Source organism: Parambassis ranga, chromosome 14 (genome assembly GCF_900634625.1).
Source record: "Parambassis ranga chromosome 14, fParRan2.1, whole genome shotgun sequence".
NCBI classification, from domain to species: domain Eukaryota; kingdom Metazoa; phylum Chordata; class Actinopteri; family Ambassidae; genus Parambassis; species Parambassis ranga.
In genome coordinates this window covers 923,218-1,048,267 of record NC_041034.1, presented here as the reverse complement: position 1 = coordinate 1,048,267, position 125,050 = coordinate 923,218, and the positions used below count along the sequence as shown (strand labels likewise).

The window sequence follows — 125,050 nt, the reverse complement described above, 5'->3', positions numbered from 1 at the left end:
TGTTTCAAACACACAACGAACGAAGCGCCACGGAAGCACCTGCAGGGTTTGTGTGTTTAACAGGACAGCCGGGTCACATCACATCAACACAAAGGGCACGTTTCAACACAATGATGCACACAACTAGGACAAGAAGCTGGGGTTCCTCCAGTGTCCACTAGAGGCTGGCTGCTGAAGTGAGTCAGTCTCCACAGACCTCCATGTCTGACACATGTTTACAGCCTGCATCACACACACTACACATGGTTTGCTCCACCTCTTTGCCTGTATCTGGATTAACCAGGAGTGTAGTTGCTCTGCTGCCAACATGTTGCTAAGTGGCTACGAAGCAGCTAAACATGTAAAAAAACTGCCAAAGTGTCAAGCGTAAAATCTTGTGACCCGTTCACACTGGAGAGAGTCAGTCCAGCTGGAGTAGGGTTGAATCCAGATCCGCCTTTAAGCTGGATACATTCAGACCTAATTTCAAATCTGGCTACCACACACACGTGTCCACGCTCAATCCAGCCTAATCCCGCTTAACCTGGCTTGTTTGTTGTCCTCCAAACTGCTAGCGCCTCATAATATACAGACTCCGTTCAGGCCTCGGTCGGACCGTGTGTGCGCCATGTGGTTTTTTTTTTTCACGCGCCTCTCGTTCTTTCGTTTTTTCCGGTTCTAAAAGCCGTTTATTCCTTTGTAACCCTGTGGAAAATAAACACGCTGTCGTAGTCACGCGACCCGGACACTGTCCCCGTGAACCGGAAGTATCACGTCGCTAGCAGGATTCACTAGCTGCATTTGTGTTCAGACCTGAGCCAGATGTGAGCCAATCCGGCTGGATCCACCTCCTGCTCTAGCCGGATTGATTCCCCCAGTGTGAGCGGGGTCTTTGAGCCGGATCACCTTAAAAGAAGGCTGGCGCTAAGTGAGTCAGTCTCCCACAGACCTCCATGTCGACACATGTTTTACAGCCTGCATTCAGCACACACTACACACGGTTTGCTCCACCTCTTTGCCTGTATCTGATTAACCAGGAGTGTAGTTGCTCTGCTGCCAACATGTTGCTAAGGGCTACGAAGCAGCTAAACATGTAAAAAACTGCCAAAGTGGTCAAGCGTAAAATCTTGTGACCCGTTCACACTGGAGAGGTCAGTCCAGCTGGAGTAGGGTTGAATCCAGATCCGCCTTTAAGCTGGATACATTCAGACCTAATTTCAAATCTGGCTACCACACACACGTTGTCCACGCTCAATCCACCCTAATCCCGCTTAACCTGGCTTGTTTGTTGTCCTCCAAACTGCTAGCGCCTCATAATATACAGACTCCGTTCAGGCCTCGGTCGGACCGTGTGTGCGCCATGTGGTTTTTTTTTCACGCGCCTCTCGTTCTTTCGTTTTTTCCGGTTCTAAAAGCCGTTTATTCCTTTGTAACCCTCTGGAAAATAAACACGCTGTCGTAGTCACGCGACCCGGACACTGTCCCCGTGAACCGGAAGTATCACGTCGCTAGCAGGATTCACTAGCTGCATTTGTGTTCAGACCTGAGCCAGATGTGAGCCAATCCGGCTGGATCCACCTCCTGCTCTAGCCGGATTGATTCCCCCAGTGTGAGCGGGGTCTTTGAGCCGGATCACCTTAAAAAAAAACAAATGTTTCACTTTTCACAACCAGCTCCGTCATGTGGCTCAGAGGGGGACCCTGAATAAATGATGCTGATTTTCTCCGACATGGTGTGTTTGTGTGCAGCTTGCAGGTCTGCTGTCCTGCGGCAGGTTGTTACAGTCTGTGAACGGAGCTCCAGCCTGCAGGTGGACCTGCGCTCACGGTTTGTTTGTTTTGCAGATGTTCCTGAATGCTGCTGCACCGACTCCTCTCTGAACAAGCTGGAGCCCGTGTGCTGCCTTCATGTGCCGGTGGGAAGGTCCGACATCCAGGACTTTAAATAGAAACCTGCCATTGGGAAACCAAGAAGGGCTGCTGTACGCTCACACTGTGTGTGGGGCTGAATAATAGATAGACAGCATGGCCGCTGCACTGTGATACCGAGGAGCTGCTGCTGCTTTGCACTGTTGAGCAGCAGAAAATGAAAGAAGACGATGCTGCAGGAAGAAAAGACTTTTATGTTGTTCAACCGAGCTCCACACAGAGGAGAGGAGGCATCCTTACTCCCTTTCCTGCAGGGGAGGAGACAGTTTAAATCCTGAAGTCAGCAACAAATCAAACACTAATGGGCCCACACACACACACACACACACACACACACACACTCTCTGAAAACAATCTGCAAACTGCAGCACAACACAACAACAGCTCATTAGATGTGATTCTTTGCAGATGTGTGGAGGCGCCTCCCGCCCGCCTGTCACAGGAACCGATCAGTAATCCATACGTCTAATCGGCTCTGAGTCCATTCTATGCAAATGAGCTGACTGTGTCTGAATCCATAGCTTTTGTCCGGCAGAGAATGGCGTCCCGGGCACCTGAATCTGTCATCCTGCAAACCTCTGAAACTCTCTGACAGGAAGACAGCCCCCCCACCCTCCCCCCTGCCTCCCCCTGCCTCCCCCTCAGGCAGCCTCATACAATGCAGTGCTCTCCTACACACCTCTTTGTGTGTAATTCGATTAGGCTGCACACACACTCTGTGGCCCACATAACAGCCTTTTAATTCTCATTCCTCAGCATCTTTCTGCTCCTCATTAACGCGCCCGTCGCCATGGTTACCTCTGCGTCTTCAGGATAATTTGGCGTCACTTCCACCTGAGTTCAGATGTGGATCATCAGTCGCTGGTCATGGTTACACCTGCTGATGTCTGGTTCAGAAGGACTTTTCTCTCGCCCGTGGATCGCTGGGCTCCAGTTAACCCCTCCCGCTCCATGATCAAAGCACATGCAGGAGCTGGATGGTCCGTCACAGCACTGACAGGTCTCTGTCAGCAGTTTTGGAGCTCTTTGATCCCTTAGCTCCGTGTTTTCACACACTATTAAGAAAAAAGTCAGACGATGACCAAACTCACCGGCTCTGTCCAGGTTCCTCCTCCAAACCTCACGGCCGCCCTGCAGGCTTTCTGGTTTCCACGGTGATAATCTGGACAGAGGCGAGTTTAGCAGTTTATTATTTAAACCGAAGACACTGAATTTGATTCTCACACTTCTGAAAGCTGCTGCTGCTGCTCTGACCGCTCCGCCGCCGCTCCGCTCTCTAACCGGTTTACCATCCGTTCCCTGCTCCTGTGAGAGAAGCCGCATGCAGTCCGCCAGCATGGTGTCACAATGATGAAGCGGGCCGGGAAATAATCACGTTCTAACCTGCTTATTAGACTTAATTCAATTTACAAGTTATGAAGAAAATAAATTAGAATACGAGCGCCTGCAGCAGCACTCAGAGTCCTTCAAAGGCCACAGATAAGGACGCGCTCGTCTCCAGTGAAACATTATCACTTTCAAAGAAGTCTGCAAATGAATTAGGAGGATTCAAGCAGTGAGAGAGATGCTGCAGCCTCAAACAGTCATTAACCATTTCACAACATATCATTGTGCTCAAGACCAAGCACCACAGTCCACCTAAACTCCAAATGCAGGCAAAGAGGTGGCAGCAGGAAGCTCGTGCACAGGAACTTTAATCTGTATATAATTAAAACAATGAAACAGAAATAAATCTCCCTCATACAGACGGGGACAGGGAGCAAGCAGGTTTCTGTTTCAGGCTGTTTATTTCTGCTGTGTAGCTCAGAGGTCTGTGACCTTCAGAGCTTCTATAACTGAGTATTTATCAAGACAAAAATGCAAAAAGCATTTTATCAACAAATAAAACTTGGAGCTACGAACTTTAACACACGTGAGACAGAAGCTTCCTGCAGGAAGTCCTGGTCCAGTTTTTAACTCAGACAGACTTCTCTAAGCTGGAAGAACTGTTGACCAATCAGAGTCCAGGATTATGACCATCCCTGCTTTGAGGGGACATTTACAGAGCGCCACTCTTCCCGTCTTTCCTGGGGTGAGTTAGAAATCAGGATAATCTGTGCAGCAGCCTGTGAACCTGCTGCATATGCATGAAAGAAGCCCTTTGGAGCACAAAACGTACATTTAAAGCTTCTCGGGGGGGAACTTGGAGTAAAAGTCGAGGCGGGGCTTCTTCTGTTCGGGGAAGTCCCTCAGGATGGAGGCGCCGGATTTGGCAGCAATTAAGCTGCTGATCCACTCGGGGCGACCGGAGCGCTGATTCTTCCTCGTCGTCTTTGAATATAAAAGTTTACCTCAAAGCTCCGACAAAAAAAAATCCCAACTTTCAGCCGCTTCATTAGCAGCAAGAGCTGATGGGACCAACTGGTGAGGATGAAGAGGGGGAGAGGACAAAAGACGAAGACTTTGCCATAATGAGGCCGAGTGAGCAAATATGACCTCAGCCAAAACACGGCGGCCTCGTCTTATTAAAGCTGGCTTCAGGGGGGCCGGGTCTAAGTGCTGACTACAAAGCGCAGGGAGAGACGAGGACGAGACCAAACTCAGGCAGAGGAGCGTGTCCTCTGGCAGACAGTCCGTCCCCACCCTGCAAGGAGGACAAGAAGTGTCCTCATTTGTTGCTTCTTTGGATCTGTGGAAAAAAAGAAAAACCTCAGGATTAAAACACGGGCTGGTTCGTCACTGCTTTAAAGCTGCAGTCTGGATCAGACCAGCATCACATGCACCCCACTAACAGCAGTCCACGCATGAGTCTGGCTTCATTGACGCTACGCTGAGTGGCTTCATTCTGGTTGTGTACTTCGTCTCCATGGTTACAGTTGTGTACTCTTGTGTGTGTGAAAGGCACCACAGACACCATGTTTGTGGGGACGAATGTCTGCAATGAGACAATATGAAGGTGCGACTACTTATTTCACGTAGCTATGCGCCCTCCTCGGTGCTCGTTAAAAACCAAGATGTCTCCACCAAGGACGTCAGAGTCCAGTAGACCTCAGAGATCATCAGGAGTGGACACCATGACACGGTGTCCCAGCAGCTGCAGGTTTCCGGGACGTTCCCTGCACGCTGTGTGGAGGTAATGAGTTATTTTGAGCCTGGTTTCCTTCTTATATGAAGACTTGTGAAATCAGGTTACAGCAGCAGATCTGTGGAGTAATCAGATGATCAAAGTGCAGCTCCATCAGCTGTTTGACAGCCGTTGTCTCGGTAACACCGTGCAGCCCTGCTTTTCCTCCCTCCGTCAGCAGAGCAGGTTAGCGCTGGAGCTGACAGCCGTGCAAGGATTCCTGCTCCACGCTGTCCTCACAGATGACAGCTGTTATTACTCGCTGAACAATAACCCAACAGTCAGCGCTCCTGAACGCTGCCTAATATAGCTGCTGTTTCACTGTCAGGAGGAGGTGGAGGAGGAGGAGGAGGTGACAGGAGGAAGAGGACTTACAGAGCAGAGGAGGACGGAGACAGGAGTCAGGAGAGTTTTAATCCAGCAGTGTGGAGGCTCCGGGCGTCACCAAAGAGGCGGGGCCACACAGTCGCATCCATGTGGAGGTGGATCCTCTGGGGACCATGAACGTCTGTAAAACCTTTGTGTCAGTCCATCCAATAATTCTTGAGAAATCAGAGAGACAGGTTTGACCTGCTGGGGGCGCTACAGTGAAAGTTAGAGGATGCTCAGAGACGATGAGATTCATCCTCTTGGAACCATGAATGACAGACCGACGTCAGACCAACGCTCCAAACTGCCATGTGGCTAATGCAGCACACACACACACACCTGCCAGTCCCGCTGGGCATCTTATTAACCCTCGTTAGCCGTTTCTCTCAGATATTAATGAGATGAGTTCATGACTAACATCCCCTGCTGAGCACGCTCAGTCATGTCTGTGAGGGAGCGGAGGTGGAGGCTGGGAGGTCAGCGGCAAAGAGAGCGAGCGAACAGATGGAGCGAGCGGGACAGACAGGACACAGAGGGAGAGAGTGAGCCGTCCCAGTGTTCCTTCAGGGTTCAGATCTGATCCACTGTAAAGATGTTGCTTAACAGGAAAAGGAGGAAATCGAAGGATTCTGGAGTCGCGGCTGCAGATGGAAACACACCGGAGCTCCAGGACAAGCCCGCGGCCGTGCAGAAGTGTCCCCCAGCTGAGAGACCCGAGGCCGGGCAGCTGACAGCAGGCGGGGCATCAATGACTCCTGGGTAGAGAAGGAAAAACTGAAACCAACACATAAACAAAAATAAATATTTACAAATAACCATATTTACAGTCATGTTATCATCTTCATCACTAGAGATTTAAAATCAACTCTTACACGAGACGTGAAGCCAACTGCTTCATGACCTTTGACCTCACTAGAGAGGCAACAGGAAGTGTGAACCCACACACGTCGCAGAAGAGGGGGAGGAGGGGGAGGAGGAGGAGGAAGAGGAGGAAGAGGGGGAGGAGGGGGAGGAGGAAGAGTGGAGCTGAGAAACTGCAGCATGGAGCCGCTGCCGACACATTCACAGCTCGACTCATGGAGCTTAAAGATGTCATCAGCCTCTTCAATGCAGCACCATACTGTGTGTGTGTCTGTGTGTGTGTGTCCGTGTGTGTGTGTGTGTCCAATCATCCTAAAGCTCTCGATGTATTTCTGAACATGCCTGAGCTCAGTGGAGCAGTAATGGAGAAACATGCTTATACGGTACATCACACACTCCCAGCAAACCAACACACACACACAGGCGTAGATTAATAACAACACAGACCCACACAGACACACACAGGCACACACAGGCACACACACGGTGTTACACTGTGGATCTGTGACATGTGAAGGATCAGGAGACGATGCAGGGTTTGTGGTTATGTTACAGGAGCCCTGGTAGATCCTGAGTGTAACATCGTGTGTGTGAGAGAGAGAGAGAGTAATAACAAAGTACCAGCAAACATCCGTAGTCTCACCAGCAGTGACAGCAGCCTGCAGTCGGAGCTCTGTACAGAGACATGAGGACAGGACAGCTGGACAGGAGCTGTGTGTCCATCCTGTGCTCTGAGGTCAGATTAACCTCGAGTTTAAAGGTCAGCTGGTTTACCCTGCCCCCCCCTCTCCCTCCTGAACACCACACCTGCTGCACGTCAGCATGTTAGCCTGCTGATGTTAGCATTCTGCTGGAAGCACCGCTGTGCCTGCGAGCCGCCACACAGAGCTGCTGGAGGAGAAACACCAGGACCTGGTCATCTCAGGGGTGAGGGTGTGTTGTGTTGTTGTGCTGCTGTAATCAGTATTTTGCCGACGGCTCTGTGAAGCTCTCCGTTCACCTTTTTATCTTCACCTGGTCTCTGTCCGTCTTCTGTCCTGATGAGTCTGATCTGATCTTCATCTCATGATGCTGCAGCAGCTTCCATCAGTTTCTAATCCGACACGTGCTGCTGTCAGCTCTCTGCTCCTGTAGTTATGACCGAGTGTGTGTGTGTGTGTGAGCTGCTGGGCCACGCCCCTCTCTTGTTGGTGGCTCTGTGTTGTAAACACATGATGTCACAGCGAGCGTCCTCACAGTGATAGGATTAGAAACGTGCATGTGTAAAACGCTAAAAGCAAACTCACACCTCCGCGGCGTGATCTGAGGTGTGAGAGCGGAAACAACACGATGACCAGGTGACACAACGAAACAACAACAACAACAACAACAACAACGACAGCAGCAGCGACCTTATTTACACATCAGGTAGTAGACGACACGCTGACGAGGAACGTTGTGGTTTTTGAGCTCCACAGGGATATTTTTGGACCTCAGATCAGAGTGTGACACAAACAGGAAGTGTTTACAGTACTGATCCTCCATAAAGCAATAACACAGCTGTATGTATGTGCAGGCGCTCACTCCATGAAATATTCACAGGACCAAAACTGTGTCGTGTTAAAAATATTAGCACGGTAAGTAGCTGCTTCTCTGAACAAACACAGCAGCACCCGCTCCCTGAGCAGGTCGGCTGTGTGTTTGATGCTCGGGCCAGCATCAGAGAACAGGAACCTGATCCAGACCAGAGCACAAAGTGGAGCCACAGCAGCAGCCTTCAGGGCCGATAAAGCTTCCTGCAGTTCCTCCTGCAGCCTCTGGGGGCAGCCTGTGAGTCCTCGCAGACCTCCATGTTTCCAGACCTGGCCTGTTTAAAGGATCTGAAGATGGTTCGGAGTTGTGTGTAATGGAAGTCGACTTCTGAGCCTCTTCAGCTCCTTGCTGGCTGTTTTGGATGGCAGGTTGCATTCTGGGAGTTGGAAGCATCCTCAGTGACCTCGTTCAGATTCAATCTGCACTTCAGAGGAATCTGCACACCTGCTGCAGGTGCGCGGTCATCACGCCGCCGGTGCAGGTTCACGCCGGTCACAGACTTTAGGGTTAATCAGCAGGTCGTTATGGACGGCTCAGCGCCGCCTGTGTGAGCGCCGGGTATAAATGTTTACTTTGTTTTCATAATCACAATAAAGATGGACGAACCGGCTGCATGACGTCATCCACGTGTTCCCAGAGGAGCAGGATTACCTCCGCAAAACCCCTGGTTCATCCACATATGGTCACGAGGAGCAGAGTTCTACTGATGGAGACATATTAGTTGTAGTTTGTGTGTGTGTGTGACCAGAGCATTGAGTTCAACCATCAGCTGCCCACACACACACACAGCAGATAAACGTGTGTCACACGTTCTGACTGTCATCTCCCAAAATAAAACGCCTGGATCTATTTTAACCGAAGCGCGGCTCTTTAATCAGGTGAGAAGGAAACATGGCGGCGCCCAGCGTCCACGCGGCGGCCTCGTTTGACGATCAGTCGCCTGGCGCTCACAGTGGGTGAAGGTTTTTCAGATTTCTAAATGGAGCTGACTTCAAAGCCTCCTCCTGCTAAAATAAGAAGAGCGAACGGCGCGGTGGTGCCGAGGCTCAGAGGACCGTTTGATGTCCTGCTGTCTCAGACTGTCACTTAACCCCACGAAGCCCGAACACTCACACTCCTAATAACTCACTTTACTACAGCCGACTGTGACTCAGACACAAGGATCAACTATTGTCTCACTGATAACAGCGTCAGGCTGGAGCGAGGCTGTGAAGCAGTTCATTCCTGCTGTAAAGACGGACATGTTAACACAGAGGGTTATTAATACTGCCTCATCAGCCTCTAGTGGACACTGGAGGAACTGCAGGAGTACTTTAGGTTTGGTGATGGCAGCAAGAGGCAATCTGATTGGTTGATCTTGAGACAGATGTCGCCTTAAATGCTCCAACAGTGGACTCTAAACTCCGACTTCACAGCCTAATGTGGGACTCAGACAGAGAAGAGGTCTCAGCAGGAGGAAGAGGAGTGTCTGTGAGGACAGAGCTGCTGCAGTCTGTCTGCAGCATCCACAAACATTTGACAGGAAGGTTCAAGCCCGAACACCTGCTGCGAGAAGCGCCGCTCTCTGCTCTTTATGTACTTGATAGTTTCAGTTTTTTCATCTCACACAAACGGCTCCAAACCAAAAGGTCTAAAGCAGCTCGCTGCACCTTCCTCCTTTACTTTCTGCTGACATCCAGCAGGTGTGCTGCTGAGTCGTTTATTTGATGGAGAGAAAATTGCAACTAATAGCTTTTAGCTTTCAGACACTGAAGCACAAAGCCGAGAGAGGGAAGTTAGTGGGAGAAGATGGACGTTTAAAGACACATTTACCTGAAAGAGGCTCACAGGGAGCAGCTGAGAGCTGCAGTTCTCACTTCAGATTGCAGCCTTTAAACCAAATAAGAGTGTCCAACGCAAAGAGAAGCAGAACAGAGGAGGCAGACAGATGGGAGGATGAAACGGAAGAAAAACAAAGAGCAGCGCGAGCAGAGAGCAGCCAGTCGGCAGCAGAAGGTGTCGGTAAACAGGCGGTTTGAAGCAGGTTAATGAGCCGACATGAAACAGAATGACAGAGCAACCACGCTAATTAACACCGTTACAGGCTGACCTCAGAGCTGCAGGTAGCGCCTTACATCACACAGGCAGCCAATCAGCTCGCTCGGAAAGTTCAGCGAGACGCCAAGAAAGTTCACGTCTGAGAGGGACAAAATAAACCACGTTTCAACGAGCTAACGTTAGCCACAACAACCTCCTCAAAGGTTTTCATCGCTCACTAAGGACATGAGGCCTGACTGATAAGTGTGTGTCCTGAAGCAGATGATGAACCTCAGTCCTGAAGCAGGGTGCCTGGTTCAATGGGGGGACAGGTCCTTCAGTCAGATCCTACAGAAGCCAGGAAGGACTCTCCTCACACTCACATGATTCCAATGGTTCCACACATCAGACATCAAACCGGTAACGTGTCAGCAGACCATCTGCAATGTTTCAGGAGATTCAAACTTTGAACCTACCAGAAGACCAGAATCCTGCTGTGCTGATGACACCTCATTCTACATCGCCGTCAAATCTAATTCAACTCTCCATCCCTCTACAGCTTAAGATGATACAACAAAGGTTCTTCTTCCTCCTGGTAACAAACCCATTTCTGAGATCCTGAGAGAATCCTGCAGCAGTTTGTAACCTCAGGTGAGACCTGGGTCCTTCTGTTCCCACAGTGGAAACAGCCAGAGGCTCCACATCCGTGAAGGTGATGGTCTCTGTTCCCTGCTGGTGGATCATCTGGTAAAGGGTCCCCCTGTTACAGGAGGAAATCCAGAAGATTCAGACCACCATCATCCAGCGCCGGACACCACAGTGCGGTCACAGTATGACTGACGACGTGTGTCATGTCCACATGTCACATGAAGAAGAGTCTGATCAGCGGACCGTCCGGTGAGCAGATGAATGGCGTCGGTCTGCAGAGCTGGAAACAAACATGGCTGACTGATAATGAGACTGTTTATTGCCTTCTTCAGACGTGTCAGCCGTGAAAAGAGAATAATTAGCGCTCGCATCAAATGCAGTCTGCGCAGCCTTCAGTCATTGTGTCTGATATTCACATCCCGACTCGTGCGTCTTTGAGCTGTCAGGCGGTTGGAACTCCCACGCGACCTGAATGCAGCGTGGAGCTGTCAGTGCTGGCAGCACGGCTCCTCCCTCCTTCCTGTTTCGCAGCTCTCACCCTCTACTTGTGTGTCTCTTACTGAGGTCAGGCGGGTTCTGGTCCAGCTGGACTCGGCTGGTGTCTCTGTGGACTGACTGCAGGACTGTGAAGAACCTGAAGTACTCCACCTGCTCTTTTCGTGGACTTCTCTGAGAGCAGCCTCGTCATCTGCATGCGGTGTCCATGGTAACATGAAGGCACATCAGCACAAAGTGAACTCGCAGGACTGGAGTTCATTAAGGAGCCGTCACACCCCCAGAGTCTCTGTACGAGCCCCCTCAGTGTCATCGCGCCACCGACTGTCATCGTTCATCACGATCTATCGATCTGCTGCCGACAGTAAACAGCTGCTAATGATCACCAGGAGAGACGAGCAGCATCTGAGCCTGACAGCAGCCGTTTGTGTGTCTGGGCTCAGTTTGTGTGTCTTTTGCCACCCTTCTTGTGGCACTTCTTCTGTCTCTGTAGTTGTGTTGTCTTTCTGCAGACCCTCCATTGTTGTCGCTGTTTGTAATAACAGTTAAACACTGTGCTCAGTGTTTGTTGTTTTGTGTCTTTGTAGTCACTTGGGGCTTCTCTTTGTGGTTCTGTGTTGTGTGTAGTTGGTGATGTCTTTTGTAGCCTCTCTGTTTTTCTACAAACACACGAAGAAACTTTTGTGATGTCACAAAACACATTTGGATCAGTGACAATAAGTGATTAGACTGTTGTGATCGTAATCAATAAGATCAATAATCTGTGATTGGATCAAACCTCTGAGAGGATGACCTGAAGGGAAGAACGTCCAGGTGGAGAGAGAGTTATTATTCATCAGATTATTGGATCATTTATTGATAAGTGTTTTTATTATTCATACAAAAGGAGGAGGTGGAGGACGTGGAAAATGTGGAGGATGTGGAGAAGGTGGAGGATGTGGAGGAGGTGGAGGACGTGGAGAAGGTGGAGGACGTGGAGGACGTGGAAGAGGTGGAGGACATGGAAGAGGTGGAGGACGAGGAGGAAGTGGATGACATGGAGAACGTGGAGGAGGTGACAGCCTGTTCAGCTGATGGTGTTCAGTGTTTACATCACAGCAGGCTGATGGTGGTGGTGGAGGAGGATGATCAGGAGCTGAGGGTGGAGTGAGACTTCACCTCCTCCATCCAAACACACACAGGAGCGCTGTGACGCCTCCACCCCTCAGCCGCCTCCTCCTCCTTCTTTGAAGAATGAGCAGCAGCATATTCATGAGGCCGGGTGGTGTCCGGTTGTTTCAGGGCGCGGGGAGTGAGCGGCGGGCAGCACGCCTCATTAACCCCCTCAGAGCCTAATGGACGGAGGAGCCCGGGAGCGCAGCGCCGCACGCTCTGTGAGTTTAATCAGCCGTGCGGCCCTGAGCGTGCTGCGGCCCACGCAGCGTCCTCCACAGCTGCACCTCGTCTCCGACAGCTGCAGGGGGGGCGGCAGGCGGAGGCCGTGGGAGGGATCGATACAAAGTCAGCAACACAACAGGAAAACACACATCTGGGAGTGTCTATACAAACTGACACAAAAAGAGACCAAACACAACCGCACCTGAGCAAAACCCAACGACAGACAAACAGGTGACGGCAACACGACAACACAGAGACGAACTCCAGCTACAAAGACACACAAGGCCAGAGGTCACTGCTGGACTCTGAGCTGCCGGGCCTGATCACACGAGGCCTCTGAGCCTCCAGCGCGTGTTGTGCGTGTTGTGAGGTTTGTGAGGTTTACTCTCTCTGTGTGACAGTTTGCCGTCATCATGGCGGCGTCTGTGGATGTGCGTGCCTTTAATCCTCCCCCGGGCTGTGCCTGTCAGGCGGCGGCTTCCTTCCAGCGTTTCTACATCTGCAATCCAATTTAATGTCCTAATGATCACCCCCCCCCTCCCATTTCCATACTCAGCACTGGAGGGGAGCCCAATTTCCAGGTGCATGCTGGGATGAATTTCCATGTTGTGAGTCAGATGTGTGTTAGTAACAGCTCTCGCCAGGTTTCTAAACTCATTTTGTACTTCAGAGCTGCGTGGCTGCGAACCAGCGGAGCAGAATTACCGTCTTTTGTTGCTCTGTTTGATTGCATTTCTGCACCAAATCAGTCTGAAAACCGCAGGAAGGAAGGGGAGGCGGCGCTCGGCTCGACTCTGGAATCAGCCGGGTTTGTTTCCAAATGTTTTCTCTGATAATGACTTCAGAAAAAAAGGAAACGTCTTTAATGATTCTCCGGGCGAAGCCTGATCCGGCGGCTGCAGGTGATCAGCTCAGACCAGCATTCAGAGACCGGAGGTGAACCACACCTCTGATCAAAGAGGACTGAGACTCCGTGTCCAGTCTGTCCTCAGAACTGTGCCGTCACACACACCGTCACAGACACACATTTCCAGGTGCTGAACGTTTGAACACCACCCTCTCCTCCGTGGAGTGGAGCCTCTGCTCCACCAGGGAGCAGCAGTAGAAACAGAGCTGCACGTCTGTCAGCACCAAACCAGCCGGTCCAGCTGGATGGAGGCGTCCAGAACTCTGTCTCCGAGCCACGTCTCTGTGAGGACGTAGATGCAGCGGGCTCTGAACTCTGAACCACCGCCGAGTCCGGAGAGGAGACATTTATTCAGGGAGGAGACATCAGAGCGCAGGACGGAGCGGCCGGCCGAGCACGGAGCCTCCTCTTCCTCACACAGAGACATCAGCAGAGAGGAGGACATGAAGCCTGGTCCCTGCCCCCCTCTCTCTGCGATTGTGTGTGTGTGTGTGTGTGTGTGTGTGTGTGTGTGTGTGTGTGTGTGTGTGTTAAAAAGGCTTCAGAATACGATGTCAGAGTGGATCATCGTACAGTCGAAGGCTTTCTAATAAACAACATGTTATCATTGTTTTGTATGAGAGCAGAGGAGCCACCGCTGTCAACACACACACAGTGTGTGATGGAGACGCACACTGACACACACACACAGGACCCAGGAAGGAAGTGTGTGTGTGTAAAGTGCTGACTGTGCGTTGTTGTCTGTGTTGGTTAGTCCTGAGATCTCTGATGTACAGCGGGGCTTTCACCTACATATAGACTCACACACACACACACACACACACACACACACACAGACACACACACACACACAGACACACACAGACACACACACACACAGACACACACACACACAGACACACACACACACCAAAGTCGTCACCACCACACGTGATTTCAGGCCCAGATTTCAGTCCGTGTTCAAGAACAACTTCTTAATAAAAATTAAAAAAACGTCACGAGTTAAAAATGAAGCCGAACATAATGAGCTTCTTCTCATGTATCACATGACACATAGCGTCTGGTTGTAAACATATGCCGCCCTGCTCGGCCCAAACAACCGCCACCGCAGTGTGAACGCAACTCTGGGAGAGGGAGTGTGTGTGTGAGATACAGAGAGAGAAAGAGTGTGTGTGTGTGTCACTACATCCTTTTTGTGATTATTTGTGGCTCAGTAAATCTGCAAATCATTAGGCTGTACTTCCACTCTGTAACGCACACACACACACGGAGCCCTGGAGGATTTTAAAAACCATCAAATGGCTTCAAACAGTATCAGGGTTGCCGTGACAACTGCCATAAAAAGCAATTAGGAGATGATTGAAATGCTGATTGGCTGCTAATAGTTTGACAAGAGCTCTTTCAAACGATGCTGTGAGTCTGCCCGTCTGTCCTCAGTCCGTCTGTCAGTCTGTCCTCAGTCTGTCTGTCCTCAGTCCGTCTGTCAGTCTGTCCTCAGTCCGTCTGTCAGTCTGTCCGTCTGTCAGTCTGTCCTCAGTCCGTCTGTCAGTCTGTCCTCAGTCCGTCTGTCAGTCTGTCCTCAGTCCGTCTGTCCTCAGTCCGTCTGTCAGTCTGTCGTCAGTCTGTCGTCAGTTTGTCCTCAGTCCGTCCGTCCTCAGTCCATCTGTCCTCAGTCCGTCTGTCAGTCTGTCTGTCCTCAGTCCATCTGTCCTCAGTCCGTCTGTCAGTCTGTCCTCAGTCTGTCTGTCCTCAGTCCATCTGTCCTCAGTCCGTCCGTCCTCAGTCCGTCCGTCCTCAGTCTGTCTGTCAGTCTGTAGTCAGTCTGTAGTCAGTCTGTCGTCCGTTTGTCCTCAGTCCGTCTGTCCTCAGTCTGTCTGTCCTCAGTCCGTTTGTCGTCTGTCTGTCCTCAGTCTGTCTGTCCATCTGTCCTCAGTCTGTCTGTCCTCAGTCCTTCTGTCCTCAGTCCGTCTGTCCTCAGTCCGTCTGTCCTCAGTCTGTCTGTCAGTCTGTAGTCAGTCTGTAGTCAGTTTGTCCTCAGTCCGTCCGTCCTCAGTCTGTTTGTCAGTCTGTAGTCAGTCTGTCGTCAGTTTGTCCTCAGTCTGTCGGTCTATCTGTCCTCAGTCTGTCTGTCAGTCTGTAGTCAGTTTGTCCTCAGTCCGTCCGTCCTCAGTCTGTTTGTCAGTCTGTAGTCAGTCTGTCGTCAGTTTGTCCTCAGTCTGTCGGTCTATCTGTCCTCAGTCTGTCTGTCCATCTGTCCTCAGTCTGTCTGTCCTCAGTCCGTCTGTCCTCAGTCCGTCTGTCCTCAGTCTGTCCTCAGTCTTTACAGCTCACTTTGTTTTTTAGCCTCGTCATCACATTGTTTACCTGAGTGTTGGCACGATGACATCATTACACTGAATGTGATGAACGTCAGATTCACACAGTTCAGCAGGGGTTAACTGTTGTTATTTGTCCACTGTCTGTTATGAATACATCACGTCACACAGAGGAGATAAAAATCTTTTTAAATTGTGAGATTTTCAGCCACAGGCTTCAATTCGTTGGGGTCAGTGAACGCATCACTGTTCAGATCCCTGTATTATCTCCAGCAGGCTTCAGATTAACTCCATCAGCCTGTGATTAGGCGGCAGGCGCGTTCCTGCACATGTTAATAAGCTGCTGGATGCAGAGCGGAGATGTGAGGAGGAGTAAAGCAGCCTGTGATGTGATGTGACCCACATGAGGATCTGCTGAAGCTCAACTACTATCAAAGAGCGCGTTTCCCTCCAGATCGCCCTGAAGAAGCCGCTTTACCCTCCTCTCTACTCCAGCTGGAACAACTACACACCCAGAGACGGGAGCTCCGACAGCGGCGTGCTGAGCGATCACGCACGAGCGGGCCTTTGAGCCAGGCGGCGCTGCCCGGCGGAAGTCCTCCTCAGCTCCTCTCATCCTGGGCCAATGAACAGGCGGCTGTCTGTGCCTGACTGGTGTGCCGCCCTCCAGTGGCCGCTGGAGAAACTGCAGATTTTGCTGCCGCTAACAAACACATATCATGAAGATGATGATCAGCCGACGGCTGTTTCAGAGAAGTTTCCTTTCATCAATCTGATTCGCTGATTGGACTCGTGGCCCGTCGCTGCTGTTCCTGCATCCTGTTGCCATGGTAACGCACTAATCTACACACGAAAACAAATCAGCACGTCTTCTGACATTTAAGAGACAAAAGGGGTAAAAGAAGCTTTTAAAGTGTCTGCTTGGTAAATCTCCTCCTCCTCCTCCTCTCAGTCCTCTGGACTGAGCTCACCTGTGACCACCGGACCGGACCAGAGCTGGGGAGCAGACGATGAGGAGCAGCCAGAGAACATCGGGCTCAGGGCGTGAGGATGGAGCCGCTCCCCTCGGCTGGCCTCTGCTCCGCCGCCTCTGCACTCATCTGGCTGTAATGTGCTCGGAGTGAACGTGACGTGTTCCTGCTCCACGGAGTGCTTTTTGTCTTAAGTGCTTTTGTTGAAACTGCTTTAGTAAACAGAACCGGAGCGAGCGGCGCCGGCTGACAGCGTTAATGCACACGGAGCGAGCACATGAATAAAACACTGCTCAGGTGTTGGTTAACGGAGGCACAGGCTGCCTCAGCCTCTCAGAGTTCAGCCGTCGGTAATTAGACCTGATGTGAGGTCTGATCTGTGCGGCGTCCGTATGGATGATGTCGATGATGTTTCATAATCAGCCCCTCTCACTTCCTGTCCTCTCAGCTCCTCGCCTGAAAGTTAAAGAAAAGCTGAACACTCCTTTATTTCTTCCCCGGGGGACTAATAAAGTTCTGATGTGAGCGTGTCTACAAGCAGACGCTGATTTCACTGCTGCTTGCTGCCTCTGGGTATCTGGGTAATGACCTCAGTGGGTATAAAAGTTAGCGTGCTGGCCGCACTCACTCATGGAGCGTACAGGAACACAGCACGGGGAGTCTGCAGCGCTGCCCTCACTGCACACTGCATTAAGACTTATTCTTTCACGTTAGCTGCACACTGTCTGATTCTGGGTCAGATTAGAGCAGAGGGAGCTGCCGCTGCAGAGAGGAGCTCAGGAGAGCCAGATCTTCTTCACCCAGGAGTGACCGTCCTGGGTGAAGATGAAGAGGTCTGGAGCCAGGCTGCAGGAAGGAACGATCAATAACAACAATGGGCTCACAGAGCACTTATACACAATTATACAGAGAGTGTCACAGCGACAATGGATGGGAGCTCTGTGCTAAACTGCAGAATTCAGCCAGAAATACGTTATGATGAAGTTTGCTGCAAGGATGACTCATGAAGCTTTAGTGAAGAGAAAGGACTGACCGAGTGAGGGACAACATCACTGAAGCACTTCAAAAAGACGACAGCATCCTCTACACATGCTAACTGCTACAAGCAGACCGACCTCCAAACATCGCCTGTCAGTGAGCAAACATTCACGCTAACGTTCTAAAGTCGGAATCATCTGGAGCTTCTCTTAAAGACGTTTCCCTGCTCCTCTGAGCAGCTGAGGTGATGAAGCTGAGCAGCAGAACTCTACAGTCCAGATGCTTCAGACCTCTGAATGAACTCTGATGACTGAGGATCCTCAGACACACCTCACTGTTACCTGCTACCTCACTGTGTGGTGCTACACGTAGCTGCCAGCTGAGCACACATCTTAAATCAGAGTTCAGGATGCTAGCAGAGCTTAGATGAATATTAATTCATGGATATAGTCCAAAGTGGTGATTTGAGGACCTCCTCTTCCTCTTCCTCCTCCTCCTCTTCCTCCCATATGAGCCATTAGAAACAGTGAACTCTCGCTCCTCCTGAATATTGATGTGTACATTGTTCTTCAGCCTCGTCTCATTTGTTACAACATGTACATGTGTAGGTCACATGACGCCGGATGGCTGTTCTGTGAATGTATCTGACAGGTGAGACAGTGTGTGTGTGTGTGTGTGTACACAGTACATACAGTCAGAGCTGAGTGGGCACAGAGCAGCCATCATTTATTCATCTCCCATCATGCTTTGTGTGGAAAGCTGCAGATTAACAGCGCTGTCGTTCCATGAGGCCGCCGGCTGTCTCACATCATTTAACGTATAGAAGCGCTGAGTGTGGGACCTGAAGGCAGCAGCTGGTCTCAGAGGCTCGTCAGGCAGCACAAACGTAATGAAGCCAGCATGAAATTCAGATTTCAAGTTTACAAAGAGACGATAAACAGAAACCGTTACATGGATCAACCGCTGAAGAAGCATCGTTAGCATAAAAACACCAAAATAATCGAAGCCTGTCGCTGCCATCAAGCCTCATTGAAAACACACTTCCCCATGTTTCCTACAACCAGAGGGTGCAGTGACTGAACACGCAGGCGTCTGACCAGCCGTTATCTTGGGATTTGTAGTACCAACGGTAGCTATCCAAGCCCAGCAGGAAGAGGCGAAGCAGAAGCAGCTTCTGACGGCAGCAAAAAAGACAAAGAAACAATAAGACTCCACCACATTACATGTAAGACCCTGGGTGGTTTTAAGACTTTTGAAGGACTTAAAGTTTGAAACTTGAGACATTCTTTGACTTTAAGACCCTGCAAGAACTCTGACCAGCCCTGGATCTCAGCAACAAAAGACAAAACAAATCAATCAACTCCCCAAACAAACAAAAATCAAACCAACAACTGACAAAAACAAACAAATAAATCAATTCCCAGAAAATAAACAAGATCAGACAACAGCTGGAACACAGAATAAACCTGCTCCAATAAATAAACTGAACCAGGCTGACCCTCCAGCACACAGACAACACACAGACACACTGTGATAACAACAACACAGAACACACACAGGAACCAGCCGGCACTCGCTCAGTGAAGGAGAACATGTGGCAGAGTCTCTGTCCATCTCCACCGTTCATTTAAAAAAGTTTGCACACTAGCAGCTAGCACAGCCCGAGCTAATCCACGCTAATCCTAACCGAGGCGCTGAACGGGCCCACAGCAGTACTTCCTGTTACACAGATTACATTAGAACGCCACAAACACACACACAGGCCACACACACACTGGCCACACACACACTGGCTACACACACACTGGCTACACACCAGTGCGGCCTCCTGCTTGCACGGCAGCAGACAAACACTGGAGGAGGAACCAAGCAGCAGCTCGTTACACAAACCAAGCAGCAGGATAAATCAGAGCCATGAACAGCAGCGCAGACCGGGTTCTGCCTACCTGCACCGGTGACAAAAGAGGAAGTGAGCCGACCAGGGGGAGGGGCCTGAGTGCCAAAGAGCCAAAGAGGGAAGCCCAGCTGCTGGCTCCCTTTTATAGGCTGCCCTCTAGTGGCCATGTGCCGCTAGGACCCCAAACATCCTGCTGCATTAGCTTTGTAGCATTAGCTAGCAGACCTGTTAGCCAGCTGGTTGAGTCTTACTGTGCTATGTTAGCATCACAACCTAACCTGTCGGTATCTGAGTGTTTAACCTCCATCTTTCTCCATCTGCTGGTGATGAAGCCCCCCATCATGATGAAGACCCTCATGTGTCTCCTCTCTGAGAGCCGGATCCTATGACGGGACACCCAGGCAGCCAATCAGGACGCGGCCTGTTTGACTGACTGCATGTGCTGCTGGGTGGAGTCTGCTGCGTTCACAGTCAGGTGGAAATCTCAGCCCCGGGACCGCCTGCGTATTCACTGTGTCAGGCTGAGTGCAGCCATGTTGGGCTGTTGTGTGGTGAGGAGGAGCTCGCAGCAGGATCACCTCCAGGGGCTCTGACCCTGTGACAGGAGCAGATAACTGAGCTGAGCTGTGAGGAGGCGGGCTCGCCACTCGCCGCTCGCCACTCACTACTCGCCACCAGAAGTTGATGATTTGTTGTTTCCGCTGGATCCACCCACGCCGCCGTTAGCCTGTTTGTCAAGCACAGATAAATTAATTAGGCAGGGACGCGGATGAAAGGGGCCGATGGCTTCCTCCGCTCGCTTTGTTTTGTCTCTGTAAATTGGCTCACTGGATGCTGAATAGAGGGAGATTATCAGCGTCCCCATTATTTCATGTGTGGGCAAACTGAGTGGGAGGGCGGCCATTTTGTGATTAACTGAAGAAACCAACAAGTGAACAATGAGCCTGCCATGCTGCAGTCCTCACACACAGATCACCGGGGGAGGACGGAGAACGCATGTGTTGGTTTTATTCGGCACGTGTCCATCTTTAAATGTTGGCTCAGAGGGAGGCGGAGAGGGCGGAGCTTCTTCAAGGACGTTACCATAAGTGTTAAATGACTCGGTCAGATATCGACTCTCACACACTTCTGGAAGTCAGACCTCCACCTCCGTGTGGTCCTGACTGACTGAAGCGTCACCTCTGCTGCAGTTCCTCCAGTGTCCACTTGAGGGCTGCCTCCAAACATGAGTCACTCTAAACTCCAAAGTTATGCAGTCATTCATTAATAAAGGTGTTTAGTGCTCATTAGTATTGTTGTCATGGCGATAAGCATCACACCTGGATATCATCAGCTTGTTGCCATGGTTACTGTGATGATTGATTAATATTGCTATTGATTAAAAGGACGCTGAGTCAGAAAAATAAATATCTGAAGCCAACAACACATTTCTATTGTTTTCCTCAGCTTCAAACTGACCAATGAGAGAGGAGGTGAAGTGAGGGGGGAGAGAGAGAGAGAGAGAGGGGGGGGGGGGGGTACAGGAGCAGTGATCACACACTCCGAGTCTGAGAGTCGACGCGGCAGCAGAGCGCTGCGCTCCCACCGTGGATGTGCGCTGAAGAGTGTGACAGAGCGAGCAGAGACCCAGACGGAGGACCCGAGGACCCGAGGACCGGAGGACCCGAGGACCGGAGGACCGGAGGACCCGAGGACCGGAGCCGCCGCTGCTGCTGCCGCTGGATGTGTGAGTCTGCTGCCGGGCCGCGCTGGATCTGTGGCAGCCCCGCTGTGGATGGGATTACACCGGTTGCTGTGCGTCTGCTGTCGGTGCTGCTGGAGGAACCATGCGGCTGCGGAGCGTCCCGGTGCCCCCCGTCCCTCTGCTGCTGCTGCTGCTGGTCGGGCTCTGCAGCGGCACAAGTTTCCCAAGTAACATCAACATAGGTGAGTGAGCAGCGGGGGTCGCGCCCCCTCCGGGCCGCTGCGGGGCTCATTACCTGGACGCGTACAGTGAGGGGTCTGTCCTCCAGCTGTGACTGCAGCAGGTGTTTGTGTTTCACACAGTGACGCACTGACCGACTCTCTTTAATAACTCGTGTTCTGACATGTCCTCCTCCACCTGCTCCCTGTAATGACCCTGCAGCCCTGGTCTGATCTACATCTGGGTGACATGTCCTGTCCCCCCTGTAATAACGCCTGTGGCCGGGGTTCCCTCTGTGACTTACTGTACGTTAGTATTCATATATTCATGTTGTGACTTACAGTACTTTGTCTCTTTAATATTCCTGCAGCGTGCAGCACAGTGTTCATCAGTGCAGGCTCCGAGCTGAGCAGCAGCACAGTTCACAACGTCTCACATTAATAAGAACGGAAGACGGAGACCATGGACAGACGGCCGAGACCTAAGAAACACATTCTGTTATTATTACTATTATTATTACTACTATTAGACAGAAGTGATTCATAAGCCCGTCACTGGAGCTTTAATGTACATCCTACACATCACAACATCACATTTCGTGTCATTGAGGTGCTCGGTGCTCATTCTTCTGGTCATCGTCCTGACTCTGTTTAATGCTCCCATCCTGTCCTCTGAGGACTGCAGGCTGTGGGGTCTGCAGGCTGTGGGGCGGTCTGTGGGCTGTGGGGTCTGTGGTCTGTGGGGTCTGTGGTCTGGGGGTCTGTGGGCTGTGGGGTCTGTGGTCTGTGGGTCTGTGGTCTGGGGTCTGTGGTCTGGGGGTCTGTGGTCTGGGGGTCTGTGGTCTGTGGGGTCTGTGGTCTGGGGGTCTGTGGTCTGGGGGTCTGTGGTCTGGGGGTCTGTGGGGTCTGTGGGGTCTGTCTGTGTGCAGCCTGAACTCTTTGTGTGATTTCCTCTGCGGCTCCACTCTTTGAGCTGGGCTCTGTCTCAAACAGATCGGGTCACTGTTCATGAACTCTGTCCTCTGTTCTCTGGACGTCACTCAGTGATACATTCAACACAGAAACCATGTTTGAGTTGAATGCAGAGCAGCCCCAGGCATCAACATACCTTCAGTAAGATGCGTGTTTATCAGGAGAAGCATCAGTGTGAAGCGGGTCCGCTCTCTGGTCCACAGCCAGCATCAGTAACCCGATCACGTCCGGCTCTGGAACAGGCCTCAGTGTGGCGCTTGTCCTCGGGCCGCCTCCTCTCTGTGCTCCTTCAGTCCCGCTGATCCTCGCTCAGCCTCAGGGTGCTGGGTCGGGCAGCTGCGGGCTGCGGAGCGTGTGACTCGCCCAAAATGAAAGTTTTAATGCGATTCATCGGCCCAGTGGTTCAGAGAGCTCCAGTTGAACTAACAGGCCTTTCACTGGAGTACAGTCAGAGAGGCGAGCAACCAGGGAGCCGGCACGGAGCATCCATCGCCTCCCTGTCTGTATTGAACCAGGAGGTCCTGCTGTCACAGCAGATGGGCGCTTCCAGCCTCCACAGCCCCGAATAAATCACACACTCCTGTAACGTTCTGTTATTGTAGCATTAGCAGTTCTTATATTATATAAATATTAGGTAAGGTTTTAAGTATTAAGCAGAAACAACACATGATCAGTCTTCATGTGGCCGATCCTCCCTGCTTGTTAAACACAGGGCTGATTATCAATACAAACATTTCATCTGCTCACAGTCTGTGGGCTGTCGGGGGTTCTCTGCAGGATGTCAGCATGTGAATGAAGCGTCTCTTCACTGAAGAGGCTCCATCAGAGTTTCAGTGTTCAGGTCGTTGTCCTCTGACCCTGTGACCCGCTCTGCTGAGAGGGAGAGAGAACAGCTCCAATAAGAAGCTACTGTGCAGCCGACTGCTGACGGGCAGCAGAGCCTGTGAGCCGCCGGCTACAGGACGACACACACACACACAAATGCACACACACACACACACAGACACACGCGCGCACACACACACAAATGCACACACACAGACACACGCGCGCACACACACACAGACACACACACACAAATGCACAGGCACACACACACACACATGCACACAGACACACACGCACACAAATGCACACACACACGCACACAAATGCACACGCACACACACATGCACACAGACACACACACACACAAATGCACACGCACACACACACACACATGCACACAGACACACACACACAATGCACATGCACACACGACCACGCACACCCACAAAAACGCACACAAATGCAACACAGACACACACACAAAACACAAAACACAGGAACACAATGCAAACACACACAAATGCACACACACACACACACAGACACACGCGCGCACACACACACAGACACACACACACAAATGCACACGCACACACACACACACATGCACACAGACACACACGCACACAAATGCACACGCACACACACACACACACAGGCACACACACACACACATGCACACAGACACACACACACAAATGCACACGCACACACACATGCACACAGACACACACACACAAATGCACATGCACACACACGCACGCACACACACACGCACAAAAATGCACACAGACACACACACAGACACACACACGCACACAAATGCACACAGACACACACACAGACACACACACGCACACAGACACACACACAGACACACGCGCACACACACAGACACACACACACGCACAGACACACACGTGCGCCTGCTGCAGGACAGTGCTGAGCTCTTTCTGGGTTTCTTGCAGGCGGTCTCTTCCCCACGGGCTCCCATGAGTACGAGGTGTTTCGCTTCGCCCTGGCTCAGCACCAGGACGTCCCCAAGCTGGTGCCACAGGTGGACATGGTGGACACAGGGAGCAGCTTCGCCATGACCTACGCCTGTAAGTCCACACAGAGCCGGTCCACTCCTCCTGTCTTCAGAACATCAGTACCTGTGGGATGTTTGTGAACTCTGGCTTCAGGTCTGTGTTGTGTATTGTCCTGGTATCTGAGCTTGGGCAGCAGATCTGTGGTTGGTTAGGACTAGCTTCTTCTTCTGCTGCTGCCAGAAACCAGTCCCTTCAGCTTCCTGTACTTCATATCAATTCTTTTTTAAAGTGATTAGATCAAACAATGATGTGTCCCTCAGCGATCCACGGGACGAGGAGGGGTGAGCAGCTGTCCATCATCCATCCATTAACCCGCTCTGTCCTGCAGCGCAGGGTCACGGGGGGCTAACTACGGGTGAGAGGCAGGGTCCATGGACATCAGTCCATCGCAGGGCAACACACAGACAGACAGCCATTCACACACTCACACAAGCACAGCTACAGAATTTCTACAGCGACCAATTGACCTAACAAGCACGGAGGAAGCCGGAGCACCCGGAGAGAACAGAGCAAAAGAAAAGAGCACGCAGGCCCCCGGCAGAATGGAACCATCTTATTTATCACACGCAAAGCATAGTTTAGTTTTCTCTTGAGAATGTTATGTTATCACAAAATATCACAAAACTGAACTCCTGCCAAACTTATTTCAGTATCTTGAGATAATACTGATTTTAACAACCTCAGATAATTTATTTTATTCTGTCAAGAATAGAAGACAATAACAACTGATTTTATCTCCTCATCCTGACAGAGCTGGATTTCCTGTGATGACACCCACAATATCAGAGCTAACGCTGTCTTTGTCTGAACGCTCAGCGGCCATCTTTCTCTAAGTCTCTCTTATATTTGGTCTCATTTTTTGTTAAGAGAAATACATGAGGAAGCATCAACCTTTCCTGCTGTTCACACACACACACACAGACAGACAGACACACACACACAGACACACACACACACACACACACACACACACACACACAGACAGACACACACACACAGACACACACACACACACACACACACACACACACACAGACAGACAGACACACACACAGACACACACACAGACAGACAGACACACACACACAGACACACACACACAGACACACACACACACACACACACACAGACAGACACACACACACAGACAGACACACACAGACACACACACAGACACACACACACAGACAGACACACACACACAGACACACACACACACACAGACACACACACACACAGACACACACAGCCATCCCAGCGGTGGCTCAGTGGTAGAGCAGGGTTGTAGCGGTGGTTCGATCCCAGCTCCTCCCTAGTCATTGTTGTGTGTCCTTGGGCACGGCACTTTACCCACACTGCCTCCAGTGCACTCACTGTGTGGCGCTCCTTGCTGGGCAGCCTTAAGCAATTTCCCTGATGGGATTATAAAGTATTTCAAAATAAAAAAATCACAAAGGTCTGTAGCTCAGATACAGATCAGACAGAGGTGCTGTTGAGTTCCCAGCGGGTGCTGCTTGCATCTATCGGACAGGTTTTACTACATTAGTGAGATCAGTTGTTTTTGTGTGGAGTGTAACAGGGTCTGACCAGAAGGAGGCTGATGATGCCGCGCTCTCCATCACGGGTCAGCGCATAATCCTTCCTTCATCCAGACTTCCTGCAGCAGACGTGGGCTGTGGGGAGAGCAGAAGTAAATGGAGGAGGGCTGTAAGAGAGCAGACAGCGGCAGTAAGTGGATGTGGAGCAGAGGGAGCTCAGCGCTAAATGGACTCTGGCTCCGGGGAGCGTTCAGTACAGTGAAGAAGGCTTACAGAACAATGTGCTGACCTTGTTGTGTTCTGCCCCACAACGCTGGATGAGCAGCCGGCCCGGTTCACCTGAATGTGGCTCAGCATAATGAAGCTATTCAGACACAGGCCTCATGACCCGTCCCTCAACGTTAAAGCAGCGCTGCCTGTCAGACAAAAGGCAGGGGAAGAATGAGGCGCCTGAAAGGAAAAGCAGACTGGAAGGATCGTTGGATCATACAGGGGGGTCCGAGGTGAATCTGAAGGTGAGGCAAGTGATGAAGAACACAGAGCAGCAGGAGAACACGTTCACTCACAGAGACAGAGACAGGACACAGAACAGACTCAGTGTGTGTGTGTGTGTGCTGGGTTTAAAGCAGCAGAGGGAGTGTGTGTCGGCTGTTAGACGTTCCTGCTGAAGAGACTCAGAACTTCAGCAGGAAGACGTCAGGGCGGCAGAACTTCCGACTCCTCCGTCAGACCACTTCCTGTGGGCGCAGCAGAAACCGCTGACGGGGTCCAGGCAGCTCGCTCAGTTCGGTAGTTTTGCCGGTCAGCAGGTAGCACCGACTGTTTCCATGGAGATGATGGTGACTGGATGTCACCATAGAAACATCAGTCAGTGGGTGTAATTGATCGCTACCATGGAAACAGTGGTCAGCAGGAACATGGTCTGAAGTTTTGTCCAGGCTGATCCCTGTGTGTGATCCTGCTCTGACACACCGACATGTTTCCGTGAGTCATCTGTAATCAGCTCATTACAGCAGTTAGAAGGAACCTGATTTATTAGAAACTCATTTTCAGCACAGGTCCCACACACAGATGATCTGATTAGATTTGGGGGCAGCTCCTGCATGTATTTGCATATTCCTAGACAAACGTGGCTCAGTTCTTACTCCTGTGCGCCTGACAGAAGGAGGAGCACGTCCTCCGGGCCGTGACTGGCTGAGCGGCTGTGAGCTCTCAGCTGAGAGCAGCTGTCAGTCTCTGACCTCGTCTTCACTGAGACTAATTCCCGGTAAAGAGCCGGAGCTGGTTGTGTGAAAGCATCATCAGGTGAGAGCAGCTCCGAGTCTCAGCTCTCACAGAGATGTTTGTTTCTCTGCCTCAGAGCTCAGAGCACAGCACAGGGAGGATGCCGCCGCCGCCGCGCTCCGACAGCACAGTCTGTCTCACAGGAGGCCCGGCTCTGTTTTACACAGAGGGAGGGGACAGGTTCTGGGATCTGAGGCCGTGGTTCTGATGTTTGAATAAACACACAGACTGATTTCATTTCCCCAGCTGAGTCTGGAGTGATTAGATAAACGCTCGCATTGATTGCACCATGTGTTCAATCAGCTGATTCACTCTGCAAAATGTCAGAGAATCATGGAACGTTCCTCAAACAGCTCATTTTCTCCACTTCACACGCTTCCAGACATGTAGCAATTAAAACCGAGAATCCATCTGCAGCTTCAGATTATTGAAGTGTCGCTGCAGTCCATGTACTAAAATCAGAACAGTCAGTCCGCACAGACTGAAGCTCCATATGCACAGCAGGGATTAAACCGTGTGGACTTTATTTCTACCTCTGTGTCCGTGTCTGGTCTGGGAGCAGTGGGTGAACTTCGGCTCTGCCAGGATGGCGTCTTCCTCCCCCCGCTCTTCTAAAAACATATGGGTGACGTCTGTGGTCGGTAAGATCGCAGCTGATGCTCGGCCTGATGTGGAGGAGAGAAGCCGGGATACATTAGAGAGAAATGGAAGGAGAGGAGGGAGGACGAGGCTTCACAGGAGGAGACAGAGACAGAGAATGAAAAGGGCAAACCAGAGAGACAGACGAAGAGATGGATGGAAAGAGACAGGGAGAGAGGGGGGGAGGCAGGAGTGTCCAGAGGGCGGCAGAGGATCAGCTCAGGTGCAGCAGCTCCATCACTCAGACAGAAAAATAACCTGCAGCGTGGAGTGGAATCAGGACGGCTTCCGCCGCTGACTGTACACGTTAGCGTCTTTTAATGTGGACGTGTTTGGGAGCGTCCTCGTCCCTCCTGTGGCAGCTGCACGTCTTCCAGTCAGACCCGTCTCCTCTCCCTGCTGCATGTCTGCAGGAAGACAGCAACAGACACCGTGGACTAGTTTCACTTTACCTGGCTCACCTGCATCGTCATAGCAACGTGTTCTCATCTTTAAAGGCAGGTCTCACTCCTGAAACCCCTCCGACCTGTGACTGTACACACTGATTGTTTTCTGCTAGGACTCCAGTGTAATAACAGCCAGGCCTCTCTCTCACCTGCTGTCCTCGGCTCTCACAGCTTCCTCTCTTGTCCTCTTTTTAAGCTGCTCTTCCTCTTTAGTGGCCCAGAAATCCAGGTCACCAAACAGTGAAAACTCATTCATGTGTTCCAGTCCTCACTCACTTGTTTTTTAGCTCTATTTTGTCACATTGTGCTGCTTTTAGCTTCGCTGTAATAAGTTCTCCTCTGAATCAGCGTCCCCGCCGCGCCGGGCGCTCTGCACGTCACGCACATCCTCTCTTTTTTTTATCTGCTTTTGTCACAGAACAGAGCGCTCTGGGTTCGGTAATAAGCTAACAGATGATAAAGCGTCCTTATCTTTCTGGCAAACACACATCATTTGTGCTGTTCCTGTTTCACACACAGTAAATCCCCGTTCACTGTAATCTAATTACTCTTCATGCAGAGATCCTTCACAGTCAGGGATTAAAAACACCACGCTCTTATTTTATGGATTCAGAGGGAATAACAGTGTGTCCACGCCGCACAGTGGATCCTCTCTGAGGAAGCTTACACACAGTTGACTGTGACAGGCGGAGGCACCTGTCAATCAAGCAACCCCCCATGGTCTTAATGATGGTAGCAGCATCTCTGTTTCTGACTGCGGTGCTGAAACCCGCCTATAAATAACATATAATCACTATAAAAACCACTGATCAATGAAAGAACGATCATGTAAAATCTGCCACACACATCTGTGTGTGTGTGTGTGTGTGTCCTTGGTACAGCTTTACGTCCCCATGGCCAGCACTAACATGCTACAAACAAGCCTCTGAGCAGGCTGGCACTGAAAATAACTATTCCCTCTGAGGCCATGCTATCATGCTAACAATAGCTGTTTACCCTGAGGCGAATGCTATCATGCTAACGAGGTATCTGTCTCTTAGCATTAGCGCTGCTGTCCCACTGGGACGACAGGCGGCTCCTTCATCACAGTGGGGCGGGCAGCAGAGAGGCGACAGATGCTGCTAGCTCTGGGGACCTTTGTGGTTATTTGTGTGTGTTTACGTTAAAAACACCGCCATGATGGAGGTCCAGATGCAGAGCCGAGTGCTCCTGTGGACTTATTCAGGCTTGTTGCAGATTATTTGTTGATGAATCGTGTTTTTTTCTAAAGGAGCTGCTGCTGGGTGGCTCCATCTTAAATATTTGATCATGTTACAGGAGCTCCACATGTCAAAGATATTTCATCAATGCAGCTGCACATCAGCTGTAGAAACCCTCAGATCAGCCAAATACTCTTTGACCTTTAGTCCTGTGACTGCTGGTCACATGTGAGGCAGCCATGGCGCTCTAGTGGTGCTGAGTGCTTTGTTTTTTAGAAAGGTCTGAACTGAGAATCACAGTTTGAGGCTTAGAGTCATTTCTTCGGAACATTTCGACATCATATTGAAGGAATAAAGTGTTTCCAACTGTGCAGATGTTGCTTCACACTTGTGATGTGTCGGTCGCGAACGATTCGTTCAATATGAACTAATCTTTTATATGACTCGGGAGTAATGAGTCACCTCAGTGAGTGATTCGTTCTCTCGCCACACGGCAGGCAGCCATGAGCTCAGTCGGCAGGACAGGAAACAGAAATGTATAGTTCACCAGTCGTTTGTTCTCGTTCATCGTTAATTTGCCATGTGACAGGCTGCTGTCGCCGCACAGATTCGTTCACAGCTCAGGCTGTGTGGCGAGCAGGACGGTCTCTCCTTCATTTGTCATGTGACAGCTACAATGAAGGAAATGACTCACAAAAAGATTCGTTCAATTTAGTGTTCGAGAGTAAAAGATCTGAGTCAAAAAGAGTCGAACTTCCCAACACTACTCCACACCGAGCTGCAGAGCCGCCCTTCAGAAGCCCGTGTGAGGGGTCATGTGTGCTGGAGACTCTGACGAGCTGTTTTCATCGAGGTGAACGGCGAGTGTTCATCATCTGACTCCAGCCGCCTTTAATGTTCACAGACACTGGCTGTGGCGTCGCAGAGGCCGGGCCGACCTCGCCTCGTGCTCGCTGAGGCTCCTCCAGTCAGACATCTCGCTCCTCGCCACCGGAGGCTGTGAGACAGAGCTTTATTTAAACACAGCCCAGAGACGTTGACGACAAGGGCCGCGGGGCCGACAGCTGAGGCCGCGCTCCTCCTCCTGACACATGCGTCCATCTCTGCACTGCAGCTCTGCCTGTCTGTGATCACGGAGCGGGGGGACCGTCCCGCTGAGGGGCGTTGGTGGGTAACTCTGAGGACGTCTGTTAACTGGAGGCCCTCGCCGTCATCATCCTCCGCTGCCTCCATTCATGACGAGCTCGGCTGTTTACGATCCTCCACTGAGGAGCCCGGGGACTCAGCCGACGATCAGGTCACTGTTTCAGTCCGTCGCCGCGCGTTTCCGTCACTCAGCCGACACTTTTTACCGCCGCTTTCCCAGAATGACACGCAGTGGGGCCGGAGCGAGCTGGGATCCCAGCACCCAGCCTCAGAGTGACATTTATATGTGCTGTGTGTTTTATCTGAAGTGACGTACAGTGAGAGGTTCAGCTGGAAGTCGCTGACATGGCAGAGTCACAGGCAGCGGAGTGGGCGGGTCAGACACCATTTTACTGCATTTACACTGTGAGGATTAAGACTCTTAATCTGGAGGCAGGTTCAGAATCTGGACAGTGTTTGTTTGAAAGGAAACTGGCAGAGACTCTTTCTGTGGCCACTGAGGCGTCATAGGCCCCGTTCACACTGGAGAAAGTCATTCCAGCTAGAGTAGGATTGAGCCCAGACAGCCTTTAAGCTGGATGCGTTTAGACCTATTTTCAAATCTGGCTAGCACACACTTGTGTCCGCACTCAATCCGGCTTCATCCAGCGTGTATGCTGTCCTCCAAACCACTAGGTGGCGACTCGTAATATACAGAGTCCATTCAGGCCGCGGTAGGGCCGCGTGTGCGCATGCGTTTTTATTGTCCACCTCTCGTGGGTGGATCTAGCCGGATTGAAATCAAACTGGATACAGCCGGATTCGAGGTGTTCACACTCAGAAAAAAACATCTGGATAGGCCCGAATCCCGCTTTAGCCAGATTTTTTCCCCCAGTGTGAACGGGGTAATAAAGACCGACACAGTCTGGGAGGGGGTGGAGCTAAGATAAGAGAGGACTCAGGTCAGGACACAAACGTTCAACACAAGGCACAAATCTTTATCTGCAACAAGCTTCATCACCGTTTTCTTACAGTCGGGCCGAACCAGCCACCAGGTGGCGCTCACTCTGGTTTCCAAAGATGGCCGCTGTGCAGAGGTTGGACCCTAAAAAAAGAGAAGACACCAGGTTTAAACCCAGAGCTCTCAGAGCACCCGTCTCCACCTCAGGCTCTAATTAATGTGTTTAGTAGCAATGCTGAATAATAGATTAAATGGCTGCCTTCCTCCGGGTGATACACCACACACACAACACACACACAGCACATAAAAATTAATACAGAGCACACATCCACATGCTGATTCACACACACACTGAGTCTAAAGTCATTTAGGCAACCGCTGCCTCCTAGGCATCAGTGCAATAATCTCCTGCTGAGAATGCAGCTTACACACACACACACACACACACACACACACACACACACAGACACACACACACACACACACACACACACACAAACACACACAGACACACACACACACTGGCTCTACATGTTGTCCCTGATCAGTTGCAGCAGTCTGCAGCTTCCTGCGTTGTCTACATATATATTTTGGTTGTCCACAGAGAATTTTACCCATAGTCCTCTCTGAGGTGACCTCATCTAAATATTTGATGTTGGCTTTAAACATCAGAATGTTCTTAATAGTATTTAACTTCAGTTTGAGCTCTCAGAAGCCATAACGAGCCAGAGACTGCAAAAACTGAGACATTCCATTTTCTGATGGTCCTTGAATGCATCATCAGATTAGATTAGATCAGATTAGACTAGATTAGATTAGATTCAACATTATTGTCAGCACACATGTAAAAGTACGATGCAACGAAATGCAGTCTGGCATCTAACCACAAGTGCAATGAGCAGCAGGCGCTGGATGTGCAGTGTGTCCAGTGTGTCCAGTGTGTCCAGGTGACTATGCTACAGAATAAGGCAACACAGCCGACCAGCACACCCCACGGATGCAGCGAAACCTGGACGCTAACACTGGGCGGAGGCAGAAGGAGAGAGAGAGAGAGAGAGAGAGAGAGAGAGGGGGGCCGTGTACTTGGTGATCACACATCCCAGTTATCCTTCAGTCTATTCTGCTGACTCGTTACAGCCGGCGTGTGGTGCAGCCTCTCAGCAGACCTACATGAACAAACTGTGCATGAATCAGCAGAAACTCATCAGCTAATACAGCAGCAGACAATGACTCATGACTTTTTGCTCATTCAGGAACACCAGGGTCCGACCTGACAGACACTTCCTAAACTCCTCCAACAACATCCACTCCCTCAGAGTCTCAGAGTCAGGACCATCAACCGGGGCTCCTCTGTTTCTAGTGAACGTGCTGCAGGTCTGGGTTTCGTTGGTTTGCCAGCAGGCCCCAGGCACAGAGTCATAGTCAGGGAGACTTCCTGCACGTCACTGTGTTTGTTACACTGTAGGAGGAGAGGCTGAGCCAGGAGCTCACTGCAGAGCAGAGGCAACGCTCTCACACGGTCGGAGTCTGAATACAGGAAGTAGATCAATGAGTCCACCGACATCAAACGTGAGGTGGGATGGATCAGTGGGCCGCAGTCACTCACAGCGTGCTGGGCCGGCCTCTGCAGGTCCAGCTCAGGCCGCTGCAGCCTCACAGCGCTGTCAGCTTCTGTGTTTCCAGCTGGAGACTTTCAGTCTGATGACCTTATGAGGACCAGGACTGACGGAGGAGAGGATTCAGACATGTGCCGGGCACACAGCTCCCTCACAGGGGCTGGGCGAGCAGCAGCAGGCCCACCTGTGCAGTCGCCCCCATCATGGTGTGCTACGACCCGGCTCGCTAGGGGAAAAGGGAAGTGACATAAACCAGATGGAGCTGGTTATTTAAGACATTGAACCCACGAGTCACACATTTGCCCTGTGGCAAAATGACCGCTGGAGGGCGGAGCGCAGCGCCAGGTCCTCCTCCGTCAGCCGCAGCTTTCTGTCTGCCACCTGATAGCGCCTCTGTTTGTCCGAGATGAAGCTCAGGATTAGCATCATTAATTAAAGATAATCCCGCTCGGCCCGGTGTCTGAGCGCCGCCTCCTCCTCTCTGTCATTATTTGCCAGATTGTGCTGTTGAAGATAAGCGTCGCTCCGGCGGTACGTGCCGCGCTCGTTATCCTCGTTTCACATGTGAGCCGTTCAGCTGAGCGTGTAACTACAAGTGAGTCCTGAAGGGCGAAATGTCACCAGCAGACCTAATCCTCCCCCTCTCCCCCTCTGCCTTCCTGAATGTGTCCGACATGAAGCGCTCTCTCTCTCTTTTTTATTTTTTATGCCAATAAACAATAAATAAGACAAACTGAGGGAGGCCGTGTTCTCCGTCTGTTGTCTCAGTCTGTAGGCTCCTGATAAGGGAAGTCCTGGCAGCCAGACAGAGAAGACACACTATTTAATTTCCCCTCCGTCTCCCCCCTCCTCCCCCTCCTCCCCTCTTCCTCCTGCAGACCTCAGGGAGGCTGGTGTGTTACAATGTAGTTACAGCTGATGTCTAAACTTGCTGCAGGAGATGAGACGACTGAAGCTACAAACACAGATTCTGACATAGTATCAGATCTTCTTCTAATGCATCATGAATATTGAGACGTGTTGTTTCAGTCCTTGTGTTTTATTGTGAGCGCAGCAAATCTGTGCAAATTTGGCACAACCACTCAGAATCACAGGGTCAAAGGTCATGCACCCTATGACCTCCACAAAAACACAGAAGCTCATCTCTTCCATCCAGAGTTAGAGTCAGGTCAGAGGTCAGACTAGAGTCAGGTGGTCCACTGTGGACAGCTTTTGACATAAACTATCTGCAGTGGTCAGTGTCATGGGACATGACATCATCATTCATCATCCAGAAGGGTTGCAGAGGTCCCTGACTCTCTCTGATGTTTGATGTTCTTTAAAGATCGTGTCCTGTGTGTTTCGGGGTTCTGAGGGTTCTGATGTCCATTCAGAGGTAAATGGAACTTCACTGTGAAAATGAAGATCAATCCAACGACCTTCTGTCACACACACACACACGCACACACACACACACACACACACACACACACACAGTGTCTGAGAATACCCATCAGAGTTTCTGCCAGTAATCAGTGTGCGTCCTGTAGGTGCACGTTAACAGCCCACATATGGCCGAAATAAAAGGAACATGTATGTTCTGTGCTCTGACGACTCTCCTCCGTTTCTGCTCATCTCTCCTTGTTCTCTCCGCCGCTCAGTCCGAACCCATCACTGCAGCCTGAGGATGAGCGGAGCTGCACGTCCTCCATGAAGCGTGCTCTCCTGGGTGTTTAACATGCAGCTGGGTGTGAACTCACGAGGCCCATGTTAACACAGGTCACTCCCAGGTTAAAGCTCCGTTCTCAGCCCTGTTACATGCCGGAGACAATGGCTCCGCCTCCCCGCCTCTCCTGATTCATCCTCCTCCGCTCAGCACCGCCTGATTTGCCGGCCTGACTCCATGACTCCATGCTGAAACAGGACGTGTGCGTGGCTGCAGCAACATATTCACTAAGATCCAGACTGTTAACACTCTGCAGGATGACGAGGACTAAAAAAGGTCACGACCTCCGACCTTCATTAGCTCATTAGGGAATAGTCCAGCACTACAGGAAGTCCATACATCCCTGTGTTCCATTAAAGTGTAAACATCTTATCAACGGAGCCTGAGAACAGCTCCTGACAGATGTAAACAATCTGATAAGTGTTGGTAACTATGAGGTGAGAGCACAGACAGACAAATCCTCCCAGGCTTCAGACATCCAATAAAAACATTCAGAGAGATGTCGAGCTTCATCATGATGAGACGTCGAGCTGCATCATGATGAGACGCCGAGCTTCATCATGATGAGACGCCGAGCTGCATCATGATGAGACGCCGAGCTTCATCATGATGTGACGCCGAGCTGCATCACAGGTTAGTCACGGTCTGAGAGCAGAATCAGGTGCTGGCTCAGCATGATCCTGAGTCTGAGGTGGAGGCAGCACATCAGCAGCACGTCCCTGCAGCTGGACTCATGTTAGCTTCGTTGCTAGATGTTGGAGCTCATCCTGGGCTTTAATGATGTCACAGATCACATGACTGAACCTGCTGTGTGTCAGCAGATGTTGAAGCTGCAGAGTCTCAGCTGCACGTTCTTCCATCGAACTCATTCCATTCATGTGAGTGCACAAGTCCCTCTGAGCCCCCCCCCCCCCCCCCCCCCCCCCCACACACACACACAGACACACACACACCCGTGTCTGTACTGTACGCTGCACTGTGTGTGTGTGTGGGGTAACTACACAACACGGAGCAGCCCTCCATACCAGAGTCGTAACCCGCTGCAGCCTGCAGGCTGCGTTAAACAGGAAGTCATCAGACCTCTGAGGGTCGAACGTGTGATGACATCAGATGTTCTTCAGATGTTCTTCAGATGTTCTTGGTGCTCATCATGCTGACTTTAACCCCTCTGTTTCCTCCCTCCCTCAGTCTGCTCCCAGTTCTCTAAGGGTGTGTACGCCATCATGGGTCTGTACGACCGCCGCACCGTCAACATGCTGATGTCGTTCTGCGGCTCGCTGCACGTCTGCTTCGTCACGCCGTCCTTCCCCGTCCAGACCAACAACCAGTTTGTCCTGCAGCTGCGGCCCCAGCTGCAGGAGCCCCTCATGGCCCTGCTGGAGCACTTCTACTGGACCCGCTTTGTCTACATGTACAGCTCCGACTCAGGTGAGGACACTTGTAGTTACACCTATAACCTCCTAAATGTCACGTCATCCTCCTGAGCCAGGCTGCACAGGATGTCCTCGAACAGAACCAAGACCAACACTTTTATCCTCTGCCGACAAGGGTCACAGACTCTCAGTCAGACCCCTGCCCCTCCTCCTCTTCCTCACCCCCCCTCCTCCTGCCCCTCCTCCTCTTCCTCCCCCCTCAGCCCGTGGTGTCTCCCTGCGGCCTCTGGTCTGGCGTTACAGTCCATTGGACGGTCTGTATCAGACTCTGAATCTGCCCGGGGACCAGGGTAAATCTTTGTGGAGTAATAGTCCAGAACTGCTGGCCTCCGCGGTGTCGTCCCTCTAATGTGGTTTCTCCTCAACATCTGCTGGAGACACATCAACTCTTCACGCCTCTGACACACTTTATGTCCACTCTCAACATCTAACGTCCCTTCAGGTGACGATTAAACATTCAGACACAGATTTCCACCTAAAGCTCAAACTAAGCTGAAGCAGCCACAATCCAAAGCCAAGCTTTAAATCAAAGACAAATCCGTAGCAATACACTGTAAAAACCAACGACTCTGCTCCACAGAGCGACTCGGAAATCAGACTCACGGCATATGTCAGCAGGCACATCATAAACATTCTGTTTCCAAACCTCCATTAAAAAGTCTCCAAGATGAAATGTTTCTTCCTCAACACACCAGGAAGCCATGATGGACTCACATGTGACCAGCAGTCACATGACCAAAAACCTGTGACAGGCGGGGCAAACAGAAGCTGCTGATCACAGCTGATAAGCTTCAACAGCTGCTCCTCTGATCGTCCAGTGACAGCGAGCTAGCTGCTGCTGTCAGGGCGCCAGCTCCAAGCATGTTGAAGGTTTTCTGTCAGTGCTGATGAAAATCCCTAAACATTAACATTCGAGTGTGTTTGACTGAATCCCTCCACTCTCCTGGTTTTGTCCCCCCCGTCATCCTGTCTCCTCCTGGACCCGTCCCCTCCTCTCTGGCTTCATCCCTCTCAGTAAACACTGTGCTGAGTGCCTATTTTCTGCTTGGATGCTGGTGGACGGCTCTCTGCTATGGACTCTCTGCCTTTGTAAAGTGTGTGTGTCTGTGTGTGTGTGTGTGTGTGTGTGTGTGTGTGTGTGTGTGTGTGTGTGTGTGCGTGTCTGTGTTTGTGTGTGTCTGTGTGTGTGTGTCTGTGTTTGTGTGTCTGTCTGTGTGTGTGTGCGTGTGTGTCTGTTTGTGTGTGTCTGTGTGTGTGTGTTTCTGTGTTTGTGTGTCTGTGTGTGTGTCTGTGTGTTACATGTATAAACCTACAGCCTGCTCTGACCTTCACTCAACACAAACAGATAAGAAAGTTATCGACCCTGACTCATCCCATAATTATCCGCCTGTGTTGTTGCCATGGATACAGACTTACGACTGTAACAACACTGTGCTTTGTGCGGCCGGCTCCTCCTGTCCTCCGCCTCCTCTTCCTCTTCTCCATCCTTCTTCTGAGCGGGCTCTGAAATGAGATGTGTATCTAAATGATGTTAGCATTTTGTTAGCTACATTCAGCTACATTTAGCAGCACAAAAATCATCCAGCACATTAGCTAACATTAGCTTTGCTAACATCCCCCTGGGATTAATAAAGTATTTCTGATTCCGATTAGAAATGTACACAACTAGCAGCTAACTGTAGTTAGCAGCTATATTTAGCAGCACAGAGTTAAACGAGTTAGCTTGAAGATCTGCTGAAGCCTCTGAGCGTTTCCTCTTCTCTCCTCTTGATACCATCAAGATGTTCTACGTGTCACTGTGGTTGAGCTCAGCCGACCGTCACATGATTGAAAAAGCTAGAGCGTCATTGGACAGACAGACAGCAGCTGCTGAGGAAATAATGAGGCAGAGGGAGCGTCAGCAGAGACTGTGTGTAATTGAACATCAAACAGATTCTGTGTGCGTGGTTGACATAACCGCTGCTGCCTCGCCAGGCTAATGTCCTGCTAACACACCATTAGACACGCAACATGCACACACACGCACACACAGCGTTAACTTAGACAGGAGGTATGAGTCCTCCGTCTCTCCTCCTGTCCTTTGGTTTGACATTCATGATGTTCAGTCAGGTCTTATTTAACTGAACTACTTCCTGTGTTTACTTCTATGATCTCAGGTTCACCCAGATGTGACCTGGATGAACTTCTTCTTCCTCTTCTGCTCTCCTGTTCCTCCACACTCCTCTTCTTCTCTGGTCATCTGCTCGTTCCTCTCATTCACCGTTCCTTCAGACTAATCTGATCTCTTCGTCCTCTTCCTCCTTTCCTCTGCTCCTCCTCTGCTCTCCTCTTCCTCTCCTCTCTGTATTAATAGTAAATGACATGCATGCAGTATGTTTATGGAAATCAGATGCAGAGCGGGGAGCCGATTAGTGTCTACATTTATAAAGCTCCTCTCTCTCCTGTATACACTCCTCTCTCTCGCACAGCTCTTGTTTCCATCCTCTATTTTTACATTCTGCCTCTCATTATTGTCTTCTCTCTCTCTCTCTCTCTCTGTCCTCAGTATTAGTGATGCTCGCACTGCCCGGGTGGGTGTCTTGCTCTGCTGTATCTCTAATTGAAGGTTGCACATTATCATTAACACACTTGACTTGCTGAGCGGAGCCTTGGCAGCAGCTGTAAACACTGTCAGTGTATGGACTGTAATGAGCAGCTGCCTCTCAGAGACGATAGCATAATCTCAGCAATTATCTATCGGTGTCCGTCTAATGGTGGACAGCTCGGAGCGGAGGCAGCGTTCGGACTGAACCTGGCCCCGAAACTGTACGTCCAACACTTCCTGTGTGACAGGAAATAAAAACGGCTGCACTCCAGGGAGGAGTCCTGCTCCTGGTCTGCAGGTGCTGATGCTGGGGGGACCGTCCAGGTCGCAGCAGAATGAGACCGCAGCCACACGAGACATCCTTAATGTTCCCAGTCTGACTGTGAGATAACCCTGGAGGTGTGTGTGTGTGTGTGTGTGTGTGTGTCTTTGAAGTCATTTCTTCAGTGTGTCTCTTTGAAGTCTGAATCTGAATTATGCTGACTTGTATTTTGAATGCAGTGTGTGTGTGTGTGTGTGTACTGTAAAGTGCTGATGTAATTACTCTGTGTTGACTCAGTACGGTTTAAAAAAACTTGCAGACCTACAGATACGCTAATTGCTGCTTCGCCCACTAGGGGGCAGGAGCCACGGAGAGGACCTGGAAGCAGACCTGCTGCGACCTGCTTGTGCAGCTGTAATGTTTCTCGTGGCTGCTGATCAGAGTTTGAGTCCTTAGTACAGAGCCGCTTCAGTTCTGACATGTTGCTGGGTTTCCTCACATGAGCTGCTTGTTTCAGCTCCTTCACAGCAGTTCCGGTGGATTAAGGTCAGGACTTTGACCTCCAAACATGGCCCAGAAGCAGCTGGACAAATCATGATACTACCACCACCGTGCTTCACAGATGGGATATGGTTCTCATGCCAGAATGCCCTGGGTTACCCTGGGTTACCCTGGGCTCAGTCTCAGTTTTCTAGTGATCTTTTCAAGCTATGGTAGTAATAATGGTAAACACCGAGCCCGGCCTGAGGCGGACAGCCAGCATGACAGGAGTCTGACTCCTCCAAAAAAGCAGTTTGACATTCAGATCGAGAAGACGCTGCCTCTTCCAATCCACTCCGCAGCGTCTCACAGGAAAAGTTCCTCCTCACTAGTTAGGTGTTACGATCACCGAGACTGGCAGTGTGGAAGAAGACCGACAAACACAGAAACACCCCAGAGGTCATCTACGGGTGAAACAGCGCGCTGTGCAGGGCTCTGTGACTCCCTGTGACTCTACACATTAACAGGCCCTCTGTACTGTCCCTGTGCCTCACACCACTGTAATGTCATCCTGTCCCTGCTCTACCTGTTCACCGTGTTTTTGTGGTTCCATCCATTCAGCCAGTAGTTGAATGAGACCAGAGATCAGCTGACCTGTGTCTGTACCTTCTGCCAGCTGAAGACGTTGTCCTGTTGTCTCGTCTCAGGGCTGTCAGTGCTGCAGAGGATCCTGGACACGGCAGCGGAGCGGGGCTGGCAGGTCACCTCAGTGAACCTGGATACTCTGACCGAACTGGCCTTCATCAAGCTGCTGGCAGACCTGGACTACAAGAAGGAGTTCCAGATCATCATCGACTGCGAGCTGGAGCGCCTCAACTCCATCGTCAACCTGGTAAGACTCCAGCTCGGTGCACTGTTGGTGTCTGATGGTGTGGAGCGCTGATCAGCTGACTGTACATAAAAAAGAAAAGGCCACTTAACATGCCGGGCGGAGCTGCTCCGACTGTAATAACCAGATGACAGAGATTCATTAGAGCTCCTGTATTAAATATAATGACAGTTTCTATTAGAGATGATCCGCATTAAGGCTGAGCAGCGCCTCTGTTAGTTATCGTGGTTTGTCTCGGCTCGGCCTGGCTCGGCTCGGCCTGGCTCGGCTCGGCCTGGCTCGGCTCTCTGAGTGTCCTCCTGGGAGGCTGCTGTTGTCTGCCAGCTGTTAGGAGCCTGTCAGAGGCAGGGACGCTCTGACAGCAGGCTGAACAAACAAACTGCAGCCAACAGCTCGGCGGCAGAGCGTGAGGTGAGGACAGTGTGCAGCACGTGTCTGGACCTGTGGGGGCAGAAGAACATCTGTACATATCCAGCATCAGGAGGCATTTAGCCTGACCTGGAAGGTGGAAACAGCCGGAATACTCCACTGTGGCTCTGCCTCCACCACCTGTACAGAGGCGAGGTGAAGCATCTCACAGCCGGGCTGTCACTGCTCCACCCAAACACCCGCCAACGTCTGCGCCGAGCACGCCTCTCACTTTTTACACAGCTGGGCGCCTCCGCTGGCTGCTGACCGCGACGTCACGGCCTTCGTTTTTAGCCAACAATAACTATTAAATATTCATAATAATCAATAATAAACCAGCTGGGCCCATGTCCACTAACACGGAGGAGGAAGGATTTATCATCTATACTGCATCAACAGGGATCTGTTGATAGGATCGTATTCTGAGAGTGTTAGTGATGATTGATCTTTGATAAGGAGGAGGAGGAGGAGGAGTGAAGCAGAGAGAGTGAAGAGGACAGAGATTCAGCAGCAGTCAGACCAGCTGTGAATATTAAGAGCTGGACCTGAGAGGGAGCAAGCACCTGCTCCTCTTCCTCCTGCTCCTCCTCTTCCTCCTGCTCTATCGTCAACCTTTCTCTGGATGTTCTGGCTCCTTCTTGCCTCTTCCTCCTCCTCCTTCCTGTCATCTGTCAGTTGGCTCGGCTGAGGAGGGCCTCTCACTTTCTCTCTCCTCTCGCTCTGATGAGCAATTAATCCCTCACAGAGGAACCGAGTCGTCCAATTAGCAGCTGTTTGAGAGGACACACACACACACACACACACACAGATGAGTGTGATTAATGCGTGATGTGATGATACTTTTTATCGTCATTAGAAACATCAGAATGTAATCAGCATATCATTTATTCTGACTCAGATTGCTGCTCAGAAGAGGAACTTGAAGAACTACCACTACATCCTGGCCAATCTGGTGAGTTCAAGTTCAGCTTGTCACACACAGAAGCTGTTTATCCTCATGAAGCAGCGAGCAACACAGAACTGTCAGAAAGACTGAATAACTGCAGGAGGAGGGCTGATTTTAATCATCGCTCATGACATCTAAGTGAACTTAGATGAACATCTCTCCTCTTTTCAGTCCGGATGAATGTATCATTCCACTTTAAGGGTCTTTGAACTTCCCCGTGGTTTTTGAATGCATCCTTCACTATGAAAATGTCACTAAATCCAGATCACTTCCCACAGGTCTGAGTTCACACCAAAGATTCTAATAACGAGTTATTCTGCACACACACACACACACACACACGTCTGCAGACATGATGGAGCAGTGACCAATGAGAACACACTGACTGGTCATGTGACAGGAAACACAGAAAGTACCCAGAGTTCAGGCGCTTAAGTGTGTGTGTGTGTGTGTGTGTGTGTGTGTGTCAGGGTTTCATGGACCTGAACATGACAGAGTTTCAGAAGCTCGGGCCGAACGTGACGGGCTTCCAGCTGGTGAACTGGTCCCATCCAGCTGTGGAGAAGATCAACCAGGACTGGCTGGACTTCGACAGCAAAGACCTCAAACTGGCGCGCAGGAGGCTCAAGGTGTGCCCACACAGACACACACACACACTGTGGATAACAGGGGTGTGCATCTGTCCAATATAAGACAATCCGTATATCGATACACAAGGTACGATACAATGCAGAAACAACACACATCAATAAAATGGAACAACTCGATTTGGTAGGACTTCACTATGATACGATACTCTTTGATTCGATGGGGTATGACCCAATTAGACAGTTTTAGACAATCATTTTTACATTATGAATTCTTCTTCCTCTGACTATCAAAAACAAACCATATTCATTTCAGTATTGGCGGAAATTAAAGCCAAAGAAACGGCTAAACATGGTGAGGGAAATCACATCAGATGAAGGAACAACAGCTGCTGAGGTGGAATATTCAGTCTTGCAGGGTATTTCAGTGATGTTTGAAAACAGTAACGAGATCACTGCTGCCTTCTTTTGGACTGCTCAGTACACCGGAGCTCTAACCTACGATGGTGTCAGCGTCATGGCGACAGCCTTCCAGAACCTGCGGCGGCAGCGCATCGACATCTCGCGACGCGGCAATGCTGGGGAGTGTCTGGCCAACCCTCCGGCCCCCTGGGGACAGGGCATCGATATACAGAGAGCGCTGCAACAGGTATGAAGACACACACACCGGACCTCTCTCCTTATGTCTGAAACCACTACCTGTGTGTGTGTGTGCAGGTTCGTCTGGAGGGGCTGACGGGTCACATCCAGTTCGATGAACGTGGGCACCGCACCAACTACACCCTGACAGTGATGGAGCTGAGCCACACTGGACCCAGGAAGGTGCAGGCTGTTCTGTTGAATCCATTAGTTCTAACAGACGATGTGGAGCCGGCAGGTTTTCCCTCCGTCAGCTGCTCTCAGTAATTAGCTCCGCCTGATGGAAGGCGTGATAATCAGTGAAATCAGTCTGTGCAGCGTTCCTTTGGTGAAAACCTGCCGACTCTCAGTGTTCCGCTAAACTCTGTCAGACTCATCACAGCGAGGTCACATCCAAAGTTTGTCAGGAAGCTGACGCTCAGAGGGTGAAGCTCTCCATCTAACCTTGCTGCTCTTTGTCCAGATTGGCTACTGGAACGAGAAGAGAGGCTACGTGAACACCGCCGTGTACCGCCCGGTGCTGGAGGACTTCCACGGGCTGCAGAACAGAACCTACATCGTTACCACCATACTGGTAAGACTGTACACAGAGATGTCACAGATGTCACAGTTCCAGAAAACAGAACTAGTACAAGAGACTCCCCCAGCTGTCCCTGCCGGTACCACAGAGGGCTCGGTTTCTCCTACTTATGTCTTACTTATATACTGTTTTATTTTTGACACAACATAAGTAAAGCTCTAACTCGCAGGAAGCTCCGTACATGATGCTGAAGAAGGACCACGAGCGGTTTGTGGGGAACGACAAGTACGAAGGGTACTGCGCTGAACTGGCCTCTGAGATCGCCAAACACGTGGGCTTCTCGTACCGACTAGAGCTGGTGGGTGACGGCAAGTACGGCGCCAGAGACCCAGAATCGAAGCTGTGGAACGGCATGGTGGGCGAGCTGGTGTATGGGGTGAGAGAGCACAGAGGACACAGCTGTAGCTTCAGGTTATGTGGAGATGTTGTGTTTCAGTGTTTGTGTTGGTACGCCTGCAGAAGGCCGACATGGCCGTCGCCCCGCTGACCATCACTCTGGTGCGAGAGCAGGTCATTGACTTCACCAAACCCTTCATGTCTTTGGGAATCTCCATCATGATCAAGAAACCCACCAAGTCCAAGCCAGGTGTCTTCTCCTTCCTCGACCCGCTGGCCTACGAGATCTGGATGTGCATAGTCTTCGCCTACATTGGTGTCAGCGTGGTGCTCTTCTTGGTAGGGGGCGGGGTAGGGGTGGGGGTGGGGGTGCACAGGAAACATGGACGTAGGCTCTGACTCCATGAGGTTTGTGTCTTTCACAGGTGAGTCGGTTCAGTCCGTATGAATGGAAGAACGAGGACTCTGATGATGAAGATGAAACTCTTCCCTCCTCTGCCTCTCGACGAGCTCTGCCAACATCGTCCTCTGAACTCACCCCCTCTCCAGGTACCATCCTCTTCATCATCTCATGAGGATGTCATGTCACAGAGATGTCTGATCCGCTGTGTGTGTGTTTTCAGGGTCTCCAGGGGCTCAGACCCAGAACCAGCAGAAAGAAAAGGAGGCTCCAGAACACACCAACGACTTCGGCATCTTCAACTCTCTGTGGTTCTCACTGGGGGCCTTCATGCAGCAGGGCTGCGACATCTCTCCCAGGTAACACTTCGTGGACGTTTGACCTGTCAGTCTGAAACATTTCCCCTGTCTGTCCATCAAATGTTGGAATACATTGATTAATCATAGATAATCCATCAATGATGTAGTCATCCTTCGTTCTTGTGTCTTCAAATTCAGCTTTTGGCCCCGACACAGCAAGCAGCCTCTGTCAGTGTGTGTGTGTGTTTCCACCGTTTACAACACAAGAACACACACATTATGTAGGGAGACACACACACACACACCATCAGCGACATACAGTTAATGCAGACACACACATACACACATCTTGACGCACACACAGGATAGGGTGTGACGTGCTGCCGGCTTGGCTGTATGTTGCTGCTGTGTGAGGGCCTCAGGCTGTTTCTATTTTGGATGCAGCAGTGTGTGTGTGTGTGAGTTGGTTTATGTTCTACGTGTGTGTGTGTGTGTTGGAGTGTGTGCTGCATACAGGTGTGTCATAGTGTGTTCACTCCATTGGCAACAGATCTGAGCCCCGCTGAACATGGGGTTGTTTCCATGACAACAAACCAGCTGCAAACTTGGTAACCGTGGTGACAAATCCCTCACATAGGATTGGTTACTTACTATAACACCAACACCTCAAAAAAAGATGCACACACTCGTTGGCATCTGGGCGGAGTCAGGTGGTGACATGATGGCGCCGGGCGGAGTCTGAACATAGATGTTCAGAGGTTGGGTCAGTGTGGCGTCGGACATCACATGGGGCGGGCTCAGTGTTTCTGATTCTCCCTGATCTTTGCAGGTCTCTGTCGGGTCGCATCGTTGGAGGGGTCTGGTGGTTCTTCACCCTCATCATCATCTCCTCCTACACAGCTAACCTGGCAGCCTTCCTCACCGTGGAGAGGATGGTGTCCCCCATCGAGAGCGCGGAGGACCTGGCCAAGCAGACGGAGATCGCCTACGGCACGCTGGAGGGGGGCTCCACCAAAGAGTTCTTCAGGGTGAGCTTCTGGATCCACGTCATGCTCCTCTGGCTTCTCTTTCTGTGGTCTTCAGAATCAGAACTCCTTCAGGTGAATTTAAAGGAAGTCCTGTTTGGTTCTTTCTCTGCAGCGTTCAAAGATCGCCGTCTTTGAGAAGATGTGGTCGTACATGCGCAGCGCCGACCCGTCGGTGTTCGTCAAAAGCACCTCGGAGGGCATGATACGCGTCAGGAAGTCGAAGGGAAAGTACGCCTACCTGCTGGAGTCGGCCATGAACGAGTACATCGAGCAGAGGAAGCCCTGCGACACCATGAAGGTCGGCGGGAACCTGGATTCTAAAGGCTACGGCGTGGCCACGCCCAAAGGGTCGCCGCTCAGGTACACCGTGCGAACGTGGCACTGATGTCGGCGTCCTGTCCTGTTCTCTGTGAGGGAGTAAAAGAAAGTTACAGCACAAGAACAAACATAAACAGGCACATCTGTAGATGATTAGATATGATATTGATTAGTTATGGTTAGCTTTAGCTTCATCCTAGCTACACATATTAAAGCCACTTAACATTAATCTGCGGGATTATTCCAGAAATCACAGCTAACATCATTTCTAATCTGAACATTAGCCTGCTATTCAGGGCTCTAATCTGCTGCCATGTTGGGGATTATGTTCTATTTCTGTAGCTTCACACACACAGATGGAAACATATTACAGCTTATTTTAACACAGTGTACGAGGTTGTGTGATGTTATTAAATCAAGATGTCTACTGGTGCCGGGGTCTAACCTCGTCCACATGATGTACAGCTGTTTGTTGTAATCTGATCCACCTCTCACAGAGCAGGTTTACTGTCTGTCTGTCTGTCTGTCTGCGTGTCCGTCCACTGTCTGTCTCTTAATCTGTCTCTCTGTCTGTCTTGTCTCTCTCTCTGTCTGTCTGTCTGCTCCTGCCCTGTCGGTCTGTTTACCTGTCTGTCGTCATGTGTTCTGCCCGTCTGCCATCACCAGAACCCTGCTAACATCCGCTAACACCCTGCTCTGTCTGTGTCTGTGTCTCCGGCCCCAGCTGCTGTCAGGTAACACAGCATTCCTGCACTGAGCGATGTGTGACTGTGTGTGGCTGCACAGCTTCCTGTGTGCCCTCGGCCCAATTAAATGATGTGTGCACAGTCAGCAGGGACTGATCTCAGGTTGTTCCTACCTGACAGCAGCACTGTGTTTGTCCTTTGTCTCATCAGACATCAGTGGACTCCGTCCCTGTCCTTATCAGATGTTCTGTGAAGAACATCTTGTTCTCATTCTTTCTGCATCACGTCAGCGCTCCACAGCTAACCCAGAGCCACAGAGAGACGCTGATTAGATCGCTGAACGGAATCATTTCTTCTTTTATGTTTTCAAATGTTTCAGAAAATCAGCCAGACGCTCAGCGGCACACTCTGCCTCCACATTCAACTGCTTTTTGCTTCTCAGAGTGTTTTAGTGTGAGCTACAACAAAAATCACCTCCAAAAAAAAAGATGGAGTCAGGTTTGTCATCAGTTGCTTAGCAACACAGTTGTGTTAAAGCACCTGAATGCTGAGTGTATGAAACACATGAGCTCTGTGGGTCTCTGGGTTGAAGCTCTGCTTCTGTTCAGGAGAGTCTTGTTCCAAAATGACCGGAGCCCCTCTGAACCCCACAGACCGCGCTGAACATGTACGACCTTCACGGCCAGAATCACAGTCAGACACAAAAACCCTCCAAACATGAAGAGTTCAATCCAACAAGGCTCAGTAAGAACACAAAGTCCCGCACACATCAGCAACCAGCAGGAAGCCATGATGTGAGCAGCAGTCACATGACCAACATTCAGAGAGCATCTGTCTGACCTGCAGCTGATTTCTGTCTGAATAACTGAGGGTTAAACACTGATTCTATAATAACATATGGATAATTACAGGCTGGTCTGACTCTAAGAGGATTGATACATCAGCAGGACATTGCTCCGTCTTCATTTTTCATTTTGAACAAACTCTCAGCTGCTTCCCATCATTCATTGTTATTAAACCTGCAGTTCTGTTGCTCATAGACACGTTTCATTGCTTTAACCCTCGCTGGTGTGTGAAGGAGAACAACAGAGAAGTTCAGCCTGAAGGACTTCCTGTCTGTCTGTTGATCCTCCTTCACGTTTTTCAACCCAGACCAGATCAAAGGGTTCAGAGGGGGTCAGTGATGAAGAAGAGGGTCAGTCAAGAAGAGGGTCAGTGATGAAGAGAAGAGCGTCTGTGATGAAGAAGAGGGTCAGTGATGAAGAGAAGAGGGTCTGTGATGAAGAAGAGGGTCAGTGATGAAGAAGAGGGTCAGTGATGAAGAGAAGAGGGTCTGTGATGAAGAGAAGAGGGTCTGTGATGAAGAGAAGAGGGTCTGTGATGAAGAAGAGGGTCAGTGATGAAGGTCGGTGATGAAGAGAAGAGGGTCTGTGATGAAGAAGACGGTCAGTGATGATGAAGAGGGTCAGTGATTGAAGAGGGTCAGTGATGATGAAGGTCAGTGATGAAGAAGAGGGTCAGTGATGAAGAGAAGAGGGTCAGTGATGAAGAGGGTCAGTGATGATGAAGAGGGTCAGTGAAGAAGAAGAGGGTCAGTGAAGAAGAGGGTCAGTGATGAAGAAGAGGGTCAGTGAAGAAGAGGGTCAGTGATGAAGAAGAGGGTCAGTGAAGAAGAGGGTCAGTGATGAAGAAGAGGGTCAGTGAAGAAGAGGGTCAGTGAAGAAGAGGGTCAGTGATGAAGAAGAGGGTCAGTGAAGAAGAAGAGGGTCAGTGATGAAGAGGATGAATCTGTCAGGATGAGTCTAATGTTCGGTGTGTGCTTCTCAGACTAGTAAAGAACTCTTATGTTGTGAGCATCAGCTGGATGCTAACTGAAGCTAACTGAAGCTAACTGATGCTAATGATGCTCCTGTTGACGGTCTGGGTTGAAGTTCTGAAGCTGTCCATGGTGTCGAGCTCACATGTGATGATGTTGCTGTTTCCTGTGGACGTGCTCTGCTCATTAATCACCGTTCTGTCCCTTATTGTTGCTGTCGCCCGTAGAAACCCTGTTAACTTGGCAGTGTTAAAACTGAACGAGCAGGGCCTGTTGGACAAATTGAAAAACAGATGGTGGTATGACAAGGGAGAGTGCGGCATCGGGGGAGGGGACTCCAAGGTCAGATCACCGTAACCCCAACGGGTAACGACAGGCAATGGCACACCAGGGTAACCGGCAACCAGACACGCCTTCAGTGCTCAGCTGAAACACTCCGGAAGGCACCGAGACACTCAAACACTTTGGTCATGGAGCCATCAGAGGAATCCAGCCTCCTGATCTACGGGGTACTTTACACAACACAAAGGCCTGCTCCAGCTGGCTCCATTTACTCTGACGTGACGATGACCTGGATGACTGAGCGCATCCAGACGTGGGTCCAGGAGGGTCCAGGAGAGCTTTTATCAACAATAAATCAGCTTCTGTGACCAGCTCATTTCTAAAATACGGAATCATCTGCAGAGTCCTCCAGCTGTTATCACTGAAACAGCCTGCAGGTCCTGCAGCCTCTGATAGACCAACGATACCCAGCAAGGTCCAGGTGTTGTTGAGCGTTTATCCAGACAACCAGCCAGGAGGTCAGTTTGAAATTTCAGACATATTACGACGAAAAGTCAAGAAGATGCTAACACAGCACAGCTCTGTTTTCAGCTGTCACAGGAACAGAACGTAATAAAGCTGTTGGAGCACTCAACAGGAGCTAACAGCTAGCTCCTTAGAGTCCCCGGTAAAATACCCTGTGATCGGTCAGCTCCTTCTTTTTGGGCCTGTTTTGAAGTTACCCTGCTGCCGTCTTTCAGCGCCCCCTCACACACCGAGGGGCAGTGCAGCGTTTGGCTGGAAGGTTCCGGAGCGTTTCCAGCTCTTGCCGGTTACCCAAAGTGATATAGTAATACACATCTCGCACGTAGGGAGCCAGGCCGAACCAAGCTAGATGGAGTATTAATGCATATCACTTTGACGTTTTCCAGAACATGTTTTTATGTGTGATGTGCGTTTTTTGTTTGTTTTCCTTTCTGTTGTTGTTGTTGTTGTTGTTGTTGTTCTCTGTAGCAGCATCTGTACTGCTAAATGCTACTTTTGCTAAAACTTGCTGCTGCTGCCTCGCCGCCTCTGCAGCCCTGCCGCTGTGCAGGTGAACAATAACATAAGATAACATGGAGGTGCATAATGTTATTTATGTTATTCCCCTCCCCCCTCCCCCTCCCATGGTTCTTTGAAGAATCCCAGTAAACCTAGCAGTACTGAAGCTCAATGAACAAGCCGTCTTAGACAAGTTGAAAAACAAGTGGTGGTATGACAAAGGGGAGTGTGGACACAAGGACTCCGGCAGAAAGGTCAGTTCTGGAGGTGCCTCGGCCTGGTCCGAGGTCATGTGTTGGTTTGTCCCCACCCACCCCCACCCTTCCTCCATCAGACCCCTAAACCTCTGCAGGTACGCTCTGAAAGGAAAAGGCCCGTTGCTCATTAGCTTAGCTTAGCACAGAGAAGAAGCACTTAGCCTGGTTCTGTCCAAACAGAAAGTCTTAATGTACTTTTTGTCAGTTTTTTGTCAACTTTTTAATGTGTCAAGAGAAGTTTGTTTGTTTACAAATAACATGTAGCTGTACATGTTTGCTAGGGCTAGCGTTGGTCTGTCTGTCAGGTCTTAAAGACGTCTTGACATCACCTACGGGATTTTTTGAAGCGTCGCCATCTTGGCAGCACCGTAAAGCACTTAAAGCCTCCTTATAGCTTACTTCCAGAGCCAGCCCTCCAGTGGCAACTCTGGGAATTGCAGTTTTCAGCACTGCAGCGTTCATTTCTCAGTGCTGTAGGTTGCTTTTCTTGGACAGAACTAGCTGTCTGTAGCTTTAAGCTAGGCTAACTATCTGCTGCCTGTGGCTACAACACATGCTGAGGAGACAGTTCCTTTAACGTTATTTTTCTGTAGCGAGGAACCTTTTGTTTTCAGAGTGTACTGCCTCTGCTGGCCGTTCTGGAGAACTGCAGGAAAATCATGAAACGGGCTGATAGCATAACAATCGGACTGCTGTTTGTACTTTTACTGAACCGAGCAGCTGCCGGTCTTTGATGATGCAAAACTTTCTTCAGACTCAAAATTTATGCAAATTGATGTGAAAATGAGTCGCCTCTGACAAAGCCCAGTCTTTTTTTTTTTGGCGATAAGGTTTTTTTTTCATGCCTGCAGATCAGAAACCCATCAGATGTCTTCAGAGGCTTTTCTATTCTCAGCCCTCCTTCTGTTCTCCAGAATATTCTGTGGTCAGCACAGTTCAGTGGAAGCAGCCGCAGACAGACGGACGGCTGCTGCAAAATGTGACTTTCTACATCACTTTTCATCTATTAACCCCGCAGCGCCCGTGGGGCCGACACATTGACATTCATATCTTCGGTCCGCCGCTGTAGAGTTTTCAAAATGAATCGGGCTGAAAGCTGCAGACTGTTCCGAACACGTCAGATGTACAATGTCACATTTTCCTCTCTCTCTCTCTCTCTCTCTGACTTTAATCCTTTGTCTCTCTACCTCTCTTTCACTCTGCTTGTGGCTGCTGACCAACAATGATGAAATTAAAGCAACTGACCACAACTCCCCCCCCCCCAAACCCCAAACCCCAACACACACACACACACTGATGTTTCCGTCTCCAATCTGTCATGTGCCTCCTGTTTCCTCTCTGAGTGACAGACAAATGTCCACAAACGCCTGGAGCTGCAGCCACGTGACCGCGCTCCTCCACGTCTTATCGTTAATAACCTGCAGGTGATTTTCTCAGTTCAGTTTTTGTAAAATGCAGACCTGACGTAGCGGGTGTCAGGCCTGAATAGACGCTCGATCTTTTCGCCCTCAAGTGGCAGCAGCAGCGATTACATTAACAGATGTTTTTGTTTCATAAAACCATCATGGAGGACAGGACAGAACTCACAGCAGCTGATTGGCTGAACCGTCTGTCAGTCACCGTGTATCGCAAGCGAACCCAAGCCAATCAGATCAAAGAGGAAACACATGACAGTTTGGAGAGGAAAACACGCTGACAGACACGCTGACATCACTTCCTGTTGAAGAGCCACCACTCAGGCTGTGTCTGAACTCACTCAGTACAGGGCAGCATGCAGTGAAGCATCTTCAGACACTTCAGACTCCACCTCCCTCATTTTCTGTCACCGTTCATGACGTCATTGATCTCTGCCGGCTAATCACTCTCTGTTCTACAGTTATCATTTGTGCCGTTATAGATAAACGCTTTATTAAACATTAATAAACACAGCCGGTCACGCTACGTTCTTCACCATCATTATGTTTATAAGACAGGTGACCTGTGCAATGCATGATGGGACATATTGCTAAAAGTACTTTATCTGATGCATTGTGGGATACATTGAGGGCCCTTATATGGGGTCTGTCATTTCTCACTAAGACTTCAGACAGCAGTACAACATGGCAGAGGCTCTGTATAGAGCCATATGTAGTGACTTCAGACACAGCCTCAGAGGGCTGTTCGTTCTCCTGACAGGCTGCATGCGATTGGATGAGAGAGCGTAGCCACGCCCACCACAAAAAACCATGTGATGCATGTGACAGAGGAACACAAAGCTCAACGGCCAATGAAATCCTGTTTCTCTTACAGCAGATACCCTGAAGACGAGCTGTCTGTCCTCAGGGACACTTCGTTCTTTTCTTTTCTTTTTTTTGGTTTATTTGTTTTTTTGGTTTGTTTGTTTTTGTTTTGTTTTGTTTATGCATGATGATGCATGTGACGACAAAGGCTGTGATTTGAGGCAACAAAAATAAATTTGCCACAGTGCAGCACAGCTCCGAGCTCCTCCGCCACGTTTACTTTTAAACTTCTCTTTTCACATAATACTCCTGATAATGTGATTGTTAGCTATGAATTAGCAACTAAAAAGCTAACATAATAATTAATCTAATCTAATCTGACTTTTTACAGCAGTGCTTACTAATGAGATCAATAATATAATACAAAAAATAAATTGTGATCAGAATCTGATCAGAAAAACGTCCAGAGGAAGATCACTGCATGATCAGCATCCTGCTTTATTTACTGAGGTGGATTATCTGAGCCTCAGTTAATCCAGATTATTCTAGTTATTCTAGATTATTCTAGAAAAGTTCTGTATTTGTGGGAAACTTCCCTGTAAACATGAGCGTAACCATGGCAGCCAGCTGCCGTCGCCGTGGGGACAGGTGGAGCTCAGTCTGTGCTGGTCTGTGTTTCAGTATCGTCTGGAAGCGGAGCTTCCTCACGTGTTGCCTCGTCGTCGCAGCCTCCGGTCGCTCAGCCAGCGTGTTCTCAGTTAGAAAGATCAACTGTAACTCAAACTGTAGTGATGTCACCACCTGTCTGTGCCCCTGACTCCGCCTCTGTGCGCTGACAGGACAAGACGAGCGCGCTCAGCCTGAGCAATGTGGCGGGAGTGTTCTACATTCTGATTGGTGGACTGGGGCTGGCCATGCTGGTGGCGCTGGTGGAGTTCTGCTACAAGTCCCGCATCGAGTCCAGACGGATGAAGGTGAGTGTGGACAACATGTGGAGGAGTGACACACAGCAGGGGGTGTCAGAAAGGTCAGAACGCCTCCTTTCAAGCGTTCGTCTGTCAGTATTCTGAACACAGACACAGGGACGCCGTCGTGTGCTCGCCAGCGCCCTCCTCTGTACGGAGCGCTGCATGACGCAGCCTCAGGCTCAGCCTGCCCGGTTGTACTCAGGCTTTAAAGAGCTCCTCTGAAGGAACAAACAAGTCATTAGAGTCGCAGCGTTTCCTCCGCAGCCCGCCGAGCTCCGCTCAGCTGGACCCTTGTTGTTCCCTCCTCATGTGTATGAGCACAAAGGCGGGACTGAAGGCGGCGCCGACACTGCCGCTGTGCAGGATTACATCAGAGCAGCTGATCAATACAGGCTCACCACACACTCATCACAGAGGTGGCCTGATGATGGCGCTGCAGGGAGGGTCAGAGGGTCAGAGAGGAGCATGAATGTGTGGACCTTCACCACAACACGTCGCCCAGAATCCTCCGGCTCCTCTTCCTCTGGCTGAGATAAGCACAGCATGTCACCGCTAACACCCACTGAGCAGCTTTGACAGCTAGACAGTAGCTAGTTTTCTACCTTCTCATGATTCTGAGGGGAGAAACTTTTTTACTTTTACTTCCTGCTCTGCATACCATCAGACTCCCGCCTCATACAGACGTGTATCTCCCTGCTGTGTGAGGCTGTGAGGCTGCAGCAGCCACGCACCTGCAGTCAGCGGAGGCTCTGTGCAGACACACTCTTGTTTTGACAGACAATAAAAGCAGCTCAGAATAACAGGACGGGGGCGCCCGCAGTGTGCACGCCCGCAGTGTGCACGCCCGTGGTGTGCACGCCCGCAGTGTGCACGCTGCCTGCCTGTCTGCTGTGGAGGTGGGAGTGCTCTGAGGTGTGTTTGAGCCGCCTCACTAAATGAATAAACCGGGGATTTATTTGTACCAATCTGCCTGACGACTGTCGATGCCCAGCAGCAAATGGCGAGGGAGAGCGGGAGCCTCAGAAGCCCCGCACAGGATATTAACTCTGGATACACATCATTAGTTTTACTGAGAGGTGAGAGAGGGAGGGGAGAGAGCTTCACACACACACTGTCTGAGTCATACTTTAACCCTCAGGTGTATGAAATGCATTCTGTTTTACTTTTAATTGCCCAAATAACTTTATGGTCCTTGAACGCATCATTTATGGCGTTCAGTCTATTGTCTTCTAAATTCAGTATTTACAAAAAAAGACCAACCAGGAAGCCATGATGGGTCATGGGAGCAGCAGTCACATGACATCTTCTGATTTCCCCCTCTGTCTGTCTTGCAGGAGCTCATCGATGCCGCCATGAGAAGCACGAGCCTCGGCGGGATGGCGGGCGGCGGTGGTGGTGGAGGAGTCGCCGTGGTCGGTGGTTTAGGCGGAGGAGCGTCAGGACTCGGAGGCGAGAACGGCCGTGTGGTGGCCCACGACTTCCCCAAAGCTGGAGCTCAGGGTTTACCCTGCATGAGCAAAGCCGCCGGGCTGGGTCTGTCCTCCATGTGATCCAAAGCAGGACTCCTGATTGGATGAAACGCTCCTGTCAGTGTGAAGTAATGAGAGAGAAAAGGAAGAGGAGGATGAGTGGAGGAAGGACAACAGGAAGCGTGGTGAGACATTTGTCAGGCAGAAGGAGGAGTGTTTGAATCCAACAGAACTCTGATGAACAGAGAGCACCTGAACACAACACCTGAGCCGCCTGCGGTGAGCTCCAGCAGGACGGGCCACCGGGCTCCGCAGACAGGGACTACTTTTTGTACGAGTGCTGTCCTCAGCAATAACAGGACCTGAGGAGGAGGGGGGGATTTTTAACGCTCCTCCTCCTCCTCTTCATCACATTCACACTAAACGAGGAGACGTTGAGCATGGAAACATTTGTACTCACCTCGTGCTGCTGGATGCAGTCAGCTGATGCAGCCGTGTGTGACGACACACTGCTGATCACCACAGAGTGTAAACAAAGATGGACGCCGCCCGGAGGTTTCTGAAGAGCTGCCTTCAGTCCGGAGAACCCCCATCCCAACAGGAAGTCCACCATTTTCTCCCACATCGCATGAACTGCTCCCACTAGAATCATCCCGCCTGCTCCAAATTCAGCCGCCTTCTCTAAAGATCCTGAAGATGAAACGTTGCCATGGCAACCTCTTCAATTTTGACATCTCCCCCTCAGTCACTGTTAGTCCAAACTGTACATGTCAAAACAGTCAGAGCGCCACCTAGTGGGAACAGGAAGTCAGTATCATGTGATAAAACAAGGGGGTTTCTGCTCATGACAAGGACTGGATGGACTCCGCTGCCACCTTGTGGATGCAGGAGGTACTGCAACTCACCTGTCCGTCATCAGGTGAGTCCGGTCTGTCTGGGCTCTTCAGAAACCTGTGGGTGCCATGATGGAAGGTTCGTCCATGTTTATTTACAGATGCACTGAAAATGTTGATTTTATCCAAACGAATGCTCAGAGGCCGAAAAATGTTCTGATAGAGCCACGAAAACATGAAATAAATTCATTCTGCTCAGACAGCGGACAGCGAGACGCTCTGAGCAGAGCCGCAGTGACATCACAGCCACAAGATGGCTCCTGATGCCACTGTGACGTCTTCATACACGGCCCATGTTGCAACCTGGACATGTCACATGTTCCAAGACAGATGCATTATGGGAAATGTATTGTTGTGCCTCTAACGGGGCACAGCGGCCATGTTAGAGTCTGTCAGTCCGAAAGAAGAACAAACCATAGATTCAAAGCCCTGAGGAGCAGACTGAGCCAGGAGCAGCGTCTCTGGAATTCTGTCAGTGTCACATTATTCACATACTTTGGGCTTTTTCAGACGTTTTTCTGTCAGCTCTTAAAAACCATGAGGCTGAACCTCGCAGCTCTTCTGAGGCGGCGTTCTGAGCTTTTTATACCAATCAGAAAAAGTGTTCACATTTGTATGATATGAATGAAACCTGTTTGTCTGCATTCTGCTCTTTGATTTATTTATAATGGTTTGATTTTGTCAGCTATGCTGTTTAATAAAGACTCTTACATTCTCTCCACTGATGTTCTACTTTGTTCATGTGAGATTCACCTCCTTGTGTTGAGGAGCAGAGACTCCTCCAGTGTGATCTTAGACCCGTTCACACTGGGGAGAGTCAGTCCAGCTGGAGCAGGATTGAATCCAGATTAAGCTGGATACGTTCAGACCCATTTTCAAATATTTTCAAAGCTCAATCCAGCTTAACCCGGCTTGTTGGTTGTCCTTCAAACCGCTAGGTGGCGCCTCGTAATATACAGAGTCCGTTCAGGCTGCGGTCGGACCGAGTGTGCATGCAATGTGTGTTTTTTTGTCCTGTGTCGCTCGTTCTTTAGTTTTTTTCGGCAGTTTATTCCTGTAGCCCTGTGGAAAATAAACTCGGGGCAAAGCTGTCGTAGTTCGGCGGTTGTTACATGCGGCTTTTGACACTGTCCCCATGAAGTATCACATCACTAGCCGGATTCGCTAGCTGCATCTGTGTTCAGCCCTGAGCCAGATGAAACGTGTTCTCACTGCGTCCTTCACGTTCAGTCTGAGCTTCTTCTTCACTGTAAATGAAGCTGCTGCAGAGTTTTCAGACAAACTGCTTTCTTCCGGAGACTTCAGTAAATTGGACGTCTCTGTCTCGGCGTCCCCTGTGGGCTCCTTCACCTTTTCCTCTGCTTCGCTCTGTCTCCCGCTGCAGCGTCTTTATTTCTGTAACAGGAACCTTCCTCGTTTCTCCCATTAGCATCAGCTCCTCTCCGAGCGCTGAGGACCTCTCATCGACACTTTGCTGTCCTCAGGGGAGGCGTCATATCACGTAACACCTCATTAGTCCCCCTGCTGTCAGGGAGGACAAAGACAGACGGGATCAACAATTAGCCCCAGAAAGGCCGTGAGGAAGCTTGTGGCCCATTACCTTCAAAAGCTCGCCTCATAGGAGGAGGAGGGAGAGGGAGGGAGGGGAGGAGGGGGAGGAGGAGGAGGGAGGAGGAGGGGGAGGAGTAGGAGGGAGGGGAGGAGGGGAAGAGGAGGAGGAGGAGGAGGGAGGGAGGAGGAGGGAGGGGAGGAGGACGAGGGGGAGGAGAAGGAGGGAGAGGAGGAGGAGGAGGAGGAGGGAGGGAGGAGGAGGAGGAGGGGGAGGAGGAAGAGGGGGAGGGGGAGGAGGGGGGAGGCTGGATCCTTGAGGGGCTCTAAAACACCATCCTCCACTGCACAAACACTCAGAGAAGCAGCTGAGTCCCAGACCTGCAGTCCAGGTGTGTGAAAAAAGGAGAGGTCAGACCGGGATTCACCTGCCAAACACAGACCGACCCGGGTCTGACACCAGCCACTGCTCCGCCCGCTGGTCAGCCTCAAACATCAGCTGCACTGTCTGAAGGTGGTTAAGTCAATTATTGTTCACATTAACAGATCTGATGCTGAAGACTCATGAGGAGGAAGCTTTCACACACAACAACAACAAGGAAGCATCCAAGAGAGCTGACCACAGACACCACCTCCTGCAACATCCACCCACAGAGGTCCTGAGACCTGAGCACATGAACACACACAGATCTCACACACACACACACACAGATCTCACACACACACACACACAGATCTCACACACACACAGACAGTTCTCCACCAGAACACCAGCAGAACTCAAGAAGCCACACGTCCTCCAAAAAACTACCGAGTCCACACACAGACACACACACACACAGACAGACACACACACAGATCACACACACACACACACAGACAGACACACACAGACACACAGACAGACACACACACACACACAGACAGACACACACACAGATCACACACACACACAGACAGACACACACAGACACACACACAGATCACACACACAGATCACACACACAGACAGACACAGATCACAGATAGTTGAGGAGAAAAAACATCTGTCACAGAAGAACACTTGAGGAGCAGACTCAGAGTTAGTCTGAGCCCTCGGAGGATTAACGGCTTTAAAATGACCATCACACATGGAACATGGAGCCCGGCCGAGCTGATTGGCTGTCAGGTTTAAAGTAATCACAGCATGCAGGCTGTAGTTACTGCAGCAGCAGATTATTCCATCACACAGTCTGACATGTTCCACATACAAACATGTTTCCAACACACAACCTCAGGATGGACACAGCTGCTGGAGCCTGATATCACAGTGACACCCAGTGGACAGCGAGGGAACTGACAGACAAAAAGAGCCATCTGACACCAACTCAGTGAAGAGTGTCCACTCTGAGGACTCATGCAGGGCAGGGCGCAAGAACCAGGAGAGCCAGCTCCACAGGACTAGACTCAGCAACCCGAACCCTGACTTCATAAAGCACCGTGCAGCCAAAGCCCTGTACACAAGTATACGAACATTTAAACACCTCACAGACAAATTAAAACAAATAACAACACTAAGACATGAAACACCACCGTCTCAAACTGAGTCCAAAGCCAGAGAGATCAGGTGTGTTGTAAGGAGGACTTAAAGCCTGCCTGATGAGGCAGCTTCTTCCACAGTCTTGGAGCAGCGCCTGACAAAGCACCGTCACCTCTCAGGTTCCTCTTTGTCTTAGGACAGACTGAAAGAGACAGATCTTCAGACAGATCAGACAGATCTTTCATCCATTGTTCAGTCCTGAGGCACTCCACACGTGAGGGGTGCTGCTCCAGACTCAGCAGCTCCAACACGGAGTCAGCAGTCCTTCTACAGCTCAAAGACAAGGGTACACACATCCAAGGACAATAACACACACCTGGACAGAGAGGACAGGTGGTCTGAAGGAGGAGCCCTTAACAGAGGAGGTGGACTCAGACATCATCTTTCCATCCATCCCAGGATGGTGTCCAGTGAGGACAGTGTTAACCAGTTTAACCAGTTTAACCAGCCCAGTGTCCCACAGCCTCATAGTGGTTCCTGTCCTCACTGCTGATACACAGAGCCGAGAGCAGAGCGGCAAGACACCAGGTCACTGACACAGACAGACAGAGACACAGACAGACAGCACAGTCAGGACACATTGCCCTCACCTGCTCTCCTTGTTGTTGGGTGGTTCCTTCACGGCTTCCTCAGACTTTCCTCATTCTTAATGAGCATCATGGCAGCACATCAGCTGTTTTAAACAATGACGTCAGCGTGCTGCGTTGCCAGGTTTGGCAGTTACCCCTGTTTGGAAACATTCAGCAGCCTAATGTAATGTTCACTCTGTATTTATGATCAATGGATGGAGGTTTGAACTGTCAGCCTGGAACCAGGACCGGTCAGTTCTGACTGCAAACATCATCAGCTGCAGATCCAGCAGAGTTCTGCAAACAGAGCAGCTCAGGCCTGACATGATGTAAACACACTGCTCATGGAACATCAGCCCGTGCAGTACCTCTGACCTCCTGCAGGGCTCCACAGACTGCTTCGTTAGCTCTTTAAACCGCCGCCATCAGCTCTATGAGCCAAGCGAGCATCTGTTCCCAAAGCTGTCCTCTGGGAGAGCGCAGCATTAAGACCACGGCTACCCAACACCTTAACAGCCTCTTTACCAGAGCTGACAGCCCGCCTCCCCCAGACCAACCCCCCATATCCACAGAGCTCCTGGGTTTGAATCCTTCTTCTTCTGTAAAACTCAAAGTGACATTAAAGCAGATACATGCAGCAGTGTGAGGCCATCAGTCAGGTGTTTCCTGTCTGACAGTGAGTCAGCTGCCTGCTGGGTAATTGGCCCGCCGAGGGTTCAGACAAACAGCCGGCGTCCTCTGAGAGTTTTCCCTGCAGGAGGACCCGGATCACACGGAGGACTGATGCTGTTCAAAGTCTCATCAGTGTACAACAAGCTCACACCTACACAGTAACACCTGACGCCTCCACTTGAAGGGTTTTTGAATGTTTCTCTTTTTTCTTTGTGAACTTTATTTTGCAGCACATTACTTTGTAAGAAAATAAACATCCACATCATATTGGGCAATCAAAAATATTAAATTCAGCAGAATAAACCTCCATAAATCAGGGGACAGTGGAGAGCTTCTGGTCACAGTTCTTTATTGAAATGATCTGACAGTGTTTTTGTTCCTCTGAGCTTCATGAACTGAAACGTCTTCAGCAGCGAACACTCTGCGAGTCCTCACAGGGTGAAGGTGTGTGTGATGTTGGTCACGTTCTCCTGCAGTGTGTGTTAGCGCTTCATGGACTGCAGCCGTCCGCTCAGAGCAGCACAAAGCAGAAAATCTGCTCCTAAAACTAACGTTGATTTCCAGGCCTCTGGTTTGACGGCAGTGAAAGTCGGACAGCGTCACCGATGACACACGACACAAAATAAAAACACAACGATGACGATCAGCACAGGAGGAAAACGCAGCACAAACGTACGCTTTACTGCACAGCATCGCACGAACACCGGCCTCCACGCAGCAGGGGGCGCTGCAGGTAAAACAGCCGGCTGTGAAATAAAATGTTCAGAACTGTTTGAAATGATAACTAATGTGAATGTTGGAGCTTTTAGAATATTTCAGTGTCTTCCACTGAAAAGCTGAGAGCACAGGCACGCTCTGAACCTCCGGTCCCACAGGGGGCGCTCATGTACAGTTCATGTAACTATTAACATACTCGAGGAACGAGCTAAGAATGCAAAAAGGTAACAGAGAAGCGAACTCAATATTTTGACCTTTTGAGACTCATAAGTATTTGTTCTTAAGTCTGAGACCAGCTCATTAGCAAGATGCTAACAGGAAGTTAGCGGCTTCTGAGCATGCTCAGTGCAGCATGTTGGGACTTCATGGGATTTATTGATGAAATGAAAGCGTTTTTCATATTTTGGGTGTTGAAATGTGACGTTCAGGTTCGTGTCCGGAGGTTTGTGGTTTTGTGAATCTGATGGACCTTCAGGCGCCGTCAAAGCAGAGGCCTCAGTAACAGACAAAAGACAGACCCGAGTCTCCGCCCACCTCTCAGCTGATGATGAAGACTCTGGGTCCTTCCTCTCTCATTGGAGGAAGACTCTCGATCACCATGTTGTCCATCAGTCCGTATTTGTCCTCCTTTTTACTCCACCGTCCTCCTCCATCGGATGCAGCCCCCCCATCCCTCTCCACTGGCAGAGCCAGCTGATTGGTCAGCTGCCTCATGGTTATCTGAGCGAACACACAACAAAGACAAATGACACCGTGCACCTTCACGTTATAAAAGCCCATGTCTGATTTAACGCCGACCTGCAGCTCTCTGAAGAGGTGCAGCATGGCCACGCCCACAACAATGACCACGAAGGACCCCAGCGTGGTGGCAACGTCCACTGCCGACATGCTCCTCCACTCCTGGAACAGGATGATGGAGGTGGTGAGGACCACGGAGGTGAAGAGGACGTAGTAGATGGGATAGACCATCAGTGTGTTGAAGGTGTCCAGAGACTTGTTCAAGTAGTTCACCTGCAGGCGGACACAGCGGCGGGTAAACACACGGCTCTCTCTGTGCACGCGCTCAGACCGCACGCAGCTCACCTGTGTTACTATGGAGACGACAAGAGTGACCAGCAGGATCCAGGTGAGCGGGTTCGCCAGCACGGAGAGTTCATGAAACACTGAGAACAGAGAGGATGGAGACTACATTACCCACAACCCCCCTCGTCCAGCTCCAGGTGGGAGGCCTGTCAGCAGCTAATGCTGAGCTGAACACTCTGCACGAGGACCTGATGAGTTTCTGAGCTCATCCGCTCAAATCAAACTCAGAAAAACCCAAAGCAGCGGTGTGTGTCTGCTCGCTCTCACCGGTGTTGATGGCGATGGCGAGGCCTTTCACGGAGGACACGGTGAACGCTCCGAGCAGCGAGCAGATGCTGATGTAGATGAGGATGTTGGAGGGTCCGTACCGAGGGCAGAAATACAGGATGAGCACCACGCACAGCAGCAACACGGCCGCCACATACACCAGGAAACCTAACGCGCGCACACACACACACACACACACACACACACGGAAGGTTACTCCTGTAACTGGAAACATATCTGTTGTCATGGAAACCCTCATATGTCAAAGAAACGCTGTTCTGCAGTACAGCCGACGCCCAGCTGCTGCTCTCACCAGGCTCCAGCAGCTTGCTGGTCATGTCCTGCAGTGATGTCACTTCCTGTTCCTGGGGGGCGTGGATGACCAGCAGGATGCTTCCCAGCACGCACAGCAGGCAGCCGAGCTTCCCCACCAGGTTCAACACCTCCCCCAGCAGGTAGGAGGACAGAAGTGCACTGGAAACACACACACAGCCATTTTAACTCTTCATCAAAAGAACTTTCGTGCTCACAGAGATCAGTGAAAGGTAACAGCTACCTGATGAGGACGCTCAGAGCGCCCAGCGGCGTCACCAGCGTCGCCGGGGCGAACATGTAGGCGCCGAAGTTACAGGCTTCTCCTGCTCCCACTGCGGAGACGGAGCGGAGTCTTCATCATCCCACAAACCGCCACAGTTTAAACTTTCACTCAGGTCAGATTTCATGTAACAAAGCTTTAGTTTGAAAGATGTGGTGATCAGAGACCAGAGACCGATGGATCTGATGGAGCTCACAGCAGGATCAATACAACAGAGTGATCTGATCTGTGTTTACCAGCAAACACCTCCGGCCCCCCCGCTCCGTCTGAGCTGTGACTCATTAGAACACTTACTGGTTAACAGGCCTCCCCACCACAGCCAGTCCTTCAGGTAACCATGGCCTCCGTCACCTACAGCAACACACACACACAGGTCACAGCTTCCCTTTGTGGCCTCATGAAGAGTTCATAGGTTACAGACGATAAAGTTCCACAAGCCACTTCCCAGCATCCTCCACTCTGATTGGACACATCCAGCAGCAGCAGAGCCCCTACAGAGATATATGTGTGAGGACTCCGGCTGCCATGGAGGGAGGACCTCCTGTCCCCATCAGTCCTAAACTGAACTGACCAATCAGCAGCCGTTAGCAGCATGCTAGTGTTTGATGGGCTAACTCGGCTTCAGCTGTCAGAGAGACCAGAGGACATCAGGCTGTTTACATTCAGCTCTGATACAGGATCAATACTGGACCTGACTTCTGCATCAGCTGGACGCCGTTTGTCCAAGCTGAGCCACGTCTTGTTTAGTTCCACAGTTCAGATGAGTTTCTGTCGGCCTCTCCCTGCTCTGTTTATTTTACAAAGCACTTTTTAAACTCTGTGTGTGAGTCAAAACAAACATCCCTGATAACGTCAGTGTGCTCAGCTCACCTGCCCGGGTGTGTCCGTCCGCAGCCAGCCGGAGGAGAGCTTTTTTCTTCAGAATGACGCTTCCACCAATCAGGAAGGCCGACAGCAGCGCGAGCGTGAGGCCCAGCCACAGGTTGTAGGAAGTGCTGGACTGTAAGTCTGAAGACCAACATTCAGTCACTGTGTGTGTGTGTGTGTGTGTGTGCAGAGTGTACACTTAAAAACTCAAGGACACTGACAGACAACAAGACAACACAAAACAAACACATGACACACAGTATGACCAGAGACAGGACACAGACACAGAGAGGAAGAGAAGCTGGAGAAACTGAACCAAACATGAATCTGTTCCTTTTATTTAAATGACACAGCTGAAATGAGGAAGGTTCAAATCAACACACACACACACACACACACACACACACACACACAGCTGCACTGTTCATGAGAGCCTGGAAGTCATTTCACCTCCTGGAAAAGATGTTCCAGGAACTAAACCAACAGAAACAGGAGCCGACAGAGCTGCAGGTCATTAACATCAGTGGTTACTAACACACTGTAACACACACAGAGACACACAGAGACACACACACACAGACACACACAGACACACAGACACACACAGACACACACACAGACACACACAAAGACACACACAGACACACACACAGACACACACACACACACACAGACACACACAGACACACACAAAGACACACACACAGACACACACACAGACACACACACAGACACACAGACACACACAGACACACACACAGACACACACAAAGACACACACAGACGCACACACACAGACACACACACAAAGACACACACACACACAGACACACACAGACACACACACAGACACACACAAAGACACACACAGACACACACAGACACACACAGACGCACACACACAGACGCACACACACAGACACACACAGACACACACACAGACACACACAGACACACACAAAGACAGTGACTGTAGGGGACCTGAAGGTTTTTACAGTAAGACTACACACTGAGCTTTAACAAACAGCAGGAACAGGTGTGTGTGTATGTGTGTGTGTGTGTGTATGTACCTGTTGTTTGAGTTCCATTGGTCAGGTGTGTGTAGATCACCGACTGATCTCCGGTGACCACACACACTGCAGACTGAGAGCCACACCACAGCCTCACCACAGACCCTGCAGAGACAGGAAGTGACACAAACCATCAGCCTGAAGAGCTTCAACACAATGTCCTGCTGCTCTACACACACACACACACACACACACACACACACACACACTCCATCCTGTCTGCAGTCAGAGAGCAGTCAGAGTGTGTGTGTAGAATCACTCAGGTGTTCAGACAGAGATCAGCTGCAGGAAGCTGCAGGTCAGACAGACTCTCTGAGTGTTGGTCATGTGACTGCTGTGACCATGTGACTCCATCATGGCGTCCTGCTGGGTGCTGAGGGGGACAGGACTTTATGTTTTTGAGTTTCTAAAAGGCACTAATGCTGATATTCTCACACACACGCTGTTCTTCATACACCATGTGCATGTATGATCCTATGGAACACCCAGCAGCAGCTCAGCAGCAGACAGTGAAGGCCTGCTGAGCTGCTGCTCTGCCTGCTGATGAGCTGCTCTGGCTGCTGAGCTGCCGCTCTGGCCGCTGAGCTGCCGCTCTGGCCGCTGAGCTGCCGCTCTGCCTGCTGAGCTGCTGCTCTGCCTGCTGATGAGCTGCTGTGGCTGCTGAGCTCAGTGAACGGCTGGTTATTTGCTCTGCGAGGCTGCTGCAGGCTGGAATTCTGGTCTGACCGCTGTCAGAGTAACACGAGGAGCAGCTCAGTGTTTACACTGTCAACACCGAGGAGGACTGAAGGACGGGTCCATGACGGCTTCAAGTGTCTTATGTGCTCCACAATCAGATTCCTCCACTGTCTGTTTAAAGTTATTGATCCTCTCAGGTGGAGTTCAGCAGCAGCACCTTCACTGATCAACTCCACTTTATGATGTTTGAAGCCTGAATATGATCACCAGGAGCTAAAAGCTAATGCTAAGCTATAAACCAGATCAGCCCGGTCACATGACTACACCATCAGCACCACCAGGTTCACCCTCTGACCTCTGACCTCTGCTACAGCACAAACACCTGGAGGACCTTTAATGACCTCGTCTGTAGTCCCATGTTGCCACTCGTTAGCATGTAGCCTGTGTTCAGACAGTGAACAGTCATCAGTGGATTCACTGTGTGTGTGTGTGGGAGAATAAAAACCATGGTGCTTCTCTGCCTGCTCACAGGGACTGCTGCACACACACACACACACACACACACACACACACACACACACACACACACACACACACACATACAACATACACATACTGCAACACACACACACACACACTGCAACACACACACACACACACTCACACACACACACACATACAACATACACATACTGCAACACACACACACACACACTGCAACACACACACACACACACTCACACACACACACACATACAACATACACATACTGCAACACACACACACACACACTGCAACACACACACACACACTCACACACACATACTGCAACACAGTAACACACACACACACACAGACACACACAAACACAAACTCCCATCATGCTCTGCAGCTCCTCCGCCCTGACAACAGGCTGACACACACACACACACACACACACACACACACACACACACACACACACACACACGAAGTGATCACACAGCTGTTTGTTAACGTTTGAGCCCTGATCAGTAGTAATCAATAACTTCAATATTGACACACACACACACACACAGGCGTGTCTCACCGTTGCTGCATGTCTCTTCCTTCAGGTGAACATCTCGCATTGTGTTTCTTTGTGGTAAAACTCCGCGCTGACCGGAAGTGCCGTCTCCTCGCGCCACAAACAAACAATCAAACAATCAAACAAACAAACAAACAAACAGTCCGCCTGAGGCCTCGGTTCGGACACTCTGTCCGGTGACACCGCTGTGTGGTGTCGCAGCTCCGCTCTCTCACACCATGTTTCCTCCCTGAACCAGCAGCAGGTGAACACCTGACCCCGCCCCCCTCCCCGCCCCGCCGGGACGAGCGACGTCATCATGGCGGAAAAAACAGCTCATCATGGGCCTCAGAGGCGAAGACAGGTAGTTATGACCAAATGAACCAGAGGGTTCAGACTGTATTCCTTCAAAACGTCACTTTACACGCTTTATTTTACTTTTATCTTCATGTATTTTTCATATTTTGGTTTATGACGCAAATTAGGGCCATTGTATGAAAAAAACAAGTGTCAGAGGAACCTCTAAGCTTTTTGGAGTAAATCATCATTTTATCTCCATTAAATCACATGCAGTGAGGAGCAGCTTCAGAGCGCCCTCTGGCGGCTGGTCACTGCACACTGACGTCAGCAGGAAGCCAAAGCAAAGGTCCGTTCATCCTTCAACGTTACATCATCATCTTGTTCTGAAACAGGTCCACAGACTTCCACATGACGTCACATGTGTTCTATATTTACAGGATCATGTGTGTGATATGATGCAGTTATTATTTATGATGTTGTCTTCAGACACACAGTGAAGTCAGCCATGTTTCTCAGGATCACCAGCCTGTTTGGCCACCAGGGGGCGCTGAGGCTGCGTGTGTGTCCCTGTCACAACCCTTCACTCCAACAACCACAGTAACAGGGAAAGACTTTCGGACGTGATTCGCCGCTTCATCGATTAAAGAGCCGTACATCTGTAAGACAGGTCGCCAGCCGGCTATCCTCACAACGCATGATGGTCCATATCAGTGTGGTGACCACCTGTTGTACACTGTGAGGCATGATGCATTGTGGGATACAGTGAGGGCAATGGACGACAGTTTTTTATGAACATGTGACAGACCTGTTTTTCTCTCACCAACGTGATGAAGACGTTTCCTCTTTGAGCTGCCATCAACATGTTTTCTAAAAAGATGAGGAAGCACACGAAGTAAGTCGAAACGGGGGAAACCCGCGATGGGCCTTATCAATGGCTTAAAAATGTTGGGCTGCCATCAACAACATGTGTTCAAGGAAATGAGGAAGTACACAAAGTATGAGGGCTTAAAAACAAAAACTCACACGAACCTGATTTATGGTTTTAATCAATTTTTTTCCTGCTTTCCTAAAAACACATTTTGGACATGACTCTTAGTGTGGGCTGTTTTCCAGGACTATCTCCCACTCGGCTGCAGGCCTCTGTTCACGGCGCTGAAATAATGCTAGAAATCCTCGAAGTTAAAGCTGACGATGTGCAGTTAAGACAACGAGTCCAGTCTGTGTCAGGCTGAAGGCATCAAGTGAAGAGAGAGGTTCATGGAAACAATCCCTGTTCTACAACCAGCTGGCAGCATGCACAGACACTACTTTAATGTTAACTGGCCTGTTATCGATGGATGGACTCATGTTAGCGAACAGCAGCTTGTGCTGATGTTGTCATGACAATGAAAACTCATCACGTCTTTGTCTCCGTTCACAAAACTTTATTTTCTAGGAAAAATAATTTCATTCATGTCTCAGCATCTGACAGCAGGCTTCAGAGAGGAGGCAGCACCGCCGCCTCTTCTGACACGAGGGAGGTGGAGGAGGCGGGGTCGAGCTAAGCTAAGCTAGGCTAAAGCGAGCCCAGCTGTTCAGTTGCAGTAGTTCTGCAGGTCCAAGATGGTGCAGGGTTTGTGGCAGCACTGCTCCACGATGCCTCGCTTCACCATCATCTCCATCTGGTCCTTGAAGGCGAACTCGGCCACCTCGTTGTCGCCGCCCGGAGCCGCAGCTCCACCCGCCTTTGGAGGGAGGAAACCTGATGGAGCAGAAAGATGGGTGGGTGTTCAGAGAGGGAGGCACAGACCCCAGCAGGGTATCTGCAGGGTTAAGGAAGCCATGTTTAAGACTTTTTAAGACCTTTTTAATGCTGGTTTGATCATATTTAAGACCTTCCATTCACAAAATGCAATACAGCTCGGAACCAGTCAGTTCAAGCACTTACTGGAACTGAGGGTTCTAAAAGATACATGTTAAGGTAATTGCTCAGCAGAGCATGTAAGTGCATATATTTATAAACACAACTTTACAGTACTAACAGGTTCAATGAACTAAATACCAGAAACATAAAATGAAAAATGAACTGTGACACTTCAGTTAGAGAATATCTGAGTTCTTTGGTCTCTGCATCCAGCTCAGCTTCCAGGTCTTCAGGTCTGAGTCTCAGCTGCAAGCACGTGATCCATGAACGCGCAGCATACGTGAACTATGTTAGATGAGCTGGAGGTGGAGGAGAACCGTCAGGAGAGGGACAGGACAGGCGTGATGGAGGGGCCGCCCACACACCCGAATAAATGTTCGCTCATTCCGACCTCTTATACAAAAATACAAAACACCGAAATTCTCCACATTTTAATATATAAGAAAATATAAAAATGTTGTTTATTTGACCTGTGCTAGCCTATTTTAAGACCTCTGAACTCAATTTAAGGATTACCTGTCGTAAATAAGACTTTTTAAGACTTTTTAAGGATCCGCGGCTACAAACAACCACAAGATGACACAAAGCGTTACACAAGCGCTACTTAACGTTACACAAAACAGACACACAAACACCACAAGCAGGACAAACACGATCACAGAGACACTCAGTGACCCTGAAGACGTGTCCACAAAGGGACACCAAGCAGCCTCAAAGAGGTCTCACCCAGCAGGGGGTGCACGTCTCTCTTGGGGTTGTAGAAGAAGCCATTGTCCCCACAGACCAGGTAGAGGGCATCGACCAGGTGGGAGCCACACAGGTGCTGCGGGGCGGAGACGGCCTGGGAGCCCGGCCACGATACCACCAGTAAGACCAGCAGGGAGAAGGACTGGAGCCACAGCGCTGCCATGCTGAACTGAACACACACACACATCAGACACTCCTCACCACAGCTGGAGGAGGATGAAGAGGAGAACCACTCACCTGCAGAGTCAGAGGAGGAGCAGGAGCCTTAGTGATGAAGAGGAGGGGAGGCTGAGAGCTGGTTGGAGTGAGGCAGAATGGAGGGCATCGTCTCCATTTATCTGCACCCCTGGACACGCCCCCACGCTCTGATGATGCATTATGGGAACCCAATGTCAGGCTGTCGGAACAGATGGCACGACAAACGAACCTGACTGTGTGTGCGGTCAGCACATTGAAGTGACAGATCATTTCTGATTGGCTGCTTCCAGCACTTAGTAAAACAAACAGAGCTAATGAGCCGACATGATCTGATCACCTCCGACTGACAAACACTCATCACTATTAACCTTCTGCTCCACCTGCTGAGCTCAGCGGCTTTACGTCTTTGCTACTCTGACCCCGCACCATGCAGTCTGCAAAATACACCAGGACCCAGGACCAGCGCCAATGAATGTTATTTTAAACCAGATTTACATGTTGTGGAGGACTTTGTGTTTCTCGGATGTGTCCACACCGCACTGTGGGGATGAAATCTGGGTATGAACAAAAGGGTGCAGAGCTCAGGCTTCACCTGATGAAGCCACTGTGGGGGTCAGGGGGGACCTGGCCGACATTGTGTTGGACCCAGGCTCTGGACCGTGCAGGTGCTGGGTTAGGGTTAGGCCCAGACCACAAGCCCCTCTGAGATGAGAAGGCCTCAGTTCAAAAGGGTACAGGGCCAGCTGGGCAGAGAGACCAGGATCCATCCTTACACCTCCCTAATGAACAGATGAGGATGGATGATGACGGAAGAAGACGCCTCTGCCCCCCTGCTGCTATGGATTATTATATGTCCCTTCATAATTACAGGCAGCTATCTGTCCTGTCGTCTCTGAAAACATGTGGACCTCTTGGACTTTCTGGTCTGTCTTTGCCTGTGGTTTAATGACACATAGAAACCTCAGAGTGCCTTAAACACACGTTCACCTCTGACACACACAGGATGTGATAATGGGTGTCATGCTGACGGAGCTTGTTTGTCAGGTTCGATCCCAGCCTGGCCATGTGCCATCATCACACCTATCATTAGATTATCTAACATCAGATGTCAGCTGTCTGTCAAGGTATCTGATGGAAAGACCAGTGGGACAGGTTCTGTCCCCAGCCCTCACACCTCTTTCATCTGCTTTATAAAGCTCACTCAGAGTTACAGACACACTTCACCTGTACAGGATCCACTGAGAGGATGAAGACCACCGTGATGTTCCTGCTGTTCCTTCTGGCTGGTTCTAACTCCAAGAATCTGACAGAAGCAGAAAACGAAATTCTTGCCCGGCAGGTGGAGTACCTCCAGCCATGGCCCCTGTCGGACATCCACGCTGTGCTGAGAGAGATGGCCGCCTCTCTGGCTGTTCAGAAGGAGGAGATCAAGTCCCTACAAAGACAAAATACAGGTACATGTTACGTCAGGTAGAAGTGACAGAGATGGTTTTATGTTTTTATTGGATCCAATATTTATTCTACAAATGTTGAGTTTCCAAAGAAACTGATGGTGTGAAGGTTTTTTTTCCAGAACAGGTAACAAACCTGGAGAAACAGAAAACTGAGATGGACCAGCTGAAGCAGCAGCTCCAAGGTACAGCCTGAGTTCTGAACAACACATCATGTCTTATCCTCCTGACTTTAACCTTTTCCTGCCTGTTCAGAGCTAAAATACAATTTAGAAATATTTTCCCTTGAGATTTCACAGCATAAACTGACATTTGTCCTTGTTGTATGTTTTGTTCTGTACTGATGAAAGGGTCACAAGTTCTACTAACAAAAGGTTTTTATTCTGAACCCAATAAAACAAAAGTCTCCATTTCATCTTGGCATGAAGAGAAAGTTGCCCTCAACCCAAACACTTGGCTTAATATTTGGACCACAAAGGACAGAGGACACAAACAAGCAAACTCTGCAACTGACTGAAAATCAACTGACTGAAAATCAAGTTTTAAAGGTTTAAAATAACATTTTTCTGCCTCAGTCAAACAGGTGGCTTTCTCAACCTCACTGCTGGGGGAAGGTCACAGTGTAACTCTTGGACCCTTCAACACACATACCCCTCTGATCTTCAAACGTGTCTTCACAAACATCGGAAACGCCTACAGCCCACACACAGGTAAGCACAGCCATCACACCTTATTACTAAAATCACAGGGCAGGTTTCCAAGCATGTGGAAGTCAGCTGTTGTGGTCCCAGTATTTAAAGATGGTGATCCACACATTTCTGATTACAGGCCGACCTCCGTCTGTGTGTCCCAAACACTCATCGTCACTGTCCGCTATTACAAAAACACAAATCTCTGTCTCATTTATCAAATGAGTGATGGTCTGTCATCCCCTCCTCTTACACAGTTCGTTAACATCCGATCAGCTGATCATAGCAGAACCAGAGGGGCAGTGAGAGGGGACTGTATCACCCCCCTTAGGAAAAGTCTGTTGGGTCAAACAGCCTTTTCTGTTCAAGCTGCTGCAGAATGGAGACTCCCCCAAAACCATCAGAAACCTGAACACATACAGTGTCACTGTCCCTGAAATCAACACATACATTAAATTAATTACATTAAATAAAGGGAACAGCACTGAACGTCTGCTCTCAGCTGAGGTCAGTCTGATGGTCTAACTGCTGCTTCTGTCCTCAGGTATCTTCACTGCACCTGTCAAAGGAGTGTACAACTTTGAGTGGTGTATCACTGCAGGTGGAGGACAAAATCCCACAGGCGCTATGTTGTACAGGAATTCAGAGTACATTTATATAGCATATGAACATCAACCGTCTCATCACTCATCTGGGTCCAATGCTGCCACACTGCTGCTGCAGCCTGGAGACCAGGTGTACCTGAGTCAGTGGGTTACCTCAGTGGTGTTTGACAGCTACAACCACCACACCACCTTCAGTGGTCACCTGCTGTTCACCATGTGAGAGGGGGTCACTTCCTGTTGTAATCAGATCAGCATGAATCACTGTAACAATGTAAAGATCTCATCTTCCTCCATATGAAGAAGGATGCAGGGCAACCACTCATTCACATGTTTGAAATGTTTCCTCTGCATCTGCATCAAAACACTCTGAATGATTGACAGTGATGGAACATGTGTCTTTATCCACAGTGTGATGGTTCTGATTCTGTCTTCATTAAACAATAAACACAGCATTGCACATAAAGTCTGTGTGTTTTGATTTGGGGGAGGAACCAGGAAACAGATGATGAAGCAGGAAAACACCTGCTTCACACGCTGCAGCTCTACAACACCTTGCTGCTGCTCTTCAGTGCTCCAGGATTCACTTTAACTTCTACAGTGTCTGTTACAACCAGAACAGCCTGTAGAACCTTGACTGAAACCCAGAGCCTGATCCAGCAGTGCTTAAAGAGACAGTAAGAGGACCAACTCCCTTTAAACAGGGAGAAGCTTGGAGCAGCGTCAGCCTCTTGCTGCCGACTGGCCGGGTAAAGCAGCAGAGGAGGACGTAGATGCTGGTATTCATGGTGAAAGAGGACTCTTGGCTCTTCCTGCTCCCAGAACAACCAGAGCCACAGCACCTCTGTAGTCCAAATGAAAGCTTCCATTCTAACACCATCGTTGTGCGACAATAAAACAAGTTTTGGTCGAACATCTAAATAAACCTCCAGCCCTCCATTTTCTTCCACTGGAGGCCAAGGCAGCACGTGTATACATCTTTGGCTAATGTTAGCATTGAGCTAACACTTAGGTAACATGTAGCTAGCGCTACCAAAAGACAGAGGTTCACATTCACACTTTAAAAACCAAACCAGCCAAGAAACCGTCACACACTGAAACACACACTTCAAACAGCCAGACGTGTTGGTAGCTAAACTTCTGAGGGTGCTCTGTGCTAACTAGCTAACGTCTGGAATATTCTGTATTAACACTACAACAACAGAATATGTAGCTCTGACTCTATAAACTAGTTTAATTCGACTCATATGATGCAGTTACCTCAACTGGTTTGTTCAAATACAAGGATTCATATTAACCCACCATTAACTCCTGCTGTTGGTGCTGTGCCGGCCTCACAGAAGGCCCATAGGCTGGTCAGATAACAACCAGCTGATCAACATGTATCAATCCCTGAGGGCACCTGTGACCTGCATGAACAGCACTGGAATGTGTTCACACAACCAACACAGCAGCTTGAACACGTCCACCAAGATCTCAACTCAGCTGAAGACGGAAACAGCAGGAGCTGCACTGCTCATTTATTCCACACCTAACAGACTGGAACCTTCAAGGTAACCACAGTCACTGCAGGATGACCAGCCCCGTGTCCTCCAGCTGCTGCCTCACACTCCACAGGCTGCAGCACTAACACATGGGTATGTAGCACCCCCTGCAGGCAGGCAGGGAGAACAGCACCACTAAAACAAAACATGACAGAAGGAAAAGAGGGACAGAGCAGAATGCACAGCTGATAATGTTCAGCAGCACAGTCAGCCTGCCTCCTGATCCCAAACCTCCTCGTGAAGATTCTCCTAATGCTTAAGCACTGCTGGGCTGCAGATCAGCTTTCCCTAAATCTAGACAGGACGACTCATAATCATTTGCTCTTGAATCCAGACAAAACTGAGGTCATTGTGTTTGGATCTAAACACTTCAGGAATGGATGAGCTGTTCATGTTGTTACTCTGGATGTCATTTTGTCCTCTGTGAGGACCCTCAGAGTCTTGTTGAGCAGGGTTTGTCCTTTTATGTGAGAGGTGCTTGACAGCTAAAGACTCTTCTACTTACTCTGGGAACCACGAGTAGACCTGCAGTCTCACAGTGGGCTGTTCTTCAGGGACTGCGTGGTGCCATCAGGCCCAGCTGGTGCTTTGCGTCTTACGTACTTTGAACTTTGAGGAGGGATATGATCCGTGCTGCTGGTTCCTGTCAGTACTCTGGCTGCAGTGTTCTGGAACCCAAACTGGGATCTGGTTTCACAGGAGAAGGGTCGGATAACTAAAGGCCCGGCTCCCATTCTGCTTCTGAAGATCCTAGGAACCACAACTGAACCAGCACCATGAGAGCAGAGCCTTCTGTGGGGATTGTATGGTGCTGTTGGGTCCTGAAATGTGATGCTGCTTGGTCTCTGAGGGCCTTGTGGGTGAGGAGGAGGAGGATATGATCCATGCTGCTGGTTCCTGTCAGTACTCGGGCTGCAGTGTTCTGGATCAGCTGCAGACTCCTCAGAGAGCGACCTGGGCGTCCTGATAATGATCAGTTACAGCAGTCCAGCCTAGAAGAGACAAAGACCTGGACTAGTGTCTGAGTCAGCATGCTCCTGTCCTGTCTGTAACAATAACAGGTTCTGGCCGCACTAGGATGTGGTTTTGATTGACAGCTTGGCACTCGGCTGAGCCGGACCTTCAGTAAACATCCAGCAGTCGGCCTGTCAGCTCAGATGTTCACAGTAGCAGCACTGTGAAAACTCAGAAACACAAAGAAAACAAGAAGTCACAATGTGGACTTGGGCTGACTCTTAATGCTGAGGCAACACTAACTCACATCAACATGTGCTAGCTCTGTCCTTTAGCGACTTTAGCATCAATGCAGAGTTAACACTAACACTGCTGAGTCAGCAGATGTGTGCAGGCCAACGTGTCTCACTCCAACACATGAATCATAGCAACACTTCTCCAAACAACAACACAGCACATCAGCGCATCCACACTGCTAGCTGAAGCTGTGCTTTTAGCTTTTTTCTGCAGACAGTAAAGAGCATCCAGCCAGATGGAAGATCACTGTACAGGTGATAGAAGGAACTACATGTCAGCATCAGGCTATTTTATGCAGCTTTCATACGTGATGCTGAATTTAAACCAGTGGACACTGCAGCATTCAGTGTGCCAATGAACACCTGTCCCACAGAACCAAGACGGACTGAGATCTTCAACAGAGGAGGCCCAAACTCCTGACTGCAGCTCTGGACCTGTAGCAAGAGACCACTTCAAACAAGCAGCCAGATCCTGGTCTCAGCACGGATGTTGTGGTAGGACTGAGGGTCACATGTCATGCAGCCGTTCATGCAAAGAGAAACACTTCCACAGTGCTGCTACTGTAAACATCTGAGCTGTCAATCAAAACCACATCCTAGTGCAGGCAGAACACATGTACTGATGAAGTGATCATATCCTCATTGGCCTGTCTGGCACACAGTGGACCGACCAGCTGTTACAGCAGGACAGGAGCATGCTGGCACAGAGCCATGCTCAGACACTGGCATGTCTGACCTTTGAACCATCAGGACAGATGGACCCTTCAGACCAGAAGAGTCCCACAGTGCCTGGAGTCAAAGGTCATCAATACATGAACACACATGTGAATCAATAAATACAGAACCAAACCACTTATGTGGGGCTGGGTTGTGAGCGCAGCACCATGGCCTCAGGCTTGAAGCTGCTGATCCTTTTCCCTTCTCAAATGATATGCTTCTCAGCCTCACTGCTGGGGGATGCTGACAGTGTAACTGTTGGACCCTTCAACACTTTTACCCCTCTGATCTTTAAATGTGTCGTCACAAACATCGGAAACTCCTACAGCCCACAGACAGGTAAGCACAGCCATCACACTTTATTACTAAAATCATCAATCTTTCAAAGGTTTCCAAGCATGTGGAAGTCAGCTGTTGTGGTCCCAGTATTTAAAGATGGTGAGCCACACTCCATTTCTAATTACTGGCCGACCTCCGTCTGTGTGTCCAAATGTCTCGATACAGATGTATGCAGATGACACTGTTCTCTATGTTCATTACAGCAGTGAGCGGGGTTTAGGGGGGGGGCGATCGTGGAAGCAGTAAACTCACGCTGTGATACGTCAACTGTCTGTCACTCAAGCGGCAACGCCCATAATTATGCGTAATTGTAAGTCAGAATACAATTGAAACGAGTGAGTTGTAAAAAAAGGGCTGGAAACAGGCTGTAAACACGTTAATTTCTGCTGTGAAGTCGGCTATTTTAACATGGGAGTCTATGGGAAATTACTTGCTTTTGGAGCCAACCCCTAGCAGTTGCGGCATGAATTACAAGTTTCGACATTTCCGCATGGGCTTCAACTTTGAGCCCCGAAGGCTGCCACTTGGTGTGAATATAAGTAAGTGTTACAAACGTACAACAAAACTCTGGATAGGAAACCAAACACTCATCATCTCTGTCCGCTATTACAAATACACAAATCCAAGGATGCACCGAATATATTGAGCCGAATATTGCAAAAAAGCCACATTCGTCCTTCGGTTGTGAGTTAAAAGCACAGCCGAATAGTGGCGTGTGTGATGCGATCACGCAGTGTACAGTGACGCTGAGACCTGGCGCCAGTTACCATGTCGGCGGTGTGGAGATATTTCAAAGCGCAGGAGAGCGATAACAGAACTGCAGTTTGCAATGAATGATCAGCCAAATTATCTAGAGGGGGTTCCTCCACAAAGAACTTCAGCACTACTACATTAACTTGTCACCTGAAAGCCAAACACCCCACACAGCATGCTGAGTGAGAGAGAGACGGCTGCAGCAGCTGCAAGGAAAGCTGATCCCAGGATGCCCACTCCGTCCATGGCCGACATCTTTGAAAAGAAGAAAAGTTTTCAGAGGACAATGCCAAAGCAAACGGAATCACAAAGAAGATAATGGAGCACATGGCTTGGATGACCAACTGTTCAGTGTTGTGGAGGACATTGGCTTTCGGAGGTATTCGGTACCATTCAGTATTCGGCCAAGCTTTTAATTTTTTATTCGACTTCGGCCACAAATTTTCATTTCGGTGCATCCCTATCGGAAACAAAGAGTGTTTCTCAGAATCACAGTGAAGACGTCTCCTCCCCTGCAGGACCTCCACACGTGGACCAGAAATCCAGGTCTGCTGAGGAAAACTTCCTCATACTTCCTCTGCAAACATTCTTATGGCTCACTTCTCAGCTCTCTGAACCACACCAGTCAGTTCAAATGATTGAATTGAACGTTTTCCTTCACTGCAGTTATCCAACACCAGGCTTCAGCTGTCTGTCTGGTTATCTGATGTAATTAAAGAATGAGAACACAAAGAGCATTGTAACAACATATTATGTTCCAGCAGTCACACCTCTTTCATCTGCTTTATAAAGCTCACTCAGAGTTACAGACACACTTCACCTGTACAGGATCCACTGAGAGGATGAAGACCACCGTGATGTTCCTGCTCTGCCTTCTGGCTGGTTCTGACTCCAAGAATCAGACAGAAGCAGAAAAAGAAGTTCTTGCCCAGCAGGTCAAGAACATCCAGCCTCGTCCCCTGGACATCCACGCTGTGCTGAGAGAGATGGCCGCCTATCTGGCTGCTCAGAAGGAGGAGATCCCTACAAAAGTCCCTACAAAGACAAAATACAGGTACATGTTACGTCAGGTAGAAGTGACAGAGATGGTTTTATGTTTTATTGAATCCAATATTTATTCTACAAATGTTGAGTTTCCAAAGAAACTGATGGTGTGAAGGTTTTTTTTAGAAAATCTGGAGAAACAGAACACTGAGTCCACCCAGCTGAGAAAGCAGCTCCAAGGTACAGCCTGAAGTCTGAACAACAGATCTGTGCTGCTGAGCTGTGTCTCAGTCCAAACATGTAACGACTTCTTTCCTCTTTTTTCCAGAACAGGTAACAAATCTGGAGAAACAGAAAACTGAGACGGACCAGCTGAAGCAGCAGCTTCAAGGTACAGTTTAAGATAAGATAAGTATAAGTGTCACTATAATCCAAAAAGAGTACAGTACGCGGTATGAGCACAATATATGATACATGGATACAATATGGAGATGTAAGGTGCTAAGTAAACATAATATAGGAATGACAGTGATGCCTGACATGATTATCTAGCGCTTCTCCCTACAGAAAGGGGAGGAGTTACAGTCTAATGGCCACTGGCAGGAAGGACCTCCTGTGGCGTTCTGTGCTGCTCCTCGTAGTCTCAGTCTACCACTGAATGTGCTCCTGTAGGACAGCAGTGTGTCGTGCAGGGGGTGAGACGTGTTGTTACGAATACTGAGGAGTTTCCTCAGTATCCTCCTCTCCGTCACCTCCACCACAGACTCCAGCTCCACTCCCAGCACCGAGCCAGCCTTCCTAATGAGCTTGTTGAGTCTGTTGGTGTCGGCCGCCTTCATCCTGCTGCCCCAGCACACTACAGCGTAGAAGATGACGCTGGAGACCACCGAGTGGTAAAACATCTGCAGCATGGTCTGGCAGACGTTAAAGGACCTGAGTCTCCTCAGTAGATACAGGCGACTCTGTCCCTTCCTGTATATTGCCTCTGCGTTTGTGGACCAGTCCAGTTTGTGGTCAATGTGGACACCCAGGTATTTGTAGCTGTCCACAATGTCCACGTTGGTACCCTTGATGCTGACCGGGTTAGGGAGTGTCTGGTGCTTCCTGAAGTCCACCACCAGCTCTCTTGTCTTTGTGACATTCAGCTGCAGGTGGTTCTGTCCGCACCACTCCACAAAGCTGTCCACCACACTCATATACTCCGCCTCCCGACCTCTGCTGGTACAGCCCACAATGGCAGAGTCATCCGAGAACTTCTGCAGGTGGCAGGACTGTGAGCAGTGTCTGAAGTCCGATGTATAGAGTGTGAACAGGAATGGAGACAGTACCGTGCCCTGGGGTGCCCCCGTGCTGCTCACTATCGTGTCCGAGACGGTGTTCCTCAGCCTCACAAATTGTGGTCGACCTGTAAGATAGTTAGTGATCCAGGTGACCAGTGGGGTCTCTACCTGCATGTCCAGGAGCTTCCTATTCAAAAGGGCAGGCTGCATGGTGTTAAAGGCACTGGAAAAATCAAAGAACATGATTCTAACAGTGTTACCTGCCTCCTCCAAGTAGGTGTGTGCTCTGTGCAGCAGGTAGATGATGGCGTCCTCCACTCCAATACGGGGCTGGTAAGCAAACTGCAGGGGGTCCAGCGATGGTTCCACAACAGCACGCAGGTGTTTCAGGAAGTCTGAACAACAGATCATGTCTTATCCTCCTGACTAACTTTTTTCCTGCCTAGTCAGAGCTAAAAGAAGAGGTCAACTCAGGATGTTCTAAAAGTATTTTCACAGCACGTTGTGTACAACTTGTTGAACTGCTTCAGAACAGGTTTTCTGTTATGTACTGAGGAAAGTATTGAATTGAAAGCGTTCAGGAGATCTAGGTAGGCCAGGTTTGAATCTTTAAATGAAAATAACAAAGTAAGCAGGCTAGTTAGCTATTGGCTAACCTCATTAAATCGTTCTCATGTCCATCACAGCTGTTACTGATGAAAGGGTCATTATTTTTACTAACAACAGGTGTTTATTCTTTTTTATTTATGATTTATGATTCCTGGTTACTTGGGTAAAAAAGTCTCCATTTCATCTTAGCATGAAGAGAAAGTTGCCCTCAACCCAAACACATGAGTAGTCATTGCAAAGGCTGGAAGTCCTCTATTGAGCACAACAGGACTTAGTAGGGTAGCTTAATATTTGGACCACAAACCACAAAGGACACAAACAAGCAGACTGGGTCTCAGAAAAACAAGTTTAAAGGTTTATAATTACAATTTTTTTTTCAGAACAGGTAACAAATCTGGAGAAACAGAAAACTGAGACGGACCAGCTGAAGCAGCAGCTTCAAGGTACAGTTTGAAGTCTGAACAACAGATCATGTGTACATATGTACAGCAGAACAACACAAAGCTTAAAATGACACTTTCCTCTCTCAGCCAAACAGGTGGCTTTCTCAGCCTCACTGCTGCCCAATGATCAGATTGAAACTCTTGGACCCTTTAACACATACACCACTCTGATCTTCAAACATGTCGTCACAAACATCGGAAGCGCCTACAGCCCACACACAGGTAACAACAGGACTGAACGTCTGCTCTCAGCTGAGGTCAGTCTGATGGTCTAACTGCTGCTTCTGTCTGAATTCAGAGCACATTTATATAGCGTATGAACATCAACCATCTCATTACTCATCTGTCACTAATGCTGCTACACTGCTGCTGCAGCCTGGAGATCAGGTGTACCTGCGTCAGTGGGCTAACTCAGTGGTATATGATAATCACAACCACCACACCACCTTCAGTGGTCACCTGGTGTTCACCATGTGAGAGGGGGTCACTTCCTGTTGTAATCAGATCAGCATGAATCACTGTAACAATGTAAAGATCTCATCTTCCTCCATATGAAGAAGGATGCAGGGCAACCACTCATTCACATGTTTGAAATGTTTCCTCTGCATCTGCATCAAAACACTCTGAATGATCGACAGTGATGGAACATGTGTCTTTATCCACAGTGCTGATGGTTCTGATTCTGTCTTCATTAAACAATAAACACAGCATTGCACATAAAGTCTGTGTGTTTTGATTTGGGGGAGGAACCAGGAAACAGATGATGAAGCAGGAAAACAGCTGCTTCACTGTACCACACCTGAAAGAACAAACAGACCAAGGAAACATTGAATGAACCAGTGAGCACAATGGAGACAAAAACATTCAATAAAAGCATTAAAAAAAACATACACCACAATTCAGGCTGATTCAGTGCCGGCTGGGATCTTTGGATGAGTGTCGTCTGACAGGACTCCGACACAGACCCTATCAACAGGTGTGTTGTGGCATGAATGACCTCCTCACACCACACAATCTGTCTGGACTGCACGACAGCCACGGGCACAGATCCAGACTAAAGGCAGGGCTTTTCTTTACCTCCTCTGGTAGCTGTCAGACGTCCTTCTTGATCCTTTGGTTTGTCCGTCCTCCCAGAGCGTCATGGTGGATTATTCAGTAATATAAGGATTTTCATCAGGTTTGTCTTTTTGTGTTGTTCCAATGCAAACATGAGATAAACATGTGAATACCGAAACATTTGCAATTTCAATAGCTTTCTGGAAGAAGACTAGTGAAGCCATTACAGTCCCACCCAGGTAGAGGAGAGCGCAGGAGAAACAGCAGGGCCAGAGAGGAGGTCTTTGTGTTAAGCTACAGGCTAACTCACACTGACTAAAAACTGCAGTGACCAGACAACACCAAGTTCCCGACGTCTCCACATCAGGTCTCACCTGAACCTCCCACCTGGTCAAGAAAGCGCAACAAAGCTTTCTCTTCCTCAGGAAGCTGACAGACTGTCCTTCCAGCTGTTGGTGAACTCCTACAGAAGTGCTACACAGAGCTTCATCTCACTGTGACCCCCTGCCAGACCTGGACTCAGTCTACGCTGACAAAGGAACAAGGCCAGCAGCATTGCCACAGATCCCACCCCCACAAATTGTGTTGTTCCAATGCAAACATGAGAGATAAACATGTGAATACCAAAACATTTGCAATTTCAATAGTTTTCTGGAAGAAGGGTTTCATTTTCTGACCCATCTGTCCTGATGGTTCAAAGGTCAGACATGCCAGTGTCTGAGCATGGCTCTGTGCCAGCATGCTCCTGTCCTGCTGTAACAGCTGGTCGGTCCACTGTGTGCCAGACAGGCCAATGAGGATATGATCACTTCATCAGTACATGTGTTCTGCCCGCACTAGGATGTGGTTTTGATTGACAGCTCAGATGTTTACAGTAGCAGCACTGTGAAAGTGTTTCTCTTTGCATGAACGGCTGCATGACATGTGACCCTCAGTCCTACCACAACATCCGTGCTGAGAGCAGGATCTGGCTTCCTGACCCGGCTGCTGGTTTCTTCTGTGGATGAGCTCTTGCTGTCGTCTCTAAAGACCTCTGGCAGAACCCACAGGAATGGGCTGTCTCCTGTGTAGTTCTCTGATGTAGAGCAGTGCTGATGAAGCCATGGTGGAGGAGACAGAGCAGATGGAGCTGTGCAGCTCTGAAGCCGCCAGTGACTCTGCTGGTGATGTGTGGTGGTGTTTAGGGCCTTCAGGCGCTCATAGCATAGCAGGTGTCAGTGCAGTGGACACATGTAGCTCTGACCACACACTGTGACTGTCCTCCTGCTGTCAGCTGGACAAGGACCTTTTTTAAGTCTGAGTGGACTGCACCTCAGTGCAGTAAATAGTCTGTCCCCAGTGTCCTCAGTGTCCTCTCCTCTTTGTGGAGAAAGATGGTTAAGCTTGGAGGTTCAAGGCCGTACTGTCCCTGCAGCAGCTGCAGTCAGGAGTTTGGACCTCCTCTGTTGATGATCTCATGTGACTGCAGTGGATCAGTTTTAAGCAAAACACAAACATAACAGTTATTTATTGAAGAAACATGAGTTCAGCAGTTGATTCAGCAGCGTGTAGATCCAGCTTTAGCCGCCAGACACTGCAGCTTCCTGTTTGATTCCATCAGTCTGTCACATGGAGGGATTCTGATGCTTTCTTCTTCACATCATGTCTTCAGTTCATTGATGCTGTTGGACCTCACTTATGCACAGGTGGGAGCAGCTCTTCATGGCCTCTGTGCCATGTTCTTCCTGACCCTAAAACTGTCTTTGCAGACTAGTGCCTGTGCAAACAGCCTGAAGAAGACACTCCTCCATAGTGTGTCTGCAGTTGTCAGAGTCCTCTGTGAATTCTGCTCGCTGTCAGTTTATTTATTTAATCAAATAAGTCTTAACTTCCTCCTCATGTTCACACCTCTTTTATCTGCTCTATAAAGCTCATTCTGGGTTGCAGACAGCACAGTTCACCTGCACAGGTTCTACTGAGGATGAAGATCACCATGTTGCTCCTGCTGCTCCTCCTGGTTGCTTCTGTTTCCGCTCAATCGGCTGTTCAGAAGGTGGAAATCGTCTGCTCACCAAAGGAGAACGCGGGTACGGCGTGATATCATTTCTTCTCACAAACTGCTCACAGTGGTCTCTTCATCGTCTTTGTTCCTCTTTATAACCACAGCTTTAGGTTTGTTGTTACAGTTGATGTGGGTCAGCAGAGAAGCTCTTTGTCACATGCAGAAGTTGGACTGAACATAATGTAATCATGATCTCTCTCAATCAAACCAGTGGCTTTCTCCGCCTCCCTGGTGGTTGGAGGCGAGCTAACTCTTGGACCCTTTGACAAACACACGGTTCTGGTCTTCAAACACGTTGTCACCAACATTGGAAATGCCTACAGCCCAGAGACAGGTAACCATAGCAACGCCTCATCTCAGCCAGTCAGTTCAGTAAAATGTGGTTTCAGTTAGACGCTCTGTGCAGAACTCCGATGGTATTTTAAGGGCTGAGGGTAAAGACATAAAGCCATAAAACTCCTGGTAACATGTCCAAAACAATGTCCTACAGGTTTGTTCACGGCGCCGGTGACAGGAGCGTACCACTTTGAGTGGTACATAGGTGTCCACGGTCCAAGTCCTACATCTGCTGGGTTGTTCAAGAATTCAGACCAAATCTTTTTAGCGTGGGAGCAGCAGACAGCCGGCCTCTTTGGAACCGCTGCCAATGGCGTGACGCTGCAGCTGAAGGCGGGAGATCAAGTGTCTGTGCGCCTCTGGGCTGGAACCAAGATATTTGATAATCTCTATCACCACACCACCTTCAGTGGTCACCTGCTGTTCACCATGTGAGAGGGGGTCACTTCCTGTTGTAATCAGATCAGCATGAATCACTGTAACAATGTAAAGATCTCATCTTCCTCCATATGAAGAAGGATGCAGGGCAACCACTCATTCACATGTTTGAAATGTTTCCTCTGCATCTGCATCAAAACACTCTGAATGATTGACAGTGATGGAACATGTGTCTTTATCCACAGTGTGATGGTTCTGATTCTGTCTTCATTAAACAATAAACACAGCATTGCACATAAAGTCTGTGTGTTTTGATTTGGGGGAGGAACCAGGAAACAGATGATGAAGCAGGAGAACACCTGCTTCACACGCTGCAGCCTGATACAGACCTGTATCCAACCAAAACAAACCAAACCTGTTTACAGCAGCTGCAATGACCCCGAGCTGCATCACTACAACAACCAGTCTGCAGTTCTTTGAATGGAAGCCGGATACATTCAGAAAGTATTGTGATTACAGGGCTCAACAAACCTGTAACTTGATGGATGGTCAGCTGTTCAGTTTATTATCTTTGCATAAACACCATTGTAACAACATATTATGTTCCAGCAGTCACACCTCTTTCATCTCCTTTATAAAGCTCACTCAGAGTTACAGACACAGTTCACCTGTACAGGATCCACTGAGAGGATGAAGACCACCGTGATGTTCCTGCTCTGCCTTCTGGCTGGTTCTGACTCCAAGAATCAGACAAAAGCAGAAAAAGAAGTTCTTGCCCAGCAGGTGGAGTACCTCCAGCCCTGTCCCCTGAACATCCACGCTGTGCTGAGAGAGATGGCCGCCTCTCTGGCTGTTCAGAAGGAGGAGATCAAGTCCCTACAAAGAAAAGATACAGGTACATGTTACGTCAGGTAGAAGTGACAGAGATGGTTTTATGTTTTATTGAATCCAATATTTGTTCTACACTGAGTCCACCCAGCTGAGAAAGCAGCTCCAAGGTACAGCCTGAAGTCTGAACAACAGATCTGTGCTGCTGAGCTGTGTCTCAGTCCAAACATGTAACAACTTCTTTCCTCTTTTTTCCAGAACAGGTAACAAATCTGGAGAAACAGAAAACTGAGATGGACCAGCTGAAGCAGCAGCTCCAAGGTACAGTTTGAAGTCTGAACAACAGATCATGTGTGTACATATGTACAGCAGAACAACACAAAGCTTAAAATGACACTTTCCTCTCTCAGCCAAGCAGGTGGCTTTCTCAGCCTCACTGACAACAGAAAGTCAACTTACGGTCGGACCCTTCAACACTTTTACCCCTCTGATCTTCAAACATGTCGTCACAAACATCGGAAACGCCTACAGCCCACACACAGGTAACAACAGCACTGAACGTCTGCTCTCAGCTGAGGTCAGTCTGATGGTCTAACTGCTGCTTCTGTCCTCAGGTATCTTCACTGCACCTGTCAGAGGACTGTACCACTTTGAGTGGCACGTGGTTAACCATGGAGTACACCCCACAGGTGCTGTGTTGTTCAGGAATTCAGAGCACATTTATATAGCGTATGAACATCAACCGTCTCATTTCTCATCTGTCACTAATGCTGCCACACTGCAGCTGAACCCTGGAGATCAGGTGTTCCTGCGTCAGTGGTCTGACTCACAGATATTTGATAATGGAAATCACCACACCACCTTCAGTGGTCACCTGCTGTTCACCATGTGAGAGGGGGTCACTTCCTGTTGTAATCAGATCAGCATGAATCACTGTAACAATGTAAAGATCTCATCTTCCTCCATATGAAGAAGGATGCAGGGCAACCACTCATTCACATGTTTGAAATGTTTCCTCTGCATCTGCATCAAAACACTCTGAATGATCAACAGTGATGGAACATGTGTCTTTATCCACAGTGTGATGGTTCTGATTCTGTCTTCATTAAACAATAAACACAGCATTGCACATAAAGTCTGTGTGTTTTGATTTGGGGGAGGAACCAGGAAACAGATGATGAAGCAGCACCTTTTTATCTTAGTTTTATCTGCTTTTAAGGTTCACCTTTATGTCGCACCTTGTATTGAAGGTGCAGGGTGCAGGTGATACAATAAGAACCAATTTAAAGTCTGTCCACTTCCTGTTCATTCTGTACAGAAGGCTGTAGCCTGCTCTGTTTAGTCTGATTCATTACAAAGAGCAACAGACTATGAACTTACCTCCTGGTAGCTTAACACAAGGAAGAAGTGGGTGCGACGCTGAAGGTGTAGCCCGCTCTGGATCCAGGTCAAACCCACCAACAGAAACTCTTCTCTCATCCACCAGCGTAGGCCCCGCCCATTTAGGTGTACTGAAGTCGCAGGACCGATTTTCGAGCAAACCAATCAAAATAAATCTTTGTGTTTTTATGGAATAGTAAAGAAACGACTGTAACTCCACAGACTGCAGCTACAGCAGGGGTCTCTAAGCTGCGGCCCGCGAGCCGATATTTTGTGGCCCCCTACTTGAGATCAATGTTTAGTGTTAGTGTGGACGCTGTTATGATCCTGTGCTTGTTCCTGGTTTTGTATTCTTATTGTTTATCCCTCTTGTCATTTATTAGTATTTTTGAGATTTGGTTCCTCTTTCTCTGCTCTTCCTCAGTCCTTCCCTCTCTCCTTCTGTTCCTCCCTCCTCCTTCTCTGCTCCTCCTCAGTCCTTCCCTCTCTCCTTCTGTTCCTCCACCCTGATTATTAGCTCCCCCCTGATTGTGTTCACCTGTGTTTCACCCTCCTTATTTAAGCCTTGTGCTTCCCTTTGTCTTAGTCAGATCATTGTGTTTGTCACTCCCGTGCCATGAACTTCTTCTCCCCAGGTTTGTTGTATAGCTTTGTATTTTTGTTGCTCAGTCACAGTTTAGTTTGGTCTTTCTTGTACCCTGGACTGTGTTTTTGGCTTCATTAAAGCTCACCTTTGTTTAAACACCACTTTGGTCTGCATTTGGGTCCAATTTCCTCACCGAACACAACAGAATGATCTGACCTACAAATGGACCCAGCAGACCAATTAGTTGACCCGGTGGAGCTCTTTTTCAGTTGGAGGGTCTTAAACGAGCACATGGTAAGGCTCCATGATGCCGTGAACTGGGTGGACCACATGCCATCTCCCCCCTCAGATGAAAGGGAGATTCAGCAGTGGTGTGCCCACCGAATGTCCCTGCTGCTGCGCTTAGGGGACCTCCATGGGGAGATGCAGAAGCTGCGGGTTAAGATGGAGGAGGTCCTGGTCACTGAACCGTGGATGCACTCAACCTACCACCCTGTGTTCCGGAAGATGGAGGAGTTCCCCCCTCCGGTGGCTCCAGCACTCCCTGCCTGGGCCATTCGCCCAGCCCCTGCTACCCCTTCAGCTACTCCTTCCTCGCCTGTTCCTGCTTCAGCTGGCAGGTCGACGATGTCGCCCCCAGCTCATCTCTCCCTGGGTGTTCCTGCAGAGGCCGAGGGCTCCGTTCAACCCAGGGGGGCAGGTCTCCCCGCTCCGTCAGAGCTCCTCCCCGCTCCTTCAGAGGGCGGACTCCAGACGACGTCGCTCCTCCCCGCTCCTTCAGAGGGCGGACTCCAGACGACGTCGCTCCTCCCCGCTCCGTCAGAGCTCCTCCCCGCTCCTTCAGAGGGCGGACTCCAGATGACGTCGCTCCTCCCCGCTCCGTCAGAGCTCCTCCCCGTTCCTTCAGAGGGCGGACTCCTGGCGACGTCGCTCCTCCCCGCTCCGTCAGAGCTCCTCCCCGCTCCTTCAGAGGGTGGACTCCTGGCGACGTCACTTCCTCCCGAGCCACCCGAGGGTGGTCTTCCCTGTGCTGCCCCTTGTGAACTGTCCAACGAGACATTGGATTTTTTATTTTGTGGAACAGCTGTGGCTTTGACGTTGACTCTGGGGATAGTCTATTCGGATTATGTTGGACTTTCAGCCTCAGCCTCCTGTTCGGTCCTGGGTCACAGTCCTGACCCAGTAGAACCTTCAGCCGTTGTGACCGGTCTAGTCACCGAAGTTTCCTCGTCTCTGGTTTCCTGTCCGGTCCCCGGAGGGTCCTCGTCTCTGGTTTCCTGTCCGGACCCCGGAGGGTCCTCGTCTCTGGTTTCCTGTCCGGACCCCGGAGGGTCCTCTGCCTTGGCCTCGTCTTCGGCTCTGGCCTCCTGTCCGGACCCTGGAGGGTCCCCGGCCTCGTCCTCGCTGGTGTTCTTCCGCCCTGACCCTGGAGGGCCCGCGTCTCCGTCTCTGGTGGTCTTCCGCCCGGACCCTGGAGGGTCCGCCTCCTGTCCGGACCCTGGAGGGTCCCCGGCCTCGTCCTCGCTGGTGTTCTTCCGCCCTGACCCTGGAGGGCCCGCGTCTCCGTCTCTGGTGGTCTTCCGCCCGGACCCTGGAGGGTCCGCGTCTCCGTCTCTGGTGGCCTTCCGCCCGGACCCTGGAGGGTCCGCGTCTCCGTCTCTGGTGGTCTTCCGCCCGGACCCTGGAGGGTCCGCATCTCCGTCTCTGCTGGCCTTCAGCCCGGACCCCGGAGGGTCCAGCTCCCTGTCCCTGCTGGCCTTCAGCCCGGACCCCGGAGGGTCCAGCTCCCTGTCCCTGCTGGCCTTCAGCCCGGACCCCGGAGGGTCCAGCTCCCTGTCCCTGCTGGCCTTCAGCCCGGACCCCGGAGGGTCCAGCTCCCTGTCCCTGCTGGCCTTCAGCCCGGACCCCAGAGGGTCCAGCTCCCTGTCCCTGCTGGCCTTCCGACCGGACCCCGGAGGGTCCAGCTCACTGTCTCTGCTGGTCTTCCGACCGGACCCTGGAGGGCCCATGACTCCGCCTCCACTGGCCTTTTGCCCTTCTCCCTGCCTCTGTTGGGCGTCTGTCAGGACCCAGAAGGCCCCAACCCCTGAGTGTTTTGGCCCCCTGGCCATTTTGACTCTGTTTTGCCCCCCTGGCCATTTTGACTCTGTTTTGCCCCCCTGGCCATTTTGACTCTGTTTTGGCCCCCTGGCCATTTTGACTCTGTGGCCTTTGGCCATTTCTGTACCTCGTCGTCCTCCTGAACTTTTGCCCATTGGGTCACCCTTTGTTGAACTTTGGCTCCTTGTAATTTTGTTTTGGTCCCTCCTCCGGGCCTCCCCCCTCCCTCCCGGCTCAGCTGCGCCTTTTGGTTTTCTTTCCTGGGACGTCTGGGAGCCGTCCCTTGAGGGGGGGGTACTGTTATGATCCTGTGCTTGTTCCTGGTATTGTATTCTTATTGTTTATCCCTCTTGTCATTTATTAGTATTTTTGAGATTTGGTTCCTCTTTCTCTGCTCTTCCTCAGTCCTTCCCTCTCTCCTTCTGTTCCTCCCTCCTCCTTCTCTGCTCCTCCTCAGTCCTTCCCTCTCTCCTTCTGTTCCTCCACCCTGATTATTAGCTCCCCCCTGATTGTGTTCACCTGTGTTTCACCCTCCTTATTTAAGCCTTGTGCTTCCCTTTGTCTTAGTCAGATCATTGTGTTTGTCACTCCCCGTGCCATGAACTTCTTCTCCCCAGGTTTGTTGTATAGCTTTGTATTTTTGTTGCTCAGTCGCAGTTTAGTTTGGTCTTTCTTGTACCCTGGACTGTGTTTTTGGCTTCATTAAAGCTCACCTTTGTTTAAACACCACTTTGGTCTGCATTTGGGTCCAATTTCCTCACCGAACACAACAGACGCACATTTTCTCACGCACACTTTGTGCTGAGGCTCATCCTGTGCAGTTCATTTTTATTATTAATTGCTCGTCAGTATTTCTCTGATATTTAGTTTGGGATTTTTTGAGGAGTGGCAGCCTCCGTTCTGTCTCTACATGCTCGCACATTTCTCCGCTGCTCTCCGTACTGTGCACAGAGGAGTTCCGCCCCAACACACACACACAGGCGTGCACACAAACACACACACACACACACACAGGCGTGCACACAAACACACACACACACACACACACACAGGTGTGCACACACACACACAGGTGTGCACACAAACACACACACAGGTGTGCACACACACACACAGGTTGCACACAAACACACACACAGACACACAGGTGTGCACACACACACACACAAACACACACACACACACACAGGTGTGCACACAAACACACAAACACACACACAGGCGTGCACACAAACACACACACAGGCGTGCACACACACACACACACACACAGGTGTGCACACACACACACACACACACATGTGAGCGCACTGCACGAGTGGACAGAGAGCGCGCATTGAAAACTGTGCCAAGCGACGCGCTGTCTGTTGGACAGGTCTCAGCAGCCTGGCTGCTGGTCTGTTGACGGTGTTTGTTTTCAGGTGCTGCGTGATCTCTGTGCGCCTGTAGCAGTGCTCCGTCAGAATATAGTCCCAGAATAGATCAAACTAGTAGATTGCCGAGATGCTAGTTGAATAGAACCCGTGTTCCCAGTAGCTGCCCTCACTGTAAACAAGCTGCACACATGTGGCATGTGTCTGTGTGAGGAGCAGCCGACATTTCATTTCTATTCACAACTGATTCTGTTATTCTACATAAATGTCATTGTCTGTACTGTATCCCAAAGGTACACTAAATCACTCATTAAGGAATATGACGTGCAGGTTTTATCCAGTAAACAATGTTTGGCTTTATCTCAGTGAAACTGAGGGAAATTCAGCCCCAGGAAAATCACTGCTTATCAATTAATCATTAATCAATCGATAAGGTCAGTGAACTAACGATTAATGAATTAATCAATAATTTGCATCCTTATTCTGACCTGTTATTAACACAGATTGAGAAGATTGGACCAGTTGTACTTTTTTTGTGGAATACTTGAGGCCCAGCCTGACCCAGACTCTACCCCCCCAGGTAAGTTGACCCCTGAGCTAGGGGGGCTGTGCTGACAGTCCTGGGTGTAAAGGTCTTACATGGTATTTTTCTAGATTTGAAAAGTTACGTTAAAAATGGAAAGTGGAACTTTATTATACTCCGTCATTGTTTGGGACCTTTTCTTTAAATGAGCTTCAAATGTTCACTCGGATGCAGCGATGGGCACATGATAACCCAGGTCATGGTCAGCTCCGCGTCACATGACGTCAGCGTCACATGACGTCAGCATCACAGCCACCATGTTTTATTGCTCTGACCTCGGCCACAGTACAAACACCCTGTGAACACACCCCGACCAGAAGCCACACACACCAGGCTCACTGCAGCCACATCAGACTGCAGAGGAGTCAGAGCTCCTACTCGGCTCTACAGCGCCCCCTGCTGGTCGTTCCCCTTCATAACACAGAAGTTATTCTACATGTATTGTTGTTTATTTTTTTATTAGCCGAATATAAAAGACGCGTTCGCTGCTTTAGTTCAAATGTTTGAACAATACGTACGTGGTGCGTTTATTGTTTTATTGTCTATATTATATTGGTTTAATGGAAAGTTTGGTGTTAATAACATTAACGCTTGTAAGTTTATTTAAATGGATGTTTCTGTGCATATTTTCGTAGCCGAATATAAAAGAGGTTCTGGTTCTTTGACTTGAAGTAATAACAGAGCGTTTCCGTGGTGTGTGTAAAGAAGCTAAATTAAAATTAGACAGTTTCCGGTGGTAGTTTGGTATTGAAGTGGGTTTTGCTAAGCTAACCCTAACGGAGCTAGCGTTAGCATGCCTCCGTTAAAAGCACGTTCCAGCACTCGGCCTGATCTTTTCAATTGCCTGAGCTCATGTCAGGGGGGTTGTGAGACGGAGGACACAAATGCAGAGTTAGGTGAAAGCAAACTCAGAGTTTAATTCAAGCAAGGTTTGGTACACAGGAGTTCAGTCCACGAGGCAGAGGTAATCCAAAAAGGCAAAGGCAAAATGCAGTAGTCAAGTCCAATCCAAGTCACACACAAGAGAATCCAAAACTTACTCGAAAAGACGTAGGGAAACTTACTCGAAAACACGTAGGGAAAAAACACAAGAATCCAAAACTTACTCGAGAACACGTACGGAAAAATCACAAGAGCAGAAAGGCTACTTGGACGGCTGTGTCGCATGGAAGACTCACAAGACGAACTGGCAACAAGGGGCAGGAAACACACAGGCTTTATACACAGGAGGGCGGGAAGACAATTGGACACAGGTGAAGCACATTAGGGCGGAGCAGGTAATCACAGGTGGGGGAAGGGAGCACACATGAGGAAGGGGAAGTAAACAGAACTGAAACACAAGGGGAAGATCGAGTTTCAAAATAAAACAGGAAGTGACTAGTAAAACTAGAACTAATACAAACAGAAAATGAACTACAAAATAAAAGACCTGGCTGAAACCATGACAGTACCCCCCCCTCAAGGAACGGCTCCCAGACGTTCCACTAGAAACCACGAGTCTGAACAAAAATACAGGGAGCAAAAAATCAGTCTAATAAGGGTCCAGAAAACAAAAACTCAGAAAACTGGGTAGAGACCCAGCGTGACGAAGTCTGGGGGGGCTCAGAGAGCAAGGCCAGAGGCTGAGAAGGCCGAGATTTCCCAGGGTCGAGAGAAACGGCGGGGGAACACCAGAGACGAGGTTGCAGACCCTCCAGGGTCTGGGCGGAAGAACAACAGAGATAGAGACGCGGCCCCTCCAGGGTCCGGGCGGGAAAACAACAGAGATGGAGACGCGGCCCCTCCAGGGTCCGGGCGGAAGACCACCAGCGATGACGAGACGACGGACCCTCCTGGGTCCGGGCGGAAGACCACCAGCGATGGAGACGCGGACCCTCCTGGGTCCGGGCGGAAGACCACCAGCGATGGAGACGCGGACCCTCCTGGGTCCGGGCGGAAGACCAACGAGGACGAGACGACGGACCCTCCTGGGTCCGGGCAGAAGACCAGCAAGGAAGGCGAGGCGGACCCTCCTGGGTCCGGGCAGAAGACCAGCGAGGACGAGACGACGGACCCTCCTGGGTCCGGGCTGAAGACCAGCGAGGAAGGCGAGGCGGACCCTCCTGGGTCCGGGCAGAAGACCAGCGAGGAAGGCGAGGCGGACCCTGCTGGGTCCGGGCAGAAGACCAGCGAGGAAGGCGAGGCGGACCCTCCTGGGTCCGGGCAGAAGACCAGCGAAGACGATGGGACTGACCCACCAGGTTCAGGGCAGAAGGTCGGCGGAGATGAGGAGGCTGACCCACCAGACGAGGAGGCTGACCCTCCAGGGTCAGGGCAGAAGGTTGGCGGAGACGAGGCTGTGGACCCTCCCGGGTCCGGGCAGAAGGTCGGCGGAGACGATGAGGCTGTGGACCCTCCCGGGTCCGGGCAGAAGGTCGGCGGAGACGATGAGGCTGACCCACCAGGGTCAGGGCAGAAGGTCGGCGGAGACGAGGCTGCGGACCCTCCAGGGTCCGGGCAGAACGCCGGCGAGGATGAGACAGAAGACCCTCCAGGGTCCAGACTGGAGACCGGCGCTGGAGCAGAAGACCCTCCAGGGTCCAGACAGGAAGCCAGAACCGAAGACGAACCGAAGACGAGGCAGAAGACCCTCCAGGGTCCAGACTGGAAGCCAGAGCCGAAGACGAGGCAGAAGACCCTCCGGGGTCCAGACAGGAAGCCAGAACCGAAGACGAGGCAGAAGACCCTCCGGGGTCCAGACTGGAAGCCAGAGCGGGGGACCCTCCGGGGTCCCGACAGGAAACCAGAGCGGGGGACCCTCCGAGGTCCCGACAGGAAACCAGAGCCGGGGACCCTCCGGGGTCCCGACAGGAAACCAGAGCCGGGGACCCTCCGGGGTCCGGACAGGAAACCAGAGCCGAGGACCCTCCGGGGTCCGGACAGGAAACCAGAACTGAGGGAGGACCACCGGCGTCGGAACTGAAGACCAGAGGCGAAGGACCACCGGCGTCGGGACTGGGACTCGGGAGCGGTGGACCACCGGGGTCGGAACAGGGACTCGGGAGCGGTGGACCACCGGCGTCAGGGGTGGAGACCAGAGGCGAGGGACCACCGGGGTCGGAACAGGGACTCGGGAGCGGTGGACCACCGGGGTCGGAACAGGGACTCGGGAGCGGTGGACCACCGGGGTCGGAACAGGGACTCGGGAGCGGTGGACCACCGGGGTCAGGACAGGAAGCCGGGGACGGAACCCCACCAGGCTGAGGGCTGGAACTTGGGGACGGAACCCCACCATGACTTGGACAGGAAACTGGGGTTGGGGGTTCCCCAGTGACAAAATCAGTCGCTGGGGCTGAGGGTCAGGGCGTGGACCCAGAACAGATGGCCCTCCAAGGTCAAGGCTGGATGCACCCCCTGCATCCAGACAGATGGCCTCCAGTGTCTCTGCCACTCCAGTCTTGGCAGGAAGTCCTCTGCGGGGGGCACTGGAGGTTTCAGGGGCAGGTGGCGATGTCTGGAGCCCGCTCTCTGGCCAAGACGGGAGGAGCGACGACGTCTGGAGCCCGCCTCCGGGCGGAACCGGAAGTGGCGACGTCGTCGGGAGCCCGCCTCCAGGCAGAACCGGAAGTGGCGACGTCGTCGGGAGCCCGCCTCTGGGCGGAACCGGAACTGGTGACGTCGTCAGGAGCCCGCCTCTGGGCGGAACCGGAACTGGTGACGTCGTCAGGAGCCCGCCCTCTGGCCGAGACGGGAGGAGCGACGTCGCCTGGGACCCGCCCTCAGGCAGCAGAAAATCCCCAGATGAGTCGTGGACTGGTTGGGGGAACCATGAGGGCAGAAAAGAGGCCACAGGAGCAGTGAGCTCATCCATCTCCTGGAAAGGCCTTAGAAAATGGAGGTGGAGCCAAGGCTCAGCATTTAGCGCTTGGCTCATCCCTGTTCTCAGTACCTCTTTCCAGTTCCACATCTCCCCCAACTGCTTTAGCAGGACAACCCTGCGGTTAACCAACCGCCACATCTCCTCGTGGTCTATGGGAGGGGACGGCAGATTGTCCACCCGGTCTAACTCGGCCTGAACAGTTTCCCAAAGCCGGTAGACCTTCCTCCAGAGATGCACCATCTTAAATGGCGATTCCAGAGGGCTTTGGCTCGAAACAGCCGCTCCGACTGCTTCCATGTCTGCTGCGTCCTTTAATGGCCAGTTCGTAATGTCAGGGGGGTTGTGAGACGGAGGACACAAATGCAGACTTAGGTGAAAGCAAACTCAGAGTTTAATTCAAGCAAGGTTCGGTACACAGGAGTTCAGTCCACGAGGCAGAGGTAATCCAAAAAGGCAAAGGCAAAATGCAGTAGTCAAGTCCAATCCAAGTCACACACAAGAGAATCCAAAACTTACTCGAAAAGACGTAGGGAAAAAACACAAGAATCCAAAACTTACTCAAGAACACGTACGGAAAAATCACAAGAGCAGAAAGGCTACTTGGACGGCTGTGTCGCATGGAAGACTCACAAGACGAACTGGCAACAAGGGTCAGGAAACACACAGGCTTTATACACAGGAGGGCGGGAAGACAATTGGACACAGGTGAAGCACATTAGGGCGGAGCAGGTAATCACAGGTGGGGGAAGGGAGCACACATGAGGAAGGGGAAGTAAACAGAACTGAAACACAAGGGGAAGATCGAGTTTCAAAATAAAACAGGAAGTGACTAGTAAAACTAGAACTAATACAAACAGAAAATGAACTACAAAATAAAAGACCTGGCTGAAACCATGACAGCTCATCAGTGAACCAGGGGGCTGAGCGTGTAAACGTAACAGTTCGGGTCTTTTGTGGGGCGTGGATGTCCAGTAGGGCAGTAAGGCTGTCGTTGTAAAAGTCAGTTAAGTCATCTATTGATGGTTGTGGAGGTGGTTGAAGGTGCTGTAGATCCAAACTGAGGGAGATGGAGTCAATGTTTTTGATGTTTCTGAAGGTGATGCAACGTTGTGGTTTAGTGGGGAAAGGTAGAGGAGGCAGCTTCATGATGACGGCTAGATGGTCTGAGACACCTAGGTCATGTACATGAAGCTCAGCAATGGAGGTGATGTTGGTGATGACAAGGTCCAAGGTGTGCCCCCGGTTATGTGTAGGGGCATCAACAAGCTGCTGGAGGTTCAGGCAATCCAGAACCTGCCTGAGCTCAGCAGCGTGGCGACAGGTATTTGAATCCATGTGGATGTTAAAATCACCAAGAACAATAATATTTGTGGATGTCATGCAGACTGAGGAGAGGAGGTCGTATAGTTCAGATAAAAACATTGAGTGTGGTTTAGGAGGGCGATAGATGAGTAGAACAGTGCACGGCAGTGGGTGTTTAAATTTAAAAGCTAGGCTTTCAAAAGAGCAGAAACTGGGGATAGACAGAGGGGTTATGTCAATGCTTTTGTGGTATATAGCAGCCAGGCCCCCACCACGTCCAGTTCTGCGTGCACTGTCTAGATAGCTGTATCCATGGGGGCATGCCTCATTTAGAGCTGAGTAAACATCTGGTTGTTGCCATGTCTCTGTGAGGCATAAGATGTCTATCCCTTTCTCCACAATGTGTTCATGGATGAGAGCAGATTTATTTGACAAGGATTGTACATTGAATAGTTCCACAGTGGCAGCGCGGGTTGACTGGTGTTTGTTAAGTGGCCGGAGAACGCTGTAATCCACTCCGGGATTTCGGCCCCGCCCGAGGAACGGGAGCCTGTCGTTTTTATTCTCAGTAGTGGTTTTGCTCTGATGACGTTTGTGATGACGTGCCATGTGTGCGACGGATTGTGAAGCAGTCCAGAGTGATGGAATCATGGACTCACTGTGTTTGGACAAGACAAACCGGCGACGAGAACCTCTGTGGATGTAGCGTGGTCGGTGATGAAGTCCCAGTTGAGCGATGGTGGCGATGTCTTCGGGATACTGGTGTTGCTGAGTCTCCGGAGTTGCAAGGCCGAGTAAGTCAGCATGTTGTCGACTGGTCCTGTTCACCAGTTGTGTGTTGCTGTCAACAGTCTAGGGACACAGTGTTGCAAGACAGCTATGCAGAGAATGAATGGTCCAGACGATTGTCCGAGGGTTCAACTGCCGGTTTGTTACATGAACTTTGCTGGGACTATGGACGCTGGATGAGGCTCGGTCTAGCATCAATTTTGTGCAGTGCCAGAGGGGTGCTTGCTTGCTAGCCACCAGATGTTACCATTTCATTTGAAAGCTGGCGAAAGTGGTCCGTATTGTGTAAGGAGTTATTATATTGGTTTTGACGGCGGTAAAGACGTAGTTGCGGGGGAAAAGCGGCGAACACACAGCGCCAGCGTCCTCTCCCCTCGCCTGTTTTGTCGACACCTGACTACATCCGACACCTGACTACATGAAGATTCTCCTAATGCTTAAGCACTGCTGGGCTGCAGATCAGCTTTCCCTAAATCTAGACAGGACGACTCATAATCATTTGCTCTTGAATCCAGACAAAACTGAGGTCATTGTGTTTGGATCTAAACACTTCAGGAATGGATGAGCTGTTCATGTTGTTACTCTGGATGTCATTTTGTCCTCTGTGAGGACCCTCAGAGTCTTGTTGAGCAGGGTTTGTCCTTTTATGTGAGAGGTGCTTGACAGCTAAAGACTCTTCTACTTACTCTGGGAAACACAAGTAGACCTGCAGTCTCACAGTGGGCTGTTCTTCAGGGACTGCGTGGTGCCATCAGGCCCAGCCGGTGCTTTGCTTCTTACGTACTTTGAACTTTGAGGAGGGATATGATCCGTGCTGCTGGTTCCTGTCAGTACTCGGGCTGCAGTGTTCTGGAACCCAAACTGGGATCTGGTTTCACAGGAGAAGGGTCTGATAACTAAAGGCCCGGTTCCCATTCTGCTTCTGAAGATCCTAGGAACCACAACTGAACCAGCACCATGAGAGCAGAGCCTTCTGTGGGGATTGTATGGTGCTGTTGGGTCCTGAAATGTGATGCTGTTTGGTCTCTGAGGGCCTTGTGGGTGAGGAGGAGGAGGATATGATCCGTGCTGCTGGTTCCTGTCAGTACTCGGGCTGCAGTGTTCTGGATCAGCTGCAGACTCCTCAGAGAGCGACCTGGGCGTCCTGATAATGATCAGTTACAGCGGTCCAGCCTAGAAGAGACAAAGACATGGACTAGTGTCTGAGTCAGCATGCTCCTGTCCTGTCTGTAACAATAACAGGTTCTGGCCACACTAGGATGTGGTTTTGATTGACAGCTTGGCACTCGGCTGAGCCGGACCTTCAGTAAACATCCAGCAGTCGGCCTGTCAGCTCAGATGTTTACAGTAGCAGCACTGTGAAAACTCAGAAACACAAAGAAAACAAGAAGTCACAATGTGGACTTGGACTGACTCTTAATGCTGAGGCAACACTAACTCACATCAACATCAACATGTGCTAGCTCTGTCCTTTAGCGACTTTAGCATCAATGCAGAGTTAACACTAACACTGCTGAGTCAGCAGATGTGTGCAGGCCAACGTGTCTGACTCCAACACATGAATCATAGCAACACTTCTCCAAACAACAACACAGCACATCAGTGCATCCACACTGCTAGCTGAAGCTGTGCTTTTAGCTTTTTTCTGCAGACAGTAAAGAGCATCCAGCCAGATGGAAGATCACTGTACAGGTGATAGAAGGAACTACATGTCAGCATCAGGCTATTTTATACAGCTTTCATACGTGATGCTGAATTTAAACCAGTGGACACTGCAGCATTCAGTCTGCCAATGAACACCTGTCCCACAGAACCAAGACGGTCTGAGATCTTCAACAGAGGAGGCCCAAACTCCTGACTGCAGCTCTGGACCTGTAGCAAGAGACCACTTCAAACAAGCAGCCAGATCCTGGTCTCAGCACGGATGTTGTGGTAGGACTGAGGGTCACATGTCATGCAGCCGTTCATGCAAAGAGAAACACTTTCACAGTGCTGCTACTGTAAACATCTGAGCTGTCAATCAAAACCACACCCTAGTGCGGGCAGAGCACATGTACTGATGAAGTGATCATATCCTCATTGGCCTGTCTGGCACACAGTGGACCGACCAGCTGTTACAGCAGGACAGGAGCATGCTGGCACAGAGCCATGCTCAGACACTGGCATGTCTGACCTTTGAACCATCAGGACAGATGGACCCTTCAGACCAGAAGAGTCCCACAGTGCCTGGAGTCAAAGGTCATCAATACATGAACACACATGTGAATCAATAAATACAGAACCAAACCACTTATGTGGGGCAGGGTTGTGAGCGCAGCACCATGGCCTCAGGCTTGAAGCTGCTGATCCTTATCCCAGCTGCTTCGCACTCGGCTGCCTGATTCCATGAGACTAAACAGGACAACAGGAAATCCTGTGGTTCCTAAACTGGACCCCCTCCAGCCTAGAAACTCTGTCCATAACAATTATGTCCACCGTCCACATTTATTCATTTAAATATTTGCATCACATTTATATAGTTCCAAGAATTTTGAAAAACAGCTGATGTTTGTGAACACTTTCAGTCTGGTTTTAGGCCTCTCCACAGCACGGAGACTGCTCTTTTAAAAGTTTAAAGATCTGTTCTTAAACCTTGATACTGGCAACTGTGCCATTTTAATCCTGCTTGATTTGACTGCAGCCTTCGACACAGTTGATCATAAAATTCTTCTGTGGCACCTAGAGCACTGTGTTGGCTTAAAAGGCACTGTCCTAAGGTGGTTCGAGTCGTATCTCACAGACAGGTCATTTTCTGTCCAAATGGGGCAGTTGTCCTCCTCAGTGGCCCCTCTGACCTGCGGGGTCCCGCAGGGGTCAGTTCTGGGTCCACTCCTATTCTCCCTGTATGTGCTCCCACTGGGATCCATATTCAGGAAGCATGGCATCTCCTTCCACTGCTTCACTGATGATGTGCAGGTGTATCTACCGCTAAAGGTTCCAGCCAAAGAATCTCTTCAGGCCATGATAAACTGCATGAGCGATATTTTTATTTGTTTTTAAATGTCTCAATGGGCTAGCCCCCGAGTACCTATCAGACCTTGTCAGGCTGCATAGGCCCTCCAGAGACTTCCACTGAGCCAATCTGATGGTCCTGGAGGTTCCTAGATCGAAACTGAGATCCAGAGGTGACCGAGCCTTCTCAGTGGCAGCTCCCACTCTCTGGAACTCACTGCCCTTAGCTGTGCAGACTGCAAATAGCCTGTCCTCTTTTAAATCCTTGCTACAATGTGGTATTTACAATGTGGCTTTCTTGTGGTCGTCTAGACGGTCTTGTGGTATTTACAATGTGGCTTTCCTCTTGACCGACAGAGGGGAGGCCCCCTTTTCTCTTGTCCTCCCTTCAGGCCTGGTCAGCAGCCTATGAACCTCACGATATCTGAAGTGTAACCTTGTAGGTTGCAGCAGTGGGGAGACCTCTGTCTGACACAGAACTGGGAGGGGAGGAGCCTGTGACCTTGGAGCTATGAGTGTGTGCCTGCAATAGGGCCATGGTGCTCTTCTTGGTGTGCATCTGAAGCAGCCCAGACATCTGTTTGTAACCCAGCATTTGCCTTTAGTAAATAGTTAAATCTGTCCGCTCTCTTCCTCATCAAACCAACTCGGGGAGGGGACTGAAGAATTCCAAGGGGCTCACCTCGACAAGCCTCAGTGTGGAAATATGTATCAAATATGTATATTAGACCCAGACTCTGATGATGATCGCGCTGTAATCATTACTGGTTGAGGGTGCCAGCAGAGACAAGACAGGAGACAACTATTGTAGTCCCCCACCAACAGCCCGCAATCAATCGCCCGACTCTAGTACCTGTAAATCATCATTTTATCTCCATTAAATCACATGCAGTGAGGAGCAGCTTCAGAGCGCCCTCTGGCGGCTGGTCACTGCACACTGACGTCAGCAGGAAGCTAAAGCAAAGGTCCGTTCATCCTTCAACGTTACATCATCATCTTGTTCTGAAACAGGTCCACAGACTTCCACATGACGTCACATGTGTTCTATATTTACAGGATCATGTGTGTGATATGATGCAGTTATTATTTATGATGCTGTCTTCAGACACACAGTGAAGTCAGCCATGTTTCTCAGGATCACCAGCCTGTTTGGCCACCAGGGGGCGCTGAGGCTGCCAGTGTGTCCCTGTCACAACCCTTCACTCCAACAACCACAGTAACACAAACTGAGAGCAGACTGCACAACAACAGTAACCTTACACCTCAGAGCAGCAGCAGCAGGCCCACGCCTGAAGTCCAAAACATATTCAATCCAGCCAGAATAAACTCAACTCAACTCAGCTTTATTTATAGAGCACTTTAAAATCAACCCTGTTGGCCAAAGTGCTGTCCACCAATACAAAAGCATATAAAACACATGAAGATAAAGAACAATAAAAACATGAAACAGTAACAACGTCTCAGACTGAGTTAAAAGCCAAAGAGAAGAGGTGTGTTTTCAGAGAGGATTTAAAAGCTGCAGGAGAGTCAGCCGGCCTGATGTGCAGGGGCAGGTTGTTCCAGAGTTTGGGGGCAGTGACTGCGAAGGCACAATCACCTCTGGATTTCCTCTTTGTTTTTGGGACTATTAAAAGAGACTGATCTGCCGACCTGAGAGAGCGTGAGGGAGCGTGTGGCTGAAGCAGGTCGGACAGATACTGTGGGGCGAGGCCATGAAGACATTTAAAAACAAATAAAAGAGTTTTAAAATCAATCCTAAAATGCACTGGGAGCCAATGAATGGAAGCTAAAACCGGAGTGATGTGCTCACTTTTTTTGGTACCTGTTAAAAATTAAATGACATTTCAGTCAAAAGACTAAAATAAAAACTAAATCAAACATTTTAAACCCGAAAAGAAAAGCGCCGTGACAGACATGTGACGACTCAGCTTTCATAAACAAGCACATGACAGACCTGTTTTTCTCTCACCAACGTGATGAAGACGTTTCCTCTTTGAGCTGCCATCAACATGTTTTCAAAAAAGATGAGGAAGCACACGAAGTAAGTCGAAACGGGGGAAACCCGCGATGGGCCTTATCAATGGCTTAAAAATGTGAGCTGCCATCAACAACATGTGTTCAAGGAAATGAGGAAGTACACAAAGCATGGACGTCACTAGGGTTGACAGATAGGGGGGGCTAATCACCAACCACCACCAAACCCCACCCGTTGATTTTTTTTTCCGGCGGGGGGGGGGGGGGGGGGGGGGTAATTTGCGTAAGAAACACAAATAAGTATAACAAAATACATATTTACACATTATGATTACTTCATTTCTTAATGTCATTATATATATTATTTTTCAGATGGTTCCAGATGCTCCAGGTAATTTCCCACAGATTTGTCCCACAATGGGCAAATTGCGTTTTTGCAACAGCACAGTTACAGCAAGCAAAAGATAAGAAAAGCTATATACATAATAAAATAAACTACTAATAAACTATTATGCAATACAATCAAAAAAGACTTACAGATTATCAATTACTGCACAGATGAGTGGAGGTAGAAGTGGTTTGTAGAAAACTGTACATAGTGCATCAAAAGAACAAATAAGTAATTTATTGTATAGTGTGCTGTGTGAACATTGCACCTATCAACCACCAATCCAGCTGTTCATCTGTGGAAAAAAACTTCTGCCAGTGACTCTGAAACAGCATCTCAGTCTATAATCTTTTCTTTCAGAAATAGTCGCGCTGTAAATGTCTCTTTTGTCCCTGCAATAGTTGTGTGGCAAAAGTTGAAAAATGAAGCTGCGCTACATGAAAGAAGCGCTGTTTACTGTGAGCGTCTGAGAGCGAGCTCCCCTGTTCATCCGGAACGTCTTCGACGTAACATCCGGGTTAGCGTAACAAAACAGCACCGCTAATAAGTCAAATAAAAGTTTCCAGTAAGAAATAACAGTGTATAACAGGGGTATGCAGAACAATGCACCTTCCGGCTGAGATAACAGTCCGCTACGCGTCTATTGCGTTCAGGGCCGCTTTTCAGACGTGTAGACGACTCAGCTAGTTAGTGGAGATACTTCTCTTGTCTTCAGAAGACATCTTTGAAAACCCACGTCAGAGGCACAAGGCTCTACAATTGGATATTTGAGCCCCTTGTGATATCGCTCGATGGTCCGATTGGACACTGACTTGCCCGTAGAATAATACAGCCAGTCTACATCACACAGACATGCCTGAAGTGTCCTCTTTCCGAGGAAAGAAACAGAACGTCTCTAGTTATTATTTTCCTGATATATGAGTGACTTTGTAAGACATATGTTCTCATGTTGTATACGACGTGGTCAACTCCGAAATAATCAAGCCCCAAATTATAGGGGGGCTTTGGATTATTTTAGGGAGGCTGAAGCCCCCCTAAAATAGGGCTAGCGACGTCAACGACACAAAGTATGAGGGCTTAAAAACAAAAACTCACACGAACCTGATTTATGGTTTTAATCAATTTTTTTCCTGCTTTCCTAAAAACACATTTTGGACATGACTCTTAGTGTGGGCTGTTTTTCAGGACTATCTCCCACTAACTGGCCTGTTATCGATGGATGGATTCATGTTAGCGAACAGCAGCTTGTGCTGATGTTGTCATGACAATGAAAACTCATCACGTCTTTGTCTCCGTTCACAAAACTTTATTTTCTAGGAAAAATAATTTCATTCATGTCTCAGCATCTGACAGCAGGCTTCAGAGAGGAGGCAGCACCGCCGCCTCTTCTGACACGAGGGAGGTGGAGGAGGCGGGGTCGAGCTAAGCTAAGCTAGGCTAAAGCGAGCCCAGCTGTTCAGTTGCAGTAGTTCTGCAGGTCCAAGATGGTGCAGGGTTTGTGGCAGCACTGCTCCACGATGCCTCGCTTCACCATCATCTCCATCTGGTCCTTGAAAACGAACTCGGTCACCTTGTTGTCGCCGCCCGGTGCCGCAGCTCCACTCGCCTTTGGAGGGAGGAAACCTGATGGAGCAGAAAGATGGGTGGGTGTTCAGAGAGGGACGCACAGACCCCAGCAGGGTATCTGCAGGGTTAAGGAAGCCATGTTTAACCTTTTTGATGCCGGCTTGATCAAATTTAAGACCTTCCATTCACAAAATGCAATACAGCGCAGATACCCTGCCCAGACCAAAACCCTCTGTAGGAGGAGGATGTGAAGCATATGATTTAAAAAAACAACCACAAGATGACACAAAGCGTCTTAACGTTACACAAAACAGACACACAAACACGATCACAGAGACACTCAGTGACCCTGAAGACTGTCAGGGTTCTTCAGGAGGAGGACACAAATGCAGAGGCATGGAGCGGTTAAGGTTAACAAAAGGCTCATTTATTTAAAGCTAGGAGGGCAAAACCATACAAAAACCAAAAATCACACTTTGAGTGGCAAAACTAGATTAAGGCAACAGGCACATAGCTTAAAAAGGCAAGAACAAAAAACATGGCATGAACAAGGCTACTACCTGGAGCACCCCGAGGTCAGGCAGAGATGCATGGTAGGCGAGGAACAAGGCATGGCATGGCATGGACAAGACATGGACAGAAACAAACCCTACACTGGATGAGACGACCTAGCAAAGACAGAGGGGAAGACACAGACTATATACAAAGGGACCAGGGAAGACAACGAGGCACAGGTGGCACACATTAGGGCAGGGCAGGTGATCACATAAGGAGGGAAAACACAGGAAGTAAAACACAAGACAATGCACAAGGAGGGCATGACTATGAAAATAAAACAGGAAGCAGGGGGTCTAGGCGGAAGCACAGCGTGGACATGGCTGAGGACCCTCCAGGGTCCGGGCAGAAGACCAACGAGGACGAGGCTGCGGACCCTCCAGGGTCCGGGCAGAACACCAGCGAGGACGAGGCTGCGGACCCTCCAGGGTCCCAACAGGAAGCCAGAGCCGAAGACAAGGCAGGGGACCCTCCAGGGTCCCGACAGGAAACCAGAGCAGAGGACCCTCCAGGGTCCAGACAGGAAACCAGAGCAGAGAACCCTTCAGGGTCCAGACAGGAAACAAGAGCAGGGGACCCTCCAAAGTCCAGACAGGAGCCGAAGGCTGGGGGCCCCCCAGGATCAGGGTTGGAAGCCAGAGTTGGGGGTTCCCCATTGACTGGACCAGTTGCTGGGGCTGAGGGTCCTTCTAGGTCAGTGTCTCCAGTGTCTCTGCCACCCCTGTCTTGGCAGGAAGTCCTCTGCGGGGGGCACTGGAGGTCTCTGGGGCAGGTGGCGATGTCTGGGGCCCGCCCTCTGGCCAAGACGGGAGGAGCAACATCGTCTGGGGCCCGCCCTCTGGCCGAGAGGGGGGGAGCGACGTCGTCTGGGGCCAGACAGGAAAGCAGAACAGAGGACCCTCCAGGGTCCGGACAGGAAACAAGAGCAGGGGACCGTCCAAGGTCCAGACAGGAGCCAAAGGCTGGGGGCCCTTCAGGATCAGGGTTGGAAGCCAGAGTTGGGATTTCCCCATTGACTGGACCAGTCGCTGGGGCTGAGGGTCCTTCTGGGTCAGGCCGAGGACCCAGAGCTGAGGACCCTCCCAGGTCAAGGCTGGATGCTTCCCCAGCATGGCCTCAGGAGACAGGTGGCCTCCAGTGTCTCTGCCACCCCTGTCTTGGCAGGAAGTCCTCTGCGGGGGGTACTGGAGGTCTCTGCAGCAGGTGGCGATGTCTGGGGCCCGCCCTCTGGCCGAGATGGGAGGAGCGACGTCGTCTGGGGCCCGCCCTCTGGCCGAGACGGGGGGAAGTGACGTTGTCTGGGGCCCGCCCTCTGGCCGAGACGGATGGGGGGGCGACGTCGTCTGGGGCCCGCCCTCCGGGGTCCGGGCGGAAGACCAACGAGGACGAGGCTGCGGACCCTCACTGTCTTGGCAGGAAGTCCTCTGCGGGGGGCACTGGAGGTCTCTGGGGCAGGTGGCGATGTCTGGGGCCCGCCCTCTGGCCGAGACGGGGGGAGCGACGTCGTCTGGGGCCAGACAGGAAACCAGAGCAGAGAACCCTTCAGGGTCCGGACAGGAAACAAGAGCAGGGGACCCTCCAAGGTCCAGACAGGAGCCGAAGGCTGGGGGCCCCTCAGGATCAGGGTTGGAAGCCAGAGTTGAGGGTTCCCCATTGCCAGTTGCTGGGGCTGAGGGTCCTTCTGGGTCAGGCCGAGGACTCAGAGCTGAGGACCCTCCCGGGTCACGGCTGGATGCTTCCCCAGCATCCATACAGGTGGCCTCCAGTGTCTCTGCAACCCCTGTCTTGGTGGGAGAGGTGGGAGATTTCAATCAGTGTAACTTCTCTTTACAATCCAATAGCAACCAATTAGTTCGGCAGTTTCTCATTAAAACGAAGAATATGAATCATCTGAAGCTATAAAACATAAAAACATCAGCCAATCCTCCGGGTGGACCCTGTGCGGAGTATTGGCTGGTTGTCACTCTCTTCCTGCTCTGTGTGCATCAGAGTGGTACGTGCATGATGGCCGAAGCCACAGACCGCAGCTCGTCTTCAGGTGATGTGCGTCCATGTGATTGGAGGCGTGGCTTCGGGGTGAGCTCTGAGAAAAACAGGGTGTGAGTTTACTTTCCAAATCTGGCTGACTCTCACTGAGTGTTCAGAGGTGTTTGTTTCAAATAACAAAAGCTAAAGCTGTGCCTGTTTTTATTGGATTTAATTTCATGACAAATATATATAATCGAATTTTAGTCGACTAAACCTAAGTGTGGTGACCACCTGTTGGACAACAACACCCGTCTGGAGTCTGGAACCACCCACTCACCCCCCACTCCCTGTGGGGAGTTTAATGTAGCCGCTGGATCATGTGATCATCAGGGAAAGACTTTCAGACGTGATTCGCCTCTTCATTGATTAAAGAGCCTTACATCTGTAAGACAGGTCGCCAGCCGGCTATCCACACAACGCATGATGGTCCATATCAGTGTGGTGACCACCTGTTGTACACTGTGAGGCATGATGCATTGTGGGATACAGTGAGCGCATTAGACAACAGCTTTTTATGAACATGTGACGACTCAGCTTTCATAAACGAACATGTGACAGACCTGTTTTTCTCTCACCAACGTGATGAAGACGTTTCCTCTTTGGCACGAAACTCTTGAGCTGCCCTCATCAACATGTGTTCAAGAAAATGAGGAAGTACACAAAGTAAGTCGAAACCAGTCTGTGTCAGGCTGAGGCCATCAAGTGAAGAGAGAGGTTCATAGAAACAATCCCTGTTCTACAACCAGCTGGCAGCATGCCAGCACGAGGGAGGAGGAGGAGGTGGAGGAGGTGGGGTCGAGCTAAGCTAAGCTAGGCTAAAGCTAGCCCAGCTGTTCAGTTGCAGTAGTTCTGCAGGTCCAAGATGGTGCAGGGTTTGTGGCAGCACTGCTCCACGATGCTTCACCATCATCTCCATCTGGTCCTTGAAGGCGAACTCGGCCACCTCGTTGTCGCCGCCCGGTGCCGCAGCTCCACCCGCCTTTGGAGGGAGGAAACCTGATGGAGCAGAAAGATGGGTGGGTGTTCAGAGAGGGACGCACAGACCCCAGCAGGGTATCTGCAGGGTTAAGGAAGCCATGTTTAAGACTTTTTAAGACCTTTTTAATGCTGGTTTGATCATATTTAAGACCTTCCATTCACAAAATGCAATACAGCTCGGAACCAGTCAGTTCAAGCACTTACTGGAACTGAGGGTTCTAAAAGATACATGTTAAGGTAATTGCTCAGCAGAGCATGTAAGTGCATATATTTATAAAAACAACTTTACAGTACTAACAGGTTCAATGAACTAAATACCAGAAACATAAAATGAAAAATGAACTGTGACACTTCAGTTAGAGAATATCTGAGTTCTTTGGTCTCTGCATCCAGCTCAGCTTCCAGGTCTTCAGGTCTGAGTCTCAGCTGCAAGCACGTGATCCATGAATGCGCAGCATACGTGAACTATGTTAGATGAGCTGGAGGTGGAGGAGAACCGTCAGGAGAGGGACAGGACAGGCGTGATGGGAGGGGCCACCCACACACCCGAATAAATGTTCGCTCATTCCGACCTCTTATACAAAAATACAAAACACCGAAATTCTCCACATTTTAATATATAAGAAAATATAAAAATGTTGTTTATTTGACCTGTGCTAGCCTATTTTTAAGACCTCTGAACTCAATTTAAGGATTACCTGTCATAAATAAGACTTTTTAAGACTTTTTAAGGATCCGCGGCTACAAACAACCACAAGATGACACAAAGCGTTACACAAGCGCTACTTAACGTTACACAAAACAGACACACAAACACCACAAGCAGGACAAACACGATCACAGAGACACTCAGTGACCCTGAAGACGTGTCCACAAAGGGACACCAAGCAGCCTCAAAGAGGTCTCACCCAGCAGGGGGTGCACGTCTCTCTTGGGGTTGTAGAAGAAGCCATTGTCCCCACAGACCAGGTAGAGGGCGTCAACCAGGTGGGAGCCACACAGGTGCTGCGGGGCAGAGACGGCCTGGGAGCCCGGCCACGATACCACCAGTAAGACCAGCAGGGAGAAGGACTGGAGCCACAGCGCTGCCATGCTGAACTGAACACACACACACATCAGACACTCCTCACCACAGCTGGTACTCTGACCCGCACCATGCAGTCTGCAAAAGACACCAGGACCCAGGACCAGCGCCAATGAATGTTATTTTAAACCAGATTTACATGTTGTGGAGGACTTTGTGTTTCTCGGATGTGTCTACACCGCACTGTGGGGATGAAATCTGGGTATGAACAAAAGGGTGCAGAGCTCAGGCTTCACCTGATGAAGCCACTGTGGGGGTCAGGGGGGACCTTGCAGACATTGTGTTGGACCCAGGCTCTGGACCGTGCAGGTGCTGGGTTAGGGTTAGGCCCAGACCACAAGCCCCTCTGAGATGAGAAGGCCTCAGTTCAAAAGGGTACAGGGCCAGCTGGGCAGAGAGACCAGGATCCATCCTTACACCTCCCTAATGAACAGATGAGGATGGATGATGACGGAAGAAGACGCCTCTGCCCCCCCTGCTGCTATGGATTATTATATGTCCCTTCATAATTACAGGCAGCTATCTGTCCTGTCGTCTCTGAAAACATGTGGACCTCTTGGACTTTCTGGTCTGTCTTTGCCTGTGGTTTAATGACACATAGAAACCTCAGAGTGCCTTAAACACACGTTCACCTCTGACACACACAGGATGTGATAATGGGTGTCTTGCTGACGGAGCTTGTTTGTCACTACTCAGCTAAGCGTGTCGGAGCATCACCATGACGAGAAGCTCCTCCCCAAATGATCTGGGAGACTGGATCTGCTGAGCAGACGTTCCTCACTTTCTCTGCCAACGCTCTTATGTCTCATTTCTCAAAGCTCTGAACCAAATCACTGAAAGACTGCTGAAGTTCACTTCACGTAACCTTTGTTCCTCCGACACGGTGGGCTCAGGTTCTGTTGACCTTTCTCAGCTCATTCTGGTGACAGTAGCTGATTAACAGGTCTCAGTTTAGTGGAATCCTCTGATTGATCAGTCTGATGTTAAAGTGAATCTTCACAGAAATGTTGAAACAAGGAAGTTATCGAACAGGAGGAGCGCTGGTTCGATCCCAGCCTGGCCATGTGCCATCATCACACCTATCATTAGATTATCTAACATCAGATGTCAGCTGTCTGTCCAGGTATCTGAAGGAAAGACCAGTGGGACAGGTTCTGTCCCCAGCCCTCACACCTCTTTCATCTGCTTTATAAAGCTCACTCAGAGTTACAGACACAGTTCACCTGTACAGGATCCACTGAGAGGATGAAGACCACCGTGATGTTCCTGCTGTTCCTTTTGGTCAGTTTTGACTCCAAGAATCTGGCAGAAGCTCAACAATGTTCCCTGGACATCCACGCTGTGCTGAGAGAGATGGCCGCCTCTCTGGCTGCTCAGAAGGAGGAGATCAAGGCCCTACAAAGACAAAATACAGGTACATGTTACGTCAGGTAGAAGTGACAGAGATGGTTTTATGTTTTATTGAATCTAATATTTATTCTACACTGAGTCCACCCAGCTGAGAAAGCAGCTCCAAGGTACAGCCTGAGGTCTGAACAACACATCATGTCTTATCCTCCTGACTTTAACCTTTTCCTGCCTGTTTAGAGCTAAAATACAATTTAGAAATATTTTCCCTTCAGATTTCACAGCATAAACTGACATCTGTCCTTGTTGTACATTTTGTTCTGTACTGAGGAAAGGGTCACAAGTTTTACTAACAAAAGGTTTTTATTCTGAACCCAATTTATGATTCCTGATTACTTGGGTAAAACAACATCTCCATTTCATCTTGGCATGAAGAGAAAGTTGCCCTCAACTCAAACACTTGGCTTAATATTTGGACCACAAAGGACAGAGGACACAAACAAATAGACTCTGCAACTGAAAATCAACTGACTGAAAATCAAGTTTTAAAGGTTTAAAATAACATTTTTCTGCCTCAGTCAAACAGGTGGCTTTCTCAACCTCACTGCTGGGGGAAGGTCACAGTGTACGTCTTGGACCCTTCAACGAACACACCCCTCTGATCTTCAAAAATGTTGTCACAAACATCGGAAACGCCTACAGCCCACAGACAGGTAAGCACAGCCATCACACCTTATTACTAAAATCACAGGGCAGGTTTCCAAGCATGTGGAAGTCAGCTGTTGTGGTCCCAGTATTTAAAGATGGTGATCCACACATTTCTGATTACAGGCCGACCTCCGTCTGTGTGTCCCAAACACTCATCGTCACTGTCCGCTATTACAAAAACACAAATCTCTGTCTCATTTATCAAATGAGTGATGGTCTGTCATCCCCTCCTCTTACACAGTTCGTTAACATCAGATCAGCTGATCATAGCAGAACCAGAGGGGCAGTGAGAGGGGACTGTATCACCCCCCTTAGGAAAAGTCTGTTGGGTCAAACAGCCTTTTCTGTTCAAGCTGCTGCAGAATGGAGACTCCCCCAAAACCATCAGAAACCTGAACACATACAGTGTCTTTAGGGTGCAGTTAAAGTGGCTGATTGAAGCAGAGCCTGTTGGCTAATTACAGGCATGTTAATCAATACGCACTGTCCCTGAAATCAATACATTACATTAAATAAAGGGAACAGCACTGAACGTCTGCTCTCAGCTGAGGTCAGTCTGATGGTATAACTGCTGCTTCTGTCCTCAGGTATCTTCACTGCACCTGTCAAAGGAGTGTACAACTTTGAGTGGTGTATCAGTGCAGAAGGAGGACAAAATCCCACAGGTGCTGTGTTGTTCAGGAATTCAGAGCACATTTATATAGCGTATGAACATCAACCGTCTCTTCACTCATCTGGGTCTAATGCTGCCACACTGCTGCTGCAGCCTGGAGACAAGGTGTTCCTGCGTCAGTATATTTACTCACTGGTGGTTGACAGCTACAACCACCACACCACCTTCAGTGGTTATCTGCTGTTCACCATGTGAGAGGGGGTCACTTCCTGTTGTAATCAGATCAGCATGAATCACTGTAACAATGTAAAGATCTCATCTTCCTCCATATGAAGAAGGATGCAGGGCAACCACTCATTCACATGTTTGAAATGTTTCCTCTGCATCTGCATCAAAACACTCTGAATGATTGACAGTGATGGAACATGTGTCTTTATCCACAGTGTGATGGTTCTGATTCTGTCTTCATTAAACAATAAACACAGCATTGCACATAAAGTCTGTGTGTTTTGATTTGGGGGAGGAACCAGGAAACAGATGATGAAGCAGGAAAACACCTGCTTCACTGTACCACACCTGAAAGAACAAACAGACCAAGGAAACATTGACTGAACCAGTGAGCACAATGGAGACAAAAACATTCAATAAAAGCATTAAAAAAAACATACACCACAATTCAGGCTGATTCAGTGCCGGCTGGGATCTTTGGATGAGTGTCGTCTGACAGGACTCCGACACAGACCCTATCAACAGGTGTGTTGTGGCATGAATGACCTCCTCACACCACACAATCTGTCTGGACTGCACGACAGCCACGGGCACAGATCCAGACTAAAGCAGCAGCCCTAAAGGCAGGGCTTTTCTTTACCTTCTCTGGCAGCTGTCAGTCTTTAGGCCTGTGATCTTTTGGTTTGTCCGTCCTCCCAGAGCGTCATGGTGGATTATTCACTAATATAAGGATTTTCATCTTCATGTTAATTATTATTATACGTTCTTTGTATGCACCAATCAGTAAGGCAAATTCCTAGTAATGTGAACCCCCTTCACTTACACGGCAATAAACACGATTCTGATTCTGATTCATCAGGTTTGTCTTTTTTGTGTTGTTCCAATGCAAACATGAGATAAACATGTGAATACCGAAACATTATCAATTTCAATAGCTTTCTGGAAGAAGAGTTTCATTTTCTGACAGAATTGTACATGCATCCAGCAAACTGGACCCCTCACCACCAGGATGTGGAGGATCCAGTGGACTAGTGAAACCATCACAATCTTAGCTTTGGCTGCGTCCCATCCTCCTTCAAGCATGCCACAGTGCAGCCTCTTTTAAAGAAGAAGAACTTGGACCCCCTGGTTTTGTCTAATTTTAGACAATTTCCAAGCTCCCTTTTATCTCCAAGGTTTTAGAAAGAGCTGTTTTAATCCAGAGAGTGGGAGCTGCCATTGAGAGGGCTCGGTCACCTCTGGATCTCAGTTTCGATCTAGGAACCTCCAGGACCATCAGATTGGCTGAGTGGAGGTCTCTGGAGGGCCTATGCAGCCTGACAAGGTCTGAAAGGTACTCGGGGGCTAGCCCATTGAGACATTTAAAAACAAATAAAAGAATCTTAAAATCAATCCGGATCTGTGGATCCCGAACCAGATCCCCTCCGGTCCCTCGGTGCACCTAGAAATTCTGTACATAAAAATTATGAACAGAACCGGTGACAAAGGGCAGCCCTGCCGGAGTCCAACATGCACTGGGAACAGGTCTGACTTACTGCCAGCAATGCGGACCAAACTCCTGCTCCGGCCATACAGGGACCTAACAGCCCTCAGCAGAGGGCCACGGACCCCATACTCCCAGAGCCTTCTCCAAATCCACAAAACATATGTGGACTGGTTGGGCGAACTCCCACGAACCCTCCAGCACCCTGCGGAGGGTATAGAGCTGGTCCAGCATTCCGCGGCCAGGACGAAAACCACATTACTCCTCCTGAATCCGAGGTTCGACTATAGGCCTAATTCTCCTCTCCAGTACCCTGGCATAGACTTTCCCAGGGAGGCTGAGGAGTGTGATCCCCCTGTAGTTGGAGCACACCCTCCGGTCCCCCTTTTTAAAAAGAGGGACCAACACCCCGGTCTGCCAGTCCAGCGGCACTGCCCCTGATTGCCACACGCCGTGGCAGAGGCGTGTCAACAAAGACAGCCCCACAACATCCAGAGACTTAAGGTACCCAGGGCGAATCTCATCCACCCCCGGTGCCTTGCCGCCGGGGAGCTTTTTGACTACCTCGGCAACTTCAGCACAGGTGATAAACCAGTCCACCACTGAGTCCTCAGCCTCGGCTTCCATAATGGAAGGCGTGTTGGTGGGATTGAGGAGACCCTCAAAGTACTCTTTCCACCATCCAACCACCCCCTCAGTTGAGGTCAACAGCTCCCCACCTCCACTGAATACAGTGTTGGCAGAGTACTGCTTCCCCCTCCTGAGGCACCGGACAGTTTGCCAGAATCTCTTTGAGGCCACTATCGGTCAGACGAGATCCAATCAGAGCAATTTTTGTTTGTGGAAGGGCGGGATGAATCAGGAGACGGCGACAGAGAGCCAATCAGAAGTGATCTCTCTGCGTAAGGACGTTACCCCGCAATGCTGGAAGAAGGCGTCCTCATGCATGGTAACACAACACAGGAGAAGAACAGACACACGGACACGTTTGATGTCAAGACAAACCAGACGGTTTGCAAACCGTGCGGAGCGACTATCAGCGGTAAAAACACAATGAACATGAAGCGACATTTGCAGACGAGTCATCTTAACTTTAAAAGTTGTCACTGAAGTATTTTGCTGTAGTTATGGAGGATTCATGAAGAAGGTCATGACTGAACAGTGTATTCAGGGAGAGCAGCTCACTGTTCACTGGTTCTTCTGTGAAAAGGTCATAGCAATTAAAGAAAGAGGTGTTTGTTTCAAATAACACAAGTTAAAGCTGTGCCTGATTTTATTGCACAATCAAACCTTAATTATTTCATGAAAAAATATATATCATAGAATTTTAGTCGACCAAATCCACGGCAGATTTAGTGACTAAAACTAGACTAAAAGTTAAATGTTGATGACTAAAATGTGACTAAAATCAAATGACATTTTAGTCACAAGACTAAAATAAAAACTAAATCAGAAATTGCTGCAAAAATTAACACTGTGTACTACTCGGTATTCGGCCAAGCTTTTAATTTTTAATTTTTTTGCATCCCTAACGGAAACAAAGAGTGTTTCTCAGAATCACAGTGAAGACGTCTCCTCCCCTGCAGGACCTCCACACATGGACCAGAAATCCAGGTCTGCTGAGGAAAACTTCCTCATACTTCCTCTGCAAACATTCTTATGGCTCACTTCTCAGATCTCTGAACCACACCAGTCTGTCATGTTCAAATGATTGAATTGAATGTTTTCCTTCAATGCAGTTATCCAACACCAGGCTTCAGCTGTCTGTCCGGTTTTCTGATGTAATTAAAGAATGAGAACACAAAGACCATTGTGATAACACACATCCTCTCCAGCAGTCACACCTCTTGCATCTCCTTTATAAAGCTCACTGAGAGTTACAGACACACTTCACCTGTACAGGATCCACTGAGAGGATGAAGACCACCGTGATGTTCCTGCTCTGCCTTCTGGCTGGTTCTGACTCCAAGAATCAGACAGAAGCAGAAAAAGAAGTTCTTGCCCGGCAGGTGGAGTACCTCCAGCCCTGTCCCCTGGACATCCACGCTGTGCTGAGAGAGATGGCCGCCTCTCTGGCTGTTCAGAAGGAGGAGATCAAGTCCCTACAAAGAAAAGATACAGGTACATGTTACGTCAGGTAGAAGTGACAGAGATGGTTTTATGTTTTTATTGGATCCAATATTTATTCTACAAATGTTGAGTTTCCAAAGAAACTGATGGTGTGAAGGTTTTTTTTAGAAAATCTGGAGAAACTGAACACTGAGTCCACTCAGCTGAGAAAGCAGCTTCAAGGTACAGCCTGAAGTCTGAACAACAGATCTGTGCTGCTGAGCTGTGTCTCAGTCCAAACATGTAACAACTTCTTTCCTCTTTTTTCCAGAACAGGTAACAAATCTGGAGAAACAGAAAACTGAGATGGACCAGCTGAAGCAGCAGCTCCAAGGTACAGCCTGAAGTCTGAACAACAGATCATGTGTGTACATATGTACAGCAGAACAACACAAAGCTTAAAATGACACTTTCCTCTCTCAGCCAAACAGGTGGCTTTCTCAGCCTCACTGCTGCCCAATGATCAGACTGCAACTCTTGGACCCTTCAACACTTTTACCCCTCTGATCTTCAAGCGTGTCGTCACAAACATCGGAAACGCCTACAGCCCACACACAGGTAACAACAGCACTGAACATCTGCTCTCAGCTGAGGTCAGTCTGATGGTCTAACTGCTGCTTCTGTCCTCAGGTATCTTCACTGCACCTGTCAGAGGACTGTACCACTTTGAGTGGCACATAGGTGACCATGGACCACAGCCCACAGGTGCTGTGTTGTACAGGAATTCAGAGCACATTTATATAGCGTATGAACTTCAACCGTCTAATTTCTCATCTGGGTCCAATGCTGCCACACTGCTGCTGAACCCTGGAGACCAGGTGTACCTGCGTCAGTATATTAACTCACAGATATTTGATAATGAAAATCACCACACCACCTTCAGTGGTCACCTGGTGTTCACCATGTGAGAGGGGGTCACTTCCTGTTGTAATCAGATCAGCATGAATCACTGTAACAATGTAAAGATCTCATCTTCCTCCATATGAAGAAGGATGCAGGGCAACCACTCATTCACATGTTTGAAATGTTTCCTCTGCATCTGCATCAAAACACTCTGAATGATCGACAGTGATGGAACATGTGTCTTTATCCACAGTGTGATGGTTCTGATTCTCTCTTCATTAAACAATAAACACAGCATTGCACATAAAGTCTGTGTGTTTTGATTTGGGGGAGGAACCAGGAAACAGATGATGAAGCAGGAAAACAGCTGCTTCACACGCTGCAGCTCTACAACACCTTGCTGCTGCTCTTCAGTGCTCCAGGATTCACTTTAACTTCTACAGTGTCTGTTACAACCAGAACAGCCTGTAGAACCTTGACTGAAACCCAGAGCCTGATCCAGCAGTGCTTAAAGAGACAGTAAGAGGACCAACTCCCTTTAAACAGGGAGAAGCTTGGAGCAGCATCAGCCTCTTGCTGACGACTGGCCGGGTAAAGCAGCAGAGGAGGACGTAGATGCTGGTATTCATGGTGAAAGAGGACTCTCTTCCTGCTCCCAGAACAACCAGAGCCACAGCACCTCTGTAGTCCAAATGAAAGCTTCCATCCTAACACCATCGTTGTGTGACAATAAAACAAGTTTTGGTCGAACATCTAAATAAACCTCCAGCCCTCCATTTTCTTCCACTGATCCAGGCCAAGGCAGCACGTGTATATATCTTTGGCTAATGTTAGCATTACGCTAACACTTAGGTAACATGTAGCTAAAGCTACCAAAAGACAGAGGTTCACATTCACACTTTAAAAACCAAACCAGCCAAGAAACCGTCACACACTGAAACACACACTTCAAACAGCCAGACGTGTTGTTAGTGTGGAAATATATGGTCAAACTTGGTCAAAATATATGTTTGTTTGCACATATGGTAAAAGTGTATGGTTGCTCATAGATCGAGACCTCTGACTGAGGTCATAAAGCATTCTGATGTTTAATGGTTAGTTTAGAAATTCGAACTGCAAACCCCTTAGTTGACCCAAAGATGAAAACACAAGCTTGCCAAAGAGATAAGATATACTCAAGGTCGTAACAGGAGGACCTGTGAGAATACACACACACACTCACATCAAAGATGTGAGTGGGAGAACTTCAATGTCTTTTAGTTTCGTATACGCCCTCCACCTTGTGATTATTGAATATGCATGTTTCACTGAAAAACATTACCTTTTATGCCTTTCTATGTAAATGTAACCACACCTTGTTGTCAGATTAATAAAACGAGCCTAATGCATGGGACGGACAGAATGCAAATGGTCAGCTGCAGGAGCAGATCGAGGGGTCTGTATTGAGCTGTGCATTCTCCCTTTATAAAGGCGAAACTGAAACTGATCAGTACTGGTTTTCATTCAATGTTCTGTGCATCGGGGACGGAGTCTGGGAATCCGGGGTGACCAGATTAGGTCACAACATTAGCTAAACTTCTGAGGGTGCTCTGTGCTAACTAGCTAACGTCTGGAATATTCTGTATTAACACTACAACAACAGTCACAGAATATGTAGCTCTGACTCTACAAACTAGTTTAATTCGACTCATATGATGCAGTTACCTCAACTGGTTTGTTCAAATACAAGGATTCATATTAACCCACCATTAACTCCTGCTGTTGGTGCTGTGCCGGCCTCACAGAAGGCCCATAGGCTGGTCAGATAACAACCAGCTGATCAACATGTATCGATCCCTGAGGGCACCTGTGACCTGCATGAACAGCACTGGAATGTGTTCACACAACCAACACAGCAGCTTGAACACGTCCACCAAGAACTCAACTCAGCTGAAGACGGAAACAGCAGGAGCTGCACTGCTCATTTATTCCACACCTAACAGACTGGAACCTTCAAGGTAACCACAGTCACTGCAGGATGACCAGCCCCGTGTCCTCCAGCTGCTGCCTCACACTCCACAGGCTGCAGCACTAACACATGGGTATGTAGCACCCCCTGCAGGCAGGCAGGGAGAACAGCGTTTAAGGTTGCTGTGATCACAGCCTAACTTAAAAACCTCCTGCCTGATTACTCCCACAATACATCAAAACATGTGACCACACCACAGAGACTCAGAGCCATCGGTCCAACTTCCGGCAGGTCTCCAGGACTTAAAGGAGCGAACGACTCATAATCATTTGCTCTTGAATCCAGACAAAACTGAGGTCATTGTGTTTGGATCTAAACACGTCAGGAATGGATGAGCTGTTCATGTTGTTACTCTGGATGTCATTTTGTCCTCTGTGAGGACCCTCAGAGTCTTGTTGAGCAGGGTTTGCCCTTTTATGTGAGAGGTGCTTGACAGCTAAAGACTCTTCTACTTACTCTGGGAACCACGAGTAGACCTGCAGTCTCACAGTGGGCTGTTCTTCAGGGACTGCGTGGTGCCATCAGGCCCAGCCGGTGCTTTGCTTCGTACGTACTTTGAACTTTGAGGAGGGATATGATCCGTGCTGCTGGTTCCTGTCAGTACTCTGGCTGCAGTGTTCTGGAACCCAAACTGGGATCTGGTTTCACAGGAGAATGGTCTGATAACTAAAGGCCCAGCTCCTATTCTGCTTCTGAAGATCCTAGGAACCACAACTGAACCAGCACCATGAGAGCAGAGCCTTCTGTGGGGATTGTATATCCATAAAAATTATGAACAGAACCGCTGACAAAGTGCAGCCCTGCCGGAGTCCAACATGCACTGGGAACAGGTCTGACTTACTGCCGGCAATGCGGACCAAACTCCTGCTCCGGCCATACAGGGACCTAACAGCCCTCAGCAGAGGGCCACGGACCCCATACTCCCAGAGCACCTCCCACAAGATGCCGCGAGGGACACGGTCGAACGCCTTCTCCAAGTCCACAAAACACATGTGGACTGGTTGGGCAAACTCCCACGAACCCTCCAGCACCCTGCGGAGGGTATAGAGCTGGTCCAGCATTCCGCAGCCAGGACGAAAACCACATTGCTCCTCCTGAATCCGAGGTTCGACTATAGGCCTAATTCTCCTCTCCAGTACCCTGGCATAGACTTTCCCAGGGGGGCTGAGGAGTGTGATCCCCCTGTAGTTGGAGCACACCCTCCGGTCTTCCAGTCCAGCGGCACTGTCCCCGATTGCCACGCTATGTTGCAGAGGCGTGTCAACCAAGACAGCCCCACAACATCCAGAGACTTAAGGTACCCAGAGCGAATCTCATCCACCCTGGTGCCTTGCCGCAGGGGAGCTTTTTGACTACCTCGGCAACTTCAGCACAGGTGATAAACCAGTCTGCGGGATGAATCAGGAGACGGCGACAGAGAGCCAATCAGAAGTGATCTCTCTGCGTAAGGACGTGATGCTTCCGCGATGCTGGAAGAAGGCGTACTCATGCATGGTAACACAACACAGGAGAAGAACAGACACACGGACACGTTTGATGTCAAGACAAACCAGACGGTTTGCAAACCGTGCGGAGTGACTATCAGCGGTAAAAACACAATGAACATGAAGTGACATTTGCAGACGAGTCATCTTCACTTTTAAAGTTGTAACTAAAGTATTTTGCTGTAGTTATGGAGGATTCATGAAGAAGGTCATGACTGAACAGTGTATTCAGGGAGAGCAGCTCACTGTTCATTGGGTCTTTTGTGAAAAGGTCATAGCAATTAAAGAAAGAGGTGTTTGTTTCAAATAACACAAGTTAAAGCTGTGCCTGTTTTTACTGCACTTCAAACCTTAATTATTTCATGAAAAAATATAAGATAAGATAAGATAAGATAAGATAAGATAAGATAAGATAAAACTTTATTAATCCCGAAGGAAATTCTTGTGCCAGAGGTATCAAGTTACAAGTAAGTACAGAGTATAAGAGTATAAGTGTCACTATAATCCAAAATAAGAGTACAGTACGCAGTATGAGCACAATATATGATACATGGATACAAATATGGAGATGTAAGGTGCTAAGTAAACATAAACATAGACAAGTGGAGGGAATGACAGTGATGCCTGACATGATTATCTAGCTCTTCTCCCTACAGAAAGGGGAGGAGTTATACAGTCTGATGGCCACTGGCAGGAAGGACCTCCTGTGGCGTTCTGTGCTGCTCCTCGGTAGTCTCAGTCTACCGCTGAATGTGCTCCTGTAGGACAGCAGTGTGTCCTGCAGGGGGTGAGACGTGTTGTTACGAATACTGAGGAGTTTCCTCAGTATCCTCCTCTCTGTCACCTCCACCACAGACTCCAGCTCCACTCCCAGCACCGAGCCAGCCTTCCTAATGAGCTTGTTGAGTCTGTTGGTGTCGGTCGTCTTCATCCTGCTGCCCCAGCACACTACAGCGTAGAAGATGACGCTGGAGACCACCGAGTGGTAAAACATCTGCAGCATGGTCTGGCAGACGTTAAAGGACCTGAGTCTCCTCAGTAGATACAGGCGACTCTGTCCCTTCCTGTATATTGCCTCTGCGTTTGTGGACCAGTCCAGTTTGTGGTCAATGTGGACACCCAGGTATTTGTAGCTGTCCACAATGTCCACGTTGGTACCCTTGATGCTGACCGGGTTTGGGAGTGTCTGGTGCTTCCTGAAGTCCACCACCAGCTCTCTTGTCTTTGTGACATTCAGCTGCAGGTGGTTCTGTCCGCACCACTCCACAAAGCTGTCCACCACACTCATATACTCCGCCTCCCGACCTCTGCTGGTACAGCCCACAATGGCAGAGTCATCCGAGAACTTCTGCAGGTGGCAGGACTGTGAGCAGTGTCTGAAGTCCGATGTATAGAGTGTGAACAGGAATGGAGACAGTACCGTGCCCTGGGGTGCCCCCGTGCTGCTCACTATCGTGTCCGAGACGGTGTTCCTCAGCCTCACAAATTGTGGTCGACCTGTAAGATAGTTAGTGATCCAGGTGACCAGTGGGGTCTCTACCTGCATGTCCAGGAGCTTCCTATTCAAAAGGGCAGGCTGCACGGTGTTAAACGCACTGGAAAAATCAAAGAACATGATTCTAACAGTGTTACCTGCCTCCTCCAAGTAGGTGTGTGCTCTGTGCAGCAGGTAGATGATGGCGTCCTCCACTCCAATACGGGGCTGGTAAGCAAACTGCAGGGGGTCCAGCGATGGTTCCACAACAGCACGCAGGTGTTTCAGGACCAGCCTCTCCAGAGACTTCATCACATGTGAAGTCAGAGCAACTGGTCTGTAGTCGCTGTGTGTGCTTGGATGTTTGGTCTTGGGCACAGGAACAAGGCATGTTGTCTTCCACAGGGCAGGGACAGTCATCAGGCTCAGACTCAGGGAGAAGATGTGCTGGAAGACCCCACACAGCTGTGTGGCGCAGTCCCTGAGTACTCTGGGGCTGAGTCCGTCCGGTCCTGCAGCTTTTCCCGGTCGTAGTCGACTGAACTCCCTCCTCACATCTTCTGTGGTGATGGCAACTGTGGACACAGAAGAGCAGAGAGAGAGATCTGATGGGGGAGGGTGGGGGGTTGTTAATGGAAGGTGGGGTAAGGGGGGCAGGGTGATGTTATTGATGGGAAGGTGAAACTGGTTAGTATGGTTAGGGGGAGGGGGAGGAGGAGGTACATTGTTGTTATTGACAGGTGTTAATGGTGCATCACAGGGAGGGGGAGGGGGAGGGTGGTCAGGGAGTGGACTATCAAACCTGTTGAAAAACAGGTTCAGCTGGTTGGCCTCCTGCAGATCTCCATCCATCAGCTGGTCAGAGATCCTATTGTGGCCGGTGATGGTTCGCATGCCACTCCAAACCTCCCTCAAGTTGTTCCGGGCAAGTTGGCTCTCCAGCTTCCTCCTGTAGCTCTCCTTGCCCTCTCCAATCTTCTCCCTCACCTCTGCCTGGGCCCTCCTCATCTCCTCTCTGTCTCCACTCAAGAAGGCTGTCTTCTTTCTGTTGAGTGATGCCTTGATGTCCTTTGTCACCCATGGTTTATTGTTTGGAAAGCAGCGTATTGACCTGGTGGGGATTAGAGAATCTGTGCAAAAATTAACATATTCTGTGATACAGTCTGTGAGTGTGTCTACATCCTCACCGTGGGTCACAGAACACATCCCAGTCAGTCACCTCAAAACATCCCTGCAGGGTCTCCAGGGCTTCCGGTGTCCACCTCCGTACAGTTTTGGTGGTCACCGGCTGCCGCTGTACTGCTGGTATATACTGGGGTTTGAGGTGGACTAGGCTATGGTCTGATCTGCCCAAGGGAGGGAGAGCTATGGAGCTGTATGCCTCTTTAACATTAGCATACAGTAAATCTAGAGTTTTATTTTCTCTTGTTTTACAGTCCACAAACTGCTTGAAAGTGGGCAGAGTTGATTTCAGATTAACATGGTTAAAATCGCCAGAAATCGCTATGAAGGCATTAGGGTGCTGGGTCTGAAGCCTCGCGGTCGCAGAGCTGATGACGTCAGTAGCCCGCGACGCCTCAGCCGAGGGAGCAATGTAAACAACGAGTACAATGGCGTGAGAGAACTCTCTGGGCAAAGAATATGGACGTAGACTCACCGCTAGCAGTTCAATGTCCGGGCTGCACACACGCTCCTTTACCGTAACATGTCCCGGGCTGCACCACCGGTTGTTCACGTAGAGCGCAAGTCCCCCTCCTTTCTTCCTGCCGCTCTCGGTGCAGTTCCTGTCCGCCCGTACCAACTGAAAGCCGGCTAAACTCACGGTAGAGTCCGGTATGTTTGCGTGCAGCCACGTCTCTGTAAAGCACATTACAGACGCCTCACGAAACACACACTCGCTCTTTGTGAGAGATGTTAACTCTTCCATCTTATTACCCAGTGATCTAACATTACCCATGACGATAGAAGGAAGATACGGCTTGTACCTTCTTTTCCTCAGCTGTCTTCTTTTGCCCCCTCTGCTTCCACGTTGTTTCCTCCTCAGCTCTTTGGGGATTTCGTGTCGCTGGCCATACATCCCGCTGTGCTGGAGACTCATCAGCTGATCCCTGGTGTAAACAATGGAGCCCTGGCGTGTTTCCGTCACGGCCGAGACGCGGCATGATAAAAGTGCTCCAAAAGCGATGAAGACCACGAAGAAAGTCCGAAAAAGATGCATTATTGCAGTGCCTGACCGCTTATACTTCGATTTAGTACGAAGTAGAGTGTGTAGAGTAGGAATAAATTACGAAAAACAACTTAATACACCCGCGGTGTGCGGAGCTTCTCTGGCTGGCTGCTACCGCGAGGCCGCGCCGGAAGCTTTTTTTTGATATATTTTTTTATATATCATAGAATTTTAGTCGACTAAAATTCTTTGATATTTAGTCGACTAAAACTAGACTAAAAGTTAAATGTTGATGACTAAAATGTGACTAAAATCAAATGACATTTTAGTCACAAGACTAAAATAAAAACTAAATCAGAAATTGCTGCAAAAATTAACACTGTGTACTACTCGGTATTCGGCCAAGCTTATAATTTATTATTCGGCTTTGGCCACAAATTTTCATTTCGGTGCATCCCTAACGGAAACAAAGAGTGTTTCTCAGAATCACAGTGAAGACGTCTCCTCCCCTGCAGGACCTCCACACATTTACCAGAAATCCAGGTCTGCTGAGGAAAACTTCCTCATACTTCCTCTGCAAACATTCTTATGGCTCACTTCTCAGATGTAATTAAAGAATGAGAACACAAAGACCATTGTGATAACACACATCCTCTTCAGCAGTCACACCTCTTTCATCTGCTTTATAAAGCTCACTGAGAGTTACAGACACACTTCACCTGTACAGGATCCACTGAGAGGATGAAGACCACCGTGATGTTCCTGCTCTGCCTTCTGGCTGTTTCTGACTTCGTTCATCAGGTGGAGGCCGAAAATGAAATTCTTGCCCGGCAGGTGGAGTACCTCCAACCTCGTCCCCTGGACATCCACGCTGTGCTGAGAGAGATGGCCGCCTCTCTGGCTGTTCAGAAGGAGGAGATCAAGTCCCTACAAAGACAAAATACAGGTACATGTTACGTCAGGTAGAAGTGACAGAGATGGTTTTATGTTTTATTGGATCCAATATTTATTCTACAAATGTTGAGTTTCCAAAGAAACTGATGGTGTGAAGGTGTTTTCAGAACACGTGGCAAATCTGGAGAAACAGAACACTGAGTCCACCCAGCTGAGAAAGCAGCTCCAAGGTACAGCCTGAAGTCTGAACAACAGATCTGTGCTGCTGAGCTGTGTCTCAGTCCAAACATGTAACAACTTCTTTCCTCTTTTTTCCAGAACAGGTAACAAATCTGGAGAAACAGAAAACTGAGACGGAGCAGCTGAAGCAGCAGCTTCAAGGTACAGTTTGAAGTCTGAACAACAGATCATGTGTGTACATATGTACAGCAGAACAACACAAAGCTTAAAATGACACTTTCCTCTCTCAGCCAAGCAGGTGGCTTTCTCAGCCTCACTGCTGCCCAATGATCAGAGTGAGATTGTTGGACCCTTCAACACACACAACCCTCTGATCTTCAAGCGTGTCGTCACAAACATCGGAAACGCCTACAGCCCACACACAGGTAACAACAGCACTGAACGTCTGCTCTCAGCTGAGGTCAGTCTGATGGTCTAACTGCTGCTTCTGTCCTCAGGTATCTTCACTGCACCTGTCAGAGGACTGTACCACTTTGAGTGGCACATAGGTGACCATGGATCACAACCTACAGGTGCTGTGTTGTTCAGGAATTCAGAGCACATTTATATAGCGTATGAACATCAACCGTCTCATTTCTCATCTGGGTCTAATGCTGCCACACTGCAGCTGAACCCTGGAGATCAGGTGTTCCTGCGTCAGTGGGTTAACTCACAGATATTTGATAATGGAAATCACCACACCACCTTCAGTGGTCACCTGGTGTTCACCATGTGAGAGGGGGTCACTTCCTGTTGTAATCAGATCAGCATGAATCACTGTAACAATGTAAAGATCTCATCTTCCTCCATATGAAGAAGGATGCAGGGCAACCACTCATTCACATGTTTGAAATGTTTCCTCTGCATCAAAACACTCTGAATGATTGACAGTGATGGAACATGTGTCTTTATCCACAGTGTGATGGTTCTGATTCTGTCTTCATTAAACAATAAACACAGCATTGCACATAAAGTCTGTGTGTTTTGATTTGGGGGAGGAACCAGGAAACAGATGATGAAGCAGGAAAACACCTGCTTCACACACTGCAGCCTGATACAGACCTGTATCCAACCAAAACAAACCAAACCTGTTTACAGCAGCTGCAATGACCCCGAGCTGCATCACTACAACAACCAGTCTGCAGTTCTTTGAATGGAAGCCGGATACATTCAGAAAGTATTGTGATTACAGGGCTCAACAAACCTGTAACTTGATGGATGGTCAGCTGGTCAAATGGTTTTTCTGTCTAATGGAAACAAAGAGTGTTTCTCAGA

At 49.7% G+C, this 125,050-nt stretch overlaps 7 protein-coding genes across 7 annotated transcripts; 4 read left to right on the top strand and 3 right to left on the bottom strand.

Moving 5' to 3' along the window:
- The first annotated feature begins 24,149 nt into the window (after positions 1 to 24,149).
- LOC114445875 (glutamate receptor 1-like) lies at positions 24,150 to 55,981 on the top strand. The gene is made up of 19 exons (XM_028421179.1): positions 24,150 to 24,221; positions 35,911 to 36,150; positions 40,189 to 40,373; positions 41,677 to 41,730; positions 42,195 to 42,353; positions 42,793 to 42,960; positions 43,029 to 43,133; positions 43,414 to 43,524; positions 43,700 to 43,906; positions 43,990 to 44,205; positions 44,292 to 44,337; positions 44,517 to 44,625; positions 45,395 to 45,593; positions 45,706 to 45,953; positions 49,858 to 49,972; positions 53,034 to 53,172; positions 54,381 to 54,400; positions 54,497 to 54,554; positions 54,594 to 55,981. Exons 1-19 carry the CDS (start codon positions 24,182 to 24,184, stop codon positions 54,710 to 54,712), a joined length of 2,538 nt encoding a protein of 845 aa, XP_028276980.1. The 5' UTR covers positions 24,150 to 24,181; the 3' UTR covers positions 54,713 to 55,981.
- Positions 55,982 to 60,224: 4,243 nt separating this feature from the next.
- nipal4 (NIPA like domain containing 4) lies at positions 60,225 to 66,466 on the bottom strand. Its single transcript, XM_028422477.1, has 10 exons — positions 66,239 to 66,466; positions 64,492 to 64,596; positions 63,425 to 63,562; positions 62,849 to 62,905; positions 62,516 to 62,606; positions 62,273 to 62,433; positions 61,960 to 62,127; positions 61,693 to 61,772; positions 61,408 to 61,620; positions 60,225 to 61,329 (listed from the first exon to the last, which is right to left on the bottom strand). Exons 1-10 carry the CDS (start codon positions 66,276 to 66,278, stop codon positions 61,147 to 61,149), a joined length of 1,236 nt encoding a protein of 411 aa, XP_028278278.1. The 5' UTR covers positions 66,279 to 66,466; the 3' UTR covers positions 60,225 to 61,146.
- A 1,457-nt stretch (positions 66,467 to 67,923) lies between these two features.
- On the bottom strand, positions 67,924 to 69,500 carry LOC114445921 (insulin). Its single transcript, XM_028421242.1, has 3 exons — positions 69,402 to 69,500; positions 69,144 to 69,333; positions 67,924 to 68,255 (listed from the first exon to the last, which is right to left on the bottom strand). The coding sequence occupies exons 2-3, from the start codon at positions 69,325 to 69,327 to the stop codon at positions 68,089 to 68,091; spliced, it is 351 nt and encodes a 116-aa protein (XP_028277043.1). The 5' UTR covers positions 69,328 to 69,333; positions 69,402 to 69,500; the 3' UTR covers positions 67,924 to 68,088.
- A 1,081-nt stretch (positions 69,501 to 70,581) lies between these two features.
- LOC114446452 (uncharacterized) lies at positions 70,582 to 84,116 on the top strand. Its single transcript, XM_028422093.1, has 8 exons — positions 70,582 to 70,816; positions 77,878 to 77,931; positions 78,020 to 78,082; positions 80,111 to 80,245; positions 80,322 to 80,496; positions 83,006 to 83,145; positions 83,332 to 83,454; positions 83,611 to 84,116. The coding sequence occupies exons 1-8, from the start codon at positions 70,609 to 70,611 to the stop codon at positions 83,889 to 83,891; spliced, it is 1,179 nt and encodes a 392-aa protein (XP_028277894.1). The 5' UTR covers positions 70,582 to 70,608; the 3' UTR covers positions 83,892 to 84,116.
- A 19,162-nt stretch (positions 84,117 to 103,278) lies between these two features.
- On the bottom strand, positions 103,279 to 108,218 carry LOC114445923 (insulin-like). Its single transcript, XM_028421245.1, has 2 exons — positions 108,023 to 108,218; positions 103,279 to 103,610 (listed from the first exon to the last, which is right to left on the bottom strand). The coding sequence occupies exons 1-2, from the start codon at positions 108,204 to 108,206 to the stop codon at positions 103,444 to 103,446; spliced, it is 351 nt and encodes a 116-aa protein (XP_028277046.1). The 5' UTR covers positions 108,207 to 108,218; the 3' UTR covers positions 103,279 to 103,443.
- Positions 108,219 to 108,504: 286 nt separating this feature from the next.
- LOC114445916 (collagen alpha-1(VIII) chain-like) lies at positions 108,505 to 115,745 on the top strand. Its single transcript, XM_028421239.1, has 6 exons — positions 108,505 to 109,503; positions 114,554 to 114,698; positions 114,816 to 114,869; positions 114,958 to 115,020; positions 115,110 to 115,244; positions 115,317 to 115,745. The coding sequence occupies exons 1-6, from the start codon at positions 109,444 to 109,446 to the stop codon at positions 115,592 to 115,594; spliced, it is 735 nt and encodes a 244-aa protein (XP_028277040.1). The 5' UTR covers positions 108,505 to 109,443; the 3' UTR covers positions 115,595 to 115,745.
- A 7,646-nt stretch (positions 115,746 to 123,391) lies between these two features.
- Positions 123,392 to 124,705, top strand: LOC114445913 (collagen alpha-1(VIII) chain-like). Its single transcript, XM_028421235.1, has 5 exons — positions 123,392 to 123,608; positions 123,724 to 123,786; positions 123,875 to 123,937; positions 124,027 to 124,161; positions 124,234 to 124,705. The coding sequence occupies exons 1-5, from the start codon at positions 123,404 to 123,406 to the stop codon at positions 124,509 to 124,511; spliced, it is 744 nt and encodes a 247-aa protein (XP_028277036.1). The 5' UTR covers positions 123,392 to 123,403; the 3' UTR covers positions 124,512 to 124,705.
- The last annotated feature ends 345 nt before the right edge of the window (positions 124,706 to 125,050 follow it).

Bases quoted from the DNA above. Each gene is read 5' to 3' on its own strand.
- LOC114445875 (XM_028421179.1), top strand. From the start codon at position 24,182: ATGGTGGACACAGGGAGCAGCTTCGCCATGACCTACGCCT. The intron at 42,354-42,792 runs GTGTGCCCACAC...TGGACTGCTCAG, and splicing joins TGGCGCGCAGGAGGCTCAAG to TACACCGGAGCTCTAACCTA. The intron at 44,206-44,291 runs GTAGGGGGCGGG...TGTCTTTCACAG, and splicing joins TCAGCGTGGTGCTCTTCTTG to GTGAGTCGGTTCAGTCCGTA.
- nipal4 (XM_028422477.1), bottom strand. From the start codon at position 66,278: ATGCGAGATGTTCACCTGAAGGAAGAGACATGCAGCAACG. The intron at 64,597-66,238 runs GTGAGACACGCC...CTGTCTCTGCAG, and splicing joins GGAAGAGACATGCAGCAACG to GGTCTGTGGTGAGGCTGTGG. The intron at 62,128-62,272 runs GTGAGAGCAGCA...TGCGCGCGTTAG, and splicing joins CAGCAAGCTGCTGGAGCCTG to GTTTCCTGGTGTATGTGGCG.
- LOC114446452 (XM_028422093.1), top strand. From the start codon at position 70,609: ATGAAGACCACCGTGATGTTCCTGCTGTTCCTTCTGGCTGGTTCTAAC. The intron at 77,932-78,019 runs GTACAGCCTGAA...TCTTTTTTCCAG, and splicing joins GCTGAGAAAGCAGCTCCAAG to AACAGGTAACAAATCTGGAG. The intron at 80,497-83,005 runs GTGAGAGGGGGT...TCTGGGTTGCAG, and splicing joins GGTCACCTGGTGTTCACCAT to ACAGCACAGTTCACCTGCAC.
- LOC114445913 (XM_028421235.1), top strand. From the start codon at position 123,404: ATGAAGACCACCGTGATGTTCCTGCTCTGCCTTCTGGCTGTTTCTGAC. The intron at 123,938-124,026 runs GTACAGTTTGAA...TTCCTCTCTCAG, and splicing joins GCTGAAGCAGCAGCTTCAAG to CCAAGCAGGTGGCTTTCTCA. The intron at 124,162-124,233 runs GTAACAACAGCA...TTCTGTCCTCAG, and splicing joins CGCCTACAGCCCACACACAG to GTATCTTCACTGCACCTGTC.
- LOC114445923 (XM_028421245.1), bottom strand. From the start codon at position 108,206: ATGGCAGCGCTGTGGCTCCAGTCCTTCTCCCTGCTGGTCTTACTGGTG. The intron at 103,611-108,022 runs GTGAGACCTCTT...CTGCTCCATCAG, and splicing joins AGACGTGCACCCCCTGCTGG to GTTTCCTCCCTCCAAAGGCG.
- LOC114445916 (XM_028421239.1), top strand. From the start codon at position 109,444: ATGAAGACCACCGTGATGTTCCTGCTGTTCCTTTTGGTCAGTTTTGAC. The intron at 115,021-115,109 runs GTACAGCCTGAA...TTCCTCTCTCAG, and splicing joins GCTGAAGCAGCAGCTCCAAG to CCAAACAGGTGGCTTTCTCA. The intron at 115,245-115,316 runs GTAACAACAGCA...TTCTGTCCTCAG, and splicing joins CGCCTACAGCCCACACACAG to GTATCTTCACTGCACCTGTC.
- LOC114445921 (XM_028421242.1), bottom strand. From the start codon at position 69,327: ATGGCAGCGCTGTGGCTCCAGTCCTTCTCCCTGCTGGTCTTACTGGTG. The intron at 68,256-69,143 runs GTGAGACCTCTT...CTGCTCCATCAG, and splicing joins AGACGTGCACCCCCTGCTGG to GTTTCCTCCCTCCAAAGGCG.